Source organism: Kogia breviceps, chromosome 4 (assembly GCF_026419965.1).
Source record: "Kogia breviceps isolate mKogBre1 chromosome 4, mKogBre1 haplotype 1, whole genome shotgun sequence".
Classification (NCBI taxonomy): domain Eukaryota; kingdom Metazoa; phylum Chordata; class Mammalia; order Artiodactyla; family Physeteridae; genus Kogia; species Kogia breviceps.
The window spans coordinates 130,837,647-130,955,300 of NC_081313.1; the positions used below are offsets into that span (position 1 = coordinate 130,837,647).

At 38.3% G+C, this 117,654-nt stretch overlaps 1 protein-coding gene across 3 annotated transcripts; it reads left to right on the top strand.

Moving 5' to 3' along the window:
- Positions 1-337: 337 nt before the first annotated feature.
- Positions 338-60,727, top strand: CPEB4 (cytoplasmic polyadenylation element binding protein 4). Of its 3 annotated transcripts, XM_059061694.2 has the most exons (10): positions 338-2,858; positions 19,954-20,035; positions 38,065-38,115; positions 47,292-47,315; positions 49,064-49,237; positions 53,637-53,726; positions 54,099-54,217; positions 55,615-55,729; positions 57,514-57,695; positions 60,171-60,727. In XM_059061694.2, the coding sequence occupies exons 1-10, from the start codon at positions 1,734-1,736 to the stop codon at positions 60,396-60,398; spliced, it is 2,190 nt and encodes a 729-aa protein (XP_058917677.1). In that variant the 5' UTR covers positions 338-1,733; the 3' UTR covers positions 60,399-60,727. The 3 variants fall into 3 exon arrangements, with proteins under 3 accessions (XP_058917677.1, XP_058917678.1, XP_058917679.1); XM_059061695.2 differs by lacking the exon at positions 47,292-47,315; XM_059061696.2 differs by lacking the exons at positions 38,065-38,115; positions 47,292-47,315.
- Positions 60,728-117,654: the final 56,927 nt, after the last annotated feature.

Here is a 117,654-nt window from a genome sequence, read left to right on the forward strand (position 1 = left end):
CTCTTCCACGCGTCCCTCTATACTCCTCCTGCAGAGCGTGGTTAGGAAAGATAAACAGCGCAGGAGTCCTTTGCCCACACTAAAGATGGCGACTAGTTGCGCTCACTCTGGGTCGGGGGAGCGGGTTCCAGGCGCCAGGCCTCACTGGGCGAGGTGCAGACGGAAGGGGCGTCTCTCGAGATAACTTTTCGACCTTCCTGGGAGGGCGCCTAAGCCTAGGGGCGTGGTCTAATCTGAATTCTAGCAGCTGACTGGCCTTTCGGCAGGTGGGCGGGGTAACTGCCCTAACCCACCCCTCCCTCTTCGAACCGGAAGTGTCTCTCGGTCTTTCCAGCTGGTTGTCATTTCACTCGGCTCGGTCCTGAGGAGAAGGACTCAGCCGCGGCTGCTGAACCCGGGCACCGCGAGGCGGTGGCAGCGGCGGCGGCAGCGGCGGCAGCGGCGACAGCAGAGGAGGAAGGAGGAGAGAAGAAGAGCCAGGTGGAGTCCGCAACTACGACAGCGAGGACTGCGGGACCGGGGTAAAGCGACGGCGGCGGCGACGACGGCCCAGCAACCGTGAGGAGAAACAAAAGCCTTCTAAATTACAGTTTTAAAAAAAATCTGGGGGAAAAAAGAGAGAGAGCGAGCAAAGGGGGGAAGGCCCTTCTCTTTTAGAGTAACTACGCTGGTGGGGTTTTCCTGTTTTTCCTCTTTTTTCCCCCCTGCGGAGAATCGAACTGAGAGAACTGAACAAACCGCCCCTGGGTCCCATGAGGGAAAAAAACCCCGGAGCCGCAGAGAGGGGTAGAGGCCGAAACCGCAGGACCTTCCAGGTCGCCCCCTTGGTCCCCGCACCCCGGGGCCGCCAGCTTGTGCTCATCGAGTCTCGCTAATCCGTCCTGATCGCGACACCCCCAAGAGGGAGAAACGGGTGTTTCCAACCCATTTCATGGGGGAGAGGAGGCCGGGGGGAGCCCCAGGAGCAGCGACCGCAGCAAGATCTGCACCCAGAGCTTCAGGAACAGCCCCAGAGGCCAAAACTGCACCCCGTGAAAGATCAGAAACAGGACCAGGAACAGCAGAAACTTCCCTGCAATCATCTTTCCATTAGTCAATGCTGATTTCCTCTCCCGCAACCAGGAATTCGCCTCCCACCCCAAATAACCTAATATAATCTATATATATAAATATATAATATATAATGTTCTTAAATTATTCCTGATTTTTTTAACCAAGCTGCCAAGAAAAGAACGTATTCTCCCCTTAGCCCTATTCTAATTTTTATGTGAGTGAATCTAAACTGCTGAAGAAGACCATATGTGATTGTTAAATTATATATATATATATTTTTACTCCGCGCAATGCTTATTCTTCTACATCCATAGATGCTTGAGAAGCTGTGTTTTTGTCATTCATGTACGTTTTCCTTTGGAAAAAGAAAGCGCCTATTTTACTAACCAAAGACTTGATTTTTACCCTCTTCGTTTTTATTCCCTCCCTCCTAGAATAAGTTGGATTCATGTCAATGTTTTAAGACATTTTTTTTTTTTTTTTTAGTTTTTTTCTTTTTTCTTTCAGAGACCAGAATTCCAAATCTGAACTATTTAGGGTGATAAGCTGCGATCTTTGAGCTAGCTAAAAATAAGACATTTCAAACAAGCAACTTAAATTTGGGGTAGAGGATACAAAGGCGTGAGACATCAGGTTGTTGGGTTTTTTTTATCATAAGATTCTGAGCCTAAAAATAATAAATGGGGGATTACGGGTTTGGAGTGCTAGTGCAAAGCAATACTGGGAATAAATCTGCTTTTCCAGTCAGATTCCATCCACATCTGCAGCCTCCACACCATCACCAAAATGCCACCCCTAGCCCCGCTGCTTTTATAAATAATAACACAGCTGCCAATGGCAGCAGTGCCGGGTCAGCTTGGCTCTTTCCTGCTCCGGCTACCCATAACATTCAGGATGAGATCTTGGGATCAGAAAAGGCAAAAAGTCAGCAACAGGAACAGCAAGACCCTTTAGAAAAGCAGCAGCTCTCCCCCAGTCCAGGTCAGGAAGCTGGAATACTGCCTGAAACTGAGAAGGCAAAATCTGAAGAAAATCAAGGGGACAATTCTTCAGAAAATGGCAACGGGAAGGAGAAAATAAGAATCGAATCACCAGTGTTGACAGGGTTTGATTATCAAGAAGCCACGGGGCTAGGTACTTCAACCCAACCCTTGACATCTAGCGCGTCGTCTCTTACTGGTTTCAGTAACTGGTCAGCAGCGATAGCGCCTTCTTCCTCTACAATCATCAATGAAGATGCAAGTTTCTTTCACCAGGGAGGGGTCCCGGCTGCTTCGGCTAATAACGGTGCTCTGTTGTTTCAAAATTTTCCCCATCATGTCAGCCCTGGCTTTGGAGGCAGTTTCTCTCCTCAGATCGGGCCTCTCTCACAGCACCACCCTCATCACCCTCATTTCCAGCATCATCACAGCCAGCATCAGCAGCAAAGGAGGTCTCCTGCCAGTCCCCATCCCCCACCTTTCACACATAGAAATGCTGCTTTTAACCAGCTGCCTCATTTGGCGAATAATCTTAACAAGCCCCCCTCTCCATGGAGCAGCTACCAGAGTCCCTCTCCTACACCGTCTTCTTCCTGGAGCCCAGGAGGTGGTGGATATGGTGGCTGGGGAGGTTCCCAAGGCCGAGATCACCGCAGAGGGCTGAATGGAGGAATAACGCCTCTGAACTCCATCTCGCCTTTGAAGAAAAATTTTGCAAGCAATCATATTCAGCTCCAGAAGTACGCTCGCCCCAGCTCTGCCTTTGCTCCTAAATCCTGGATGGAAGATAGCTTGAACAGGGCTGACAACATTTTTCCTTTTCCGGTAAGATTATGTTCCATTAATAGATTAAGATGAAATAAGGAAACGGCAGGGTGTAATATCTATGTAACGAAGAGAGTTTGAATTGTATGTATTCATATCAGAGCTCTTCTTAGAAAATGAGTTAATTATCAGACATTATTTTGGCAGGAGAGGAGTATAATTTGGAACAAAATATTCAGCTTTTTTTTTTTTTTTTGGTAAATTTCTAATTGTTATCTTCCCCTAGATAATCGTATAAATTAGCATAATTATGAATACCAGGTAGCTAGTGATGTCATGATTATTAACCATAATACCTTTCTAGCCTGACAAGAGAATCATGGTTGGTTTTTCCCTACTTATTTAAGTGAGAATAAATAATGTAGATATAAATATATTTCATTGTGGAAACTGATGAGCATTTTGTACCCATTTGCATAACTATATAACCTCGCAAATTAATTTTTGTCCACTGTAAGGTAGTGATTCACTGAAAACCAGCTATTGAATTATAGTTTTCTCACTGGTTATATTTTAAACCTGAAACCTCTCTGAACCCTCGGTCTGAACAGTTTGAATTCATCAATTCGGCAATTCCTGTTAAACCTTTTTGCAAATTCTGGCCTGCCTTGTGTCAGTAAGGACTGCTAGAAAAATGATCTAAATATTTTCTTCATCCCCATTTATTTTTGAATACTATGAAACTGTTGATCTCAGAGTGACTCTTTTATGATGCCTTTCATCCATTTGTTTATTTTCCAGTGTTAACACTGGGGGTGTATATAATTAAACCATTCCTAAAAATAGACCCAGGCAAAGATCACTTGTCTTTCTTGCAACTGGTGTATCCTTATTCTTCAAGAGTCACATTGTTTCATGTTTTTTAATTAATGAGTAGCCAGTCTAGTTGATAGACATAGGATAAAGGGAATTTCATAGTTAATTGAACATCAGATGCCCCACTAAATTGATAGACTTTGGGGGTATGATCATTTATATGTGTTTAGGAAATGTATATGGGTTATAAGCTAACATTGAATCAGTCCTCAGAACAAACCCCACAAGATAAGTTCTATTATTATCCCCATTTTAGAGATGAAAAAATTGAGTATCAGCAAGATATAATAAGTTGCCCAAGAGCACACAGCTGATAAGAGTACAAACTCTAGGTTAAAAAGCAAGGATTAAAAAATGCTGCATACATGTGTACACATACACATGTGCTATATCTAGAGGGTTATATTAGAGATCTTTCGGCAAAGGCTCAAACAGATTTCAAAATAATTGCAGTGTCTCCATATATGATGTCAGCACAAGTAGAATTATCTGTTTTAATTAATAATTTGCTCAGAGAGAGGGGAACTTTGCTAAGAGAACCCTGTGTCATTCCAAGGAATTAAATATCCCTTCTCTAAGGATTCAGGTATAATGATTAGGATGTATCTTAAAATATTTGGTGAAATCTAGTTTAAAAAATTTTTTTTAATAATTTTTTTTCCCAGGTATAAAAAAAGCTGTTGGCTTTTGTTTTTAGAAAGGGTTTTTACTCAAGCTGAAGAGAGCAATTATCATGCTTTAGTGGTCAGGTGAAAGGCTGTTGAAGACATTGGCAATCCCATGAAGTCTATTTTTAAAAAGTTGGTTTTGATATTCCTTTGAACATAAATTTAAGGGAAATTTAATGCAAAGGTAACTTTTATGAATTATTTATATATTCCTAATTGAAAAAATCTAAGACGGCATTCTCAACATTTTAACTGGGTTAAGATTGGCTCAGGATTAAAAATACTTTTTTATTTTGCTACTTATAAAGTGACAGAATGAATTTATGTGACCTCATAGTTTGTTTTCCATTCTCAGTTTACTGACTTTAGATTTGCTTTGGGAAAAAATAAAAATTTCAGAAAATGAATAAACTATATGTATATGCACATTTTAATGTTTTTATGGAGCTAATGGGATGTGTTTAACATGTGAAATTTTTTAAATCAGATGGTTTCTTAGAGATTAAGCTGGTGTATGAAATAATAGTAGACTAAGATTGATACTAAAGAATACTGTTAGAAACTAACTCTTCCCTTAGAATTGTTGTCTATTATGCTGAGGATGGAAAATGGATGAGTCAATATACCTGGCTCAAATTTGGTAGGGTTAGAAACTAAGTTCTTGCTTTCTGTTCACCATCCCCACCATTTTTAGGAGAGTGTGTGTATTTCTGTGTGTGAGAGAGTGAAGAGAGAGAGAGAGAGGTTGGGAGGTGGGGAGCTGAGAGCAAGCATTGGGTTGAGTTGAAAGTCACAATAAAAATAAGTGATTTGAAAAGAATCTTTATGACAAGAAATTCCTAATAGGATTTTGAAAATATAAGAAGTTAGTAAACTGAGTACCGTGGTGCTTACTTAAATGAATGCAGTTCTCTGTGTGTGTGTGTGTGTGTGTGTGTTTTAGAGAATTATTCTTTTGAATAATTCTTTGGCAAAAAATACTGTTTTGAGTTGATATGAATTACTTGGTTAAATCTGATATGAAAGATTTGAAGAAATATTTATTTGACTGGGAGCCCAGACACCTAGGTTGTGGTCTTGGCCCTATCAGTGTCATAGCATTTGGGGAACCTCAGTTTCTTCATAAAATTGGGGGTGGTGGTGACCTGGGTGATTCCTAAGTTCCTTATGATTCTAAAGCAAGCTACTGTGAAATTTAAACTGTTGCAATCACAGTCCATATTTTTTCTAAACACTGCTGTCTTATTTAAATTTATTACCTTAAACACTATTAATCTTAGGAAAGACATTTTATAGATTAGTAATTTAATTTCCGTTGCTTTTAGAAAGAATTCCTTAGGTGTTATAGAGAGATCTTAAAATTTACCACAGAAATTACAGGATAGAATTTACATGGCTATATTATAATATTGGTATTCAATCAAAGGCTAGCATGGAATTATTATATTAAAAGGAAATAATTTACCCGAAATGTAACTAATACTGGGCAGTGTTTATTTTAACTTGAAATGAATCAGAATGGTTTTTACATTTGTTTAATGCAGGTTTGGGTACATACAGTGAATTAAAATTCATGATGACATTTTAAATTAATTTGGGGGGCCAATCTTAACCTTCTCTTTTATCCATGTTTATGGAGCATGAGCAAAGATTCCAAATATGTGAATAATCCTCTAAATAACTGATATGACAGGCTTTATATTTTGGGATTTTCTTTGTATTAAAATTTGTTTCTAAGTTATTTTTGCTTAGCTTAAAGTTTTCATTATGTGGATGCAGATAACATGCCTGAAATCCAGTTTTCAGATACAACTAAACTAATATATATTTAATAATAGCTAACATGCCTATGATAGTCTAAGTGTTTTACATGTATTAACTCATTTAATTCATTCAACAATCCTATGAAGTAGAAATTATTATTATTATTATTACTATTCACACATGAGATTTGGCTTTTAACCATTATACTACAGTGTCTTTTCACATAGACATGTTACAGATGGGGGCGTGGTAAATGCCTCCTGGAAGCATGTAAGATGAGAGAAAAATTTTTACAGTGAATAATTGATACCTGATGATCAAAAGCTGATTATAAAGTTTTGAAAGTGGAAAATAATAGAATATATTTATCAACTTTAAAATATTAAATAATATTCAAATCAATATTTTTTTGTTTGATTTTAGTACGTACCATATACTAGGTACTGAGCCAGGTGCTTTCACATATGTTATCTCACTTCGTGTATAGGATTTCTCAACCCTATGAGGCTTAGTTTTATTGTCTTAATTTCAAAATGAAGAAACAAGGGCCATGTTTATGTGACTAAAGGCATGATTTGACCCTTACATTAAGGGGAGAAAAATCCTACCCATCCTGCCAATCACATCCTGGAATCCTAATGTCCAAACCAAATAATATATTGGGGCACCTGCCAATAATTAATTTGAATATAGCAGTTCTTTGGAGGGGTACCTAGATCTTCTGTCCTTACAGGAATGTAAAGGAGAATAGTATGCTATATATCCTAGTACTCTCTTAGATTCAGCTCAGTTACACCCCCATCTCCATTAGCTAAGAACCAAGAAGTAGACCAAAAAGAAAAAAAAAAAAAAAGAAAGAAAAGAAAAAGGAAAGGTGCGGGAGACAAAATCTGTTACAAAGATGATCCTAAAACTTGATTGATAGGGAGACATTTTAGGATTTGGAGCCCATTTGCTCTTACTTGGTCACCATGGATTTGTTAAGTTGTCTTAACTAGGCAAATAATTTATGTTACTTTAATAACTCTCCTTGTGTTTTCAGTTTATTGATCCTCAAAATTATATATGGCATCTTATATCTGAAAACAGAAAGTTACTGCATCGCTTCAGGTCTGAAAGTCATGGTGAATTATCAATATTAAAATTATCTAAAGTGCAGCGTTATTACATTTTTTTTGTTTTCTCATATAGTCCCAAGAGGGATATAGGAAACATTTTCTTTGACTTTGTATTTATCTATATTAGAAGACGGTAAACTCTTTTTTTTTTTTTTTTTTTTAACTGTAAAGTATGGGTTGGATGGTTCTGGCTCCAGCAGAATTGAACTATTGGAAAAGTTTGGGAAAAGGCTACCAGATACCATTTTATAACTTTTTGTAGACAGCCTGTTAACTAGGTTTAATTGCTTTTCTGATGGAATTGAAACTTGAGCAGGGTAGTTTTTTGAATATTTTTTGATGTGTCTTCAGGGAAGCCATGGAATGTGATCAACACACTGTTCCAACATCTTTCAGGAAAAACCTGGTCATTGCAAGCCTAGTGAATGTGCTTGTTGCTAGTTGCAACTAGAAAGATGCTATTTAGTTCATGAGTTTATGCTTTTGAGAGTGATTTTTGTTGGTGTTCACGAGAAAGAAATGGAAAAGTAGTCTTAAAGTTAACATATGCCTATTTTGAATTTTACAGTCTAAATCTATTTTCCTTATGACTTTTTTGCTCTTTCTATTAAGGAAAATAAGCTTGAGGTTCCATTATCACATTTTTTCAGCACTATATTTTACCTCAGTTTTTGGTCCCATTGCAGATGAGATAATATATTTCTCTTTAAGGCAGGGAGCTTGTAACATGAGCATTCATTTTAATTTTTCCTGACAAAAGTCATTTTGTATTTAATTGTTCAAACAAAATTGTTCTTGTGGAAATTAAAGTATATTTTCACCATGATAAATTTATAGCAGTATAGAATTTTTTACTTCAAAGTTAGCACAGATTCTATCATATTGTATAATATTGGAACAGAAGGAGTTACACTTTCAGGTTTTCAGAAAATTCTCAATAGAAAGATAAAGGATCTATAGATCCTATTTTTAATCAGTTTCTGAAGCTGACACTTGGATAATTACTGAGAAAAGCTATTGTGTGGGCCAAAAATATAGTAGACTGAAGCACAGACCCTGGATCCAAACAGACTTAAGTTTGATCCGAACTCTAGTTAGCTGTGTGACCTTGAAAAAGTCGCTTAAATTTGAGAGCACAGACTTAGCAGTGAAGGGTTATTGTAAGGTACTTTAAGTATGTGTCCGTATTAGGTAGCTTACATTACATTTTTTTGTTTAATTTAAAATAAAATTAAAATCTCTAATATTGAGTAAAATCAGGAAATTAAAATAACTACAACAACTTGGGTATCTATGAAAGATTTTGAGCAGTCCTTAGTTTTGCTTATCTTATCATATATGTTCCACTTCTCAGAGTACTACTTTTAAATAAGCTAGATGCAACGCAGGACAGATAAAACATTTAGCAGAATTATCAGTTCTCTCTTTTTTTTTTTTTTTTTTTGCGGTATGCGGGCCTCTCACTGTTGTGGCCTCACCCGTTGCGGAGCACAGGCTCCGGACGCACAGGCTCAGCGGCCATGGCTCACGGGCCCAGCCGCTTCACGGCATGTGGTATCTTCCCGCACCGGGGCACGAACCCGTGTTCCCTGCATCAGCAGGCGGACTCTCAACCACTGCACCATCAGGGAAGCCCTATCAGTTCTCTTGAATAGAAGTTTTATAATTGTTTATATACCTAAACTTTTATTAGCATTGGCAGCCTGCATCTTTCAGTAGTTTGAAAGATTTTGCCTATTTTTAAGAAATTTAGAACATTTGATTGTTTTTATATACATTAAAGGAAACTACTTTTTTAAAAAACATCTTTATTGGAGTATAATTGCTTTACAATGGTGTGTTAGTTTCTGCTTTATAACAAAGTGAATCAGCTATACATATACATATATCTCCATATCTCCTCTCTCTTGCGTCTCCCTCCCACCCCTCTAGGTGGTCACAGAGCACCAAGCTGATCTCCCTGTGCTATGCGGCTGCTTCCCTCTAGCCATCTGTTTTACATTTGGTAGTGTATATATATGTCCATGCCACTCTCTCACTTCATCCCAGCTTACCCTTCCCCCTCCCTGTGTCCTCAAGTCCATTCTCTACATCTGTGTCGTTATTCCTGTCCTGTCCCTAGGTTCTTCAGAACCATTTTTTGGTTTTTTTTTTAGATTCCATATATGTGCTAGCATACGGTATTTGTTTTTCTCTTTCTGACTTAGTTTACTCTGTATGACAGACTCTAGGGCCATCCACCTCACTACAAATAACTCAATTTCATTTCTTTCTATGGCTGAGTAATATTCCATTGTATATATGTGCCACATCTTCTTTATCCACTCATCTGTCGATGGACACTTAGAAGGAGACTGTACTTTAATGAAGAATTTATGATTTTGTTGGTTAAAAGACAGGAAAAGGTACTATAGATTTGAATTGAATATATTTTAGCTTTTATCCTGGAATTAAGTTCTGTTTTTTATATTTTAATTAATTTATTTAGCATATATTTATTGAGCACCTGCTATGTTATGGACTAGACATAGGTAGATATCTCATAAATATTGTTTTGATTTGATTCATAATGTATTTCTGACCTGTGCTAATCTTTGAATGATACTGAAAATGCATTTTTAATCATTGTAAACAAATTAGCAGCTAGCCCAATAGTTACATTTCATTTTAATCCATGAGCTGTTTAAACTTCAAGGCAAACTAACAAGTTCAACTTTAGGTATAACAGAAACAGTGTGTAAATGACAGTTCCAAATATTTTCTTAATGGTCACATTTATAAATATACACCTGTACACAACATGTGCTTTGTTAAGTTCTGTGACAAAATGGTACTACAAATGGCAAACTTTAGCCTGTGGGTCTCAGAATTTAGGTCTCATTACATGTCAAGGAAAAAAACTCCATCAGTCACTTACAGGTCCTCCCTCATGTTTGCAAACTGAATTTTTAAAGTTTAAAGCCTTAAGCTAAAGTACTTTTCATATTGTAGAGTATTTAGATTGGGCAATTTCTATTTGCTTCATATTTACCAGATATATCCCAATCATTGCTTTCTTTTGGCTCTAAAATAAGTTATAGTTAATTCCTCAGTATTATACATTTAAAGCCATATTTATATTTAAATGTTATGCAACATACTTTTAATAATAGTTTTCCCAGGTGTTTTTGAGGAATGCATCTGGTGCTAGTCAGTAAAATAACTGCTGTAGCCTTACTGTCTGTAAGAACCTTAAAAAGAACCAAACAATGTAAGAACAGTTGCGACTCAGAAAAACCTCCTAATTATTATATGGAAGTCAGATCTGAGTTGATCTGAGTTTCAACGATGGCTCTGCCACTTACTAGCTGTGTGACCTAAGGCAAGTTCCTCAACTTCCCTGATCCTTCATTTTCACATTTCTTTTGTCCAGTGTTTTTGAAGTAAAATGAAATATGCCTAATATTTGGCTTCCAAAAGATTCTGTTGGTATAAGAAAGTCATCAAATAGAAATATTAATTCAAAATTTTGCAAATAGCACAGATTCTTAAAAGGTGAAAACCATTGTGTAACTGGTGTATGGTAATTTGAGTTTAACTCTAAAGGAGAATTTTATAAGCTGAACTATAATTTTTTTAATAACTCAGTGTACTTATAGTGGGAATCAGCCCAGATGATGCTCCCATTTTCTTGAACATTGCTGGAAAATTTAGTGACCAACTGGTTTTTTTGTTTGTTTCCTCTTTGGATAAAGTTTTTCCCCCCCAAGTCTTTTTCATTTCTTATTATGGAAAAATTTAAACATATCAATAATAGAGTAGTGTGTAGCAAACTTCCATGTTACATACATGTCACCTGTCTTCCAATAATGGTGAGCTCCTGGACAGTCCTCTTTCCTCCATTTTCCTGTCTCTTCCTGCTTTCATGTTATTTTGAAGCATTTCCCAGGTATTGTATCATTTCATCTGTAAACGGTTTAGTATGTGTCTCTAAAAGATAGTCTTTTTCTCCCCCTTAAAAACATACAAAAATATCTTCTAGTTGTTTTTTAAAGAAAGATAGTGAGAAATTGAAGCAAGGCCCACATTTCTGTTGTACCTGCTCAGCCTGTTTCACCACTCAACCTGGTGCTAATCTCTAAAGAAACCACTATTGGCCGCATCTGCCTTCTAGGTCAAGAAGGGTGCTGGTGGTCACATGGCCGTCAAAAAAAAAAAGAAGAGATCCAACAAGACACCAGAACATCAGCTGATGACCACAGATTTGGGAGGAGATTGTTCAGTTTTCCTCTCTTCATTTCAGCCTTCTCCTGGGTTCAGGCTTCTGTGGACTTGGGGGAAGGATCTCCAAAAGGAGAGAGAACAGGACAGGACTGAGAGCGTTTTGGTTGTATTTTTGTTTGTTAATGTGTTTTTGTTTTTCCGAAGGGGAATTTAAAGGTTTGGGGTCTTTTGCAGGCCTTTGGACTGCATCACACTTTTTTCCATCTCTTGCTCTTTTTCAACCCACAAATGTTTGATGCTTTCAATGGACCGTGTGCTAGGAGTACATGACCAAGGCAGACATGCTCCTCCTCGTGAACTGTACAGTCTGGTGACCTCTTGCTCTGTACCTGAGTGTTGAGAAGTGCCTTCTGCTCAGGAGACTCTGGAGAGCTAAGGATGTGGTGGTGGGGAGCTGTGAGGGCCCAGAGGCCGACACTGGGCACAGACTGCCTTTTGACGTTGCTGTCAAGGCTCATGAAAGAGAAGAGACATTATGGATGTTATGGGTTACAGGATACAAGCCTCAGTTTAAGAATAAAGATGGTGTATTTGGGTGACTGTTCTCTCTGCTGACTCCAGACCTTGATCAGGCCCAGCAGATGTATAGCAGAGGACTGCTGACTGCCTATAAGCAGCCAAAGATAGAGGAATGGCCAGAGGGTCTAAATGACTTCATTCCGTAGGGCCTACTTTTAGTAGCTCTTCCCACTTTCCTGAACTAATGACCTCTTGCCCCGAATAGCTTATTAGGTAGGAAATATCTTTTTTTCTCCTTTTTTGTTTCTCTATGATAATGAGCTACAGGAAATAGCACAGAACAGCTGAATTATTCAGATGCAAACAATACCTAATTTAATATGTTAGTTTCAGGCTCTTTTGCCATTTCACCAGAGAGAGAAGGGGCAGAGAGAATGTTTATTGAGAGGATCTCCTAACTGGAGGGTGTGATGCGGCCTTTTCTCATTTCTCCGCACCCCAGTTTTATAAGGGAGGTGCGATCCATGATGAAATCAAGGTTCAGAGACAATGCAGTGTCAAGATCAGTTGTGTTTTAAGTGGTGATTTAAACGCAGGTCTTGGACTAGATTTTAATTATTTCCCTCCACCAGGCAAGGTGAAAATGAACAAATAGTTAACAAGAGGAAGGGGTCTATTGATTTCGGAACTGACTAATCAAGTCTAGAATGCCAAGTTGTGTTTTTAATACAGTCAAGTGGTGACAAGAAATATTTATCACTTTAAGGATTTCTAATGGTGAACATGAATGTGGTTTATTTAGTGAAGGTAGGATAAAAGAAAATTTTGTCAAAGGCTTTCTGGAGAGATCAGATTCATCAGTTCATGTGGAAGAAAATGGAGCTATTGATCCAGTCAGGGTAATACCCCAAAGACATTGATTCATTTTGTTATAGTTTATTATTCTATTAGGAAGCACTTGGTAGCCCAAGATCTGGAAGACTCTTTGCCTCATTATAAAGCACTCGTAATGAGAAAGCACTGACTGAAGAGGGATCCTGCTAAGAAATATGAGATGCTATTAAATGTGGTTTCTCCTACTTCAGGTAATTACCTCTTTCACTTTAACCTCTGACACTTGTTCTCTGCATTCAGACCCTGTATACAGTGAAGGATTTCATACCTTGCAGGTGTTGATAGATTGGAATTTCTAGGTCATGACAAAGCTCATTTAAATGGACCACTTTTCTGAGCTTCTGCTCTGAAGTCAGACTCCACCACTTAGTTCGTGACTTTGAGGGCTAGTAGTTAACTTCTCAGAACTCATTTGCCTAAAATGGGGGTGATAATTGTATCCACTTTACTTGATGGTTGTGAGGAACTAATGTACATAAATCATACATCATTCATCTGAGACACAACAGAGCCAGGAGGGAGATGTTAGCCACCTTAATGATGATGGTAATGATGATGAGGGGCTTACTGTACGCTGCACAGTTGCTGCAATCTGTGGCTGTGGAGATGAGTGGAGCTCTCAATCCAGTGGCAGAGGGGGTGGATAGCTGTAACAGAACTTGTCAATATCATGTGTGCTGTCAGTGTGCTAGGGGGATATGGTGAAGAAGGGACTTGTGCCTGCACAGGGATGGAAGGGTCATCTGGTAGTGGAATCTTGAAAGCTGACTATATTGCCAACTTTTGATATCTGTGGCCTTAAATACTTAATCTAAGAAAAATATTTACATTTTGGCAAATTTTGGATTAAAACTCCCAGAGTTACCTTTGATTAATTTTGGGCTCTGCTGGCATCTCAAACTTCCTATTTATTTTGGCAGCTGATACACTGGCATAGACTTTGCCTTTCAAACCAAAATATTTTCCTTTCCCTTCTTCACCAGGGAAAGTTTAAGCCGGAAAGAGAAACTTCCATAAGCTGATACAGATACCTAGCAGTCTGAGAAGTGATGCTCACAGTAATGTATGTCTTTATAGGAAGGCAATGAGTAAAGGGAGTAGCTGAATTTTGGCTTTGGTTCTTAATAATGTGGGCAAGTTCAGTTAAGTACATTTTGTGTTTTAGACCAGGTCTAGTAATGCTAAAACATACTAACTCAAGTATAAGAAGACAGGAACAATTAATGGAGTGGTCAAGGTGATGGTTCTGTTGAAATTGAACTGAATTGTAATCTTTTTTCCAACTTATGAATCTTAGAGCTTGGAAGAGAGGGCTTTGATTTGGGTTTTGAGAGCAAAGCCCTTCTCTTCATAACGACGAAGCCTTAAAATGGTTGATGTAGAATATTTAAGCTGTACTGCATCACAGCTGTCAACAGGATGTAAGCTACAACTCACACCCCCAAGTATCTAATGAAGTTAACCCGTGGAATGGAATTGCTTAACTCAGTGGTTCTCGAAGTATGGTCCCTGTCTTCACTTGGAAACTTGTTAGAAATGTGAATTCTTGGACCCTACCCAGACCTACTGAATGAGAAACTTGGCGGGTTGACCCAGTAGACTATGTTTTGACGGGACCTCCAGATGATTCTGATATACTCTTAAGTATGAGAAACACTGGCTTACATTATCCATCTGGATTTTTTTTTAAAAGCTACAAAATGATAATTTTGGTTTGTGGCATAATTGCAATCTGGTTGTTCATCCTGATTGTAATAGACCCAATAGGTTCACATGCTTCTTGTGGCTACTCTGGGATGTTACAAAAAGACGTGTCATCAGTTCTTTGCTGATGTAGGTCTTCCTATTTTGCTGTGGCAGTCAGGATTATTCAGGTGTATATTAAAATGACAGGTCCTGCTCTTTGAAATACTAATTTGTTTTGTCAGAAGGTTATTTTTATCAACTTTGATTTTCATAGTGGCTTGTGTGGTTTTTCCTTTAGAAATTGTCCTGTGAAGTAGAGATGACAGAAACCGAAACCAACAAGTTATAACTCAATATATTAAATATAATTAATTTTTACAAAATAAAAAGAGGTCTACACATTGTAATCAAGTTTGCTTTGCTGAGCCTTGAAAATAATTGGTGGTCTTTTATTTTCATTCATGATTATTAAGCTTACATGTTCTAGAGTCAGAAGGCCTGGGTTCAAATTCTGCCTTCTCCATTACCTGATGTTGGTAAAGTTACTTAATCATGCTAAGCTTCAGTTTTTTCATCTGTGAAATGGAATAATAACACTTAATTGTATAGGATTTTTGTGAGGAATAAATGAGATTATGCATGTAAAGCATTAGAGCTTGTTAAACGTTAGCTGCTGGTGCTATTATTGCTGTTACTACCGCTTCTGCTCCTGTGGTTGGCCATAGTTAACCTAGAGATGCATTTGTGTTAGGTCTTTAATTTGTGGACCACATCTATCTGGGCATCTCTACAGGAAGAAGGAAGAATAAGGCTTCTTTATCTCTTCTTATGTTTTTAGTATCTCCGATATTATCCTATATTACTCTTATACATACATTTTGTTCTTTCTTTCATTTATCGAGTCATATTTGAGTGCCTACTGTTTGCCAGGTACTAGCCAGCACATTCCTGCCCCTAGGACCCTTATGGCAGACAGAGTATCTCATTTATTCTAATATATATCTTAATTAGTGTGGTCTATTGACTGCCATGACCATTACTTTACCCAAGGCAGCCCATTTGCTTTGGAGTGACACTTGGGCTTGCATCCTGACTAAGCTGCTGAACTAGGCAGTAACCTGTGCAGTAAACTGTGGATTTTCTCTAGTCTTAGTTTTTGTCATTAAAATGAGAATAATACAATCTAACTTAAAAGGAGGTTTGAACAATAATTAAGACAGTATTTAAAAAGTACCTAGAATAATGTCAGGTACTCAGTAGATGCTCAATAAAGGGTAGCTCTGCTTTTCTGCTTTCTATCTCTGTAGTCTGCCAGGAGAAACTGGCAGCAGTGGGTTGAAGCAGATAGAGTGTTTTTTTGTTCTACAATAGAGTCTTTGAACTTTTATTGGAAATCAGGACAACCCCCTTCAACAAATTGTTTTAAGTAAGTTTTTTGGAAAATGCTTGTTATTTTGCATTATGTTTAGCATAATGAAAACGCAGTGACTGTCCTTTTAAGACTCTATAAGAGTTCATTTTCTTATTCATCAGTCATTGACCCCCCCACACCTTTTTGCGGGCAAGAAGTGATAAACTTTGATCAATCATTCTTGTTCACATCTTTGATTCCTTCCATACTCATCATAATTTAAACTGCAGATCTTGAAAGAGCACAGACTATCTTAGGATAACGGAAAGCTAGAATACAAGTGTATTTTGTTTCTGGGAAAGGAATATTAGAGATCTAATCAAACTCTTTCCTTTTTCGGGTCGGGAAAAGGGTCTAGAAGATGAAAATGCCAAGCTCACATGACACTCCAGGCTTCCTAGTGCCTAATGCTAGGTTCCACTGATTTAGGCTGATGTTCATATTTTGATCATCAACTCAAGTTCAATCAAGAAGAGCTGTCACTTAACAAGGTTTCTATTTTATAGTTAGTTTACTTTCTGGGAAATGGATTCTAGAAAATAGGTAAGTGGTTATGATATTTGGCCCAATTAGCAAGCCAAAAAGGAAAAATCGAAGAATGAAATATAGAAATCAAAGCATTCTTGACTTGTCACTTTGGTTCTTGGGCCGGAAAACCAACATTGTTTGTGCTGTTCTTATTCCTTGGGTTTATTTGTGTCTGTAGCCCTCTAGCTACTTCTTAATGACACAGACATTTACATTTTGGTCCTTTTTGTAAAATTAGATGCTTAAAATAGACAGAAAAAAGTCAGTGAGGGAGTAATCAAGAATGGTAAACTTTGTTCTCTCTGAGAACAGAATGTTTACTTGACAAAATATGTGGCTTGGAACTCTGAATTACCATAGCATCATAAGAAACAAAGTGTTATACAAATGTAAAGTAGTTTATAATAATTGTAATTGTGAATAAGGTTGGATCGTGGTGAGGAGTACATATTAGACCAGGGTTGGCAAAAATGTGGTGCTTGTGCCATTGGGTCTGTATCTTGCACTTACAAGTGTCTGTTGAGACACTGTTTTCTTCTAATTCCATTCAGAGCCTGAAAATTCTTCTCAACACATTGCATCTGAGAGTCAGTACCAGTTGATCAGAGTTTGTATATTGGTATTTATTTATCATCCTTGTATTAAATCGTGACAATGAAAGGAAAGCTAGTTTAAGTGTAAAAAGGATAGAGGGTTTTTTGTTTGTTTGTTTTTTAATCCCACAAAGCATCACTGAAAATTTAAATATTCATTTAGGATTTTAGTTTTAATGTACTGTACCAATTAGAAGTCAGTGGTTATTTTATTTATTTTTTTTTATTTTTTTATTTTTTATTTTTTATTTTTTTGTCAGTGGTTATTTTAGCAAAAATCTTTATATTCTAGGCAATAGGCTGGGGGGGCGGTATGAAGTGCCTTCACTAAGTTATAGGTGAAAAGGAGGCTTCTTTACTTACTGGAAACAGCTGTCATAAAACAAACAGAAACACTGTATAATATTCTTTATCGACTGATTCTCTTGGGTGCTGTTGTCATTCAGTGATTGGCAAAATGCAAGTTCTGGAAGTTCACAGGTTGCTTACTACTTTAGTTGCATTAAAAAAAAAAAAAAAGGCTGAGGTCTCCTCTTCCATCTCTCCCCACCACCATTACAGTTATTTTGACCCCAAAACCCCCCTACAACTCTGTAGCCGGAAAGGGCATGTATAAAAACAAACCTCAAGATAAGGAAATAGGAGAAAAGAAATATTTTCAACATTTAAAATAAATTACTTGAAGGAATTCATTCATTCCTCAATTGAGGAAACATGCAGGCTTTCTAAGCTGCCAGGCCCTGTGTGAGGCACAGTGATACAGATATGTGGAACAAGGCTTCACAACCTGTTTCACATCGTGGCACGCATAGAAAATGATAATATAGAAATAGAAATCATCTGCCAGGGAGTTCCTGCCACATCAGGCCCTCTGGGCAGTCCTGTGGGTTGAGGAGATGATATCTTGGCACAGCATCACCCTTTGGGAGTTACAAACATTGGGAACTATTGATGTAAGACATACTTCCTACCCTTGGGAAACTGACAGAGAACATAGGCAAGGGAACAGACACTGAGCATTAGTGTCTCCAAGACTGGTTTTGTTGTGGAGAAGAGATAGTGGCTGGCCTGATTTTTGAGTGTGGTGCATAGATTGTTGGAGGGAGGACAAATCCAGCTACTGTAGAATGAGATAGCGGAATTTTGTCTTAACTTGTTTCTCCAGTTATGCCTCAAATCCACTTGGCTTCCGAAAGAATGTACAATAAAGTTTTGATTTAATTCAAAATTAAATCAGGCTTGAGATGAGGAAGGATAAAAACAGAAGAGTTTTTCCTTTTTGTGAACACTAACCTTAGAAATTCTCCTTCTGGCCACCTGTCCTCCTGCCTCTCTATGGACTGTATTGAGCAGATGAGGACAATGAGGAAAGGATCAGGAGGAAAAGTGGGAAAGATATTCTGGAAGAGCCATACCAGTTTGGAGCCGAAGAGCATGTTAAGGCCTCTACTCCCCTCGCATCTTCATCCCCCACCACCCTGGGGGAAAAAACCTGTAATACTCTCTATTTTAAATATGGATTATATCCCAGTGTAACTGCCCTTGTACCCCTCAGGTTGCAGAACTAAAAAAAAGTTTGTATCCTAAAACAATTCAGTGAATATTACTGGATATCTGTGTGGTGGGTGGGGTCAGGAGGAGTGGTCCCTATTTCATGGAAGGATAATAATAGTACAGGGTGAGTAGTGTTATGGAAGGACAAAGGAGAAATGTCAGGATGATCAAAAGATAGAGGACATGCCCTATCAACCTTAAAGTTCTAGAGAAGCTTGAAGGTGGAAAAGTGAGATCCCAACAAGTGTGGAAAACAAAAAATAAGGTATAAAATGAGGCGAATCCTTTTACAAAGCCAAAGCTTTGAGTTAAAAAGTAATGAGAGGGCTTCCCTGGTGGCGCAGTGGTTGAGTCCGCCTGCCGATGCGGGGGACGCGGGTTCGTGCCCCGGTCCGGGAGGATCCCACATGCCGCGGAGCGGCTAGGCCCGTGAGCCATGGCCGCTGAGCCTGCGCGTCCGGAGCCTGTGCACCGCAACAAAAAAAAAGTAATGAGAGAGAAAATATAATAAAGAGGGCTTTGGAAGCCCCCTTTTCTTTAATACCCTTGCTGTGGTCTTTATATGTATTATGTGTTTGTTTATTCTTAAGGTGGGTCAGAAACATGTATTACTTCTTCCCCTTCAGTATTTAATTTGAAAACTTTTTCATCTACTTTTCACTATCAAGCTAAACTTTAATTTTAGTTATCTCTAGTACTTTTTTATCCTGAAGAATGCCCCAGCAGTTGGGGTGGTGGTATATTTTCAGATTCCTCACCCACTCATGAAGTGCATTTCGTTAAGCCGGGGTTTAGACCAGCAGCGTTCTCCACACCCTGTCTTTCCTTTAATGGCAGAAAAATCAAGAATACTTTGCCACTTAGTGGTCTTACAGACATTTGATGATTATTTTCAGATCTTGGTTTATAAGTAAATATAGCTATCCTGAATAGCACATGTAGATGCCACCTTAGTAGATTACTGCTGGAACAAGTTTGGGAAGCTTTGCCACATGACTGCAATCTTAAGTGACACAGAAAGATTATGAATTCTATTTTTACATTTATTTAATATTCTTAACCATATGAAAATTAGTTTGTTTTTGCTTTGTTCATGAAAGTTATACTTTTATTGAAATTATTATTAGAAATCAAATCAATCTTTGCTGAGCCCTGGGTACCTAACTTTTGTGGTTTTGGTGTTTTGGAAGTATTAAAAATAAAATGTAGTAATAATGTGCCTTATACAGAGAGGAAGGAAAATTGCCACTTCTTGATGTGTCCCCATCAAATACAGCTTATTATCCTCTTTTATAATTAAATGCTGTTTTAAAAGTGGTTTGTGGCTGTTTGTGTTTACAGGATCGCCCCAGGACTTTTGACATGCACTCACTGGAGAGTTCACTCATTGACATAATGAGAGCTGAAAATGATTCGATTAAAGGTAATTTTCCAAATGTAACTATTTGATTTTAGTAAATAGTTTGAAATGTGTATTATCTGTGTAACATGATGAGCAATATGGCAAATACTATAATTCATATTTTATATCCAGTCAGTTCCATCAATTTTATACATGTGCCTCTTTTTGTTCAAAAACAAACATTTTATGTGCATCCACTGTAAGCCCTTCACAATACCAGTTAAGGGAACTACCTACAAGAGTTACCAATTGCTAAGGGAGGGCAGTTAACTGGAAAGATGGGAACCATACTCCTAATTTTTTTTTTTTTTTTATCTCTCAGGCAAAACCTGCTAAGTGCCGCAAAACCTTTATGTCTGTTCACCAATGACAGTGCCTATACACTAGGAAGAGTTCAAATGTTGATAGATTTTTTGGCCTAGTCTCATGTTTTTTAAAATGGCCAACAGTTTCAAAGTTAAAATGAAGCTTTGTAGTTCTTGAAATACTTTTTCTGTATTATGTTAAAAAAAATAGTGCTATTCCCACTTGGATTCTGGTCTCAGTTCTTTTACCCTGAATAAAATATTTCAGTTTGACTAGGCCTCAATTTCTTCATCTTTAATAGGGGACTTAGAACCACTCTTATGATAAGGGACTTAATAATGGGGAGCTTTAAAAATACAGGTGCCTGGGCCCCATCCCAGGTGTGGGGTCGGGCTTATGATATTTTTTAGTGTCTCATGTGATGTTCATGTGTAGCCAGAGTTGAGAATGAACAGATTAGATGTTCTCTAAGGGCCATTCTAGCTCTGATTTTGTGAAAACTACCCCACAAAATAAAATATTTTTCTGCAAAAAATCTCATTTTACTAGACTGAAGAGTTTGTTTGTTTGTTTGTTTGTTTGTTTTAAAGATATTTGGATTGTTTGGTATATTTGGTCCTGTCACAAGTTGTTTGTTCGTTTGCTCATTCATTCATTCATTCATTCATCCAATGTTTCTGAGCCTGCTTTGTGCCAACACAGCTTTGCACTGGGATCAAAGGTGGCAAAGAGCCTGTCACTTCAAGTGGTAACCAGCTTGGCCTAGTTTTCCTTTGAGTTTGGTTTATCATATTACTGATGCAGTAAAACTACTTTTCAGCAAACCTATAACAATAAATTTTTTTATGAGGAATTTTTTTGAGGTCTGGAGAGATGAAAAATAATATGTGAAAAAATATGTGTCCATCTGATGAACTAACTTTGAAGTGGGATTATTTTGAAGGTCTTTACTGAATTCCTCAGGGAATTCTGATGGCCTCTAATCTGATTGCATACTTTGTTTCTGAGGAAAGAGGATCTCTCAGAATTGGCTTTTTTTTTTTTGGTCACTTCTTAGCACTCTGATTTTGGCTAGTCCTTCAGCCTCTTCAAACCTTTGTTTTCCCATCAGAAAAATTAGGAGAGTCTAAGGCCCTTTCTAGCACCAGAAAAACTGCACACTTTAAAATAAAGTAGCTAAAGGAGAAATCTGAATGGTCTGAATTATACAGTCTCACTTTCCTGGTTTTGTACTATAGTTATGTAAGATGTTCCCAGTTGAGGACACTGGAAAAAGGGTACACAGAATCTCTTTGTACTACTCTTTGTAACTTGATGTGAATCTATGATTGTTTCAGAGTTAAAAGTTAAGTACAGAAAAAGTTTCTAAAGGACACTTTTTTTCCTTAATTGATTTCCTCAGCAACTTTTATTTTTTTTTTTGAGAGCCTCTTCTCTTGTGTACTAGATAATAGGGATAATAATTAGAACTCATTTTCATGTTAAGTGCCTATGTCTTTTATCGGAGAAAACAGTTTACAAATGACAACAGTATAAACACTTTATTATGTGATGCTTCTAAGAAGTAAGCTTCTAACTAGTATTTATGTAAGAGTTTGCACACATTATTCTAATAGGATTAACAACATTTCCTTGCTTTATCAAATACAGTGAGGACAACTCAGGTTTATTTTTTCTCTTCTAGTTTGCTAAGTGGCTCATTGTGTCAACTTCTGCCTTTATTCTATATTCCCTTTTAAATTTCTTCTTACCAATTTTTACCTAAATTAGGTTTCTTTAGGCTGATTCTTTGGAGATAATTAAAAGTTAAGTCTGGTGACAGAAAAAATTAACTCTGATTGACCTAACGTGGGAACACAAACGTTTTGTGAAATTGTGACATATAAGAAGTGTGGCAGGATGGAAAGACCATGGGTTTTGGAGTCACATAGACCTGGATTTAAATTGCCATTCTGCCACTACAGTTTTGTGGTAGTTATGAGGATTAAATGATATCATGTGTCTACAAAATCCAGCATACTGCCAGTTCATTGAGAAGACACTCAATAAATGGTATCGAGTATTACTAAACATCTATTAAGTCTGTTTTCATGCTTATCAAATGAGAAAACCAGTTTCAATATGAGTGCCAAGGTGACTTAAGCATATTAAATGAACTTTGTGTATTTTTTCCTTCTAAGAGAAGTAAGGAATTCACAGATGAGTTCATGGTCCTAAAATGCCAGACTGCAGTTATGCTTGATTTTTTTTTTTAAACCAAGATGATGAACTTTATACCATTGTAGTCTATCGCAATGCAGTTTTGCTCAGGGGAATACTTTATTTCTTGTCAAACTCTCCTCTGATTTAGATAGCTATTTTAGGAAGACTATGTTTGATTTTAACAGTGGTTCTATTGTGAAATTTTGTTTAAAGGTGATAATAAAAGCTGAATATCTTCTAAAAATCTAACACATTGTCCTTTTAAAGTAAGTACATAAAACTGCCTGTCCATTTTGAAAATGAATAAATAGCCTCTTCATGTGCTCTGCTTCCTTAGAAACAGATAAAACAGAAAATGGGCATTATTTCTATGAAACTAGTATAAAATAATATGCCTTTCAAAAAATTAATTTGAAAATTGTTTTTAAAAAACGATCATATGGAGGCAGATTTTATATTTGGGTTAATTTTATCTTAAAAATAACTTTATAAAATATATTATGAATGACTTCTTTTATTTTCATTTGCAGTTCCTCATAGATATGTGGTTTGTGTGTATGTGTTTAAATAATGAAGCCTAAAATTGATATAAGACCTGTTAATTGAATGAAGTCGTTAAGGCTGTATTATTTATTTAAATTTTTTTAGAAAACCCCAAATTGAATTTGCCTTTTCCTTTTGGGAAGAAAAAAAAAAATCTCCCTTAATGAAGTGGGTTTAAAATTTTATTTTATTTTTGCCATCAACAGACAAGATGTTAATATGCCTAGGAACTTTCAAATATAATTTTTGAGTTTATTTTTTAATGAATGTGCTGTAGATTCCAGTTGGCTTGTTTAGCAACCTTTTTTTATTTTTAAAGAAATGTGCAAACAGAATAGCTAGCCTTCATTTCATAATTTATATATATATTTTTTACAGTTTATTTAAAAATAGTTTTTCTAAGAATTTTAAAGCTACTGTCATTTTCTCCATGTACAGAGGTTTACCTCTGAGAAGAAAAGGGTCCTCCCTCTGCCTTATCTCCATGTCCTTTCACTGATCAGCTGGCATGTCTGTATGTAGTATTTTTATCCACGAAATTATGTATTGCCTTCTCCATAACTAACACCAGTGACAGCCTGTAGCACTTCTTCCCCAGAGAATGATTTCATTTTCCTTACTGCACACCCAGTCTTACAAGTTAAGAGCCTGATCTGTAGACCAATTTTTGAATTTTGATCTCTGAGACGGCAGCTTGTGCATTGCTACTATAATTATTAGGCTTATCAAGTATTTTCTTCACCTGTACAGGAAAATCTTTTACTGTTGTAGATGCTGAGATGATTATTTGGGAAGTATTGTATCTTACTGTTATTTATGTTTTTTCCTGCCTGTGAAATTGGTACTTATTGTTTAGAAATGGAGCAGCATGAAATAGATTAAAAACACGTGCGAGTGCATCTGTTTTCAGCCCTTATGAAGCATTAGTTTGGACACAGTGAAGTAAAGATTCATGAAGTGGTATTATATTCAGTGTACAGTAGGAGAAACTTCTAAAAATTTAGGAGACTTTTAAAATTTTCTTTCCTGTATGTGAAGGGAATAAAGGAATATATGTATAAACCAAGAAGCAGTAGTTCATGGAATGGAAGCAGAGGGAGACAGCACGGGAATAAAGAGATAAAAACTAGTATTTGAAAATTATCAGATGTCAGAGTAGAACAATTCACAGTTTCATATAGTAGTGGTTGAGTGTTTTAAATCATATATATGAAAACAATTTAATATCCAGTTTGCTTCATTTCACTAGAAAGCCAAATGAGACAGCAAAATTATTGAGAGAACAAAGGCAATCTGTAAATTGTCAAAACATTATATAGTTGATCTTCAGATATTAAGTAAATTATGAATCAGAATATCATTTTATTTTTCCTCAGAATACTGTGAAATTAGTCTTCCACTCTTCATATTGTTATAGGAAGTATCTTGCCTCTAGCTTTTGGAAGGGGAAGCTCAGCATATCTACCCCAATCCCTCTGAGTTTCAGGCATTTTAAATACTTAATTTGCATGTGGGCAATGATGATTGCATTCAGAAATGCAAATTGTTTAAAGTGCCAGTCTTTTACATATTCCCGTTGTGCCCGAGAAACCTATTGCATACGTCAGTCAAGTAAGTAGTGGGAGTGTTAGACCTTACTGCCTCACTTGCCTCTTACATTAATTTAATAAGAACTTATTTTAAGAGCTGGACCTACTCCAAAAATGCTATGCATTTAATTCCAGACTGCTGAAGGTACTGTGACCTTGCATTTAAAAATACTTCTGAGATTTTTTTTTCCTTATCTACACATTAAATTAGGGGCCCTCCCCAAACTATTTTTCATGGCTGTGAATTTGTTTGAAACAAATGCTTCAACGAGTGGGCAAGTGATGATTCCATCTGTGCCTCTTTTCTTTGCTGCTAAGCAGAACCATTTATAATAATCTCTCTAGAAGAAAATCATGAAACTCAGTTGAAAGTTTAGTACACAAAGCCAGTTTTGTTAATTTTCTATAAGATTTTTGTATGTCACTGTGGGAGAGAGTGACTGTTGGGATAATTATTTAAATTCTGTATCTTTACAGTAGGGGAAGGAATAAAGTTAGCGCTGCTTTAAAAAGATATCATAAATAATAACCAGAAAACCTTAAATTTTCCTTCGATCCACAATTCTTTTAATATTCCTATACTCCAAATTACAGTCACTTAGCTCAGTATTTTCGAGAACAGATGTTGTATACCGATACAGATGTTTTGAACAGATATTGTATACTGACTTTGTGTACACCGAGATAGCTCTGGAAACCTTCCATGAGAGTTGCTGACAATAGGACTAAATTTAATATTCAGTTATAAATCTGAGTTTCAGAGTAAATACAGTTCTAAAAAATGAAAGGGACTTTTACCGATTAAGTTCTGTTCCTATATTATTTAAATGATTTATTTGAAGTAGTTGTGGGGAGATGTAATTTCTTACAGTATTTAACCTTTTTCTATTTAAATCAGTTTGTGTGTGGCAATTTGAGGAAAGACAACTATGCACTGCTCTGCACCCCACTCCCCAGTCACCTTTCTAAAGGATTAGATGGACATTTTTCTTCAAGGGATATTTAATGGGCTATGATACACAGTACCATAAAGAAGACATGGATAAAGCAAAACGGCTAAATTTTACTTGGATTCATAATCAAATTTCTCCTTCCTAGCAAATTGCCATTATGTGGTATCGAATGTCTTCTAGTGAATTGGGGGATCTTTAAATATTACAAGTGTTGAAGATTCAGTCTTCCAGGCAGCTGCCCTGCAAACCTGGCTGGAGCCTTCCTGAACTCGGCTGGTTCTTTCTTGCTCTGCTTGGATGATACCAAGTAATTCAAAGGAGCATAGCAGGGGAGTGGCTGAGGTCCCTGGGGAGCAGAAAATTGCCTTACTCCTAGAAGCTTCATGAGTAATGGAGTAAGGCACACAGCAAAGAGTACAGTTCATAAACTTGGCTACAGTTGAAATTCGCCTGTGGCTATTAGAAGTGAAGTGGTTTCCTCTCCTTCCGCACTCTCCCTTTCCTGACTGCTGAAATGGAACATCCTAAACATTCTTTCTCTTTTGCTTGGCTTAATTGTGCCGTAGGATGGGACCTGGTCTTCTGTGTTGAGGTAACTTTGTTTGTGAGGAAGAAGGGGGCAAAGTGGTGGGGCATGATTTTCTGTGTATTACTGGTGCAGGGTGTATTCGTAATTCGGACCCACTGTCTCCTTTCTGGTTTACTGTTGGTCAGGATTTTTCTGATTCCTCACAGCATAGTGTAGGCAGAATTTACAAAGGTGTCTGTTTCAAACTGTGTGACTGACTATACTTTCCCACGTTGAGGATTGCTGTTGTTTTTGGTTTTGTTTTATTTTGTTTTAAATTTTTCAAGGGGAGGAGGGGAAAGGGAAATGCCTGGGAGGACAAAATGTGATGTTTGTGAACACGGATGTGCTCGTAGCCTTGGATTGAAGTCTTCCTTACTCTAGGCTCTGAAGTGAAACCAACTTGGTTCATACTAAATGCTCCTGTGCCTTGGCCAGATCCTCATCTGCCTGATTTTTTATATTATATGTACTGGTAAGTACAAAGTAGTGATCCTCTGTCCTCTGCCCTCCATGTGTTTGTGACAAAATATTGACCCTTGTTCTTATTTGTTCCGAAAATCATACGAGCAGTTGTCACAAAGGGGGAATTTGTCTTATGTCATCCGTAATGTGGGCCCATAATTACTCAAGCAGTCCCTTATCTTAATCCTGAACCTTGAGCACAAAGAGTCTTGAGCCCAGGAAAACTGAGTAGGCATCTCAAAACATTGTTGCAACTCTGCTTTTACCTGGGTAAGAGATGAGGGTAAAGGTGGGGGACAAAGGGGAAAGTGACAGTAAACTTTCTATGTTATTAGAAGGTTGAAGAGCCTAACGATTTCTTTCAGAGATGCTTTTAACTCATTAACTTTTTTTTTTTCCTTTACAACTGTATTTACAACTGCTCATGTACTTTATGGCTGTTGTAACTTGATTTTGTTAGACTCACATTCAGGGCAGGGATTGGTAAAGGAATAAACTGTATGTGACAGTTAACACTTAGAAATACCAAATCAAAAAACAAGCAGCAGTCAGGTAGCAAATTAGTGAGTGCTTTTCTGTAATCTTGTACATTTTCACACTAAGTAATGTGTACAATTTAGTAAGTATAGATATTACCATGTGGACAATATTATTTTCCATTCAGAAATGAAATCTGAATAAATTTAAGTAGCAGGGTTTTCAGATTTTGTGAGCAGTTTGTCAGTGTCAAATATTAGGGACCTCCCTACTGTGTAAAAAAGTAGAAGGAGGTCCAGAACATTTATAGAGATCCATTTTGTTCATGCACCATGTCCAAATTAATAATATATTGTACCTTTTGATAGTGTCACTTATTATTTTTCTGTTTTTTCCTTCTATGTTATAAAATTCTGTAGAGAGGTGACTTGCTGTTTCATTTCCTGACAGCTACTAGAACAGCCCTATATGCTAATAATCTGCATAATGAAAGCCCTTTTGATTATGGAGTAATACAATGGTGAGTTGTCTGTGAAGGTTTTAAGACTTTCTTTAATCCTGTTATATAATCCTGGAATATGTTACTTGCTGATTTTAAGGGAGTAGAAGCAATGCCACCTGATTCATGGCTGTCATAAAAATATGCAAGAGTCTCTTTGCATTCAATTTAACAACAGGAAGCAGAATAGTTGCACAATTGTGCCACAGTATTATTTCTTCCTGACAGGCATGGAATTTCTACCTGAATATTGTAGGCAGTTGATTCTTAGCAGCTGTGTATACCTGATTTGTGAATTTCTTTATTCACTACTCCTTAGTTTTTTCCCCTCATGTTGCCACTATCCTCCATTACCTAAGTTACAGGAGGGAAAAGAGAAAAAACTTGATGAATTTGTTGCTGTTCAGCAGTAAAAATTTGCAAAAGGAATACCTTTTAGCTAGTTTTAAACTAGTTACTACTTTTCGAATCAGATATGGAGATGGCTAGGCTGCCTCTGGGCTTCATTATCTTGTCTGATAGACTGAGTCTGAATTCAGTCCCACACTAGCACACTCTGTTCTAAAAGCAAGGCTTTGTTTTATTCTGGGTATTACCTGGTAACCAGTCAATTAAGAACATTAGTGGAACTCCGAAGGGAAAGCAGTTCCATAATCTCTTTGGAATCCAATTGGGCTGTTGCCAGTTGTTATACATTGGGAAGAGAAGAAGGAATCAACCAATTAGAGGACCCTTTTTTAATTCTTGAGAAACCAGCACTAAAGTGCAGATCTTCATTCTGAAGAGCAGCCATGATTAATTAGTGTTAATTAGTATAAAGAATCTAAAAAAGAAAATCTAACTTCTACTGGCTATAGTATTCCAAATAATAAATGTCTGGCATGGTTAATTAAATGGAGATATTTAAATCGGCCGCTTGATCTCTTTATTGTAAAAGATCAGAAGTTGTTAGCTTATAATAGACTTTACCAAATTGTTAGAAATAAAGAGAAGCATTTAGGAGGGTATTAAGACCTGGTTTTGCCATTAACAGTTACATGGCTTAAGTCAGTCACTTCCCTCTAGATCCTGGTTTCTCCACCTGCAGGAGGAAATGGAGGGATTGAACTTAGTGATCTTTAAGTTGCTATCAGCAATTCCACACAGTCTCTCTGGCATGGTATTTCTCAGTGACAAAGTTGAAGGTTTTTACAGTTGAATGACTGAAAGTAACATGGATTTCATGTGAGTTGGGGTGTGGCAGCATTTGATATTGAGTAGCTTGTAAGAAGGGATATAACCAGAAATCAATCAAATTTATTCAGTTGAGTGAAGGCTTTGTTTCTAGACTGCATTTTTTTTTTTTTTTTTTTGAGATAGGCCTAAAAATACTATGTCAAGGAAGCAGTTGTTTAAACTTGGCTTGATGTAATGTTTCTGTTCTCAATTTGTGGACCACGGGCCTCTTCAGCCATGGGAATTATTTGATGGGGTCTAGGAACCTATTAGAACCAAGCATTCTAGTTAGATGATAGATTTGTCATGTATGTGTTGCATGATTATCTTCCAAAAGCACGTGGATGCTGATGTAATACAATGAAAATATATTTAAAGGTGTTGCTGAATTCATAGTAGCCTTTTATTATTAAGGGTTTTCGTTGTGGTTGTTTTACTTGTAGTATCCACTGGCATGGGGCTTGAGGGCTTCAGGTGTTATGGTGGGGAGCCTCTCTGAAATATTTTGATTGAAGTAGGTCTTAATAATCACGGAAGGTTATGAAACACTGCTGTAGAGAACTTCTCTAATTGTTCCGCTTTAAACTCCTACCATTAGAATGTTCCCCATTACCAAAAAAGAACATGACAGAAATAGGAATTTAATAGAGGAAATAGTGAAGACGAGGACAAAGAGGAGTGAGGAGTCGCTTACCCTATCCTAGATTATCATCTCCACCAAATAGCATTTTGGAATGTTGTCTCTGGCATCTGAAGCCATCTTATTGCCCTTTGAGGCATGTCTAGGAGTGTGGACTTGTCAGGCTACATCGGGCAGAGTGCCAAGGGCTGGGGGAGCCCTGTGACAGGAGGGGTGTACCCTGGAGTGGGGTAACATGGTAGCCCTTGTTAGGAGGGGGAGATGGCTTTCTTCAAGCCACATGGTTTGGAAGTACCTTACATTTTAGCTTTTGCTTATATTCCAGCTCCACACACATTTGAGTGTATTCCATGTCCCGAGTAGTAGACCACAGGACACATTTGATACTGAGCTAAATATTTCTTTTTTGAGGTGGACCTGGACATTCTGAATAGGAAGCAGTGTTAACAACCAGTTTCAAGTGCGAGGGCAGTTACTTCTTTTTTTTCTTTTTGTTTTTTTTTGGGCATTACTTCTGATACCATTTCTCTGGCTTTTATTATTTGCCCCTTCTGAGAATTATCTCATTTAAATCCTTATAATAACCTTCCATGTGAGTTTTGTGATCTCCAATTTCTGCAGTTGCAGAAACTGCAGTTCAGAGAGATACAACCGCTTTTGTAAAGTCACTCGACTAACTGGTGCCTAGAGAATCAAGATAGGAACACATAGCCTCTGGCTTCTGGTTCAATAGCTTAGATATTTATTGTGTAGCATTTGTGAGGGAAACAAACATTTAAAAAGTTTGTCTTAGTATACTTTAGACGGAGAGCAGGCATTCAGGTTTCTTTCTCTGTAGGAGACTGGGGACAGAATTTAAAATCTGTATTTTACCATAATCTTCTGTAAAATATTCAGATCTCACACCTGCTGGTTTCTTATTGAAGGGTGCCTTTTGGAGGGTGGAGGTCAAAATAGAATCACTGAGGGAACTTTTCCAAGCTGGCTTATTCTTTTTGCTGATTCTGATTCACCGGGTCTGTCATGAGACTTAAGCATATATATTCTGGAAGTGATTCAGATAGACTCTTTCCCTCCTCACCCCCAGCCTCACTCTACTTTGAGAACCACTTTAGATATATATGTAAAGTCTGAAGCTGTGGGAGGCTGTTCTTAAAACAAATAAATATCAAGCACTGTTTTAGGCTGTTGGGATATATCAGGAAATAAAAACTAAGACTCTTGGCCTCACGCAACTTACTCTCCAAATAATTTGCAGATATCTTTGAACAGCCTGTTTTTTAGTTTTGAGGGCAAATTAATACAAGGAAGACTCAGCGCCTTTAGTATTGATAAAGGAAAATAAGAACTGGCCTTTTGAGACAACAAAAGATGAAATCAGATTAGGTAATGAAATTCGAGTGCATTCTTCATGAAGTTTCAATAAAGTCATCAGAATTTATATTAAGTAAGTGATTAGGGTTGATGATAGGTATGTATGCAGAAAGCCAACTACTGACTTTGCTGATTGCTTTTTGGGGTTTGGACTTAAGTAACAAGTGTTAAGAATGGCTTATCTCATCTCTAAAGTTCTCAGTCATTTGCAAGCAACTTAGTTTATAGTACCTAGGGATTTCATAAGTTTGTCTTGGTCTTCTTCATGTCAGTACAGAGAACCATTGCTCAACATCATCTTTACCTTCTGGCCAGTTCTACAATTATTTATTTTTATTCACTGGTTCTTTTAAAATATGTCTCATAGCACATGCTTCTTTTAATCAACCTTTTTGCAAGGTAGAATTTTAATTTACTGCCTTGGCTTTGTTTCTGGATTACTAACAGCTTTTCTACTATCAATTGATATCTTTTTCCACTTTTCTTTCCATTTTATTATCTTTTTTTTTAACTGGCTTTGGCTGGTTTACTGTGGATAAAAACTATGCCTAATTTTTTAAAGCTTAAAATATTGCCATTAATCACTGGTATCATAACATCCTCTTAAGGCAAGTTATCTTGTTGCTCTGTCCTCTAAATGTAGCATCCAGAGTCAGAAGGCCTCTGGCAGGGATAAAAATAGCCTTCCTGCTTGCTGGTTTGTTGTTAGATTTACTGGCAGTAGGAAATCTTTCAAATTCCTTAATTGGGTCAGCTCTTTGCTAGTGTCTTGCTAGACATTCCCTTCTGCCTGAAATTCTTAGATGCTTTTAGATCTTCCATCTTTGCACCTGCCCTGAGTTATAGTCAAAGCAAACCTTCTTTTATTATGAAACCTTCTTTTATTACGAACCCTTCCTCTATCTGTAGAAACATATCCCATTGACTTTACTTACCTTAAAGATAGAAGTTCTTTTCTTTTTTGGGGGCCACTCTACATTCTGGTTTTCAGCTGTCATATCACAATTGAAAAATTAGATCTGAGCTATTGGTACAGAAGAGTTAAGTTTCTTTGAATTTTCAAAGTTTTCATTTCCTAAAATACTTCTGCTACTTTGCCTGTTTGGCTATCATAAAAGTAAAGAGTTAGGTTTTTTCTCTTCTCTCCCCCAGAGAAGAGTGATATCCTTGTTTGTAACTCAGAACATTAGCAAACTCTCATTTCTCTGAAGCCCCAAATCCTGCAGATAGCCACTCTCTTCTCCAAGGTTCCAGTTTGGGTCTTATTTGGCTAAGAGGAATCCTTCCTCTTTCTTTCTCTCACAAGTAGAAAACTGTTGGTTATCTTTGGCTTATAAGTTAGTGAGGGAAAAGGAATTAATATTAATTGAGCACATACTCTATACTGGGAGAGTTTTCTGCAAAAATTATCTTATGAATTTGTCACATGTAAATAGAAATATCTCTGTTTTACTTCAGAGAAACTAAGTAATTTGACCTAGCTCACAAGATGGGATTGGTCCAACTCTACACTTTCACTGGGTGTTTCATGGCAGAGAGACCACCATCTGCTAGCTTTGTTTTATTCACTTATTCAACAGCTATTTATTGAGTACCTTTCTCTGCTCTAAGCTCTGGGATGCAAGATGCAAAATCTATCCTCAAAAATTTTGTTGCCCTAGACTAGGAAGAGAGTTTAGAGATGGGTGATTTAAATATAGTATAAGTGTAAAGCGTGTTGTATGGAACCCATAAAGCTGTCTGAACCGGGGAACAGGTGGCTTGAGGCAGGGACTTTCCATAGGATGTGAGGCCTAAGAAAGAAGCTACCTGGACAGAGCGGCGGAGGCTTGAGTGGTGAAACACTGGGGGCATAGAGAAAGGAAGGCATTCCAGACAGAGGGAGGGACCCAGAAGTAAAAGTTAATGGGCTAGTAGTTCTGAACGTGCAGAGTATCTCATGTGGGAAGGGAAATGGCAGTGTGAGAGATGAACCTAGAGAGGTAGGCAAGAGAATTCAAGTATTTTTTACAAGCCCGGGTTTTTAAACTGAAAGTCAGATCTGTCCTGGAGAGGGGGTTTTGTGTAGCCTAAACTGTGTGTGTAATTTAAATGGCTCTTTTGGAGGGGGCCAGACTCTCCATCCAGTTGATGTCAGTCCCAGCCAGTGTCTCCTTTGTAGTTTTGAGTGGAAACGTCATTACTTGAAGTCGGTTGTATCACAGATAGGTCAGGGGGTAGAATAAGGTTACTGATTATGATTTGGAGAGTTACTTCTAGGTCATTGGAAGAAATTATTAAAAATGATTATCCTTGTATCATTAAATGATAGAACATAATGAACACATTTTTATTAGTTCATATTGATATGTGTTCTGTGTTTGTGTAAGTATAAAGCTGGTATTCAGAAATTGAATTTATTCCACATTTCTTGGACCTTGGTTGCGTCATCCAGGCCCCCACAGCGCCATCTTGCTGCAAGTCTCAGGCAGTGTTGGTAAAAACAGCAGATGCAGAAAGGCAGTTACAGCAACTCCTTTAAAAAATTATTTATGGCAGTATAGCTTTGGCTTACTTAGATATGAGCTAAATAAAATTAGCAGGAGCAGAATCAGGAGAAGCATCTCTAGTTAAACAATAACAAATAATGTATATGTGTATATGTATTTATGTGTGTGTGTGTGTGTGTGTGTGTGTGTTGTGTCGTGTGCATAAACCTTTTAATCTGTTTTAGAAATGGACCTAAGTCCATGCCTGTCCTTTCCCTATGAGAAATTTTTAACGATGTCCACTGAAAACCTCTCCTTTTTTGTTGGAGTATCTAGGTTTTTATACTGTAAGTCAATAAAAATACTAACCCAGAATTTCATGCTTCTTGTCACTTCTTTGGACTGCATGGCTATATTTTAGACAACCTTGCAGAGTTATCCCCTGTTATCATTCCTTGGCCTGTACCATGACCCCAACAATGCTGGCATGACTGAAAAAGAGAAGGCCATAGCATGAAATCTAATAGTGCTATAGACCATTTGATATTTTTCGTTGCTTGTGTATTTGAAATGGCAACATTTATTGTATCATTTCCTGCTGAATCATCAGTAGCAATAGTATCTGGGTTAATTTTTAGAAAACAACTTACTTTACCTAATTTTAAAAATAATGGAAACATTTTAGACTATTTCCTTCTAGTCTTTTCTCCTTTCATCTCATTAACTCGGTTACTTTAGTTAGTGTCTTAAAAGAATATGATAATACACACTGTTCTTTTGAGCACCTCCTCCCCCAGCAATTCTTAGTCATTCTGGTTGGTAAATATTGGTTATTTCCAACTCGCAAATGCTTGGCATAGAATTGCCTAGTTCTACGAGTCTGAACCTTTTCTAGGCTGTAGAATTTGGTAGTGTAATTCCCCAGTCACACTGTATCAGTTGCCTATATTTGGCTAGGTTGAGTCATGTCACCAAATATAGTCTGTGCCTTCTGCATGATGTATGCCAGGCTTCTGGCTCCAAATGTCACAGCTGGCCTCCAGAGATGACTGCTTTTCCTGTCATTGTGTCCCTTAAGGTTAGGACTGCTGATCTGGCAGTATTTCTTTGCATTTATAACACAATCAATACCAAGAGCCTCCAAAGATTGAATTTTATCCACTAAATAGGTTTACTTGCCTGAAATCCTAATGCCTTCCTTCTCCCTTGAGGAATTCAATTCTAAATGTGCCCAAACCTGAGTTATGTTTACAGATAGATGAGTTATCAAAAAAAAACCAATGAAACAAAACCCACAAACACTGGGTTATATTCATATTTAGATATCTCAGGGATTTTTATTTTACTTCACTTTATTCACTTGTGAAGTGCTGGTGTTTTTTAAGTTCAGTGGAATGAATTAATTGAATGCTTACCTGGTGCCCAAACAGGAAACTCGTACCTACGTTTTAAAAAAAAAGCTCTTGTGAGCTCCCTGGTGGCCTAGTGGTTAGGATTCTGGGCTTTCACTGCCGTGGCCCAGGTTCAATCCCTGGTTGGGGAACTGAGATCCCGCAAGCTGCGTGACCGGAAAAAATAAAAAAGTTCTAGTTCCTAAAGGGGGCTATTACTTAAAAGAGATAAGAAAGTTAGCCAGTAGCTGAAATGATTATGTGAGAAGGTTGGCTGTTGCAATATAGATAGAAATAAAATCTGGTGAGTTAATGTGACAAGGGGGTTTCCTTTTTGCGAAAGGCACCCTGAAAAAAAAATTTGAAAAACAAACAAGCAAACAAACAAAGATTTGAAAATATCCTCCATTGGAAACAAAGAAAGAGGGCCACTGTCTCAGAGGGAGGGAGGGGATTGTCAGTAATCTAGCCATGGAGTAGAAAATGTAAAAATGCTGGTGAAAATTAGCATCCATAGAGCAGAGAGAATATTAGAGCAGAAATAAAAGGGGTACAAGGAGAAGGTGAAAGGCTTGCAGAAGACAAGGCACTTGTCCCATGGCACTTATAATGTGAGCTTTCAGAGAATTTCCAGAAAGGAAGTGATAAATGTTCTCCATAATAGGTGTCATGAGTGGATGACTCTAGATATTTTAATTACAGAAAAAATTTATAAAAGGAAAGGGCAGGTAGGATAGGGAAGCATTATGAAAGTTTCTTTCAAAGGTTTTTTAATGTCACTGCTAATATTTTAAAATTGAAGTAGAAGATACTGCTGCTGGTTTAACAAAATATTACGGGTATCTTTACTACTCAGAGGCCAGAACTGATTCCAGCCTGACAGGACTCATAAGAACAGGTCAAAAAATAAAAACAATTATCACTTCGAGAGTTAAGCTGTGAATTTTGCCACTGATTCTTCAGTGCTCTATTGTCTTAGGTGAAGGTTAGAACTACTGCATTTAGAAGTCTAAGGATCAGAAAAAGTCTCAAAGGTTACCTACCTTGGGGGTGGAGGGTGGCATCTCTTTAAGAGGTGTGTGTTGAGGCAGACTCTGAGAGAACTGAGTTAAGGGATATTTTTGTGCCTGTCAAATTGAAATACTCTTACCTCTCTCTTCTTAAAAGGTACCCCAAAGGTGAGTTTCTGATAAGGTGGAACTTGATTTGTTAAACTGGGCCAGCTAGTTTGGGAATTTGTTTTTTGGATCCTCATCGTTAATTATCCTTCCTTAGTATCAAGTGAGAAGCATTATAGTTCATATGGAACAGCCCTGGTTTCAGTTGGAATGTTAGAGTATCTTCAATTAGATACTCAATTAGAGTATCTGCTTAGAAATAGCAAAACATTTTCTTAACTTCAGTTAATATTGTTAAATATTTTTGTTTCTGTGTTGATTTATATCGTCTTTTTAAAAAATGTTTTATGATAAATAAAAATGGTATGAGTGATAGCTGTTCATTCATTTACCAGGGTTTTACAGCTACAAAATTAATGCAAATGTTCCATCATGGAAAATCAGCTGCTACTTTGAGTTAAGTGATTCAGAAACAGCACTCCCTCCCTCCCTCCCAAGTTTTTAACAGTTAAGGTCATGTTCTTGTTCCAACATCTCAAGTCTATACTTTTTTAAAGATAATACTTGTGACAAGTCATATGATCCAGGCTTGTAGTTAAAGCAGTTCAGCTGGAATTCACTGGATTTGGATACTTGACTGTGTGTATATGAGCATTAAATAATGAAGCCAATTTTTAGGAAGCAATTGAAATATCAAAATTAATTTTTACCTCCTCCTTGCCCATCTTCATCCCTACCTCTCCTCCCTAAATAGGAACATGGCTGAAGTTTTAAGTGGAGCAATTAACAACTTAATTTTAAAAATCCTTGTATTTGGTGTTAAATGGTAGAAAAATTAAGTTCAGATTTTGTTTCACATGAGACTCCAAGGTTTGCATGTGGATTAACTAAAGCTGTTAGCAACAGAGAACAGTTTTCTCTTTTCATGGCATGAGTTTATTTCTGTGGAGACTACTTCAAAGAAGTAGGATTTTGAGAGACTGAAGGATAGTTGTGGTCTAAAGTTCCTTTTTAAAGAGTTGTAAATGTGTGGCTGGTGGATTGATAGGACCACGTATTAGCTCTGGCTCCCGCAGTGTTTACTGGAACTAGGTGGAGTCTTGCTGGCATCTTGAAAGGCTTGCCCCAGCCTCCAGGCCTTGGAGAGCCTCTGCTTACCCACCTTTTCATTGTCTTAGAGAGTCTATTGTGGTTCTGTGGGGTCAGAGTTTAGACTGCTGTTTCCTAATTGGAATGTTTGTAATTCTGAGTCAATTTTAAATTCTCACACTACTCCTGATGTATAGAGTGCTAGACAGTGGTGAGTAATTAACAGTGAAGTTCCCCTATCCATTCCTTAGATGAATAAGACTTGAGGTTCTCCACCATTCTTATGAAGGGTGTGGGGAATATGGAGACACGAAAATGTTGTCATAGTGAGTTTTGTAACTTATAGCATAGAACTAGTTACATGGTGTGTGGTCTAGCTACCTCAACTTGCATATAGAAAGTCTTCCAAAACAGAAATGCATTTACCCCCTTTATTTCTGGCTACCAATTTGGAAGATGGAGCATCCTCCCAAAATTTTAGACTTTCACAAACCCTTTTCTCGAGGGTATCTTGGGTGCCCATTTTAGGTTCAAAATTCGAAGGAAATTAACCCAGCATTTATTGAATGCTACTGTGCCTCTGGGCATTGTGCTATGTGCTTTGATATTTTCTTCATGTGTAAGTACAATGAAATGTGTCTCTTTACCTTCTGTACTTATTCCCTGAAATTTGAAGTTAAACCCATTAGTGTGTCTGTACATGTAGGCATAAGACTGGCACTTTTGTTATGAGTTATATAAAAAAATGCTACTGCTAACTACATACTTTTAAAAAGCTAAGAAAAACTACATGAAAGAAAAATTGCACATTTATGGGGAAAAAATATGAAGATTGTTATTATGAGTTGGTATTAGAACATAATGGTATAAAAAATTTCCTTTGGATGGGGATTTGGAAATATGAGAATAACCGAATAGTTAAATATAAGGGATATTTTATTTTCCCACTTTGAAACTTTCCCTTTTTGAATGTTTGTGAACATGCTGTTTGATATGTCAACTGACTCGTTGTGTTTATTAGCACAGCTAAGCTTTATCTCATAATATGGCTTTTAAAATACCTATTAAGCAATTAATTCAGCTTTGTTGTTGAATACATTTAAACTATCTATGAAAAAACATAAATTTAGTAACGGCCTTCTTTTACCCTCAGGTCGTCTAAACTATTCATATCCAGGATCCGATAGCTCTCTGCTTATTAATGGTAAGTGATAATTGATTCACCTTAGTGAAGTTCATAGAACTGTAACAAGTTAGTACTGGGTAGAAAATACAGTAGTTAAGCTTCAGCAGGTGGAGAAATCACACCAGTATGCTCTGTAATGAATATGCAAGTTGCTATTAATCTATCACCTATTTTATGGATAATTATTATTCCTCCAAATTAGAGCAGGAACTTTTTTTAAACTTTGAGAGCCAGCTAATTTGCTGTCTTGAAACTGGTGACAATGAGAATAAATGAGACTCCCATAATGACACATAAAGAATGGCTTAATCCAATGTTAGCTTCTGTAGAGTGACCTTTGAAATGTCAACATAAAAACTATTTCCATGTAGTTGGAAAAGTGTTCCAGGAGAAAGGGAAGGTAATCAGAGATCGAAAGTCAGACAAAACAGCTGGAGACCACAGGGCTTGATACTGCAAAGGACAAGGTCATTCACTGTTTGCTGTCTAATGACAACAAGAAAAATGAAGTTTTATTAGCCTTTGCAGTGCCTTCAGTAAATTCTCCTTGCCTATTCTAAATATTACCACTGCACCGCTGAGTTGTCTTTTTATGTGCGTATTCTGAAGCAAACTAAATTTCACACGGATGGAGGGGCCATCTACTCACAGAAGGAATTAAAGAATTAAAAATTGTCTTTTTTGTAGTACTATAGTTTAAAGTAATTGGGTGGAATACAGAAGTCTTGTTTACTTCTTTTCCACTCTTTTACTGTTGAATATGGATTTCAAATTTGTGTGTTCATAATGCCTTCCATTTGCCAAAACTCATTTTAAGTCCCACCACTTCTATGAATTATTCTTGACCAAATAACTATATTCTGCTCATTCCCAAAACAAAGCAAAACCAAAAAATCCTACTCCTTGTCCGTGCTATAGTATGCATGAGGAATTAAAAATTGCTTTTATGACTGGATTTCTATTTGGTTAGTGTTTAAAATCAGTGTTCTGTAGAATGTAAGATTGTTGAGCCAAGAAATGTTAGAAGGAGATTTGATTTATGAAAGTTGCTGGGTGCATTAGATCCTCTGGAGACTATATGGTTTGTAAAAGCTACATTTGCCAGAAATAATGCCAAAATATAATATTTCAGCGTACATGTGTGTAGACCAAAAACCAAACACAGTGGTGATGGTGGCATCAGGATAAGGGGGAGTAATATAAGGCTTGCCATTGTAGCATGGTTTCATCTTTTCCTGTGGAACGAGTTCCAGAGTCAAGTGCTGGAAATTGCAGGGAACCAAGATTTGAGATACTGTTGTGTGACCTTAGGCAAAGTGCCCTGGGCTCATCTTTGTTGCAATGAGAAAAAGAAACGCTCTCTAGTGGGTTTTCCTTAAAGCCCAATTCACTTAATTTTTTTTGAGTCTTTTATGAGATTCTTTCCTTTTACCACCCCCCCCCCCCGCACCCCATTAATATCCCTTCTTTTAAGAATAGATTGTTTTAACAACCCTTACTTGGCAAAGAAAAAAGAAAGGTAACTTTCCCCTCTGAATGTTTATGTTTTGAAATTTTATTGGCCCATAGATTCTAGAAGGAGACTAGATGGTTTTTACTGTTGTAGACATGGAAATTTTGTTATAGAAGTATACTGACTGAGGTTAACATTACCTCAGACTGAAAGATAGGATGATAAAGAACAAAGAGATGTCAAAGAGGGGAAACTTGCTGGCTCCTCAGACAAGGCCCAGAATATGAGGTTATGGCTGCCATGCTCTCAGATCCAGTATTCAGCTTTGCAGGGTCCTGGAACTTGATTTTGTCAGATGTGATCAAGTGCTAGTTCTTAATAACAAGCCAACTAGGACCGGATGCCAATTTATGCATTCATAATGAGGAGTACAACTTCTGGGTAGACCAGATGCTAGAATTTACTGATAGACCCATTCTCTGATAGCAAAATCCAGTTTTTGGAAGACTGCTTAAAAAATCTTGAAACTAAAGCAAGGTGGGGGTGGAGGGATGTTAAGACATTTCTTTAGTCACCTTGATTTAGGCTTAGGCATTGCCCATTCTCTTCAGTCAAATTTATGAACCATCTTCTATGGTGGATTGCTTCTGTAGGTAAATTGATCTCCTTCATATGTTGATTCTTAGTAGCTTTGTTTTCAGTATAGTTCAGGTTTTGGGGGTCCCCATATTGAAAATCTAGTATAATCCATTAATTGTGTTTAATGAAGATAAACTCAAAAATCACCAATGCTACCCATTTCATAGACTGTGGTGGAGATTTAAGTGCATGTATAGTCATTTAGCATAGCACCTGGCATGTAGTCAAATTAAATAATTAGAATGTCATTTTGGGGGGATTGGGAATATTAGTGCTAAAGATTTATAAGGGAAAAAAACACAAAACAAGGGATTATGATTGTCTATGAACGAACATGCTTTCTTAGTCTATTATTAAGAGCGATAACCTGAAACTTTATTTACTTTTAAATACAGTCCCTTTGCATCTTACATCCATTCAACTTTTTCTTAAAACTGAAAATAAAAGCCTAATATGTTGTGTTGCTTTATATTCATTATTCAATTTTAAGACTTTAAGGAACCATCAGGAGCTGTTCTTTCCTGTCTACCTAAATAGTCTACTCAGGCTTTTAAAAACCTTTAGAAAGGTGATTATATAGCTATACTCTACTTTGCTTCAACTATAACTTTCAGAGCTTTTTCTTCCAAGCCTCTGTTGAGTTGAGAACCATTTCTTGCTTTGTTTGAATAAAAATGTGAAAGAGCTGTTTCTTCTCTTTCTTACATGCACATTTGAATTTTGACATGATTTTTATTGTATAACTTGTTTTGAAATTTTCAAGCAATCACAAAGTGTTTTGGAAAGAAGTGGGGTTTAAATCCTAAATAAATAAAAAGAAAAAAAGATTCAGAGTAGTTAGTCTACTAGCTTCTGCAGTTTATATTGGAATAATATTGGAATTTGCATGTGCAAAGATAAAAAGAGCTTACTTATCCAGTGGATCAGATTCAGATTGCTTTCTTTTTTCCCCTTGGCTATGCTCAGTCATCAGTTTTCAGATTATGCAGTTACCTTCATATTACCACTCATGACTTTTAAAAGACACTGCCAGTATAATTCAACAAATAATAATTGCATGTTCTAGGGAATAATTATTGTTGTTATTAGTCGTAGAGATATTTTTGAGGGGCATTCTTGGGGAAAATCCTTGGATTTTAAATGTATTAAAAAAAAACAATTTTCTAGCTGCTTTTTGGATATGGTATTAGTTTGCTAGGACTACTGTTAATAAGTACCACAGACTGAGTGGCTTAGACAGAAATTTATTTCCAGTCTTGGAGGCCGGAAGTCTGAGATCAAAGTGTCAGCAAGGTTGATTTCTTCTGAGGCCTCTCTCCTTGGCTTGTAGGATAGCTGTCTTTTCCTTGTCTTTACATGATTTTCCCCTGTGTGCAAGTCTGTGTCCTAATCTCTTGTAAGGACACCCATCATATTGGATCAGGGCCAACCCCGGTGACCTCATTTAACCGTAACCACCTCTTTAAAGGCCCTGTTTTAAATACAGTCACATTCTGAGGTTTGGGGGCATATGAATTTTGAGGAGGGAACACTATTCATCCCGTAAAAGATGCCGTTTCCTAGTTAATCGTATATGTAGTAGGAAGATAGTTAGAATATCCATTTTATGTTATGATAAGCAAGACTGAAACTTACTCAGTTTCTCAGCTAAGTCTGAAAGGAGTGCTAAGCATAGGCCATACTCACCTTATACTCCTCTGGTGTGTCTTGGTTTAGCTCTGAGATAGATATCAGATTAAATGATTAATATTCTTTTTACCCAACTTGAAGCTTTATTTTGTCCAAGAAAACTAATATTTAACCACTATAACCTCTGTATAAAAGTACTTTTTTCCCTAACCTCCCATTTCAGCTAATCCTAAACCCTTAGGATTAGCTGCTTCAAAAATGAACCTTGAGCGGCTGGGCCCATGAGCCACGGCCGCTGAGCCTGTGCGTCCGGAGCCTGTGCTCCGCAACGGGAGAGGCCACAACAGTGAGAGGCCCGCGTACCGCAAAAAAAAAAAAAAAAAAAAAAAGAACCTTGTGGCAGGGAAAGTTATAGAACAGCAAAATATTGGGTTGGCCAAAAAGTTCATTCAGTCAGTGAACACGTTCAATAAAGTTCTTCGTGAAAATGAAAAATGCGTCTTTCATTTTTACTTAAAACTGAACGAACTTTTTTGCCAATCCAGTAAATTAGTTTTGAACAGATGCATGTATGCATGTATTTCCTAGCCTCTGTGATGTCTCTCCCTTAGAAGCGTCAGCGAAAATATTTGCTCATCCCAGAAGAGAAGATTAGTAAGAGATCTTTTAAAGGTTAGCATAGAACACCTCTTAATTATAGTTCTTTGTAAGGAAAGGGAGAAGATTGTTTGCTTAAAGGGGATGGCGGTGGGGGGGGGCAGAAATCTATGAAAAGGGAGGGGAAAATTTACCCAGGAGAAATGTAGATTATAGTCACTTGCTGAAAATGTATGTAATATGGTTCTAGTTGCTACAGTAAGGAGCATGTTGAGAGATCCCTTCTTGAAAAAGACAATATGAAAGCATACTGTAAACTCTAAAGTGCTCTACATTGTTAGCCTTGGAACAGTAATGGAGAGCTGAAAGTAACTGTTGAACACCAATCTAAGGATTTATACATATGAGTTTACTTCTGAGGACGAAAATTATTATTTACTGAGCGTCTGTCTGACTGACCATCATATATACATGTGGTATCTTTTGTGATTCTCTCTTCATTTCTCCCATTTTATAAATAAACTGAGGATTAGGGATATACAGAAACTAGAATTACATTCATACTCTGCCCTTCTGTAAAATAGCTCTTTATAAATAATCCTCTTGTATCTTTATTATACCTTATCAACATTCTTTGAATATTGTTAATGCCAGCAGGCTAGTACAAACAGAAGCCAGTGTGACATAGGAAATTCTCTTAAGCATATATCTAAAGTAATGTGACAATGAGCCCATTAATAAATTAGGAGGTGATTTATAAAATCATTTAAAATGATTCTTCACATCTTTGGTGAATTGTATGCTTTGGTCTTTGTGATGATTGTCTGCTTTTGGGTTCTACCACCTTTATTCTTGTGTTAACAGATCAACTCCTTTTAGCTTCCAGCCTTTGATTTATATCTTTATAACTGACTTACTAATTTGATTCCCCCACATACTTTTTTTTTTTGGTCCTACTGGAAAAATCAGTTATTTGATAACATCGTTTAATCTGAGCCTTCTCCCCTTGTCCAAGTAGCATTGCTATCTGCCTTCTCAACATGGGGGCAGTGAGAGGTAGATGGAGAGCCTGAGGTAGGCCAGAGGTAGTGTGAATAGAATCAGTCTTTCATTGCCCACTAAAAGCTAGTCTATGTTACTCCTTATGGCCTAAAGTCCTATTATTTACAGAGTTGATTAGATGCCCTCATGTAGGAAAGGATGCTTTTCTTTAATATATCATTTGTTTGTTTTTAATGTAAGTACCAAGAAGAAAACCCAAAAGGGTCCATTAGCAAATATAGTAATATAGTGTACACAGTAGTAATAAATTTAAATGGTGCAGAAAAGGATAAAACAAGAAGTGGAATCATTCCTTCTTTCCCCATCCCAGTCCCTATCCTCAAAGGTTCTTGTGGTTGTTTCTAGAAAAAACATTTGTGTATATTCCCACATATTTATTTATATTTCCTTTATTTTTAAGTTCACATAATAAGAATCATACAATACACACTTAGGCACCTCATGCAAACTACATTTTAGTGAGGTTTAATATGAACACATGAATATGTACCATATTTTTTTAAATGGCTGCATTTTTTGTTATGAATATATCACCATTATGGATAATTTGTTCCTTTTGTGACTAACAAATGTTATAACATGAGAAAAATATACTTTAAAAGAGATAAATAAATGATATTTTCATTTTATAATGAAATATATATATATAAAATGTGTATTGAAAAAGACCCAGTAAGTCTTTCTGTACCTTTTTGCAAGTCTAAAATGCCAGACTACTGGAATTTTACTAGAGGGAATTTACTGATGAATATAGGGCATTTTTAAGCAATCTTGTAAAGACACTTTGGAAATAAAGTATTTATCATAAATCTAATAACAACATGCATCCAGAAGTTATAAAAGTTTATAGCCATAATGTTTCCAGCTCATTTAAAAAATTCTTGAATCATTTTAATACTGAAAATTATATTATATAAATCAAAACTAAGTAATAAATATAAAAGATAAACATATAAATAGTATTAATCTTAACTCTGATGGGAACTAGAAGATTTTTATTTAATAATAGTATGCATTTTTGAAAACTTTTAACAGTGTATACTCTTTGGTAATTCAAGGAAAATTCTAAGCAGGGTTTATTTTAGCTGACTTAGCCAGAAGTTTTTCAAAATAAAGATTTCTTTAAACGTATTTAAAGTGAGTTTTTTGTAACTGCCACTTCCTCCAGTATTTGAAAAACATCAAATAATGTGCAACACTTGATAATGATGATATTGGAAACCTGACATTTTCCTCAGGAAAGTGGTGAAGCTCTGTGTTATAAGTATTTCATCATAATATGTTTCACCAAGTATAATTTGAAATAGGTGAGAGAATCGTGCTTAAGTACCTCTTTCGTACATAGATGAAGTGGCACCACTTACCATTCTATTAATATCTGGGTTCTGGTTACATAGGTGTGTTCATGTTATGGAAAGTTCATTGTACTGTACACTTATGATTTGTCTACTTTCCTGTATATATGTCATATGTCAGAATCTACATTAAAATAACGTATAGCATTATAATAAGTGGAAATAAAAAATTTAAACATTCTCATTTTCTGTGCTCCAGAATGTCATTGTTTTTATTTTTTGATACTACTTTATATTAATTTGCCTATTTGATTAGGCAGTTTTTGTAGCTGTAAGCATTGTACACCTGTAACCTGTTTTCCCTAAATGTGGGAAAATGTTTCTAAATATAGTTTTTAGAATTTAATCGTGGAATTTAATCATGAATTCTTTTATATTAACCAGCTTAATTTTGTGGTACAGAATCAAAGTTTGGAAGTACACGTTTGAAGACTTTGAGAGTATTTGATTTTTGCTTTTGATCTATAGCCTTTACTGTTCCTGAAACTGTATTTTTGAAATAGCGGAAGCTATGAGATTTTTTAATGTTAATTTTGTAGCTTTTTTTTTTTTTTTGCGGAACGCGGGCCTCTCACTGCTGTGGCCTCTCCCGTCGCGGAGCACAGGCTCCGGACGCGCAGGCTCAGCAGCCATGGCTCACGGGCCCAGCCGCTCCGCGGCACGTGGGATCTTCCCGGACCGGGGCACGAACCCGTGTCCCCTGCATCGGCATGCGGACTCTCAACCACTGTGCCACCAGGGAAGCCCAATTTTGTAGCTTTTAAAAGCCCACTCTTTTCAAATAACTGTTTTCTCAGAAACCCAAGCAGCATCAATCAACTTTTTAAGATTGACAGAACCAAGATATTCAAATCATTAATTTCCCCAAACTCCCTTGTCTTTGAAGCAGTTGTATGAATAGAATGTTCTTAAACTACTTCTGTGATATCTTTGTCTTTCTAACCTCTGTCAGGTTCACTAAGTGAGAAAATACGTCTACCCCCACCCCAAATTTAGGAACTACTAAAGTGAAAATCTGACAGCTGAGGGAGATTTTACTGGTTTTAATCCATTTGCCTAAGTACTTCGGTGAAATTCAATGTTATCTAGTAATGATAGAAATTATTTTGGTGTGGGACATAATTTCATTTTGGAAAATAGGTACATGGTACTTCTAAGTTATATTTGTAACTCAGTTATAACTGAGCTGTACTTACTTAGCATATCGAGAGGGCTAAGAATGAAAACCCTGACCAGTTGGTGTAGTGATCTCTTAAAATGTGCTATAATTTCTAACTGGAAAACCTATCCCAGCTTCCTGTTTAAACTTCCTTTCCAGTCAAGAGACCTCACTTGTTGCATATGCTGCTGTTCTCAGCATCTTTCCTTGAGCATTACAGCACCCCTATTCATGCCATTGCCAGGTCTTGCAATGCCCTTTCTCTGTTTTCTCTTTAAGGTCCATCTCAGAGCCATACCCTCCCTTCTCTGTCTAATCAGAACGAGTTTCTCCTTCTCCTCTGCTTCTGTTGCACCTAACACTTAACATGCATATTGCTGTAATGGTTACATTACTGTTACTTGCTTATGTGGCTACCTGGCCTTTAAGTTCCATGTAGTCAGACCCATGTGCAATTCATCCATAGTGCTTAGCAAGATCAGGCATGCAATCAAGAAATGTTTGTTGAATAGAATTAGGGTATTTGGACAAACTGCACATACAAGTTCCAGTTTGTTTGAGGGAAGACATTTTCTCAAAAGTTTCCTGATTTGAAATTTATACTGCCATTTTCTGAGTATTCAGGTATATACATATAATAATTATAAGTCTATATTATATTGTATTATACTATATTATATTATATTCTTTTTCTTCTCTTCTTGGTTGGAACCTACTTTGTGATAAAATGCCAAACTTTTTACTTTTCAACACTTGGGCCATGGTGGAAGATTTGATTAGGGACAAGAAACTGGCTAAAAGGAAGTTTCCTAAAGACTTCATTTGTTATGAGTTTCTTTATTAGGGAATAATTGAGAAATAGTATAAAACTGCTGTTTATCCTGTAGTGGCGAAAAAGTCATGAATTAAATATTGAAATATCTACTGAATGGCTAGTTAGCAGAGAATTCTTGGAGAAATTAAGATCAGTATGGTAGGAGTTGGTTTAGATCATGTTATAGATCCCTTAGTTTCATACTAGTTTGGACCTTGAGTGACAGAGCAGAAAGCTTCCCTTAAAACAAGTAAGGCTCAATATACTTTTTATACAGTGTCCTTGAAGAACTTAAAAAAAAAGAATGCATTAAATTGACCTCTCACCATCCAAATTCCATATTTTTTTGAGATGCTTACCAGGAAATGAGGAATACAGCCAATTTTTTTCAGTTTCTAAAGCTGGTAGATGAAATCACAGTTGATTCTTTTGACAATGTTTGAAAGGTTGTTTTTTTGTTTTTTTGTTTTCTCATTTGACATGCAGCAAGGACATATGGGCGAAGGAGAGGTAACATTATTGTTTCTAACTTTTGAATGTATCAGTTGTATTTGGAGAGGACCCAAGTTTGCTCAATTTCTAACCCTTGTTGGGAAGTGGGTAGGGGGAATGAAACATAGATGTGATCAATACATACTTTATGTGTTATAGTTAACATTATAGACATTCTAATTTGAAGGGGTCAGAATGGTAGGATTTGGATTTGAATTGAAATAATTTCAAACTCACCTTATTTATATCGGAAGATTTGTTTCCCTTTTTTCCTTTGTGAAAGGAATTTCTTAGGAGAACAAAATTAAGAATCTTTAAAAAGGAAAATATAGTATGACTGGTTCCAAAATACCTGATTATATTGGAGGTTCAGTTATGCTTGAATAGCTTAAATCTACTTTCAAAAATTTTTATTTATTTGTCTACTTATTACTGAGCATAATACTGCATTTTGTTTAAAATGAGACTAAACAGATGACTAATCCTATAAATTTCAAACATTGGCGGGGCGGGGGGAAGCTCTACACATTTTAGAGAATTTCAAAAAATCATTTCCTAGAGTGCCTGCCTGAATAAACCTTATTTTTGCCTCCTGTACTATAGTTTTGCCTTTTTATAAGAAAGTAAGTTAGACAGTTAAATAACATAGCTTTAAAATATAAGTGACTTTTGAAGATCCAGAAATAACCTCCAATTTTAGAGTCCTTTTTTATCTTCATTATATAACTCTTTTGAACTGTGGTTTTATAGGGTAAATTCATAACAAATACACTGTCAATTGTGTTTAATAATGAAAGTTGAAAGGAAGACAAGTGTGGTGACAAAAGGATATTGGAATGTTTCAGTAAAGGAAGAGCACTTAAGATATATTTCTGCAGAATCCATTAACGAATTCCTTATGTAGTACCTAGAAGTAAATTGGCAGCCTGAAAAGTGACAAAACAGTGCTTGAGAAATTCTACAGTTCTTTGTAGCTCTTTGCTTTGTTTATGATTTATACGTTCATATTTTACTGGCAGGTAAGTATGGGAAGAATATTAACCACATTGGCATCTCTGGTCTTTTCTGTTTTTATATTCTGAATGATAGGATGTTCTAACAGCAAACGTAATGACTAGTTTTTAGAATTAGACACTACCTATACCACCTGATAATTACTCAACTAAAAGAAAATTTATCTTCAGCGTGACTAAAAATCTTAAATTCTGTAAGACTAGCTAACAAAATTGGATAATAGCATCAAGTGGATCCTGATGGCATCCCATTAGTTAAGGTAAACTGAGTGCTCACTTTAAAAATCAACTTGTTCATTTTAGGGACATTCTTAGAGGAAATTGGACAGGCTATATTGTATGTATCATGTTTTAAAGAAATTTAAGTGATCTAGCATCTGATAGTCAAATTTAATACTTAGTGTACATGTGTAGGTTGCCAGTGGTCATGGGGCCCTGCCAAGGTGGTGCAGTCTGCTGCCAGCTGCGTTCCAAAGAGTGTGCTCTCCTATTGTACTTTCACTTCGCTCAAGTTTCTGGATCCCAGTGGGATGGTTGAGCAACCCTCTATTGAACCATGTACTTTCTCCCTGACTCCATTGGGACCTTAAGGTGATGGAAATTCAAGAGCATATCTAAGTGATTTGTTCTTCAGTGAGAAAAATAAAAGCAGCAGTTCTATTGGATCTGCTGTTTTCCTTGTTTCTGGTGTAAGATAATCAGTGGCAAGGAACATTTTCTGTTAGCTTTTTTTTTTCCTGCTTTCTGTTCCAGGTCAGTCTTCACTGTTTCCAATGGAAGATGGATTCTTGGATGATGGCCGTGGCGATCAACCTCTTCATAGTGGCCTGGGTTCACCTCACTGCTTCACTCACCAGAATGGAGAAAGAGTAGAACGATATTCTCGCAAGGTGTTTGTGGGCGGATTACCTCCTGACATCGATGAAGGTATATTTAGAAAGAGCCGTCTATAGCATGGTGCCCAGACTGTGGCGCATCATAGGTAATGCATAGGTAATGGTTGCTGTTAATATAATAACAGTCTTATCTGGCTCCAGGTGTTCAGTTGTGATTGCATTGTTCTCTTGTCCTGTCTTCCTAGCACAACATGTAAGGTTAGTTCACAGAAGGAAACGGAGCAGGACTTTGGGAACCAGCTGAAGCAAGTGGCTGGACTAAATCAAAAAGAGTAAACATCATTGGGAAAACCTCTCAAGGATTCTGTTGTGGGCAAACACAGATGCTAACTGCATTTTTGTCTGTGTGTCCTTCCTTGGCCAAATTCAATTATTCATTTTCCTATTTTCTACCTTTTATGAGTACTCTAGAAATGTATGGTTAATTGTTTAAAAGTTTAAAATCTTAGAATAAGCCTGAACTTTTGAAAAATATAGCCTGGAGTCGTAGGGAATCTTAAGAGTTATATCATTTTATGAGTATTTTTTCACTTGTCAAATATTTACATGCTTTCTGAATGTTATGCACTGTTCTTAGGATTGTTTAGAGTAGTAAACAAGATAGAAAGCCCCTGCTCGCATAGAGTTGATATTCTAGTGGGGTAAAGGAGATAAAAATTGTGTGAAAATATTAGAGAATAAGTACTGAAAAGAAAACAGGTTGATATGATATAGTGAAGTCTCAGAAGGGAGACTTGTGAGATTAGGTGGTTAAAGAAATCTTCTTTGAGGACATGATATTTGAGCCGAGACCTGAATAAGGAGCCAGTCATGCAAAAAGACATAGAGGACTATTGTCCAGAAGTATTTTATTCACCTGTGGGTCTAAGTGACCCTGACAAAAATCAAAGTAGCGACCATATAGCAACCATATATCCTTGCTTGCTTATTTTTCCTAATCTGTTTTGTCTTGGTTTCCTGAATGGAAATGGAAAGAAATGTTATGGAGGATAGGAGAGTTTTTTCTAAAAATCTATAAGGTCTAATAATGAGGTTTAATAACTTCCCATTAAACTTACTGAGCCACTACATTTTCCTTAAGATGATCAGTCTTTTGGAAGGTTGAGACAAAAATGGCTTCAAAACAGCCAAAGACTGAAATAAACACAGGTTTTTCTTTTTTGTGTGTCTATGATAAAATGTCCTGGAGGAAACTGCTGAAATTTCAGGCCAGGCTGGCTCAATCTCTGTTCTGTCGTCAGAAGGCATAACTTCTGTTCCAAGTGTTCATCCTGGGCTGAACACCTCATCATGATGTTGTTTACTCCAGTAAGCTCCTGGGTGTGACTTTTTCTTTTCTCTAGCTGGAATCCTCACTTTCCTTAGCATTATGGATTCTAGGTTTTATGAGCCTTTAGAGGTCAAATCTTTAACACTCCTGAGCCCTGGATGGACTTCAGTGAGGAAATTATATGCTTATATACGGAAAGAGAAGACTGAATTTTATCTGACCTTGCTTGGGATAAGCTCCTTCCCTGGCCTAGTTAGTCTGTGTCTTTTAGGAAAATTACTAAGCAATCTTAAATGTATCATTCCTAAAATTCTTAGAGGCACAGGTAAACTTGACCAATTTGGCAAATGAGGTGGTTTAAACTGAGCAAAATTAATGGGAATTGTGTCCGTCATCTTGCTTTATCCTCAAGACCATGTATGTTGATAAGTCGGTAGCAATTTAGGCAGGCAGCCCTTTCTATTAAAATGTGAAATATGTATTCCTGAAGAATACTGTGTTCTGCAGAATTGTGCACTAAGAATCACAGAGTTTATGGGGCAAAAGGGGATAGAGGCAGATCACTTAGAACCTAATGAGTTTTGTACCAGAAGCACTAACAAAAGGAGAATTAGTACCTTGGAAATAACTTGGACAATTCAGGCAAGCAGCTCAGTATGGTTAGAGGCTGCCTCAAGGAATATTGAAAATGCACAAAACCAATAGAGCAGAAACTCTGGCTTGCTAGCTTGGAGGCAATGCAGATGAAAGTGGACCTCTGAGCAGCTGAGGAATGCAAACTCTCAGGAGATAAGAGCCCTGCAAGGTTGGGGGGACACCTCTCTGACCAGAGAGGCTTGGTTGCTATGCTCATTTTTAATTTTCTTATAATAGAGCTGAGGGGGCTCCTGCCTGCACATCACACAAGCTGGGGGCTTTTTCCTTTCCTGCTGAAGGTTATGGTTCTCTCACTATGCTAGCTCACCTGGCTTAGGAAAGTCATTTGTAAACCAGTATAATGTCTAGGTTACACTGACATCATTCCCCTATTTATCAATCTCACACGAGCTAAACGGTACCGTAGCAACAGGCATCATAGCTGTTCGAACAGACTACTGTTTCACAATCTGGAGGAGATGAGAACAGTTCTACCAGACTGAAGTTTGAACATGTTTCTCATCTCTCTTTTCTGTTCCTGCCCTACTCCCAGGTCTTATCTACATATGCTTACTTACTCTTTCTAGAAGTTCCCTGGAAATTTATTTTCCTATAGTCTGCTCATTACTTCTCCAGGTATATAATATAGCATAACTGGTATCGTTTACATTAATAGGAAAATATGATCAAGTCTTCCTTGTCCATCCCACGTGCCCTTCCTTTACCATCTTCATAAGGCTCAGAGTTATTGGTGTCCAAGGAAGATGGTTGGTGAGGGGGAAGAGGGAGCCAAGTGGAGGGCGTGTGTAGGTATACACATGGAGGGGCCTGCTCAGAGGCTTCGGCAGCAGTGTGCATAGTGCCTAATAAATCAGGGCAACAAGGGCTAGGGTGCAGAGGTGGCAGGTAGAGGAGACTGCCAGGGCAGCTAGCTGAAAGATGGGTTACGTTGAGCAAGGAAGCCATCATATTGAGCATAATGAGAACTTGGTTTCTCATAGCAAGAAGGGAATTTATAAACATGGGAAGGGGGGAAGGCTAGAGAAAAACATGGGATGTTGGAGTGGACTTGCAATTACCAGTATGAACTCATTTTTATAAATGTACACAGATACAGAAACAGTTGTAAATATATCTGTGTGTATATTCATATATTTCCTAGCTTTGTCCTCTGAGAAGACTTAGAAATAATAAATATCCACTAGCAATGACTATATGGAATACCCAAATCTCAGTTTCTAAATATCTTTTGTCACTGAAAGGAACAAGGATTTCTTGGGGGGTGGGGGGAGAAATGGCTAATTCTAAGGGTAGGGCAGAGAAAGAACAAGATGAAAGCCTGGAGTATCTTCTTGGGCCAGGAAATATGGAAGCCCTTGAAGGATGATGGGGGGATAGGTCAAAAGGACATAGGAACCCCCACTGGCCAAATCAGGGACAATTTTGAGGACAAACTGAACATCAAAATAAATGAGAGAATCAGATTACAACCCATTGAATAAAATAAGTCCATACTGATATAAATAAATACATGACTAAATAAATGGGGGAGAAGGGAAAACTCTTCCTTCTTGTATAATAGTAACTAGTAAATGTAGAAGGATTGATGGAAATAGATAATCAGCATTTGGCAGTAATCATTGTGGTAGTTGTTATAGGTAGGAGTCGTCAATGGATGCCAGGTCTAATGAGGGAACAGGATATTGATGGATAACACAATATTCCCCCACAAAATACTAATCAAATTCAAAGGGGAAAATGGTTTCTTTTTGGTGGAGAAACCAGGCAGGTATCAAATTGACTAGCTGATCAAGATTAACATACCTAGTGAAAGGACAGGGTGACATAGCATCATAATGGTGGTTTTCCTGTTTGGAATGCATAGGTCATGAGGAAACAGTACCGACCCAGGTTGAGAGCCATCCTGCAGAATGAATGGTCTGTATATTTTAAAGCTACTAAGTATGTAAAAGACAGGAAAGAATGAGGAACTATTGTAAACTGAAAAAGACTGATGACCTGGGACATGGCATCTAAATGTAGCATGGTTCTGGATAGGATTCTGGATCAGAAAGGAAAAAAGAGATATATCGTGATAGTTTAAAATTGGGATGGAGTCTGAATTTGGAAAGAGTGTTGTATCAATGTTGATTTCCTGATTGGAAGTGGCGTTGTTTGGTGGTACATAAGGGAGTGACCTTGCTTTGAGCAGGACCAGTAGTTGTGTTTGGGGGTAATAGAGCGTCATGTCAGAAAATGATGATAGATAAATAAGATAGATAGATAGATAGATAGATAGATAGATAGATAGATAGATAGATAGATTCCTGCATAGATAGAAGGGGAAGAGGCGGAAGACAAACGCACAAAATGTTAACAGTAAGGGGAATCCAGATGAAGGAGATGTGGGAGGTCTTGGTGTACTATTCTTGTAAATAGTAGATTGGAAACTTTTTTCTAAACTATTTCCCAAAAATGAACATAAAAATATTTAAATGTACTTTTTTGGTTTGTTGTTCATTAGATGAGATCACAGCTAGTTTTCGTCGCTTTGGCCCTTTGATTGTGGATTGGCCTCATAAGGCAGAGAGCAAATCCTATTTTCCTCCTAAAGGTAATTTTCAATATTCACTGTACATGCATAGTTTATCCTTATGTTCTTTTCATAAATGTTTACCTTCACTGTACAATTTTTCATTGTTAAACTTACATTTTCCCAAATATTTCTTTAAAATTTTTATTTAGTATGTACTTTCAATTCAGATTTAATTTTACTCTAAAAGAGGTTTCAAGATAATACCAAACTGAACTTAATGTTGTTATTATCAGATTTAGTGTGATATTTAAGTTTTAGGGGTTTCTGTTTGTTTGTTTGTTTTCATTTTTTTCTACACCTTTTCCCTTCCTTAGTTTTATGCTTCCTTTCCCTCGAAGAATTATTTTAAAAATAGGAAAAATATAAGCCTTTCAAAAATTTTTTTATTAGGCTATGCATTCCTGCTATTTCAAGATGAAAGCTCTGTTCAGGCTCTCATTGATGCATGTATTGAAGAAGATGGAAAACTCTACCTGTGTGTATCAAGTCCCACTATCAAAGACAAGCCGGTAAGTGCAGTCTAGCATGAAAATAGCTTCTCATTTTTGCCTCTATTTGTTAGCTCTGAAAAACCCACAGACATCTTAATGTATCTGTTAATTGACACGTTTGTGAGTAGAATCGAAATGAAAAAGTTTTGGTTTTGTCAGGTTCCTAACATTGACATTCTGTATATTTGTGCACATTATTTTGACTTTGAATTTTTGGTTAGTTAAAATATTGGTGAATCTTTCTATTAAAAGACTTCACCTGGTAATGCATTTGATGAATATAAAGTAGCTGAATTTCCTCTGAATGATAGAACTCAAATCACAAATAGATCTGTCTTTCTCCTTCCTCTCTTTGATCAAGATTTTACCCAATACTATCCTTAACTTTTTGCATATGGTACTCGCCAAGTAAAATGAATTATGTATATACATAAATATTCATTGCATATTGTTTCTTTTTGAAGAAGTTTTTCTTTATTATAAAATTTAGTCTTTAGTAATAGTAACAACTAGCCTCTTTTGACAAATCTGGCAAACCAACAATCTGTTATCGCTCAGCCAGTACCTAGTGATGGGGTCTAGTTCAGAATGGAGGCGCTAGTGGACTCAGCTCAAACAGTGATTTGCAGAGCTCCTCTTAGTGTCTTAGGGTTGTCCCAGAATTCTTATGTGGCTAGACTTTATTTGACTTGCTTGTTCCCTGCCAGTCCCTAAATTTAGGTGTTTCAATTTGGGATCTTCTGGCCTTGGGACTTAGTTTGGTGTACCTGTTGGGAATACCCAACTATCAACCCCTTAGCCTTTGGTGTGGGCATTGGTAACAGTTTGTACATGCAAACAATTGAATTGAGGTACTTGATCCTTGGTTGTTGTAATGGACACACTGAAGTGTTTTATGATAAAAAGCTTACTGCAGATATCATCAATATTTTTATTTTGAAATGCTTTTTGAAACAATATAACAGATTTGTTAGTATCAGGAGTAGTTTGCATTTCCTGGACATAGGATTGGACACACAGTCCTAGTTCACATAGCACTGAATACTAATCAACATCCAGTACCGTACTAAATTTAAATTATATGGCTACAGGGGTGTTGCTAGGAGAGAGGCCCAAATAAGCTGTAAAATAGTTAACTAACTTACAGATAATTAAGGGCATGTTAGTGTTAAGTGATTTGGGTTATAATAAGCAATTAAATTGAACTTACCTCCTTGGTTAGTTTACCCTTAAATGTGAAATGAAAGGTTGGAATATGCTACTTGTAAGTCTTTTCTAGTTTTCCAGTTTTATTGATTTGTAATGACATAGATTATTGCTTTTAAAAGTGAAACACTCTGAAATAATTTTAAACTTCCTTTCTCCATAAATTGTCTGTGTTGAGAATGAGACATTTTGGTTTGCACACTCTCCAGGTACAGATTCGGCCTTGGAATCTCAGTGACAGTGACTTTGTGATGGATGGTTCACAGCCTCTTGACCCACGAAAAACTATATTTGTTGGTGGTGTTCCCCGACCATTGCGAGCTGGTATGATTAAACAAAGAAACAAACAAACAAAAAAACCCTATTTATCCGTTAGCATAAGAAATATAGATTTTTCAGGATAAATTCTCCATAAGCATTTGAGTTCATGTCTAGGAGTGAGAGTCCTGGAATCCAAGTGTCTGGGCTTGAATTCATGTGCTCTGCTTCCAGTTAATAGCTGAATGACCCTGCTCAAATTAATTTCTCTAATTCTCAATTTCCTTATCTGTCAAGTGGAGTTATAAGTATGTCCTTTATGGAGAGTTTTGTTGTTATTGTTTGTTTTTGTTTTTTGTTTTGTTTTGTTTTGCGGTACGCAGGCCTCTCACTGTTGTGGCCTCTCCCGTTGCGGAGCACAGGCTCTGGACGCGTAAGCCCAGCGGCCATGGCTCACGGGCCCAGCCACTCCGTGGCATGTGGGATCTTCCCAGACGGGGGCACGAACCCATGTCCCCTGCATCGGCAGGCGGACTCTCAACCACTGCGCCACCAGGGAAGCCCTGGAGAATTGTTTTGAGGATTAAATGAGATTGTGGATGCCTAGTGCTTAGTGCACGGTCTCATAATGCTAAAGCTCATCACTCTCATCATCATCTGAGAGAAAAAAACCCTTCAGGGATGGGTTAGGTATCGAGATGTTCGCTGTTTGTTTTCCACATCCCCATGTGCTCAACAGCTGCTTACTGAGCTCTGAAATACAGCAGGGTTCTCAGCAGTGCATTGCGTTTTCAGAGCAGTGCTTACAGAAGAAATTTTATCCCCAACTTCAAGTAATTTGAGGTTTAATAGTATAAGTATAATAAGTATAATAATAGTATAAGTATAGTAGTATAACAAAACGAACATGAATGCAGTTTCAATATTGTAACATTTCATGGAGAAGAAGATGCATTTATTACTTCAAGTTTCTTTTTTTTTAAAATTGATTTATTTTTTATTTATTTTTGACTGTGTTGGGTCTTTGTTGCTATGTGCGGGCTTTCTCTAGTTGCAGCGAGGGGGGCTACTCTTTGCTGTGGTGCACGGGCTTCTCACTGCAGTGGCTCTTCTTGTTGTGGAGCACGGGCTCTAGGTGCACGGGCTTCAGTAGTTGTGGTATGCAGGCTTGGTAGTTGTGGCTTGCGGGCTCTAGAGTGCGGGCTCAGTAGTTGTGGTGCACGGGCTTAGTTGCTCCGTGGCACGTGGGATCTTCCAGGACCAGGGCTCGAACCCGTGTCCCCTGCATTGGCAGGCAGATTGTTAACCACTGCACCACCCTGGAAGCCCTACTTCAAGCTTCTATGTGCAAAATTGGCAAATAGCTACACAGTAAGGAAAGGTAAAAAGGATTTTGTTGGAAATATGCTGGAAGGACCCCCAAAGAGCCTGCCAATCAGCTTTCTAGTGTTCAAGTGATTATTTATATTAAGCAGTACATTGTTAACTGGTAAATATGTGGTGCATCGTGGCATAGAGCAGATAGACCAGGGTGCCAGGTGCAGCACAATCACTTAACTACCCATGACCTTGCACAGATTAATCATCCTCTCTGTGCCTCAATTTCCCCAGAAAATTACTACCTACTTCATAGTGTTGTCGTGTAGATTAAAAGTGAACATATGTGAAATAGTCAGCAGAGTCCTTGCCCTTAGTTACAGTAGGTTAAAGATGAACACATGGACAACTGGTTATAATAACTAGTTTCATTTTAATAATTATTGTAATAACAGACAGATGAACTGCTTTTGATGTAAGACCAGATGAATTTTCCTGATTTCAAATGTCCTGTTTGCTCCCTCCATATGTAGTGGAGCTTGCCATGATAATGGACCGGCTGTATGGAGGCGTGTGCTATGCTGGGATTGATACCGACCCAGAGCTGAAATACCCAAAAGGAGCTGGGCGAGTCGCATTCTCTAATCAACAGAGTTACATAGCTGCTATCAGTGCCCGCTTCGTGCAGCTGCAGCATGGAGAGATAGATAAACGGGTAAGTCCTGGACTACATTCTGGGAAGTTCTAGAAATGGCCATCTATGTCATCACCAAGCTTGGAGTGGGGGAATTTTATGTGACAGTAAATTGACAGCTGATATTTATTCCTGTAGGACCCATTAGATGCATGCTCTAGAATACATCCAAGAGTTTCATATGAATTTCTTCTGTCTCTTAGTTTTCTGAATAGCCTAACCAGAACATTATAGTCACTTTGCTTGAGTCCATTTAATCTTCCCTAAGGTATCACCTCCATCCATTCACTTATTCAGTTAGTCATTCAGTGCATATTTACCAAATCCTTTGTACTATGTTATATCAGCTATACAAACATGAACACCCTTGAGATCTCCTCACTTTTTTTTTTAAACCTGGGATATCAAAAATACCTCAGCAAGCCCTATTTTCCTATGTAACAAATGACTGAATAAATTTCATTTCTAGGATGGCATGTCTAACAAATATTTCATTGTAACAGATTAAGTAGAAGAACTCAGAATCCTTTCATCTGTAATCTATTTTACTGCCTGAAATTAGGTAGTAGTTCATTAGCATTATTTTCACACTTTATATTCCTCTTTGTTGTGTTTATCCTCTGAATCAAAAGGCTGGAAAAAAATCCTCAGTTAACTCTTCTGTTTTTTAATGTATTGTATTTGAGACTGTGTGTTGCATTATGTCTTTTTTCTTTGCATTCACGAATTTCTTATCTTTGTGTTTCATGCATTCAACAAACATTTTAGTGCCTAGGGCAAGAAGTCCCTGTCCTCATGGATTTGTGTTCCCGGTGGATGGAACTCTATCCTACACCAGTACTGCTCAAAATGCGGCTTGTGAACCGACTGCCAGTTGGTAAATGGTTTGTTAGGAGTTTGTGGTGAGATAGGAATTTACACCAGAATGTGAATCTGCTGCATTAATAAGCACAGTGTTTATAGTTCAGTTGAGATTTTTTCATAGAAAGACCTTCTTGATGAAGAAAGCAATGTGTTGATTTACATTCTGGTGTCAGCTCCTCATTTCATGGCAGACTGGCACTTTCATTAGGGCTGACTTAGATATCCAACACTCCAAGGCATTGTGTGCTCAGAAAAGTCTTTGTTGATTGACTGTATTGTGCCTTTCTCAATTCAGTACTTAGAAACTATCAAGTCACTAGTGGTTTACACTTACTGCTTATGTTCCATTTCATGTATATTCCACGTCGGTGGCAGCTGAAAATTGCCCATGGTAGTGGTCATCATATTGTGAATATATTAAGGAGAAAGGTATAGATTGTACTGTAAACATGGAGGAAGGGGGCAGGATAAGTTGCAGAATATGTTAACATGCCTCCTTGTTTTTTATTCACACTAAAAAATATGTACATCTGAGTAAACGGACACTCCCGCCTCATCGCTTCATTCCATCATCAGTTTCAGAGTTGTAAGGTTAGCCATTAGAAATTCAGACTTAATTTGTTTTCCTCTACGATCCAAATCTTTGACCGGTGTTCCTGCCATTCTGTAGATGTTATGGAATGGCCTCAGGGCCAGAAGCCTAATCCTCTGATTACATCTGCTCTTCCTGCCTTCCGTATCACTCTTCTCTTTTTGTTCACAGCTAACCTTTGTTCAGGATTCCTTGTCAGAAGTGGATGGCACCAGTGGTAGTCATAGCCTGGTGTAAGGGAGTTTCAATCATGAGTCTCTCCAAGGCTAAAAATAACCAACTCCTTTCTCACTGGAGAATTAATAGCCAGGTTATTTTTAATGCTTGAGAGGCTCAAATGACATTGGCCTATTGAACACTGGAACAGACCCAGTTTTATAAATTCACCTCTGACTTTTAGACTGAAGTGTAAACCATTCTTCCTGACAAAGAACAAAGCAAGGTTTTAGATTATGAGTACTGTGGCTGCATCTTGTTTTCCTGGAGTTGGAGGTTTGTGATTATAACCCAAGATGTGTACACCGTAAATAGAAACCATGACCCAAACCTTATTATAGCTCAGAGGCTTGTGATGCAGAAGTCAGGCAGCTTCCCTCTGATTTGTACATTGAAGTGCTATTTTGTGGCACTGGGAATCTCTTAGTTGGTCTTGTGTAAATTGTAATTCCACATATGACAAGAATCCACATCCACTAATTAAAGTGACGGTTTGTGTCTATGAAAACTCTCCTGTGGGTTTAACCTCATAATGTTCTTAAATGTTAAGTTGGCATCACTCTTAACTTTCTGCTGGGATCTTGCTTTTCATTCAAAAACTGTTTATTTAATAAGACAAAAATGTAAAACAATGGGCATAAAAGCCTTACCAGTTTCTTAAAAGATGATAGCTAATTGCAGTAAAAGAGTTAGTGACCCTTCCTTTGGGATACCTTGACACAGACTCAGTCAGACAGTGGATGGAAATGTACATACACGGTATAAGAGTTGTCTGGTCCATTCACTGAGAAATGTAAACACCCTTGTTTTATTTTTGATTGCAGGTGGAAGTTAAGCCATATGTCTTGGACGATCAGCTGTGTGATGAATGTCAGGGGGCCCGTTGTGGGGGAAAATTTGCTCCATTTTTCTGTGCTAATGTTACCTGTCTGCAGTATTACTGTGAATATTGCTGGGCTGCTATTCATTCTCGCGCTGGCAGGGAATTCCACAAGCCCCTGGTGAAGGAAGGTGGTGACCGTCCTCGACATATTTCATTCCGCTGGAACTAAAGGATAACTACAGTGCTCATTTTCAGGCCTCAGAATAAGTGCACTCTTCTGTTAATTCTGCCCCCTTCCTCAACCTCTTCATTCTGGCATGTCCTTTTGTGCAGTCTGTAACTTAACAATAAGTCTAACGGAAAGAATGACCTATAATATAGGCGTTTTGTAGATTCTTGTGTCACTGAAAACAATATGTATGAACTCCTTTTTCGTATTGCCATCATGTTGCATGGAAGTTTCATTCTCTTGTTTTGCTGGAGACCAAGAGGATCCAAACTTCCCGCAACATTTTCTTAGAGGAGAGAGAGAAATATTAAAAGAGAAATGAAACAATAGAGTATTTTGGGTTTTTAATTAAATTATTGTTAATAATGTAACAGATAAGAATACTTTTATTAAAATAACCACATAACAATAACACTATCAATCTCTCCTGACGCGGGGTTTCCCCCAGGGAAGTGCTTTTGCCTTTCTCTTTCTTTTCTTCCATATTTTTTTGCCTCTCTCTTTTTTTCCGTCCCCTTTTTATTCTTTTAACAGCAGTGGAAGAAGTTAACAATTATTAACAGGAAAGAGCATGTTAAAGTAAACACAAATGCATGAGCAAGATTGAAGCAGCATTATAACTAATTTTAAGGGTTTAGAGGAGGAATGTAATTTCATTATGCCGCAAAGTTACTACCACATCAGAAAAAAAAAAAATAGTAAAGTAGGCAGAGCTAGGTTTATTTTCTTTTAAACAGGTTTTTAAATTTAGAATATAAAACTTGGGTACATTTACTTCTGAGGGGAGTGCACTTATTTATTTTTAAACTTTTACTTATCTGGTCACAGCCCCAGGAAACCTACCAAAGCTAGAGTTAATGACAACTGGTGGGAAAACTAGCATTTCCTCTCCTAAAGAACAAATATATAAATTTTATTTTTGATGTTATATATAAACTCTATATCCTAATTTACTAACACTCATCAGGTGTCAGCCTTTGCTCTCCATTTTGACGTTAAAAAAAAACAAACAGATCTAGAGATACCTCAAGGATATCATTTTTGATTTTGTGTTAGACTACCGTGTGTAGCCAAAACTGGAAGACAAAACCAATATTCAAATTGGCTTCTGATTGGCTTACTTTTAGATGTAAAGTTACTTTGGGTATCCTGTAATTTAGTTGTAACATAGAAAATGAAAAAAAAAAGTTAAGTAGTTGCAAAGTGTTTTGCACTGTTGAACTAAGTAACTGTGTAAATCTGTGCAAAGGTACGTATGTTTATCTTACTCTTCCTATAAAATAAAATAACATTACAGTTTCAGAACTTAGCATGGGACATAGTCAGTGTTTGAAGTGCCAACTTCATCAAGTAATGCATGCTTTATTATAAATAAAACTAGCTTTTGAAAGGCGTTATGATGTGTTGAACAGTATGCTTCAGGGGTAAATTGAAAATAGTCTCTTGAAGCCCTGGTCATGAAAGTGACTTTTATCTTAATGGACATTCTCTTATGAAATGCCCTATCCACCATGAAAAGGATTTTCATCAGTGTGCAAAACATTAAAAAAAAAAAAAAATCTAATGGCAATCTTGCTAGTTGTGCTACCTAACAGTACCATCTTGGATCCTTCAAAACCAAAGACTTGCCCCAGGAGTGCGGTGGAACCACCTGGCTGATGACCCCTACTGATCTCCTTTAGGAAAAGCAGTCCTTTATTTTTAATCCAGGCTTTAATGAACTATATACCTGTTAAGTTCCAAAGGTCAAAATGGAGGCATTTGCTGTCTAACAGATACAGAAAGGGAGCTGCTTTTAAAGAATCCCCTGCAAATATTGAAAGCGGTCATGTGAATGGAGGGTGCTCTTGCGTAGCTGGTCAGGGACTTTTTTTTCTTTTCTCCTGAACGACATAATTCTAATTGGAATGTTCATTTGCCTCTTTTTATTCTTTTCAGTGCTTGTAGGTGGCTTGGGGTGTGCTATCGTGCTGTTCCTACTCAGTAAACAGGTGTGATGAGCTAACGAAATAAGAACTAGCTTTGAATAATAATTTTTCCCTTTGTACATGACCTGCTGAATTTCGGTACAGTGTTTTTGTAGCTAACTTATTTTGTCATGCACATAATGTATATTTGTTATGCACTACTTTTGTATATCTTGTTTTTCCAACAGTGAACATTTTTAGGCACACTTTTCACTGACGGGATATCTCTTTATGCAATACCTCAATTTTTCATATTGCAAAGAGTAGCTTTTTGTACTTTTATTACTGAGAGATCTTCATATACTTCATTTTTTAATATAAATAATTTTAATAAATTTTATTTTCTTATATTCTGCTTTTTATACATTTCAGTGCTCTGCATACATTTTAAATTATGAATGTTGTGCACTGGCAATGCTATTTTAGAGTCTGCAGAGAAGAGAAAGCATGTTGTTTAAACATCCTTCCCCAGCACCAGCTATTGGTGTACCTATAATTTAAGAAATAGTCTATGTAAAGTCACAAATTAATGAAAAAAAATTCGCATGAAAATGACAGATAACACTGTAGTTCCTAAAAAAAAAAAAAAAATTAAATGCATAAGCATAGGGTAGAAATTTAAAATAACAAAATTGTCTACAGCTTCTTACTAAGTTTTTAAAATTATTCATAACGCAGACATTTTTGGTGAATGTTTAGCCATTTTTAATATTAATAAATTGGTGTTAAGTGTTTGATTCAGAGATGTCTGCTCTTTTAAATTATATATAAAGAAAAAAAAATAGCCTGCCGTGGGACAGGTGTGTAATGTTAGTATGCATGACTAATGTAAGAAATTGTTATTCTACTAATATTTACTTGTGATTGTGTGACAAGCGTGTTTACAGATTATTTGGTTACACTTCAATTTACAGGGCATAAACAATTATTATCTATTACTCTGGACTTTATTGATTACATGTCCTTCAGATTACATGGGATTGTAGTTGGGAGTTACCATGTAACTCAAAACATAATTAACATGTAATTAGTTTACAGATTTTAGGGTATCACTTCAATGTACCAAGCATGTAGTTCTAGCGCACTAGCATGGCACCAGCCATGTACTTACAATGTAGTTACAGAGTAATTACATGGTTATTTTTGCAATGTAAAATAAAGTGTTTCTGATTATTTTCTATGTAAAGGAACCCTCTCCCTTCCCCTTCTGGTCCCCAAGCTTCGGTAAAATATATATACTTCTCCATACACAGACCTCTGCAGAATGCAAAATAAAACTTGCAGTGAATGAATTTAGCATTTTATGAGAGTGCTGTTGGAAAGACTTGATAATTCACCCTTTTTGTTTTGAAGAGTTGAATCTTCTGTTAAAAGGTGATTTAAAACTTGAATGTGATGAATTGTGGCAAGTTAACTTCAAGTTATGTGCAATACTTATTTCAAACTTTTGAAAGATCTTTGCAGTGTAATGCTTTGTTTTTAATTACAGACATTTAAAAATGTCATTTTCTACTGTTAAGAGTAATCCTCTTTCTTGCTGGTGTTTCTAAAGAAAAGAATCAGAACTCAATCTTTCTACTAATGTAAATTTGAGATTATTTTTAAAAATGGAATAAAAGAGGTTTTGGTCATTTGCTTTATTTTATTATCTTATTTTAAAGCTACTGTGATTGATAGCATTGTAAGAATTGGGACAATATTGTATTCAACTGTTTTATTTTTTATATTTTTAAAATTTAAAGTATAATTAGTTTTTATAATTTTCATCAGATTTTTGTTATATTTTTTGGAAGTGAAACTTTTAGCAAGTGGGTGTCTAGTTTTTACTAATCCCTAATTTTTTTTTCCAGTGTATTGCTCATATTATCAGAAGGAAAAGTTATTTAAGTATGTCAGTTAATTGTACTACTTGGCTGAATTTCCATATAGTTTTTACTGTGTATGGGGAGGTTGTAGTATTTATTATAGCATTTTAAATAAGGGTAATTCATTTTTTATTAAAGTCATTTTCACGTTAAGTTCCTATTTTTGTATGTTCTACTCTTAAGTTATATAACACAGTTCCTTTTTTAAAAGAGTTCATTTGTTGAAGTGCTAGTGGAAAATTAATGTTATTAAATAGTTTGCAAATGACTATTTATACCAGTATGCATATAATTTTTAAATATTTGTAATGTGAGATGTTGAATGAATAAAACTTTTAACTCAGCTTTCTTTTAATATACTTATTTATTTTCAACATAAGTAGATTATGCTTCCATGATTGGGGATATAACATTTAAAAAATAAGAGGAATATATTCTTTGGCCAAAGCAGAAGAAACTGAAATGAAAAGATGTCCGCTCATATAAGTACTCCTGGCAAGTGTGCCCTGCTTATGTAAACCCATAAATGTCAGTGGTGGTCGTCTTTGGCCTGCACTGTTAGTTCACAGGCTGCCCTGCAGAGGTCTTTTCATTTGTAGCCTTCAGCATGTGTGTGAGGCCTAAGCCCAGGATCTGAGCATTCAGTCATCTGCTTTAAGGCCAAATGTCCAATGAAAGTAAGGGAACACATGTTTACTTAATAGGGAAGGTCAGTATTTTGAGAGGTTTAGTTTTGGGTCTTTGTCAGTGAAGAACCTTGATTTCTGGCCACTCTAACAAGAGGATCTGGGTTGTTAACAAGTCTCTCTGGAATTTTAACCACCCAGTTCCTCCCTAGATCCTGACATCACAGGATGCGGCCTCTGGGATTATAATCAGTAGAGCATGTGAATTGAAAGTATTATCTTTGGGTTGGTCCATAAATCATGTGGACTACTGAATACTGTGATGTGTTAGTCATTTGTATTTTAGAGTGCATTTTCAAGCTTTTAAGGGTTTATTATAGCATAAAACATAACACTGAATATATCTTGTTTTGTCAAATTTAATTTCTGCTTTCTTACCTTGGGTATAGTATTCCTAAGACTAGAAGAAGCAGTTCTTGTCCTGAGACAAACGGACTCTGGAGGTCTTTTGCTTCTAAGTTGTCTAAATATTCCCAATATACAACTCTTCCAACTGTAGGGGTTTCTGAGAGTTCAGGCTGAACCAGCAGTGCATAAGACCCCCCAGGAGTATTAGGTCACAGAAGCTTTGGCTGGCAGTAGCCAAAACTTAAGTTCAGAGTTCAGTGAAGGGCCCCTGAGAAAGCCCCAAGGACATAGGAGATGTGGGTGACATTTGGTTGCCACCTCTGCTGTATCCCTGGGCATGCTGGCATGGTTTCAGCACTATAGGAGAGGGGGGGAAAAACATGAGTAGATTTAGTTTCTTTATTTGAGGAAATATTTATTTTAGGCAAGTGATATATCAATTATAAGTGATGTAACAATGGTATCTTGAAATAATATGTAGGTGCAGTACTTGGTGTCTTAAGTCATGGAATGGTGAACCTGGAAAGGTTGTGTGAGGTTATAAGGGCTGTATTTTCTTATTTTATTCACTGGTAGCTTACCTAAACCCACCCAACAAGGAAAGCTCTTTACTCCATTCTTAAGGGGCTTTAACAATGAAGTTATTTCATAACTTCTTATGGTAATGGGTTTGTATTCATATACAGTTCAGAAGGAAAATAATTTTTTTTTTAAGTTTGAGAAATACTTAAAAGTCAGAGAGAAAGAAAGTCATTGGGAAAATAAGTTCCTGATTTAAAAAATTAAGGAACACTGAAGGTGTCAATGAAGTGAGTTAAACACATTGAAAGGGTAATTCTTTTTCTGAAGTATGTAATGACAGAATAATAAACAAGAAACTCTTAATATTTGTTTCCCAGATTCTCATCTTCAGAGCACTAAGATAGTCCTTACCACGAGAAAAGGACAAAAAAAAAGTTCTGTCATTAAATTAGCATTGATAATAAAGCACCCTGTTTCTTGGAAAATAGGCAATTGGCTTATTAAGGCTTTGAGAAGTTCTACAGTGAAGAAACCTATTTGCTTTGTTTCAAGTGTTTTCCCCCTGAGTTGCTTTGACCATAGACTCTGTTTCCAGGTAATGCAGGATCCCTTGGCACATACTTTGGGGTGCACTGCTCTACTTGTTAGTACGTTTGCTGGTGTCAGCCTTAGAACCCCACTTCGGATTGTATTCTGCAAGGGCTCCTGTTCCTGCCCCGCCTGAGTCATATCCTGGGCTGTTGCCATGGTCTGCATTGAACTTGGGTTCGACATACTTGCCTAGCCTCTAACCCCTGTCCCATTTCCAGTTCACCTTCTTTCTTCCCTCCTCTCTGCTCCCACCCCAGGAGAAAAAGAGGAGTTTACTCTGCAGCAGAAACTATCACTTTGCTTGCAATGCTATTTTGATTATGCTTCTTGCTGACTCAGATCGGCCCTTATTTCTCACGAGTGTCACAAATACCATGTGTCACCCAAGCAACCTGTGCTCTGAATCTGCCTTCTGTGGTGCACTGTCTACCTTTCTGATCACGCATATCATTTCCCTCCTTCAAAAATTTCCTTTGCCAACCTCCCCCAGCACACACCCCATCCTCTGAGAATAGGGACCACAGGCTTCGAATAAAGTAAGAATTCAGAAAACGAATATTTCTACCCTACTATGAGCCCCTTATCTAGCAGTACCCATTCGGTCTCTTTTATTAGAGAACGTTTTGTTTTGGCTTGCCTGAGTCTTGTTGGTGTATTTTAACCTGGAATCTTTTTCTAGTCAAATTGGGTGTCATTGTTTTGTCTTATTGTGATGCACTGTGGTGACCAGAGTTGGCAAAGTACAGTTTGTTTCAAGGAAGTTAAAAACGGACAGCAGCGTCAAAATCCAATGTGTGCCCAAACCCTCAGTGTTTTCTATTGCGGATAATCTGATTAAGCGTCGGTAAAAACCTGCTTGTGGGTAGGTGGGAGGAGGAGGGCGGTGAATCAGTGAATACAATGCCAGAAGCTCAGCCTGCGCGTTCTTCATCCTTTTCGTTGCAGTTCTATTTCAGTAAGCAGGGCTTTGACACCATCAAAATGTCACTGTGATCAAAGCAGATGTCACCATTTTTAAAGAGACTATTTTCAACACTTCTCCGACCCTACTCCCAACACCAAAAGAGAGAAGAACCAAACATATCCAGGAAGGATCCCCACTAAACCCGAGGGCATTTAAAACTTGTTAGCAGGAAGGGAACTGACAGAACGAAAGTCTGTGAAAACCTAAAAGGTTTTAGACAGAATCCAGGAAAGACCTGAGCCTTGAGCCTCCTTCTTTGAACGAATGGAGGCTTAATTCACCTCTAATATTGGAAGAAAAGACAAGTGGCCCCTTGTGTGTTTAACTGCGTGGGGTGGGGGAGGGGTGTGGAATGGCTTCATGACCGCGAGGACGATTGATGGTTTGGTTCTGGAAGAGGAAGCTAGCGACTCCTGATCGACTGGTGCATCAGGCACTTACGTACTTTGGCAGGTTAACCCCCATTTCCCCCACTCCCCCCGTGAGGCACCGAACAGAATACAGAACTGTGTCCTGTCCCAGTGCAGTTGGGTGACCTGGAAGCTTACACAGCTAGTATGTGGTGAAGCCTGGACTCCAATCCCCACCTACCACATCCCTTCTTCCCCTATAAACCTCACTGCCCCTGGAATAGCAATGGACAGGATTTCTTTTTTTAAGTTAGGTTTGTTTTCAAAACAAAAAATGTCATTCCTAAACCTAATCTGGGTGCAAGCTCTCGTATTTGAAAGTATAGAGAGAAGGTGATGAAGCAATTCACTAGAGAGAAGGTGAGTTTTGATTGGAATCCACACATGAGGTCAGTTGCTCCCCAAGAACTGGTTCTTGGTTGAAGGATTTTGCTCAAGGTCGTATAGGTGGGTAGGGGAGGCCAGGTAAGGAGGCCAAAGCTCTTCCATCTGTGAGGCCAAGGGGGGCTCCCATTTGCCTCTACAATTCTTGTCTGCCCCACTGGCCTCGTGTATGTGATTCAGCAGCCAGACTGGGGTATACATGTCCAGGAGTAGGGGCAAGGGAGTTGAAATGTCATTTCTATTCACTTCAAGGGACTACAGGCTCCTTAGTGCATATCCTTTCTCTTTGACTTCACCACCAGGAAAAGACACGTATCAGTTTGGGGGGCAGGAAACAAGGAAAAAGGAAGGGCCTTTTCTCTAGTACTGTGAACCCCCAGATCCCAGAAACACAAGCAGCTCTGGGAGTGAGAATAATAATCATGGTAATGATAACATCTACTAGCATCCATGGAGTGCTTACCAGGTGCAGGCATCGTGCCTCTCTGCCTCTGCCCACAGTCCTATGAGGCGGGTACTGTTAGCATGCTCCTTTTTTTTTTTTTTTTTTGTGGTATGCGGGCCTCACTGTTGTGGCCTCTCCCGTTGCGGAGCACAGGCTCCGGACGCGCAGGCTCAGCGGCCATGGCTCACGGGCCCAGCCGCTCCGCGGCATGTGGGATCTTCCCAGACCGGGGCACGAACCCGTGTCCCCTGCATCGGCAGGCGGATTCTCAACCACTGCGCCACCAGGGAAGCCCAGCATGCTCCTTTTAAACATGGTCAAGATTTAGAAAGGTTAACCAGTTTTCAAAATCAGCGTTCACACCCAGGTTCTGTTTCTCCTCACCCTTTGTAAGTTTCCCACAAGAAAGAAATTTTAGTAAAATTTTATTCCCCGACCCTCATTGACTAAGAAATCACCAAGACGTTATACCGAAAGGATACATACCATTTTAGAAACCCATCAAACAATTATTTTCCTTTATTTTGTTTGACAAGAATGTCTTTAACGATAAGGTGATGGCTATTCTTTGTGGTTGTTATGTTGTCTGCTAAATTGTCTGGTGAGGAAGAAGTGGTCCAACCAATCATTATCACATGGGTGCCAAGGAAGGATCTCTAGTTAGCTGGATGGATGGATGGGCAGATGGTTGGATGAACGGATGGAGAATGGATGGTTACGTGGATAGGTAGGCAGGTAAGTAGGCAGACAGACAGACAGATAGATACAGATAAGGTATACATGTATACAACTATACATCAGATTTTCTTTTAGATTCAAGAAAAATCCCACCAAAGAGAAAGGGTTTTACTTCCTTATATAGAATTATAACTGAACAACACGTTCTATATAGAAATCAAGCCTCCTCATGAATCTCATCCTTTGAGACTCTGCACCATTTCTGTAATCAGAACAAAAATAGTCCTGAAAATCCAAAGGAGTGGGGGAGAGGCTTTCTTACTGGTGTGCCCTGTTGAATTTCAGAACAGCACTTGAATATTTTGCTTCTGGGCTGAGATGTCAGAATCATTAAAATAGATTTCTACAGAGAATTTATGTTACTGATTTTTATATATATGTAGAAAGAAACAAGAAGTCTTTGCCATTTTTAGAGCACCGGAGCTCTGGAATGTAGAGCTTTGATCATTGCTGCAGCCTGAACAGCTGTTCCTGAACAGATGTGACACTGTGGAGCCTGGAAGAACCAACTTAGAATTCTGGAACATAGATTTGCAACACAACGGTGCTTCTGAGGGAGATACTAAGGCCATAGCCAAATACAGTCATCAGTAACTTCCTTTTTATTTGCCACCCAAAGAATTCAAATCAAGGACCAAATGCAAAATTCTAAAATTGGAAGAGATGCAAGTGGGGACTCAGATTTAGTGCCCTAAAGAGTCCGACTTAAATCAGGATCAGCAACCCTCCTCGAGGGGTGTCAGAAGGTGGCGGGGAGGAGGGTAGGTGAAGGGGGGCGAGAAGGGAATGGGAAGGATGGGAGGAGAAGGGCAGTGGAATGCAACTGTCAGGTGCAATTTAGTGTCCAGAAGCCACTGGCACCTCCCTCCACCCCCATACACCCCATAACCAGGACACAGCGTCCCACACTCCTGATCGCAATCTCATCTCTCTCTCTCTCTCCCAGGGCGAGGCAATTTTGTAGTGATGCTGTAGTCCCCCATAAAGGGGGGAAATTGGAATCTTTCTTGGCTTTCCTTATACTTGTTTTATATCATAATAGTTTCTTTTCTGAGTTACATATGAAGAGTGGAGCTCCATAATTCTCGAAAGTTGGGTTCTAGCCATGTCTTTTTTTGATAGGAGTTAGTGTCGTGTTATCACAAAGTACTCAATATGTTTGCCTGTTATTGGTAGCATCATAATGACAGTTGTGCTATTATTATTATCTACACCCTTACGAACTGCCAGGCCCTGTACTAGGTGGGGGGCAGGGGTGGGCGGCAGGGTCACTGGCAGCAGACAGAACCCTCTGATGCTGCTTTCCCACCTCCTGCTTATTCTCACGGTTCAACCAGATCCAGCCTGGCAGAGTTGCCATGGTGACGGAGAAAGCAGAGACTCCAGGCCCAGTGCCCAGTGCTGCAGTGCTCAGTTCCTGCTATCTTCCTTCCCATCTTAGGAACAGGGATCCTCCCATGGGGCGACCACACTCTGCAACAGAGGGGCTGAGTCTGTGCTACCAACATGAGCATGAACTCCAAGGGGCTATGTCTTGGGACCCCGGTTGTCTGGAATCTTTCTCTTTAGGGAAAGAAGCAGGAAAAGAGGAGTGGGAGCTGGAAAGTAGGCCTTGGGTCTCTCAGCTGACAGCTCCATTATACTGCTTTTGAGAAAATACGGTTTTCAGTTCCTCGATTATTTCCCCTTTGCCCCAATGAACGGCAAACTGTAGGCAAAGTGACCCAGGCACAGAGTGGGATAGTACAGACCACATGGGTTTTGAAGTCAGACAAAGCTGGGCTCAAACCCCAAAGTCAGGAACCACCAGGGTTAAGGACGTGGCTCTGGGGTGAGACGCCCAGGGTTTCTGTCCCTTTGCCACCGCTGGCTGAGTGACGTTGGCCACAGTAGGTAACCTCTGAGTATCTGTGGTCTCATTCATCAGAAGGGGCAAATAGTACCTCCATCATCGGGTTGAGGTGAGGATTAAATGAGGCAGTCATAAACACACACACACCCCAACTATAAACATTAGAGACTCTCATTATCGTCACCATTATTGCCCCAGATCTGGCCATTACTGGCAGCACCTACCTCAGGAAAGTCCCTTCCCCTCTGCGATGTTACACCCGACCCCACCCATCTCTGTACGGAGGGGATGGTGAGGATCAAGTGATGTGAACGCCCAGTGCCCCGCGGGCTGCAGCAGCGCCGCCTGGCGGCCCCTCCCCGCTGCCACACTCACCCTGCTGCAATTCTCCCCCTGCAGCTAGAGTGGAACAGAAATCTGGCTTTGCCAGGCTTTGCTAAAACCCTCCAAAAAGCTTCCCTTGGCCCTGGAGATAAAATCCGCACTCTTTCCCAGGCCCGGGCACCTAGCGTGATCTAGCCCCGGCTCCCACCTCAACCTCCTCTCCTTTTTCTCTCTGTCCCCATCATGCCCTCCAGCCACGCAGCGGACGAACCTCTCTCCTTCCTCCAGCGCAAGCCCCCTTTCCTCGGGCAGGGTCTTCGCGCTCGTTTTTTTCCTCCTGTGAGAAATTATCCACCTGCCCTGCTCTGCCTTCTCCCGCGCTTCAACTCAACTCAGAACAGACCAGGCTCCTTATTCACCCTTTGGGACTTAGATTAAACATCACCTCCGAGAGAACTTCCTGAATCATTCTTTCTAAAGATTCCCCCCCCGCCCCGACTCACCATCATCACACTTGATTTGTTATCACAAGCGCTCCTTCTGAGTAGCATTTATTACACTAATTATCACGCTACATAATTTGTGTACCTGCGTTTTTGGGTAGGGGAGACAAATGCTGTCTTAATCATATTGTGTCCTTAGGACTTGTCACGCGCCTTGCACATCATAAGTGCTTAATAAATGTTTGCTGAGTGGGTGACGCACAGGATCCTGACGTTAGTTCTCTTTCTCAGGCCGGCTCTCAAAACTGCCACCAAGAGGATGGCTGTGCTGCAATGGGGCCCCAAGCTTAAGGTATTTCCCAAGCAAAATAGAGATTGGAATGCTCGATAAAGGCAGCTCAGAGTCCTCAAATGCTAATGGGCGCCAAGTTCACTTGGGGATATTGCTCAAATGTGGGTTCTGGTTCAGCTCCCCTGGGAGCCTGAGACTCTGCACTTCTAACAAGCTTCTCAGACCATGCTGGAGGCTGGAGAAAGAAGCAAGTCCCTTTGGAAGCCTTGAAGTAACAAGGACAGGGATAGTGTGGGTGCTGAGAGAAGAGAGTCTGGCTGGGTTATGGATGCAGCTTCTGGACTGGAGACTGGGGGACCCAGGTCCCCGGGTGGAGGTAGGGGGAGGAGCAAAGAGCTGGTCTCTCCTGAGGCTAGAACAGACCAGCTGGAGAGGCTGGGAGCTGCTATGTTTTAGAATTTGCCTTAGTCCCAGAGAGAGAATTCTGTCCAGGAGTTTGCTCATTCATTTATTCATTCATTTTGTCAACAAATATTTGCACATTATTCTGAGGATACTGTGGGGATGAGACACATAAAGTCTCTGTCCTCTTGGCATTTACATTCTGGGGACAAAGATGTGGACTTGAGCCCTAAGCTCTGTGTGTGTGTGTGTGTGTGTGTGTGTGTGTGTGTGTGTGTGTGTGTGTGTGATTTTGGTGAGTCATTTCAGTAATCTGAGCCCTAGTGAAATGTGATGCCCACACCCAGCCCTGGAAGTTGTTGGGTGGGTCTCAGGAGATAATGCCTTACAAAGATAAGGTATTATAATTATTCACAGAACCACTAATCTGAATTTTGAACTTGCTCTCTGTTAGCCAAAGGTGGCAATCTGCAAAGGAGAATAGTATCAAGGAGTTTTCTTATTCATTCAATCATTCATCCAAGTGTTTGCCCTGTTTTGCCCTGTTCTATACTCTGGCGATATTATGGGGGCAAAGCCATGAAAGTCCCTATCTTGTTTTCATTTATATTCAAAAAAGGAAATCAGACAATCGCCAAGTAAGCACATATATAAACAAGAAAATGTTATTACTGTTAGTGTTATGAGAAAAACAAAACTGGATAATGTGGAGACTGGGAAGGGGCTACTTGAACTGGGGAGATTAGAGGAGGCATCTCTGACAGGTGAGATTTAAGCTGAGATCTGAATAATACGAGAAAAACTAGCCATGCCAAAATCTGAGGGAAAAGTATTCTGGGCAGGGGGAACAGCATATGCAAAGGTCCTGAGGCAAGACTGAGCTTGATATATCAAGGCTGTGACAAGAGGGAGGGGTCATGAGATAAGCTCAGAGAGGTCAAGGGGCCAGATAAGGCAGGACCTTGTTAGCCAGGGTAAAAACTTTGAATTTTATTTTAAATTAGATGGAGAGCCACTGAAGAGTAGCTGCAGCAGAGACAGACGGGAAGTGATCAGTGATCACCCTGGCACCTGCATGGAGAATAGATTGTAAGGGAGCAAGAGTGGGACCAGAAGAACCATTTAGGAGGGGATGGCAGTGGTCTCTGTGAGTGACAGTGGTGGGTGACGGTGAATGTCAGTGGATGACACTGGCTTGAGGAAATGCGGGGAGGGAGGAAGATATCTGAGAATGACTTGGGTTTTAGCAAAATCCCACATGCTGCACTGTTTTTGGAGGAGATACAATTTACCATGCAGTACGAACCCCGCTCCCTTGGAACACTTCGGCAAAGGCAAAGCCTTTGTGAAAGCAGAAGGCAACAAGGACCACTCGTCCTAATCCTACCCAGATACACAGAAGCTTCAGAAAGGATGGTATTGATTACAAAGGGTAATCTTTATCCCAGTCCCCTCCCTGTCCTCTGAAGTCTCATTGAAATGCTTGGCTTGTATGAAAGGGCACAAGAGATCCTGCTTTAACAAGTAATGAGTGGCACTTAGTGGCATTGAACAGGCTCTAATTCTGATTAAGTGTTATTCTGATTCGGAGAGGGTATATGAAAGGAAGACAAGATAGATGGAGGACGTAGATAACTAATCTTAGATATCAGGTTCAAAAATCAAGAGCTGAGACGCGTGTGTGTGTGTGTGTGTGTGTGTGTGTGTGTGTGTGTGTGTGTGTGTGTGTATTGCTTTAGTGGTGGTGAGACAGCAGGGGAGGGGGAAAGGGCTGAGTTTCCCTGCTACCAGGTCTAGAGGATTCTCTCTCAATTCCCCATAGGGTGGAGTCCTCCAATCCATTTGGTCCCAACAAACTCAGTGTTAGGCTAGGTCCCCTGGGTCCCAAGATCCTCTCATTCACAAAGGGCCAAAAATGGAGACAGTTGACATTAAACAATGGCCATAGAGATCTAGTGACAAGTAGGAGAACAGAATCGAGCCATCACACACCTTTAAGCTCAGGGCCATTCCTCTGCTTGTAACACAAAGAATCCAGTCTTAAAAGTAACTCCTGGGATTTCTTGGAGAAGAGCATAATTCTGTTACGTTGTATTTTGGGGGTTAACAGCATTTATTTGTTTGATGTAAGCATTTAAAACATATCACAATTTCTTCATTTAAAAATAAAGTATACCTTTTCCCTTGCCTCCTTCCTCCTGCTATGGAATTGGCCTGGGCTTCTTTCTTTCTCGAAGTCCTGGGGTTAGCTTTTGGAAAATCAGGGTGGGCTTGGCAGCAAGAACCATTTCAGCCCCCAAACCCATTCCACTCTCAGGAACACGGTGGAAGCTGCCAGAAGCGTGTGGCAGAGCCAGTGGAGAAGGAAGGAGCAACATTTCAGGCGCAGATGAGGTGGGAAGGCCCTTTTCTGACAGTCATCTGTGGCTATCTCCTCAGGGGGCCGTATGTCCCCATGCCTGCTGCTGGCCAAATGGAATTCACGACTAAGAATATGCATCTTCTGCTCCTGCAGCAGTTTGATGAGGGGTGGGGGGAGGGAGGAGCAAATTATCTCTTTTGCTGGCTGAAAAGACATCTTGCACAGTTGCTTCCGGTCTTTTTATGCAGTCCACCCCCTAGGCAGGCGCTGAACTTCTCCACCAGCCTGGCGGGGCAGCCGGAGCCACGCACTCCACAGCGCCTAGGGATTAGAAACGCACTTTCTCCAAGCACCATTTTCAAAAAGCTCAACCGAAAAGGGTCGAGGTTTGAATTCAGACTACTCATTCCTTGGTAAATATAAAAATTGAGTCTTTCTTTCTGGAAATGGGGGGAAATAAAGGGAGAGATGATTTTATCTGGGAGGTGCGACTGCCACCTGGTGGATGATGCTAACTGAGCAACGAAAAGGGCGGCATACTTTAATGAGTCAGCCATTCAGTCATTTCTTCCCTCTTCTCAATTGTTTTCATGCGGAGAAGCTCGGTGGAGGGGAGGAGAGGGCTGGCCACCGCACAGTGGGATAGATGTTGTGACAGGGACAGTCTTGAGTAGGGGTTAAGGGCGTGAGTGCTGGAGCCACACTGCCCAGGTTTGATTCCCTGCTCTAAGACTTTTCTGTTGTGACTTTGGCTGAGCTGATAAACCTCTTCTGTGCCTCTACTTCCTCATCTGTGAAGTGGGGCTAACACTTCCTATCTCATAGAGTGGTTGTGAGACATAAACTGCACACTCCATGCAAATGGTTAGCACAAATCTGGTGCACAGAAAGCATTCAGTTAAAGTTAGTTAGTGGTATGGTGTGGAGAAAAACATGGGGCTGTGGGCACCTTTGGACCTACTATGTTCTCGGCATGCTGTGGTGCATTGGGGATATGATGGTGAGCAGAAACATTGCCCTGATTTCATCAGGTTCATTGTCTGGAGGGATTCAGGCACAAGCAAGCAAATAACCATGCGAAGAGCAAAATAGACATGGTCCTTACCCCCAGGGTCTAGCTGGGGAGTTAGACCTGTAAACGGGTGATAATAATTTGTAATAACTTTATTCCAGGATGGTCCTCTGTGCCCTAGGAGCACATAAGGAGCAACTAACCCACCTGGGGAGGGGGATGCTTTGTGAAGAAGGAGGCTGTCAGCTGAGTTCCGAAGGATGAGAAGGAGTAGCCAACTGAGGCAAGGAGAAGAGGGTTCGAGCAGAGTTGAAATGCTGCTTGCAGTGGCTCATAGTGAAATCAGACTCAGTGCCTTTGAGGAACTGACAGAGGTTGGGAAGGGCTGGAGGCCAAGGGAGAGCTGGGATGAGGGTGAAGATGCAGGCAGGAGCCAGCTCCGCAAGGGCCCTACGAGGCCCATGAAGGGGATTGCATTTTGTTTTCAGAGCAATGGGGAGCCATGGTGAGGTGAAGTCGGGAGAGCAAGGTCAAAAGTGGAGAATGACCTTGTCATGTCAGTGGAATGGCAGAGGTGGGACACCCTGGTACAAAGGGTTGATTATGTAGGAGGAAATGTTGGCTAGGTGAATGGTGGAATGAACAAGCACACTCTCTCCCCCTGTTATCAGAAGACTAAAGTCAAAGGAAGCTGGTGGAGCTGATATGGGGAAGCTGGTGCCATCCCTTGGAAACACACTTAACGACAGGTGTGGCTTCTTTTGAAATGGTGCCAGCAAGGTGAGGTGGAGAACCAGAGAGAATTAGAGATCTGGCCTCTAATGCTAGCAGGGGAAATAAACAGCTCTTCCTCCATAGAGTTTTGACCTGTATGTAGCCACAGAAAATGAATGTTTATCTTTTCCAAGTGACTTAATACAGAGAAACAGCTGTGCTGATAGAGAGACCCAACTGGGATTGGGACACTCCCTTCCACCCACGTTCTTAGGACTCAAGTCCGACCACCAGCCTCCCCATCAGGTAGGACAGAGCGGAGAAGGCCACTGCCTGCCTGGCGGACACCAAAGGCGTTGCTTGGGATTCCAAGACACAAGAAGGGACCAAGGGATAAGCTCCTCCTGGGCAGGGTGAAGTTTTCTGAGGGAGAAGGTGAGTTCTGATAGATATACAGGAGGCTGCATGCAGGGAGGGGTGGGGCTGGAAGAGAGCAAGACCCAGGAAAGGAGGAAACTTGCTCTTTGCAAAAGTCTTGTGTGGAAGAGATGGTTCTTGTGGGAGTTTTGCCCTTCATTCCTTCTACTCTTGCCCTTTTGTAATTTGTCTGGCCATTCATCTAGTTACAGGCAGACCTCATTCTATTGCACTTCATTTCATTGCGTTTCACAGATATTGCTTTTTTTTACAAATTGAAGGTGTGTGGCAACCTCGCTTGGACAAGTCCATCCACTCCCTTTTTTTCCAACGGCATTTGCTCATTTCCTATCTCTGTGTCACATTTTGGTAATTCTCACCATATTTCAAACGTTTTCATGATGATTATATCTGTTATAGTGATCAGTGATCTTTGATGTTACTACTACAACTCGCTGAAGGCTTCAGATGATTAGCAATTTTGACCAATAAAGTATTTTTAAAGTACGTAAATTTTTTAGACACAAGGCTATTGCACACTTAATGGACTACAGTACAGTGTAAATATAACTTTTATATGAGCTGGGAAACCAAGAAATTCGTGTGACTTGCTTTATTGCGGTATTCGCTTTATTGCGGTGGTCTGGAACTGAACCCACAATATCTCTGGGGTCTGCCTGTACTTCTTTATTAATACAACAAATGAAAAGTGGAAGGCCTGTGTGTGTCAGGCACTGTGTTAGCACCTGGGTACATGCTGTGGGAACAAAAGGGCAAAGGTCCTCACTTTCATGTAGCAATTGTGGGGTTGTGGGGAGAGGGTGGCACTCAATAAACAAGTAAACCACTAAATGAGAAAGACAGTTTCAGGCCATGGTGGAGACTATGTATGAGGGAGGGACTGGGGACAGGGGCTGCTTTGGGCAGAGGGTCCCAGGGTGGGCACTCTCAGGAGGGGCCTATAGGCTGAGAACTGAACGGTGAGAAGGTTCTGGCTATGTGATCCCCTTTCACCCACCAGGCTCTCTTGTCATCCTGTTGGTCATCCTATCAATATCCATCCATGCTGATCTCGGGTGGAGTGCTGCGAAGGCCCCAGGTGACAGGGACAGTGACAGTGAGCTCTGTGACTGTTCCACATGAGTAGGCTCACGAGGCAGTGGCTTCAGGCTTCCCTACATTTGTCCCATCTCTGTTCTGGCTGGGGGAACTAGTTTGTGTCAGATCTGTTGACTCTTCCACCAAGAAAAAGATCAAATTCTGAATGAAAAAGGAAATAAAATCTGTTCAAAAGAATTGGAAAGCTACTGAGGTGGTAAGACCTTGAGGGGCCAAGGTTCCAGGGACAAGAAATGACTCAATATTCAGCATAGCTTTGCATTCCAGGACAATGCAATGACTCAGTATTCAGCATAGCTTTCCCCCACCAGACATTGCTGGTTTATGAGTGTCAGCCTAGAGTCTGAGAAGTTGAGAAGAACTATAGGAAGACTTATGGGCTAAATGAAGAAACCCTGGAGTCCAGGGCCAGCCAAGGAAGGTCCTAGTAAATGCCCTAGACTTTAAGTTGGGAGACCTGAAGAGCTAAGCACTAAAGAGTAAGACCAAACAAGATATATACTCGCCTATGTAAAGACTGAAGCCAAGCTATAAACAACTCAGTTTCTGATAGGATTAAGATGAACTCCCCCTACCTTAACTGCCTGACAGAAACAAAAGTAAATTGTAAAAGATAATATCATCCCAACCCTCCAATAAACTCTACAATTTTAATTATACAATATCTGGCATTTGGTTAAAAAAATTTCCCATCACATCAGGATTAAAAAAAAAATCAGATAACCAAAACACAAGAGAGAAAAAAGTTGTTACAGTTATCATAATGGTATTGAAAATAACTCTGATCAACATTTCTAGAAAATATTCTGAAGAAGAAAATTCAGCAGAATGGAAATGGAAATTCTAGAAATGAAAAGTATAATAATTGAAATTTAGAACTCAATAAGGGAGTTTAATGGCAGATTAGATGGTACTGAAGAGAGGATTAGTGAACTGCTATACTGATCAGTAGAAAATAACTAGACAGAAGCTTCAAGAGAAACAAGGACAGAGACTACAGACGAGAGCAAAAGAGATAAATGGAAATGAGTACAAAGATTTAACATGTGTAGTGGAGTCTCAGAAAAGAAGGGAAAGACTAGAGTAGAATTCACCAAAACTGATAAATGATAACAAATCACATATTCAAGAAGCACTATGAAGTCTAAGCAAGATAGATGCAAAGAAAATCATGCTCAGTTGTATCATAGTAAAATGTCTGAAAAGCAAAGACAAAAAGAAAATTTGAAAAACAGGCAGAGGGAAAAATAATGTATTACTTTCAAGTAGGGCAGTAATATGACTGACAGCTGACTTCTCAATAGAAATAGTAGAAGCCATAAGACAGAATGTATCAAAGTGCTGAAAAAAAAAAGCTGGCAACCTTGAATTTTATACCCAGCAATGATATTTCTTAAAAATACAGTTATAAAAAAAGACATATCAAGTAAACAAAAACTAAGTGACTTCACCTCCAGTGGAACTATACTAGTGTTATGTGTAAAGGTTGTTCTTTAGGTAGAGGGAAAATAATCCCATTTGGAAGGATGGATATGTAAGAATGAATAAAAAACAATGAAAAGTGTAAATCTATCAGAAAATCAAAATGAGATTGACTATATAAAACAATAATAATTTTAATGTCTCATGGTGTTTAAAATATATTCTAGAATTAAAAAAAAATCTATATGCTGCTTACAATACACATTATAAACGTAAGCATGAAAAAAGGTTGAAAGTAAAAGAATGAAAGAGATAACACCATGATACACTAACCACAAGAATATATGACAAGAAGCAGCATTAGAGACAAAGAAACACTTCCTAAAGATAAGAGTCAAACTACCAAAACGATTCTAAATGTGTAGGCACCTAACAACAGTTAAAGACATATAAAGTAAATATTGATATAACCAAAATGACAAACAAATTCAGAGCTGTAGAGGGAAATTTTTAGCATACCCCTCTCAGTAACTGATGGAACAATCTGATCTATTGATAGGGCAAATAGATCAAAGAAAGATCCATAAGTATACTTGGAATAGGAAACCCAGATAAGACACTTCACAAATATGATCTAATTTTGTATATATATAACACTAGACACAACAACTACAGAATACACATACTTTACAAATGCATACAGATATTTCCCAAAAGTGGACCACATGCTGGCTCCTAAAGCAAGTCTCAGAAAATTTCAAAGGACTGAAATCATTCAGAGTATGGTCACTAACCACTATGGAATTAAGATAAAAATAAACAACAAAAAGTAGAGAGCTCCTAAATGCTTGAAAGTGAAACAATATATTTATCATAACCCATAGGTCTTAAAAAAATTATAAGGCGGCTTCCGTAGTGGCGCAGTGGTCGAGAGTCTGCCTGCTGATGCAGGGACACGGGTTCATGCCCTGGTCCAGGAAGATCTCACATGCTGCGGAGCGGCTGGGCCTGTGAGCCACGGCCGCTGAGCCTGTGCATCCAGAGCCTGTGCTCCGCAATGGGAAAGGCCACAACAGTGAGAGGCCAGTGTACTGGAAAAAAAAAAAAATTATAATAAAATATTTTGAACTGACTAGTAATGAAAATATGACATACAAAACTTGTGTGATGCAGCTAAAGCTATGTTCAGAGGAAAATGTATAGTGTTACATACTTGCATTAGAAAAGAAGAAAGGCTTAACATCAATGATTTAAGTATCCATCACAGGATATTATAAAAATAATTAGAAAACAATAGAAGGAATCAACAAAGTCAAAGTTGATTCCTTGAAAAGATTAATAAAATTGATAACTTACTGTTGAGATCAAATTTAAAAAAACAGAGCATAAATTAACAGTATCAGGAATGAAAAGGGAATATCACAATGCTCCTAGAAACATTGAGAAGATAATGAAAACATATTTGAACATGTTTTTTGCCATCAAGTTTTAAAGGATAGGAAGAATGAACAAATTCATAGAACAAAATTTATTGAAACAGACCCAAAAAGAAATAGAAAATCTGAATAATCTTATGATTACCAGAAACCTTACTCACAAAGAAAACTCCATGACTAGATGTCTTCAATGATGAATTCTACGAAATACGTAAGAAAGAAGCCATTCTCTCTCATGAACATAGAAGTAAAAAATTTAAACAAAACACGAACAAATCAAATTTAGAGTTATGTCAAACATATTAATTGATGATATGTTACAAACAAGTTGGATGTATCCCAAAATGCAGGTTTGGTTTAACATTAGAAATCAATCAATGTAATACATCACATTTTCAGAATAAAGAAGTAAAATGTCTCAATAGATTTTAGCAAAAGCCTCAGATAAAATTTAACACCAATTTATTACCAAAAACTCTTGGCAAATTAAAAATAGAAGGGAACTTCCTTAATCTGTTAAATGATATGACAAAAAACAAACTTACAGCAAATGTTAAACTTAATAGTGAAACACTGAAACTCTCCTTTAATATCAGAAACAAGACAAGGATGTTCATTATCATCATTTGTATTCAATATTATATTGGAAGTTTTAGCCTGAATCAACTGGATATACATATGGACAAATAATTAATCTTGTCCCTCTATATCATACTATTCATAAAAATCAATTCCAGGTGGATTGAGTATTTAAATGTGCAGATAAAACAGTAAAGCTCCTAGAAGATAACAGAGGAGAATATCTTGGAATAGTCAAAGGTTTATTTAACCAAACACAAGAAGTATAATACTAAAGAAAAATGTTGATATATTGGACTATGTTACAGTTAAACTTTTTTATTTATTGAGTTTATAAAGAGAATAAAAAGGTGAAGCACAGATGAGAAGAAAATTTGCAATACATACAACTAACAAACAGCAAATATATAGAATATGTAAGGAACTCCTCTTAATGAATGCAAACATTATGAGAACCCCATATAGAAATAGACAAGAGGGATTTCCCTGGTGGTACAGTGGTTAAGAATCCACCTGCCAATTCAGGGGACACGGGTTCGAGCCCTGGTCCAGGAAGATCCCACATGCCACGGAACAACTAAGCCCAAGTGCCACAACTACTGAGGCTGCATGCCACAACTACTGAAGCCTGTGTGCCTAGAGTCCGTGCTCTGCAACAAAAGAAGCCACCGCAATGAGAAGCCCGTGCACCGCAACTAGAGAAAAGCCCGCGCACAGCAACAAAGGCCCAGTGCAGCCAAAAAAACAAAGAGAAATAGGCAAGAGATTAAAATGCAAAAGATAGTATCCAAATGGCCAATGAGCTCAGCTTCACACATCATCAGGAAAATGCAAATTATAAGAAAGTAATACCACATTGTGATGGTTAATTTTATGTGTCAACTTGCCTAGGCCACAGTACCCAGATATTTGGTCAAACATGCTAGGTGTGTCTGTGAAGGTATTCTTTAGATAAGATTAACATTTAAACCAGTAGATTTGGAGTAAAACAGATTACTCTCTACAATGTGGACGGACCTCATTATGGTCTCAGTTGAAGGCCTTAAGAGAAAAAACAGAAAAAGAATGATGTCTCTTGAAGAAGGGTGGATTCTGTTAGCAGAAGGCCTTCAGACTTGAACTGCAGCATCAACTCTTTCCTGTGTCTCCAGCCTGCTGACCTATCCTGATGATTGTGGACTTGTCAACACACACACACACACACACACACACACACACACACACACACACACCCTATTGGTTCTTTTTCTGGAGAGTCCTAATGTATGCATCCATTTGAATGCCTGAAATGAAAAAGACTGACAACACCAAAGGGTGGTGAACATGTGGAGCAACTCGAATTCTCATACTTTGCTGGTGGGAGTGAAAACTGGTACAACCACTTCAGATTCCTGTCTGTCAGTAGCTGCTAAAGCTAACATATGAATACCCTAAGTAATTCCACACTAAGGTACATATCCTATAACATACATTCAACTATATATATATATATATATATATATATATATATATATATATATATATATATATATATATAGTTGTTCCCAGCAGCACTATTGATTGATGATTACCCTAAATTGGAAACAACCGAATTTCCATCTAGGGTGGAATGAATGAATAAATGGTAGTATATTCAAATGATGTATAAACTTATGCAATAACCTGTATCTCATAGACATAAAGAGTAAAAGAAGTCAAACACAATGGGCAAAACTAATTGATGCTGCCTGAAATCAGGAAAGAAGGGAGAGGGATTGGGACTGGGCAAGGACGTGATGTGCTTCTGCAGTGCACCATTTCTTAACCTCAGCGGATACTACGTGGGTGTGTTCACTGCGTGAACATCTATCCATATGTATACTGATATTCGTGCACTTTTCTGCACATATTTATAATCCAATTTCTTGAAGTTTAAGAGAGTATGTCATTGTCCATTACTTTGGGGAAGTCACTCTACATTTTGGAGCCCCAGATCCTCTGCTGTAAAATGCTGTATGGATTTAGAAATGGTCCATGGTAAAGCTACTTGACCTGGTCTCTTCCCTTTCTCCCACCCTATTCTTGGTTCAGTTCATTTCCTCAAAGAGATCTGTCCGTCATGGTCTGCTCCCCACCCCCAAGTGATCTGGTCTCCAAACTCTAACACCACCTTTCAGATGAGTGGTCCATCATCCATCCCCCAACCAAACACCTTCTTGCTCCCCACTCCGTGCAGAGTGGTCCAAACTCCCCTCTTCCCGCTGCTCACAGGGTGACTGGTCTCTGTAGCCTCTCTCACTCCCCTACTTGTTCCCTCATTCGTCATCTCTCCCCAACCCACCTGCCGCCCCCCGCGCCCCCAGGGTCCTGCTCCACAGCTCGCCCCTCACCCCCTACACAGTGCACAGTGGTCCAGCCCCTCAGCTCTACGCGCCCCCCCTTCACACACACAGTGGTCTGGCCCCCAGGTCGTCCCCTCCTCCGTGCGTCGTCCGCCCCCAGTCGCTCTGCGTTGGCCGTTGAGGGCAGTGAGCGGTGGTTGAGCGAAGAAGGCAGCGATGGTGGCGGCGGGCCGGGAGCAGGGTCGGGACCGGACGCGCTTCGTCTACGTGACTCGCTTCGGCTCGCATCAGTGCGGCGCCGTCCTTCAGCTGGGCGGCCGCCGGGCTCAGGGTCTGTGTAGACCCGGGCTCGAGGCCGGCCGCAGCCAGAAGGAGCCGCGGGCCGCAGGCGGCGAGGAGCTGTGCCCCGGCTCCCCGTCCAGGGCCCCCGCGGCCTCCTCTCCGGCGCGGGCGTCGAGCTCGCGGAGCCGGCCTCGGCAGGAGGCACATGCAGGTGGCGCGAAGGGCCGGGCGGGCGGGGACTCGGGAGGGGGCCCTCGGCCTGTGGAGGGTGCCGGCTGGTCAGCCCGCCTTTCTGTCCTCCTCGGCAGCCGTCCTGCCTGGGGTCCGAGTCTCAGGGCGGTTGGCTTCTCAGCTCGCGGCCTCCCTGTCAGCTTCCGGTCAGCCTCCCTCTCGGTGGGCCGCTCCGGGCTCGTAGTGTCGCTCAGAGGCCGCCGCGCCCAGCCCCCGCCTGGCCGTGGGCAGTGGGCGGCCCTCCTGTCCGTCCGGGTGCTGAGAGACAAGCCCGACCGGAGCTTCGGTGTTGCCCCGAGAGGGCGCTGAAGTGCAAGTGAAGGTCATTTGAGTTCACCCCGAGATCCGAATCCGAGAGGGCAGGCTCTTGGGCGGAGCCACTGAAGTCCCTCAGAATGATGGGGACCTTGGCATGTGTGTCCATATTCCTTTTAGGACTCATTGAATTTATAAGTTAGTCTGAGGAGAACCGACATCTTTAATGATGTCACTTCCTCTTTGAAAAGAGAGGAGAGGATGTCTTTCCATTTTCACTCTGCTTTTGTGTCTTTCAGGAATGTTTTATATTTAAAATTTTTCCTTCTATCGGTTTTTCATGTATCTTGTTAAATTTATTCCTAGGTATTTGATCTTCCCTGCTGTTGTGAATGGGGTTTCCTCTTCCGTAATGTCCTCCAGTTGTTCATTGTTTGTGTATATAAAGCCTCTTGATTCAAACAAACAAACAAACCCAACAACTTTCATGAGATTTGACAAAGTTATACACCTGGTAGTACACCACCACAATCAGGATCTAGAACATTTCCATCACCTGGAAAAGTCCTGCCTCTTTTTGAGGGCCCATCCCTCTACCTGTGCTTAAAAAAAAAAAAAAAAAGTTTATTGAGGCATAATTTACAATCTGCTCACTTTACCTATTTAAAACGGTCAATTCAATGTTTTTTTTACAGTGTTGTGCAACCATCATCAAAATCAATTTAGATTGATTTTTATTACCCCCTCAAACAAACCCTGTAGCTATTAGCGACTAGTCACTCACCATGCCCCCTCACTGCCCCCAACCCCAGCCCTAAACAAGCACTAAACTACTTTCCCTCTCCATAGATTTGCCTATTCTGGACAATAGGCAAATTTGGAAAATACCAAATTTGCAAATTTGCAAATTTCTGGATTTGCCTATTTGCCTATTCTGCCTATTTCATATAAATGGAATCACACAATATTGGCGCTTTTGTGACTGGCTTCTTTCACTTAGCCTATTGATTTTTGTACGTTTATTTTTGATCCTAGTACTTCACTGAATTCATTTATTATTTGAGTTAGTTTTGTCATTAATGCTCATGATTTTCCAGGTATACTATATTATTTGTAAATATAGATAATTTTACTTCTTTTTAACCCATTTTTATGCCTGCAATTGATTTTTTTTTTTTTTTTTGGTCTAATTGCACTGGCTAATACCATGAATAGAATGTTGAATAATAGTGAAGATAGTGAGCATTCTTGCCTTGTTTCTGATCTTAGGGGAAATCCCTCTAGTATTTCCCCATTAAATAAGGTATTGGCTTTAAGACTAAGGGGGTGTATGTTTAAAATATTAAAATGTATTCTTCAATTTTAATTTTATTCAATGTTTTTACTAAGAATGAGTGTTGAATTTTGTCAAAGGCTTTCCTAAATCTATGGAGATAATATTTTTTCCTTAGATTTAGTAACATGGTGTATGATACAAATGGATTTCCTAAGACTGAACCAACTTTGCATTCCTGAAATACATCCCACTTGGTTATGATGTACTTTTTTCTTAATACAGTGTTAGACTCTCTTTGCTAATAATTTGTTTAGGATTTTTGCATTGGAATTTGAGACAGGGTAGTTTTTCTTTCTTTGTACTACTTCATCTGGTTTGGGTATCAGGTTATACTTAGTTCATAAAAGGAATTAGGAACTTTTCCTTCCTTTTCAGTGCTCTGGAATAATTTATAGAACATTGAGACTATCTGGTGTTTGAAGATTTGGTGGAATTCTTCTGTGAAACCATCTAGGTCTCGTGCTTTTAAAATTTATTTATTTTTGGCTGTGTTGGGTCTTCGTTTCTGTGAGAGGGCTTTCTCTAGTTGTGGCAAGCGGGGGCCACTCTTCATCGCGGTGTGCAGGCCTCTCACTGTCATGGCCTCTCTTGTTCCGGAGCATGTGCAGGCTCAGTAGTTGTGGCTCATGAGCCCAGTTGCTCTGCGGTATGTGGGATCTTCCCAGACCAGGGCTCGAACCCGTATCCCCTGCATTGGCCGGCAGATTCTCAACCACTACGCCACCAGGGAAGCCCGGTCTAGTGCTTTTTGTGGGATAATTCCTTTTTCTGTATCTTCTTTGGAAATTGGTCTCTTTACACTTTCCAACTCTAATGGGTCAATTTTGGTAATCTGTATTTTCCTAGGAAATTATCCATTTCATCTAGGTTTCCAAATTTATTTGCATAGAGGTCTGCAAAATAGTGTCTTATGATTTTTAAAAATTCCTTGTGTTTCAATGGTTATTTCCCCCTTTTCATTTTTTTTGATGTATTTGCTTTCTTCCTTGTCCTTGATCAAGTTCACCAGTGTTAATTTTTTTTAAAACACAGGATTTTGATTTGTTAATCAGGTATTTTGTTTTTCTAGTCTCTTCCTCAATAATAAAGGTAAATAATAAAGATAAAACTTCATTATTTCCTTATGTGTACTTTCTTTTGATTTTTTTCTTTCTGTGCTTTTATTTTGAGCAAGAAATTTAATTAATTTTTTTCTTCCTTTTTATTGATAAAAGTGTTGAGTGCAATGAGTTTTCTTCTAGCCACTACTTTAAATCCCATTGATTCTAATGTATAGTGGTTTTATTGTCACCATTTAAAATATATATTTTTTGTAATTTCAGTTTGTATTATCACTTTCACTCTAGAGTTGCTTAATAGATTTAATTTTTTTTAAATTTCCAGAACTTTTTCTTTTTTTTTTCCTAGTAGACTCTAGTTTTATTGCATGTGATCAGAGTGTTGTTTGTAATGTCTCCACTTTATGGATGTTACTGATGTTTTCTTTGTGACCTAATTTATGAGCTTTCCTTTCGGTTCTTTTTCTCCTCCATAAGCCAAGAGATTGGAAGACTGTCCCTTTAAGTTGTTTTTATCCCTTTAAATCATGCTTGCCCCTTTAACCAAATCAGTCTCATTAAAGTGCACATTTTTGGTGTCTGGCCCTTTAAATCATACATTGAAATTCTTTCCTGTAGTCTGTGCTGTGATCTGCCTGGTTATCTTCTAGTATTTTCAGAGTTAGGGTGGATTTCATCTTGCTGTTGGTTGCTCCAGCTCTCCGGCAGCCACCTTTTCTAGAGTCCCTCCTTTCTCTTCCTTGCTGGCCATGAAGCCCTGCTTAGGGTGAGGTTGGAGCAAATGGGATCACAGTGCCACAATGTAATGACTTTTCTCATTTTACTTACATTTAGTTTGCATTTTCAGCATTCTCTGTCTTCAAGTAATGCTGAGGGTGTGGTTTTGTGTAGAATTTTTGTAACGTAAAGTTGTTTGGGGAGAAATTTGGGGAAGTTGATTACTATACCCTGCCTCTCCCCGCGACCCCATCACATGGTCTAGAGCTTCCCAGAAGTTCTGTCTTGAAAGGTTTTGAACAAGAGAAGTAATAGGGTCAGATTTACTTAGTTCATGCTGTATAGGGGAGATTGCATTGGAGGCAGGCAAGACTGAAGCTCAAGTTGAAAAATATATATATTTTTTGGTATCCTTTCAGAACTTACTTAATTTTAGTTTGATAATTTGGAAGTATAAAACTGTACTCTGTATAACTTGATTGACTCCTGAGAATAAGCTTTTCAGAGATCCTTCATCAGGGGCACTATTTTAGACTTCATGCTCCTCCATTGCTAAAAGGCACTCGGGTTTTTTGTCTTTTTTGGCCCCTGTGCTGGTGATTAAAAAATTTTAGGGGTAGTATAAGACACTTTAGCACTAGGTTTCCCCCACCTTTGAATAATAAAAACAGATAAAAGATTTACTCTAGGAATTGGAGAGAGTATGGTGGTGTTGGAGAGCTCTTCACCTTTAAAGGGGGGAGAGCAGGAAGTGAGGAAAGAATAAAATGGATCTGGTATTGCATTAGCACCAACAGATCAAAGAGACAAATAATAGTCCAGCACTAAAATAGTGGATTGGAAATGAAGAACATTGAAAAACAGATGAAGAAGCTCATGGGGGAAGGGAAAGGATGCATGAATTAGTACTGGAGATCCCCACATAAGTCAGGTAGAAATAACAGGATGGCAAAGAGCTGAGATTGTGAAACCAGTTTTCTGCTCTTGTAACTGGTTTGTGCTGACCTAGAATGGCTTTCCTTTAGGTGGCTTCTCTTCTAGGAAACAAACAATAATGCAGTTTGTTTTAAAGTTTGGTCCTGGAATTTTGGAATTTTTTTTTTGCCATTCCTTTGTGGCAGGGGTGACGTGATCAGAGCTGGAGGGAGGATAACGGGGAGGGAGTGGGATTGGGAGAGACTGGAAGCCAGAGACCAGTTTTGAGGCAGTAATAAAGTGGAAAGATGGAAGGCCTGAACTAAGACGGTGGCAATGGAGGCAGAATGGACAGGATTTATGACTGGCTGGAAGAGGGAGAAGGATGGGTTGAGGCCAAGTCTGAAGTTTATGTGCTGGGCAGCTGGGTGGATGATGGAGCCATTAACTTTGGTGACCACTCTGCTGTGCTTGTGAAACCAAGAATAGAGTCAAGGGAAGGAGGTCCTGGGGTAGACTTATATTTCAGTCAAGCCAGAAAGTGCTTAATGATTTTACTCATTCTGGATGTATTTAGTATTAACATTAAGTGGACATTCATTGCATACTTTTGTCTGGCTCTCTGTTGGAAACAAAGGTGAATTATTTACCCATTCAGTGACATTTATTTAACATCTACCATACTGTAGCACTAAGTCAGGTGCTAGTGACACAGATAGATCAGACAAATATTTTATTCTCAAGGGACTTATAATGAATAATGTGAACAATGAAAATATAAGCTAGTAGGCATCAGCACTGTAAGAGAGACAACTTAAAAGGGCTTTGATAGTTCAGGAAAAGGGAGACATAGAAGGAAGAAATCAAGGTAATGAATGGAGAAATTGCTAGTGGGACAGTGGATATTATTATCAAGAGCGTTGACTTTGAAGTCAGAAAGTCATAATCTTGGCTTTCTTATTTACTAGCAGTGTAATATTGGCCAAGTTAGTTAACTATTCTGATGTTCAATTTCCCTTTCTGTAAAATGGGGATAATAGTTCCTACTTCAATGAGTTACTGTGAAGATTAAATGAAGTAATGCATGCAGAATGCCTAGCACAGTGTTTGGTATAGAGTAGGTGCCCAGTATATGTTGGCACACTCAGCAGGAATGGCTTAAGGGAAGAGGAGGTGATCAGCCCAGTGTCTAGTGCATACTGCATACACTAAATATTTATTGAATGAATGAAAAATTAGTTTTGGACCACATTGTGGAATGCCTTGGGGACTCTAATTTTATAGTCACTTCAGATTTTTGAATGGTGGAGTCGAGTTATCAGAGATACAGACACTTCTGGAAGATAAGCTTTTAAGCCATTTGTGAGATGTCTTATAGTTTAGAAATTCAAGGGCAGCCAAGTCAGGTAGCTCTTCTAATGTTTCAAACAAGACTAATAAGTCAAGCTGGTTCCCTGTTCTCACAGAACTTGAGAGACATACCCATAATTTATATATAGTAGAGGATGTTGAATGCTGTTGTGGAGGTATAAATGCTTTGGAGGTGGTGAATAATTTGGGGATGAAGAAATCAAGGAAGGCTTCGTGGTGGTGGAAGTAGCTCCATGAGATTTACACATATTCCTGAGATAGAAGGGGATTACAGGTAGGAAAAACATGTTAGTGAAGCGCTGAGTATGGATCAGGGATGGATAATGATTTGGGAAGAAGGAGAAGTATATTTTGACTGGATCAGAGTGTGTAGAAAGAGGAGGAGAGGCAGATTTGAAGCATAAGCTGGGACAAAAATCTATGGTGTACACTGGAGCCATAGCCTCAGTAAAGTACACAAAATAAGTGGAAGAAATAATTTTGCCTTTTTTCTTTTTCCAATCCACTATACTCCTTGACATATTTTATATTCTCAACTAATACAGATAGACGTGATGGCTCCTATCTTGACCTCAAGGAGTATATGTCTAGGTTATGTAAGAGTAACAAACAGAAAACATTTGGAAGGGATGGTGGTATAGTATTCCAAAGGTTGTAGGTACGTAGAGGGAAGGATACATATGGGTATATGAAGAGAAGAGTTTCCCAAACTTAAGTTATTTTCCTATGTTATATCTGCACATCATCTGCACTATCATTTACTTAATGTATTTATTTAAATAGGTGCATTTCTTTCCTCCCAACTAATTTTCTTTTTAGAACACTTTATGTGCTCACTTCGGCAGCACATATACTAAAATTAGAACATTTTATATCATTACCTCAGTGGAAAACATGTATCATTTTCCACAAATAGAAATTAATTTTTTTTAACATCTTTATTGGAGTATAATTGTTTTACAATAGTGTGTTAGTTTTTCCTTTACAACAAACTGAATCAGTTATACATATACATATGTTCCCATATCTCTTCCCTCTTGCATCACCCTCTCTCCCACCCTCCCTATCCCACCCCTCTAGTTGGTCACAAAACACAGAGGTGAACTCCCTGTGCTATGCAGCAGCTTCCCACTAGCTATCTAATTTACATTTGATAGTGTATATATGTCCCTGCCACTCTCTCACTTCGTCACAGCCCACCCTTCCCCCTCCCCATATCCTCAAGTCCATGCTCGAGTAAGTCTGTGTTTTATTCCCGTCCTACCACTAATCTCTTCATGACATTTTTTTCCCTTAGAGTCCATATATATGTGTTAGCATACGGTATTTGTTTTTCTCCTTCTGACTTACTTCACTCTGTATGACAGACTCCAGGTCCATCCACCTCATTATAAATAACTCAGTTTCATTTCTTTTTATGGCTGAGTAATATTCCATTGTATATATGTGCCACATCTTCTTTATCCATTCATCTGTTGATGGACACTTAGGTTGCTTCCATGTCCTGGCTATTGTAAATAGAGCTGCAATGAACATTTTGGTATATGAGTCTTTCTTATGGTTTTCTCAGGGTATATGCCCAGTAGTGGGATTGCCGGGTCGTATGGTAGTTCTATTTGTAGTTTTTTAAGGAACCTCCATACTGTTCTCCATAGTGGCTGTATCAATTTACATTCCCACCAGCAGTGCAAGAGGGTTCCCTTTTCTCCACACCCTCTCCAGCATTTATTGTTTCTAGAGTTTTTGATGATGGCCAATCTGACAGGTGTGAGATGATATCTCATTGTAGTTTTGATTTGCATTTCTCTAATGATTAATGAGGTTGAGCATTCTTTCATGTGTTTGTTAGCAATCTGTATATCTTCTTTGGAGAAATGTCTATTTAGTTCTTCTGCCCATTTTTGGATTGGGTTGTTTGTTTTTTTGTTATTGAGCTGCATGAGTTGCTTATAAATTTTGGAAATTAATCCTTTGTCAGTTGCTTCATTTGCAAATATTTTCTCCCATTCTGAGGGTTGTCTTTTGGTCTTGTTTATGGTATCCTTTGCTGTGCAAAAGCTTTTAAGTTTCATTAGGTCCCATTTGTTTATTTTTGATTTTATTTCCATTTCTCTAGGAGGTGGATCAAAAAAGATCTTGCTGTGATTTATGTCAGAGTGTTCTGCCTATGTTTTTCTCTAAGAATTTTATAGTGTCTGGCCTCACATTTAGGTCTTTAATCCATTTTGAGTTTATTTTTGTGTATGGCATTAGGGAGTGTTCTAATTTCATACTTTTACATGTAGCTGTCCAGTTTTCCCAGCACCACTTATTGAAGAGGCTGTCTTTTCTCCACTGTATATCCTTCCCTCCTTTATCAAAGATAAGGTGACCATATGTGCGTTGGTTTATCTCTGGGCTTTCTCTCCTATTCCATTGATCTATATTTCTGTTTTTGTGCCAGTACCATACTGTCTTGATGACTGTAGCTTTGTATTATAGTCTGAAGTCAGGGAGCCTGATTCCTCCAGCTCCGTTTTTCTTTCTCAAGATTGCTTTGGCTATTCGGGGTCTTTTGTGTTTCCATACAAATTGTGAAATTTTTTGTTCTAGTTCTGTGAAAAATGCCAGTGGTAGTTTGACAGAGATTGCATTGAATCTGTAGGTTGCTTTGGGTAATATAGTCTTTTTCACAATGTTGATTCTTCCAATCCAAGAACATGGTATATTTCTCCATCTGTTTGTATCATCTTTAATTTCTTTCATCAGTGTCTTATAATTGTTTGCATACAGGTATTTTGTCTCCTTAGGTAGGTTTATTCCTAGATATTTTATTCTTTTTGTTGCAATGATAAGTGGGGGTGTTTTCTTAATTTCACTTTCAGATCTTTCATTGTTAGTGTATAGGAATGGAAGAGATTTCGGTGCATTAAGTTTGTATCCTGCTACTTTACCAAATTCATTGATTAGCTCTAGTAGTTTTCTGGTAGCATCTTTAGGATTCTCTGTGTATAGTATCATGTCATCTGCAAATAGTGATAGCTTTACTTCTTCTTTTCTAATTTGGATTCATTTTATTTCTTTTTCTTCTCTGATTGCTGTGACTAAAACTTCCAAAACTATGCTGAATAATAGTGGTGAGAGTGTGCAACCTTGTCTTGGTCCTGATCTCAGTGGAAATGGTTTCAGTTTTTCACCGTTGAGAACAATGTTGGCTGTGGGTTTGTCATATATGGCCTTTATTATGTTGAGGTAGGTTCCCTCTGTGCCTACTTTCTGGAGGGTTTTTACCATAAATGGTTGTTGAATTTTGTTGAAAGTTTTCTCTGCATCTATTGAGATGATCATAGGTTTTTCTCCTTCAGTTTGTTAATATGGTGTGTCACATTGATTGATTTGCATATATGGAAGAATCCTTGCATTCCTGCGATAAACGCCACTTGATCATGGTGTATAATCCTTTTAATGTGCTGTTGGATTCTGTTTGCTAGTATTTTGTTGAAGATTTTTGCATCTATGTTCATCAGTGATATTGGCCTGTAGTTTTCTTTCTTTGTGACATCTTTGTGTGGTTTTGGTATCAGGGTGATGGTGGCCTCGTAGAATGAGTTTGGCAGTGTTTCTCTCTCTGCTATCTTTTGGAAGAGTTTGAGAAGGATAGGTGTTAGCTATTCTCTAAATGTTTGATAGAATTCACCTGTGAAGCCATCTAGTCCTGGGCTTTTGTTTGTTGGAAGATTTTAAATCACAGTTTCAATTTCAGTGCTTGTGATTGGTGTGTTCCTATTTTCTATTTCTTCCTGGTTCTGTCTCAGAAGGTTGTGCATTTCTAAGAATTTGTCCATTTCTTCCAGGTTGTCCATTTTATTGGCATATAGTTGCTTGTACTAATTTCTCATGATCCTTTGTAGTTTTGCAGTGTCAGTTGTTACTTCTCCTTCTTCATTTCTAATTCTATTAATTTGAGTCTTCTCCCCTTTTGTCTTGATGAGTCTGGCTAATGGTTTATCAATTTTGTTTATCTTCTCAAAGAACCAGCTTTTAGTTTTATTGATCTTTGCTATCGTTTCCTTCATTTCTTTTTCATTTATTTCTGATCTGATATTTATGATTTCTTTCCTTCTGCTAACTTTGGGTCTTTTTTGTTCTTCTTTCTCTAATTGCTTTAGGTGTAAGTTTAGGTTGTTTATTTGAGATGTTTCTTGTTTCTTAAGGTAGGATTGTACTGCTATAAACTTCCCTCTTAGAACTGCTTTTGCTGCATCCCATAAGTTTTGGGTCATCGTGTTTTCATTGACATTTGTTTCTAGGTATTTTTTGATTTCCACTTTGATTTCTTCAGTGATCTCTTGGTTATTAAGTAGTGTATGTTTTAGCCTCCATGTGTTTGTATTTTTTACAGATTTTTTTCCTGTAATTGATATCTAGTCTCATAGCATTGTGGGTCGGGAAAGATACTTGATACGATTTGAATTTTCTTAAATTTACCAAGGCTTGATTTGTGACCCAAGATATGATCTTTCCTGGAGAATGTTCCATGAGCACCTGAGAATAAAGAACATTTTGTTTTCTGGATGGAATATCCTATAAATGTCAGTTAAATCTATCTTGTCTATTGTGTCATTTAAAGCTTGTGTTTCCTTATTTATTTCCATTTTGGATGATCTCTCCATTGGTGAAAGTGGGGTGTTAAAGTCCCCTACTATGATTGTGTTACTGTCAATTTCCCCTTTTATGGCTGTTAGTATTTGCCTTATGTATTGAGGTGCTCCTATGTTGGGTGCATAAATATTTACAGTGTTATATCTTCTTGGATTGATCCCTTGATCATTATGTAGTGTCCTTCTTTGTCTCTTATAATAGTATTTGTTTTAAAGTCTATTTTGTCTGATATGAGAATTGCTACTCCAGCTTTCTTCTGATTTCCATTTTCATGGAATATCTTTTTCCATCCCCTCACTTTCAGTCTGTTTGTGTCCCCAGGTCTGAAGTGTGTCTCTTGTAGACAGCATATATATGGGTCTTGTTTTTCTATCCATTCAGCCAGTCTGTGTCTTTTGGTGGGAGCATTTAATCCATTTACATTTAGTTATTGATATGTATGTTCCTGTTACCATTTTCTTAATTGTTTTGGGTTTGTTATTGTAGGTCTTTTCTTTCTCTTACGTTTCCTGCCTAGAGAAGTTCCTTTAGCATTTGTTGTAAAGCTGGTTTGGTGGTGCTGAATTCTCTTAGCTTTTGATTGTCTTTAAAGGTTTTAACTTCTCTGTCAAATCTGAATGAGATCCTTGATGGGTAGAGTAATCTTGGTTGTATGTTTTTCCCCTTCATCACTTTAAATAGGGACATAACATTTTAGAACATACTCTATTTCACTCAACAAACAGCATATTTATTGTGTATCTAATTTATACAGTACTGGACCTCTAATGAAGAATAGAACATACTCCTCAAGTAAACAATGTGATAAGTACTGTGATAACTGAGCATAGGGTGCTTCGTGAAATCACAGAAGGCCCTCCACCCCTGGAAAGATAAGTATTGGAGGAGTAGAAGAAAGCCAGGTATAGTGTGGTGGTAGGGCAGGAATGAGGTGGGGAAGGGTTGGGGTACATATGGAGTGTTACAAAAGGAGAACAAATACAAAGGCTTTCAGGGAACACATGCTCGTTGTATGGGTTTGTCTTTGTACATACAATCCCTTAAGTTTTCTTTTCACAGTTAATATTTGGGAAGGCAGCATGATTTAGTGAGTAGAGTCAGGAAGCTTATCACTCTGACACACCTTTATTAGTACCTACTCTGTATCTGGTAGCATAGATAGAAAGATGAATAAGGCACACAGTGACACTGCCCCTCCAGGAGGTCACAGCCTAGTGAAGGAAACTGTATAAACACATGGTATAAAAGTGTGATGAGTGCTGTGAACAAAGTGTCCCTGGAACCTGTTCCTGGAACCAGTGCTGTTTGCAGGGCTGTGGGTGTTTGAGGGAAGGCTGTAGAGAGGAGGTGATGTGTGGGCTGAGTCTTGAAGAGCAGGTAGACATTTGCCTAGCAGGTGTGTATGTCTATATGTGTGTGTACAGGCATGCATGCACACAGTGGTCTAGCCCAATAGAACAGCATGTGCAAAGACTGGGAGGGGTAAAGAACAAGACGTATTTGAGGAACCACATGGTCTCCTGTGCAATTGGAAGCATAATGTGTACCTGGAGTTGAACAGAGAAGAAAGACTATAGAGATAGCCTGGGGCAAGATGTGATTTTTAGTATTTATTTACTCTGTTGCTGACCTTTTGGGGGCTCACCTTTCAAATCAGAAAAGGAAGGAGATCTCCTAGGCACCCCCAAGGTAGTTTATCCTTAGTTTTCTTGTTTTATTTTTTTCCAATATAGTATTAGCTAATTGGTAAACTGATATTATCTAGTGATCTGAAATATACCAACAAGTGTAAAATCCCCAAAGAGAGCTCAAGAGACATTTATAATTGTCAATTCTCAGGATAGTGAATCCTTTAAAGTCTGTGCTGACCTTGATATTTTAACTTGTGACTCTCTTTTTCTTTTTTTAAAATTAGGTTTAACCCAGAAGAGTTTAGCTAAAAAGTTTGACTTCCCCATACCTTTGAATGAAGCTTCCAAATTAATGAAGAAAAAGAAAAAGGTATATTATTGTAAAGGGGAATGAATGATATTTTGAATTTTAGATTAACCTGTCTAAATACAAACGTGTGAAGATACTCAAGACATTAAAAATAGTGCCATCTTTTGAAACATTTAATTTACTGAGATGAGAAAATAGAATGAAACTGGGTTTGGAAATATTTATTAGCCATAAAGAATAGTCCTTCCAGTGTTTGAAGATATAAAACACATTTTAATCAAAATGTAGCTGTGAGCTTTTTCAAAGCATGAAAATATATGTTCAATCGAATATAACAAACTCAGATAGTGTTACATAAGAAAATCATGGATTTCACAGAAAAGAAAAAGGTATCTATATTGGTGTCACATTGCTCTTTTAAAGGCAAGGGGTGGGGCTTCCCTGGTGGCGCAGTGGTTGAGAGTCCGCCTGCCGATGCAGGGGATGCGGGTTCGTGCCCCGGTCTGGGAGGATCCCACGTGCCGCGGAGCGGCTGGGCCCGTGAGCCATGGCCGCTGGGCCTGAGCGTCCGGAGCCTGTGCTCCGCAACGGGAGAGGCCACAACAGTGAGGCCCACATACCACAAAAAAAAAAAAAAAAAAAAAAGGCAAGGGGTGTACCAGTTTCTAGCAGGAAGGCTGACAAGCATGAACCTTTTTGCTGAACCATTTTCATGTCTGGCTGTCCAAATATCATGGTAACTTTGAGTGTTTTAAACATATTCAAGGGACTTCCCTGGTGGCTCTGTGGCTAAGAATCCGCCTGCAATTCAGGGGACACAGGTTCCAGCCCTGGTCCGGGAAGATCCCACATGCTGCGGAGCAACTAAGCCCGTGCGCCACAACTACTGAGCCCGCATGCCACAGCTACTGAAGCCCGTGTGCCTAGAGCCCGTGCTCTGCAACAAGAGAAGCCACTGCAGTGAGAAGCCTGCGCACCGCAACAAAGAGTAGCCCCCACTCGCGGCAATTAGAGAAAGCCCGTGCGCAGCAAATGAAGACCCAACTCAGCCAAAAATAAATAAATAAAATTAATTAAACATATTCAAGATCAGTTACTCTACTAATCTTTGTTTACCACTATATATTTTTACATTTCAGTGTAAAGAAATTGTTAGTTGATAATGACACATAAAATTATATTATTTCTGAGCTTTGAGTTTGTTTGATTTCTAATACATATATAGTATAAAATAGCATTCAAAGTGATTAATCCTTGCAGCAAGTGTATTTTGAGTGAGCATTTAATCTTCCCGCTATACTAAGAAATTTTTCTTCTAAGAACCAATTCCTCTTGGGCAATAGCCAATATTTACCTGTAACTACTTTGTGCCAGACACTTGGGTAAGTGCTTTACCTATATTTTTCATTAATTCTAATAATCCAGTATTTGAAGTTATTCCTAGATGAGATTAAAACACTTGCCCAATGTCAAGCAACTGGTTAAGTGGTGAAGCCAGAATTTGAGCCTAGATCTATCTGTTTGCTTCTATAGTCGCCATTCTTCCTATTCTAGTATATTCATGTTCTCTTTGCTTTGGTATGTCCTAAGAGAAATGTTTAATTATTAACTAGAATAAAATACATTAAAATCATATCATTGTCCAGTGGTTTAGACATAGACATAGGAATAGAAATTCACTATTTTTACTACCTTTCAAAACAAAATTGAGTATGTTGAAACCATAGGACTTACTAGATATTGCCTTTGAAAGACATTGCCTTCGTCCAGGACAGTTAATTTAAATACTGCAGAGAGGAAATGCTAGGAAGTTGGAAAAAGATATCAGAGAATTCACTGAATATGGGAAAACAATCATATTTAATTTTTAGATCTCTAAGTATAATATTGCTTCATAATGATAATATCAAACTGGCATGCAACACAGTTGGCTCACTCCCAGTTGCCTACATCACAATGTAGTCCAGATTCTCTGCCCAGTGTTCCTTAACTGTGCTTACCTTTTTAAGGTTTCAGTATGGAATGGAGTGTACAAAGTCATTTCTAAAATGCTTGAAGAAAATGAAAAATACAGACTTAGGCTGAAATGCCAACAACTATGTCGTGAAAGTAAGTTAACACAATTTTCATTGTATTAAAGAGAACTGGCTTCTCTAATAGTTTAGTTACCTTGGGATTACATTCGACCAGTAGTTTTCCTAATTGTCACATTCAATGTATAGAGCTATAGAAAAAAGGCTACCATATTATCACTGTTCATTGTAATGAAAAGTCAAAGCATTGTAAAGCATTAAGTGTAGAGTAGACCACAGGTGTATGTGTGAGTGGAAGAGTGCAGAAGGTGAATGTTGACTGGAACTGACTGAGCCAAGGGAACACGCTTGCCTATTAAATTTGAATTTTCATGCCAACTTTTTTTTTAATGCCAAATTTTTAATACAGGTTATAAAACTCATCCATATTGATGAAGAAAAACATTTTAATTGTATTATAGAAGTATAAATTCTGTGTTGCTTCATACAGTCACTTCCTTTTCATGATGCTGCAGTCCAATTTAATGCATTTAGCAAAATCTGCCCTTGAGTTATTGCCTTGATGTCATTATTTCATTCCTGGAAAACAATTCATAAATTAAACCATGTTTTAAGCTGCATCAGTGAGTTGATACTGTGGCCAGAGCAAAATTAGATGTAATCTAGTATGTTTATTAAAGTAATTGGAAGTTCTGGATTCTCAATTAAGTTGGATAAAATTTATGTAACATGAATTGCTAAATCATAAGGCATTTTCTTTCCTTTACATGCATGTCCAAATACATATATTACCATGCTGAATGCTTCTATAAGTTTTTAGTGCAGTCACTCAAGGACAACTTTTATTTTGACAGTCAGTAAATCTGCAGAATTTCATTATGTGAAGAATATTTTTGTAAGATAATTAAAACAATGCCATTTTGTAAGCAGTGTAACACTGGAAACTCATTACTGTTATTGTAATATTGCATCCATAATAGCATAACTTGTTTACAATAATGGTATATGAACTAATGTTCACATTAGTGATACTCTTTTACTTTTCTTATCCAATTAAGAAGGAGAATGAAGCAGAGGGCATTTAGGAGGAAAAAAAATTGTCAGTGGTTTCTTAGGTGACAAAGATGTTTGAACAAGCAGAGAAATGTGCAAAAACACTGGACATTGTTCTGAGTGTTAATCTAGATCCAATTACTCTAATAAACATACTAGATCACATCTAATTTTGCTCTGGCGGTTACCTTGAACTTGTCGGGTTCTTTTGGGCCTCAGCAATAGGCCTTCTATTAAATATCAAGTGATCTTGTAAGGATTATTTAGCAATTTAAAATAATATGCTGTGTTTTCCAGAAATAGCCTCTTATAAATGAAAGGTATCCTTGTAATTCATTATTTTTATTACAATTTTAAACTTGATTATAGAAACTAATAATTATATTTTAAAGATGTATTATAATTCTTGTTCCTTATTATATATTTATTAATGGAAAAGCCAATGCCAGAGACCAACTTGAATTTTCCTTATATTTTATGTTGTTCCTAGATTCAAATTACACAAGATGAATCTTCTTGTCATCTTCTGGTAAGAATCCACTTAGATAACAATTAAAAGGTATAGACTTTTTCCTTCCCTTTTACATCCTACCATCTCCAACCTTTAATGTATACCCATTGCTAATTCTAGCCTGTTTTCTTCCTTAAACCCAGTGTTTGGCACATAGAAGGCACTCATTAAATATTTGTTGAAATTTAATAAGCTTCATTTGGGCCTCATATTCACAATGCTATTGAAACTACTCTCTCTATGGTCGAAGTTTTATGTTTTTTCTTTTTCATATTTATGCTTAGTTCTCTTTTCTTTTTGAACATGCTGTCACATTTAATATTGTTTTACTACTACTTGTTCAAATTTTTCTTCTTATTGTCCTGAAGACTATGTCATGGTTCTCTTTCTACCTTTCTGACCATATTTTCTATGTAATTTTTATTTGTCCCTTTTGCTACCATCTAATAACAAATACTTCCCTAGGAGTAATTGTTGGTCCTGCTGTCTCTTTACATATTTATTCTGAGATAACTCACCCATTTTATAACTTCAGTTACTCTTTCTGGGTGTATGACCCTTAAGTCTCTATACTACTTCTGACCTCTGGTCATATGCCCCTGAATTTCTTTAGGCTGTTCTACAGTTACTTTTAAATGCCACATGGTTTAAACTGAGCATGTCATTCCCCCACTTTTTTTTTTTTTCAGTTGTGCCCTGATTTACTAATCATCTGGGCTCATTCAATTCTTAGGAATAGGTTACACCCAGTTTGGTGGGGTTTGGAAAGTAGTAGAAAAGGTAAGTAAGATGGGCTTTGGAAGAGAGAAATTAGACTTTTATAAGTGGGAATGTGGGGGAAGGGAGTATACTTTAAGACATGGACATGAGAAAATGCATGGAGTCACAGAAAATGTTTAGGAATATACAGCTTGATTAAAGCTTGTTTAAGGTAGTCATAGTGAAGAAAGGTATACAATGTACTGAGAATGTATTTCAATGGTCTCACATGGATACTTGGCCAAGGATATGTACTCAGTTCAGTAGGCAATGAAGAAACATGGAACATTTTCTTAACCCTTTATTCCAAATGATTTCAAATGTACATAAAAATCACAAGAAGAATACAAAAGACCTCCAGAATACCTGTTACCTGGGTTCACTGATTTTTACATCTTGCCACTTTGCTTTATCATTATCCGACTCCCTCTCTCTCTTTCTGTGTGTTATGTGTATCAAGTATTGCCCCTTAATACTTTTGTGTGTATATCCTAAGAACCAGGATATCTTTTTTATAACTGCACTACAGTTATCAAATTCAGGAAATTTAACATTGGTATAAAACTTTTATGTAATCTATAGTCTATATTCCAGTTTTTTCTTGTGCCAATAATGTCTTTAATGGGATATTTTTTCCTGATAGGTCTGGTCCAGTGTCATGTATCACATTTAATTGTCATGTCTCTTTAGTCTTCTTTAATCTGTAACAGTTCTTTAACCTTTCTTTGTCTTTTATGACATTGACATTTTTGAAGAATGCTGGCCAGTTATTTTTCAGACTATCCCTCTGGACTTGCTGATACCTCCCATGATTTGATTCATATTTTGCATTTTTGGCTGGAACATTATATAAGTAATGTTACTTCCTTCTCAGAACATCACATCTGGAGTCATGTGATTTTCATTTATCCCTTATTGAGGATGTTAACTTTGATCTGTTGGTTAAGATGTCCATTTCTCCACTATATATAGTTACTATTTTTCATCTTGTAATTAATAAGTATTTTATGGAAAGATAATTAGAAACTACACAAATATCTTGTATATCATCAGTATAGAACATTTTAAAGCAATGGGTTGATCAGATCTGCATTTTAGAAAGAATCCAGCGTCATTTTATAAAAATGTTTGGAATAGAGGCAAGATAAGAGGTGAACAAGAAAATCTAGGGATTGTAGCAGCAGTCCAAGGGAAAAGTGAAATGCACTTAATGAGAGTGGAAAGGATACAAATGACCAGATGTAGGGCAGTATGAGAGATGATACTAAGGTTTGAGAATGAGCAGATAAGAAATAAGGAAGTCAAGAGAAAGAACTGGTTTTGTGAAGCTACTGAGTTTTATTTTGGCACGTACAATTTTAGATGATAGGTATTCGGGTGAAAATTGTAAGCAATTGGAAGTGTCATATCAGATCCAGTGTGATATATATAACTGCATAAAGGTCATATGTAGTTCTAGCAGTAGATGCAGATGAAACCTCAATGCTGGGATGGAGGGAGAGGAGAGGACTGAGAACAGAATGTCAGGCAACGTCTAGGATGAAGAGGAAGTCTCAGTCCCTCGAAGAGGGATTCTAGGGCCTTAATTAGGAGTAGTGAGAGAAATGATTGTGGGTTTGGGAGGATACAAATGAAGCTTGTATGAGATCAAGGGATCAGCAGTTTAAAGGAGGACAGTGACCTTGTTCAGTGAGAGTATAGGGGTACAAAAAAGTAGGGGTATAGAAGTATATGTATATCAGCTGGGAACATTTTAGGAGTTCCAGCACCTAGAAGTAAAGTAGAAGTTCCAAGTGATGACAGTGACCATCCAAGCAATTACTTTGCTTGTGAGTGGCTGAAGTGGCCTGGAGATAAAGGGCTGTGATAGTCTTTTTTGTGGCACAGTTCTTGTAATTGGGGCTGTTGAAGTCACCAAGGGTATTGGCAGGAGTTGGAGTGGAGAAGAAAATATGAGTTACACATTGAGTCCATCAGAAGCTTTTTATGGTACTAGAGAAAGTAAAAATCAAAACAGTAAATGCAGAGAGTGGCTAACTGTTGCTTTGCAGTTTTAGAAATGTTAAAATTTTTCAGTGACTACTGAAAAATGACATTTTGTATTAACAAGATTCAATTTTGTCATCTTTTATTTAGGGTTAACCTATTTTTGGATCTGAGTTTAAAGATGGAACTTTAAATTGAATCATAATTATATGTTAATTTTGATGTGGTTTGTTGGAATTGAGACTTTAGTAGTTGAATAGAAAAAACTATGTTCTGTATCAATTGGTAGTGTTTCTTTGCAAATTAATAAAAATTTTAAATATTGTTATTATGTGCATACAAGTGTTATTTTTAGAATTAATACTTATTCCATACTCATTCAAATTAATATTTTACATAAAATTTAAATTAGCATATCAATATAATTGCATGCATTTGAAATTGCCAACTTTTCCCTTTTATTAATGAGTCTGCATCCACTGCTTTATTCATCCCTTCTATAGATTTAATTGTTTTAAGTTAAATTTGGATTCATTTAAATTATTTTTGGCTTCCTCACTTTTTCTAAATTTCTCAGTTATGATAAAGACCTACCATTTACATAGCAACAATTATTTTGGGTGTTTAATAGTTATTTAAGCCATCTTTTTATCCTAGGGAAAGTTAGCAAATTTATGCAGAGTCTATATTATAATGTGGAGTATTTTAGGGAAATTTCTGGATAAAGATCAGAGGAGACATTCTCCTTTCCAGGCCCTTAATTAGATAACTTATTTTTATATCAGTAAATGAGAGATTCAGAACTCTGAAAGTAATTTAGAAGTGTTTTTCAGTGAAGTCCCTTTATTTTCTACTCAATATTAGTAGTAATCATCTAGTACCTACATAAGTTCTGCTTTTTGCTGATGCAGTCTCTCTCCCTAAATTGTATCAAAGGCTGGAACTGAAAATGTGGGAGGGAGGAGACAAAAGGTTTTCCCTTAATCAAGCTCCATGTGCACTCCTTGCTTCTTTCCTTGAGGTGAAGGTCCTCTTTTTTTATCCAGGATGATGACAGTGACATCCATTATTTTTGAGGGTACTGAGAGGATGAGCCTCCTCGTTTCTCTTGCAATGGCATTGCAGAGTGGCAGTACTACAGAATTCTCATGAAATGGTACAAGATTGTAAAATGATTCATAATTTTGTTTCTTGTTCTAGTTATAAGTTAACTGCTTCATGAGCCTAGAACAGACTAGGATTTGTGGTAACATGTTTTTGTGACTGTTTACCAAATCCATCTGTTTCCAGTTGAAGGACACATTGCCTGAGTGAATGGGCCCTGCTTGCCATGCAGTGTCCAAAGGTCACCTGGCAGCAAGGGTCATGCAACTTCTTTGGAAGGCACTGGGCAAATTTTCAGGCTGCTAAATTCTTGGGTAAAGCTTCACATTTTAGCTTATACAATTTAAATCATTGTAAAATGAGACATTTACTTGTTTACACTGCAATTTATGCTGCATAAAGTGTTGTGATGAACATGAATAAGGATGTTAGGTTCGCTTCAATGGAAGTTTATGTTTATGTGAGTTATACTACATGACATAGTGAAGTAGTCTGTTTTAATTTATCAAGTGTGTCAATATTTATTAGATTTTAAAAATGAGCCTAATGCTGGATACAAGCGTTGTCTCAATGTTCTAGAACTGGGGAGTAATGAAGACTCTTACTAAAATGAATGTTCTAGATAGTTCCTCTAAATCTTTAAATTTTCATTTAATAATTTCTGGTAAATATATTAAATCTCTGTTCTGTTACATAGGATATAATAAATATAATAAAGCTTTTCTTTGCTGACACATCACTGAATATCACCTATGGTATTGTGATTTATTCTTGGTCTGTAATTCCAGAAGGGGTTAATGAGGCCTACATTAAATGACCTCACACTACTCTGAGGTTCTGCCTTCTCTTCATCTCCAGCTCAGAGTATCTTTTGTCTGGTCTCAATGAGGAGGAGCACTCACTTGCCAAATGTATACCTGACTCTTCCTTTCTTGAAAGGTCTTCATCTGTTGCAGTGGAAGAGTGGACCTTGTTAAGTGACAGTTAGAGGGTCTAAGAGCTAAAGTTGAAGAGCTCCAGAGATGAATAAATGATCAGTTAAGGCAGGTCTGCTATGACAAAGTCAAGGCACAGGTTGGGGAAATCTGAGGCCTTGGAATGTGTAATGGTACTATCTGGATATATTTCCCTGAAGGTGTCGGCTCTGCAGATTCCCCTGAACCCTAGGAATTTGCAAGGTAGTCCACCCTTCCCCTGTGCTGGAAGGTGTTACAGAAGCCCCTCCCCTTCAAGGCAACAGGTGCCCTCCACAGGAGCTGCCCTTATCTCCTCTCCTAGCTACTAGGCCATAACTAAGGTTAAATCCTAGGGTAACCCAACTGGAAAAGTGCCAGGCCAGATAAGGCAGGAAAGAGATTATACACAGAAAGAACTCTAAGAATTAGCTAGCATGCAGTGTCATGAGAAAGGAGCATGCCCCAGAGACTGGATTTTGAGGTGCTTGATCAAAGGGGCTGAAACGTAAGACTATAGATAATAAAGAATTCATAGACATGGAGGAACTATCTTGGGATACATGGGAAAAGGGGAATACTCAGGATTCTTGGACATAGGTTCTGAGTTTACTTGGATATCTGGAGCCCCAAAGCATCTTCAAGGCACTCTTTAGAGTGGGGGCATCTCAGGGCCAGGTGATAAATGGAATCCTGGTTAAAGTCTGGCTTACAATGGGCCCACTGGATCTTCAAACTACTCAGTGGTCATTTCCATAGTCCCCAGGAATATACCTGGTAGTTGGAGTAATTTCCACATTGGATACTTGTCATTTGGGGTAAGGGTTCTCATAGTGGGGAAGGACAAGTGGAAATGTCTGAAACTTCCCCCTTTTCCGAACCAAGATATTAAATAAAAAGAAAACAAGATCACATTCTGTGGGATGTGGGAAGAGTGGTAGAGATTAGCACCACCATTAAAGATCTAAAGGATGCAAGGATGGTGATTCCTATCATAACCTCTGTTAAATATACCACTCTTATCCCTGAAGAAACTAGATGGATCCCAGAGAATGATCGTAGACTACTGCAGACTTAACCAGTAGCCCTGTTTGCAGCTGCTGTGCTAGATAAATATCACTGGTAGGGCAGGAATATGATGTGTAGCCACTGATGTGGCAAATGCAGTCTTTTCCATCCCAATCAGAGGTCAGAGACAGTTGCATTCACGCAGGGAAGATAGTGTTCATTTAGTTTTGCCTTAGGGCTATGTTAAGTCTCCTGCCTTTCATCATAGTGTAGTCCAAAGAGATCTGGCCTGCTTGGTCATCCCACAGAACATCACAGTGATCCGTTACATTAATAATGCTGATCAGGTAGGTCAAACAAGAGATGGCTAGTACTCTGAAAGCCTTGATAATGCACATGTGCTCCAGAGGGTGTGAGAGATAACCTGCAAAGTTTCAAAGACCTGCTTGAATTTTTAGTGAAATTTTAGGATTCCAATGAAGAAAACTTCAGTGCTGTTTTTAGGGTCCAGTGGTCAGGAATATGCCAGGATATCCCCTCCAAACTAAAAAAAAAAAAAAAAAAAAAAAAAAAGCATGCATCCTGATTTGCTTACCACAGAAATTGAAGCACATGCATGGTGGACGTCTCTACTCAAGATAACTATCATACTGAATCCATGCATATGATTTCTTTATTTTGCTTTTTATATAGTTTTATTGCAATTATATGTCTTTTAAAAGCTTCATTAAAAACCTAGGTGTTTAATTTTCTAATAAGGACATTAGGTTACATATAATCTTTTTAGACTTTTAATATTACATTAATATTACATTGGTAAAATTTATGCATATTGTTGACTGTCATCATGGTTCATTTGTTTTATTCAGAACTTTCTAAAAGTCAAGTAAAGTGTGGGGAAATATCCACATTCCTGGAAATAACACAATTTGAGCCCAGATTATCCCACTTTTCCTCATGATCATGATAAACTCATTTACCACTTGCTTAATTTGTTTACTTTTATTGATAATAAATGATAATAACCCTAAAGGAGACCTCTGATTCCTATGCTTTTAGAAATCTGATTGCATGTATAAAAACATTTTATATTCCTAGAAAATTTACAGTATAAAATCAAATTAATATATAGACTCCCAGTTGAAAGATCTGGCATGAAATATCCTCACTTACCTTATTCTCTACTTTCTAAGAATCTGAGTATGAGGGAGTTTTTTCAGATTTCAGGACATGCTCTAATATGATCTCAAATGACTCCATTTAGTTGTCAGTTCTCATGCTGGTCTTTCCGTGACCCTAATGTGTCCTTATGGTACCTTATTATTTCAGGACTCTGGTGAAGTTTAGAGAAATTTTTCAAATAACTGGAAATAGCCTCGTTGACTATGGATGACTCCATTCATCCCAGTATTTTAATCTATGAATTATGTAAGTTGGTATATCTCAGAGAGGAAATATCCTCTCTGAGCCTGACCTTTTATTTTCTTTTTAAAATATCACCATGAAATGGAATCTTCCGGACATCAAGATACAAAGAGACCAACTGAAAACTGAAATTTTCTCAACAAAAGGTAATACTAGGTAGTTACCAAACATGTGCTACACACTCCTGCTTGAAGGTGGAAGTCTTCAATTACATAATGGTCTAGGGTAGAGCTTGTGGAAGAGTGGTGACATCCAGCCCTAACTTATGTGAGTCAGGTTCCAGTGGGACATTCATTCATTTACTCACTCATTTATTTATGTAATATTTATTGAGTCTATATCATGCTCCTGATTCTGTTCTAGGCCTGGGGCAACAGAAGTGAATGAACTATGATAAAAAAAATACTATGGAGAAAAATAAAGGAGATGCAGGTATGTCAAGGCATACAGTGTTAAGTAGGGAGGTGAAGAGAAGGCCTCACATAGAAGGTGACATTTAGATTAAAACCTGAAGTTCAGAAGCCAGACGTGCAGAAAGAGCATAGGAACATTCTGGGTAGAGGCCAATATCCTGAGGCTGGAGAAAAGGAAAGAAAAAAGAAAGAAGAGCTCAGGAGGAGTAAGAAAGATAGAATAGTAGATGAGGTGAGAAGGTAGAGAGTGCGGTGTTCTATTCTGAGCACTTGCCTTAGATGGAAAACTACTGGAAGGTTTTGAGCAGGGGATTGACACGAACTGACTAACATTTGACAGAACTACTTTGGTAACTGTTTTGAGAATGAACTGAGAGGAGGCAGGCCTTTCTTACCTTATATGAGTCAGTGAGGGGCAGTTTTTCTCCCATTCTTTAACATGAACATAAAAAGTCAAGGAAGTAAAATTTCTCTACAAAAAGGAAATTTTCACAGGGAATTTGCAAATATTATAAGGCCTCACTCCTTGGTGGAGATACACAGTTCATTTTCTGGGAAGGGACACTCTGGTTGTACTTTAAGAACAAAAGGTATATGAAAAAATGCTAAACATCACTAAGCATCAAGGAAATGCAAATCAAAACCACAATGAGATATCACTTCATACCTGTTAGGATGGCTATTATCAAAAAGACAAAAGATAAAAAGTATTGGTAAGTGAGTGGAGAATAGGTAACATTGTGCATGGTTGATGGGAATGTAAATTGGTCCAACCACTATGGAAAACAGTATGGAGGTACCTAAAAAAATAAAAAATAGAACTACCATATGATCCAGCAATACCATTTCTAGGTATATATCCAAAGGAAATGAAATCAGTATCTTGAAGTGATATCTGCATTTCCATGTTCACTGCAGATATATATATATGTATGTGTATATATAAATATAAATAAACAAACATATATATATATATATGTCATTTTAAAAAAGGGACGTGTCTAATGATTAGACCAGGTACAGAAAGATAAATACTGTCTGATCTCACTTGTATGTGAATCTAAAAAAGTCAAACTCATAGAAGCAGGGATAGAATGGTAGTTTCCATGGACTGAGGCAAGAGGGAAAAACAGGGATATGTTGGTCCAAGGGTACAAAGTTCAGTTATTCAGGATAAATACACTTTGGAGATCTAGTGTACAGCATGGTGACTACAGTCAATAATACTGTATTGTATTCTTGAATTTGCTGAGGGAGTAAATCCTAAATGTCCTCACCACACACACACACACACAAATGGAAACTATATGAGGTGATGCATGTGTTAATTAGCTTGATTGTGGTAATCATTTCACAATGTATATGTATAGTAACACATTACATTGTACACCTTAAATACATACGTGGTTTATTTGTCAAATATATCTCAAAAAAGTTGGAAGAAAAACATAGATGTTTATAATCCATTAATCCTCTCTGGTGTATCAGAGAGGAATAAAAGGAATTTTCCATACGTCTTCCATAACACCCAGTGAACTTATATTCAACTAGTTGATTTCACCATGTTGACTTACTAGTCTCTCTGTAAATTCACTGTTCTAAAAAATGTTCATGTTTTCTAGAACTTGGTGTTTTTTTTCTCGAGCAGGAAATTATTCATGTTTTTCTCTATTGATTTAAAAATAAATAATATGTTTTGGGGAGATGAGCAAAAAGTATTAGGAAAAGAATGAAATCACCCATAAAATCATCCAGAAGAAAAGCCTATAAGCATTTTAATTTCTTACAGTCCTTTTTTAATTGAAATATATTTGACATATGACACTGTGTAAATTTAAGGTGCACAACATGTTAATTTGATACAGTTATATATTGTAATATGATTGCCATAGTAGCAATAATTAGCACCTCTATCACATTACATAATTATTTTTTCTTTTTAGTAGTTGGTATTCAGTCTTTATATTTTCACATAGTTGAGATAATGTATGTACAATTTTGATTCCTCTTTTTTTTTTTTTTCATTACGTGGGCCTCTCACCGTTGTGGCCTCTCCCGTTGCGGAGCACAGGCTCCGGACGCGCAGGCTCAGCGGCCATGGCTCACGGGCCCAGCCGCTGCGCGGCATGTGGGATCTTCCCGGACCGGGGCATGAACCCGTGACCCCTGCATTGGTAGGTGGATTCTCAACCACTGCGCCACCAGGGAAGCCCTGATTCCTCTTTTTACTCAACTTTATAAACATTTCCCATTATTCAATATTCCATTACATCATTTTTGTTTTGTTTTTTGTTTTTGTTTTTTGCAGTACACGGGCCTCTCACTGTTGTGGCCTATCCCATTGTGGAGTACAGGCTCCGGACACTCAGGCTCAGCGGCCATGGCCCACAGGCCCAGCTGCTCCGCGGCATGTGGGATCTTCCCGGACCAGGGCATGAACCCGTGTCCCCTGCATTGGCAGGCGGACTCTCAACCACTGCGCCACCAGGGAAGCCCTATTACATCATTTTTAAAGAGTGAATAATATTTCACCGTATGGGATGAACCAAAATTCATCCATTCACCCCCTGATTGTTGATATTTAGGTTGCAAGAACTCAATCCCTACTCTTACTATACCACAGTTACATAGATAATCATATAATTTAAGAAACTGTTTAAGAGCAGTTATTTCAGCATAGAGGAACAGAGTACTAATGGAGTACAAGAGAAGTTGGATATAGTCTGGGGTCTCAGAGGAGACTTGTCTGAGGAAGTAATATTTAAATGACTCTGAAGAATCACAAGACATTAATTAAAGGAGTGGGAAAGAGCATGTCCTCAAGAGGGAATAACAAAGGAAACATCACGTGGAAAGTCACCTGGGTTGGGAAGAAGAGTGTGTTTGGAAGGTGAGGAAACCTGAAATGCAGTTGCAAGGGGAAGAGTGACAGCAGATGAAGCTTGTGGAGCAGTCATCAGAGGAGAAATCATAAAGAGCCTTACAGGCTAGGTTTGAGATGTTGGCCTTATCATTTTCTTTTTTTAACGTCTTTATTGGAGTAAAATTGCTTTACAATTGTGTGTTAGTTTCTGTTGTAGGACAAAATGAATCAGCTATACGTATATGTATATCCCCTCCCTCTTAAGCCTCCTTCCCACCCTCCCTACCCCACCCCTCTAGGTGGTCACTGATCTCCCTGTGCTACATGTCTGCTTCCCACTAGCTATCTATTTTACATTTGGCAGTGTATATATGTCAATGCCACTCTCTAACTTCGTCCTAGCTTACCTTTCCCTTCCCTCTCCCTGTTTCCTCAAGTCCATTCTCTACATCTGCATCTTTATTCCTGTCCTGCCCCTAGATTCTTCAGAACCTTTTTTAAGAAATTAATTTCATATGTGTTAGCATACGGTATTTGTTTTTCTCTTTCTGACTTCACTCTGTATGACAGACTCTAGGTCCAACCACCTCACTACAAATAACTCAATTTCATTTCTTTTTATGGCTGAGTAATTTTCCATTGTATATATGTGCCACATCTTCTTTATCCATTCATCTGTTGATGGACACTTAGGTTGCTTCCATGTCCTTGCTATTGTAAATAGAGCTGCAATGAACATTTTGGTACATGACTCTTTTTGAATTATGGTTTTCTCAGGGTATATGCTCAGTAGTGGGATTGCTGGGTCATATGGTAGTTCTATTTTTAGTTTTTTAAGGAACCTCCATACTGTTCTCCAGAGTGGCTGTATCAATTTAAATTCCACCAACAGTGCAAGAGGGTTCCCTTTTCTCCACACCCGCTCCAGCATTTATTGTTTATAGATTTTTTTGATGGTGGTCATTCTGACTGGTGTGAGGCGATACCTCTTTGCAGTTTTGATCTGCATTTCTCTAATGATTAATGAGGTTGAGCATTCTTTCATGTGTTTGTTGGCAATCTGTATATCTTCTTTGGAGAAATGTCTATTTAGGTCTTCTGCCCATTTTTGTATTGAGTTGTTTGTTTTTTTCATATTGAGCCGCATGCCCTGATTGCATATTTTGGAGATTAATCCTTTTTCAGTTGCTACGTTTGTAAATATTTTGTCCCATTCTGAGGGTTGTCTTTTCATCTTGTTTATGGTTTCCTTTGCTATGCAAAAGATTTTAAGTTTCATTCGGTCCCATTTGTTTATTTTTGTTTTTATTTCCATTTCTCTAGAAGGTGGGTCAAAAAGGATCTTGCTATGATTTATGTCATAGAATGTTCTGCTTATGTTTTCCTCTAAGAGTTTTATAGTGTCTGGCCTCACATTTAGGTCTTTAATCCATTTTGAGTTTATTTTTGTGTATGGTGTTAGGGAGTGTTCTAATTTCGTTTTTTTACATGTAGCTGTCCAGTTTTCCCAGCACCACTTATTGAAGGGGCTGTCTTTTCTCCACTGTATATTCTTGCCTCCTTTATCAAAGATAAGGTGACCATATGTGCGTTGGTTTATCTCTGGGCTTTCTCTCCTGTTCCATTGATCTATATTTCTGTTTTTGTGCCAGTACCATACTGTCTTGATGACTGTAGCTTTGTATTATAGTCTGAAGTCAGGGAGCCTGATTCCTCCAGCTCCGTTTTTCTTTCTCATGATTGTTTTGGCTACCTGAGGTCTTTTGTGTTTCCATACAAATTGTGAAATTTTTTGTTCTAGTTCTGTGAAAAATGCCATTGGTACTTTGTTAGGTATTGCACTGAATCTGTGGATTGCTTTGAGTAGTATAGTCATTTTCACAATGTTGATTCTTCCAATCCAAGGACATGGTATATCTCTCCATCTGTTTTGTATCGTCTTTAATTTCTTTCATCAGTGTTTTATAGTTTTCTGCATACAGGTCTTTTGTCTCCTTAGGTAGGGTTATTCCTAGGTATTTTATTCTTTTTGTTGCAATGGTAAATGAGAGTGTTTCTTTAATTTCTCTTTCAGATTTTTAATCATTAGTGTATAGGAATGCAAGAGATTTCTGTGCATTAATTTTGTATCCTGCTAGTTTACCAAATTCATTGATTAACTCTAGAATTTTTCTGGTAGCATCTTTAGGATTCTCTATGTATAGTATCATGTCGTCTGCAAACAGTGACAGTTTTACTTCTTCTTTACTGATTTGGATTCCTTTTATTTCTTTTTCTTCTCTGATTGCTGTGGGTAAAACTTCCAAAACTATGTTGAATAATAGTGGTGAGAGTGTGCAACCTTGTCTTGTTCCTGATCTTAAATTGTTTCAGTTTTTCACCATTTATAACAATGTTAGCTGTGGGTTTGTCATATATGGCCTTCATTATGTTGAGGTAGGTTCCCTCTGTGCCTACTTTCTGGAGGGTTTTTACCATAAATGGGTGTTGAATTTTCTCGAAAGGTTTTTCTGCATCTATTGAGATTATCATATGGTTTTTAGCCTTCAGTTTGTTAATATGGTGTATCACATTGATTGGTTTGCATATATGGAAGAATCCTTGAATTCCTGGGATAAACCACACTTGATCATGGTGTATGATCCTTTTAAGGTGCTATTGGGTTCTGTTTGCTAGTATTTTGTTGAAGATTTTTACATCTCTGTTCATCAGTGATATTGGCCTGTAGTTTTCTTTCTCTGTGACAGCTTTGTCTGGTTTTGGTATCAGGGTGATGGTGGCCTCATAGAATGAGTTTGGGAGTGTTCCTCCCTATGCTATATTTTGGAAGAGTTTGAGAAGGATAGGTGTTAGCTCTTCTCTGAATGTTTGATAGAATTCGCCTGTGAAGCCATCAGGTTCTGGGCTTTTGTTTGTTGGAAGATTTTTAATCACAGTTTCAATTTCAGTGCTTGTGATTGTCAGTTTATTATTTTCTATTTCTTCCTGGTTCAGTCTCAGAAGGTTGTGCTTTTCTAAGAATTTGTCCATTTCTTCCAGGTTGTCCATTTTATTGGCATACAGTTGCTTGTAGTAATCTCTCATGATTCTTTGTATTTCTGCAGTGTCAGTTGTTACTTCTCCTTTTTCATTTCTAATTTTATTGATTTGAGTCCTCTCCCTCTTTTTCTTGATGAATTTGGCTAATGGTTTATCAAGTTTGTTTATCTTTTCAGAGAACCAGTGTTTAGTTTTATTATCTTTGTTATTGTTTCCTTCATTTCTTTTTCATTTATTTCTGATGTGATCTTTATGATTTCTTTCCTTCTGCTAATTTTTTGTTGTTGTTGTTCTTTCTCTAATTGCTTTAGGTGTAAGGTTCAGTGTTTTATTTGAGATTTTTCTTGTTTCTTGAGGTAGGATTTTATTGCTATAAACTTCCCTCTTAGAACTGCTTTTGCTGCATTCCATATGTTTTTGGTTGTCGTTTTTTCATTGACATTTGTGTCTAGGTATTTTGTGATTTCCTCTTTGATTTCTTCAGTGATCTTCTGGTTATTCAGTAGCATATTGTTTAGCCTCCATATGTTTGTATTTTTTTACAGTTCTTTTTCTTGTAATTGATATCTAGTGTCATAGTGTTATGGTCAGAAAAGATACTTGATACAATTTCAGTTTTGTTAAATTTACCATGGCTCAATTTGTGACCCAAGATATGATCTATCCTGGAGAATATTCCATGAGCACCTGAGAATAAAGAACATTTTGTTTTCTGGATGGAATATCCTATAAATGTCAGTTAAATCTATCTTGTCTATTGTGTCATTTAAAGCTTGTGTTTCCTTATTTATTTCCATTTTGGATGATCTCTCCATTGGTGAAAGTGGGGTGTTATAGTCCCCTACTATTATTGTGTTACTGTCAATTTCCCCTTTTATGGCTGTTAGCATTTACCTTATGTTTTTTTTTTTTTTTTTGCGTTACGTGGGCCTCTCACTGTTGTGGCCTGTCTCATTGCGGAGCACAGGCTCCGGACGTGCAGGCTCAGCGGCCATGGCTCATGGGCCCAGCCACTCCGCGGTATGTGGGATCCTCCCGGCCAGTGGGCATGAACCCGTGTCCCCTGCATCGGCAGGTGGACTCTCAACCACTGTGCCACTAGGGAAGCCCTACCTTATGTATTGAGGTGCTCCTATGTTGGTGCATAAATATTTACAATTGTTATATCTTCTACTTGGATTGATCCCTTGATCATTATGTAGTGTCCTTTTTTGTCTCTTGTAATAGTTTTTATTTTAAAGTCTATTTTGTCTGATATGAGAATTGCTACTCCAGCTTTCTTTTGATTTCCATTTGCATGGAATATCTTTTTCCATCCCCTCACTTTCAGTCTGTTTGTGTCACTAGGTCTGAAGTGGGTCTCTGGTAGACAGCATGCATACACGTCTTGTTTTTGTATCCATTCAGCCAGCCTCCGTCTTTTAGTTGGAGCATTTAATCCATTTACATTTAAGGTAATTATCAATATGCATATTCCTATTACCATTTTCTTAATTGTTTTGAGTTTGTTTTTGTAGGTCTTTTCCTTCTCCTGTGTTTCCTGCCTAGAGAAGTTCCTTTAGCATTTGTTGTAAAGCTGATTTGGTGGTGCTGAATTGTCTTAACTTTTGCTTGTCTGTAAAGGTTTTAATTTCGCTGTCAAATCTGAATGAGATCCTTGATGGGTAGAGTAATCTTGGTTGTAAGTTTTCCCCTTTCATCACTTTAAATATGTCCTGCCACTCCCTTCTGGCTTGCAGAGTTTCTGCTGAAAGATCAGCTGTTAACCTTATGGGGAATCCCTTGTATATTATTTGTTGCTTTTCCCTTGCTGCTTTTAATATTCTTTCTTTGTATTTAATTTTTTTTTTTTTTTTTTTTTTTTTTTGCGGTACACAGGCCTCTCACTGTTGTGCCCTTTCCCATTGCAGAGCACATGCTCCGGACGTGCAGGCTCAGTGGCCATGGCTCATGGGCCCAGCCGCTCTGTGTCATGTGGGATCCTCCTGGACCAGGACACTAACCCATGTCCCCTGCATCAGCAGGCAGAATCTCAACCACTGTGCCACCAGGGAAGCCCCTGTATTTAATTTTTAATAGTTAGATTTATATGTGTCTTTGTGTGTTTCTACTTGGATTTATCCTGTATAGAACTCTGCACTTCCTGGACTTGATTGACTCTTTCCTTTCCCATGTTAGGGAAATTTTCAACTATAATTTCTTCAAATATTTTCTCAGTCCCTTTCTTTTTCTCTTCTTCTTCTGGGACCTGTATAAATTGAATGTTGGTCGGTTTAATGTTGTCCCAGAGGTCTCTGACACTGTCCTCAATTCTTTTCATTCTTTTTCTTTATACTGCTCTGCAGTAGTTATTTCCACTATTTTATCTTCCAGGTCTCTTTTCCATTCTTCTGCCTTAGTTATTCTGCTATTGATTCCTTCTAGAGAATTTTTAATTTCATTTGTTGTGTGTTCATTGTTGTTTGTTTGCTCTTTAGTTCTTCTAGGTCCTTGTTAAATGTTTCTTGTATTTTTTCCATTCTATTTCCAAGATTTTGGATCATCTTTACTATCATTACTCTGAATTCTTTTTCAGGTAGACTGCCTATTTCCTCTTCATTTGTTTGGTCTGGTGGGTTTTTACCTTGCTCCTTCATCTGCTATATATTTCTCTGTATTCTCATTTTAAAAAAGTTGCTGTGTTTGGGGTCTCCTTTTTGCAGGCTGCAGGTTCATAGTTCCTGTTGTTTTTGGTGTCTATCCCCAGTATGTGACGTTGGTTCAGTGGCTTGTGTAGGCTTCCTGGTGGAGGGGACTGGTGCATGTGTTCTGGTGGCTTGGGCTGGATCTTGTCTTTCTGGTGGGTAGGTCCACATCTGGAGGTGTGTTTTGGGATGTCTGTGAACTTAATATGATTTAGGTAGCCTCTCTGCTAATAGGTGGGATTGTGTTCCTGTCTTGCTAGTTGTTTGGCATTGGACATCCAGCACTGGAGTTTGCTGGCTATTGGGTGGAGTTGTGTCTTAGTGTTGAGATGGAGATCTCTGGGAGAGCTCTCACCGATTGATATTATTTGGGGCTGGGAGGTCTCTGGTGGTCCAAAATCCTGAACTTGGCTGTCCCACCTCAGAGGCTCAGACCTGACCCCAGGCTGGAGGACCAAGACACTGTCAGCCCCACGGCTCAGAAGAAAATGGAGAAAAAAAGAAAGAAAAATATTTTTAATAATTAAAAAATAATAATAAAAAAAAGAAGAGAGAAACAAATCAATAAACAAATCCACCAATGATAACAAGCTAAACTAAGATAAACATAAAAATCAGAAACAAATCAGTCACAGACAGCAAACCCCAAGTCTATAGTTGTTCCCAAAACCCACTGCCTCAATTTCGGGATGACTCGTTGTCTATTCAGGTATTCCACAGATGCAGGGTACATCGAGTTCATTGTGGAGATTTAATCCACTACTCTTGAGGCTGCAAGGAGAAATTTCCCTTTCTCTTCTTTGTTTGCACAACTCCTGGGGTTCAGCTTTGGATTTGGCCCCACCTCTGCACGTAGGTCACCCTCTGGTGTCTGTTCCCTACCCAGAGAGGAGCGGGTTAAAGCAGTGGCTAATTAGGGGGCTCTTGCTCATTCAGGCTGGGGCAGGATGGGTTATGGTAGTTATAATTGGAATGTGGGGTGAGCCTGTGGTGGCAAAGACCAGCATGACGTTGCAATAGCCTGAGGCACGCCATGTGTTCTCCCTGGGAAATTGTCCCTGGA

Coding starts and splice junctions, on each gene's coding strand:
- CPEB4 (XM_059061694.2), top strand. CDS start 1,734: ATGGGGGATTACGGGTTTGGAGTGCTAGTGCAAAGCAATACTGGGAAT. Junction 53,727..54,098: donor ATCCTATTTTCCTCCTAAAG/GTAATTTTCAAT, acceptor TTTTTTTATTAG/GCTATGCATTCCTGCTATTT. Junction 55,730..57,513: donor TCCCCGACCATTGCGAGCTG/GTATGATTAAAC, acceptor CTCCATATGTAG/TGGAGCTTGCCATGATAATG.